This window comes from Oncorhynchus mykiss, chromosome 10 (genome assembly GCF_013265735.2).
Source record: "Oncorhynchus mykiss isolate Arlee chromosome 10, USDA_OmykA_1.1, whole genome shotgun sequence".
In the NCBI taxonomy this organism is placed as follows: domain Eukaryota; kingdom Metazoa; phylum Chordata; class Actinopteri; order Salmoniformes; family Salmonidae; genus Oncorhynchus; species Oncorhynchus mykiss.
In genome coordinates, this window is record NC_048574.1 from 42,848,921 (window position 1) to 42,958,314 (window position 109,394).

Genomic DNA, 109,394 nt, shown 5'->3' on the forward strand with positions numbered 1-109,394 from the left:
ATACACGACAGTACACGACATTCCTGGTCCCCCATGCATCTATTCATGACAGCCACCATGTCTCCTACTGTCAGTTCATCCGCTGCAGTCAGGCTCTCAAAGGCCTTCACCCACCTACATCCAGACTCTTCTGGTAGCGGCAGGGCTTCTACTAGAGTCTGCAAGTCCCTGTGAGCCCAAGGTTTGTATACTGTTTGTCCACCAGGTAGTTTTCTTAGTGGCATCATGTTAGCACCACCCTGTTTGGTCTTACTCCTGGTGTGGTGTGCGGGAGCGGACTGTTGATCCCATAGGCCTCCCTCAAGTACGCCACAGATGAATCTTTGGTCAAGCTCACACTGTGGGGGCCCAACCCGGGGTGTGTCTTCACCATCTTCATATTCCTCTGTTCCTTGGCTGTGCGTACCCAGCCTGATGAAATGTACACCTGGCCCTGATGTCGGTGTGCATTGATTCAGCGTAGTCTGTTCCTTACACCTTATTTCAATCCGTTCCATGTCTTTCAGGGTCCGTTCCAGTATTTTCACTGCTCCCTCCTCCTTTCTGAGTTTGTCTTGGAGTTCATTCCATACTCTCCTCCGCTCCTCTTCTTCCTCTTGGGTATTTGTCAGGCTTGTCTCAGTCCATCTGATTCCATTATCAGAGGATCCACTTTCACTCCTGCTGTCTATGCTCATATTTCCTCCTTCCATCTGTACTTTACTTAGTTCAGCCACTCCTCTGCTCAGCTCTCTGGCAGCTTCCACCAGAGCCTGTATTTCTTATTTTCTTCCCTCTGACGCCAGACACCATTCTTGTCCACTGCTGCCATCATCTGGTCTTTTGTGGTAGTTTACTGTGGCTGAGAGATCCAGTACAGGTGCCATTATTCGTGGACTATCATAGGGTGGTGGCGCTTTAGGGAGTTCCGGGTATAGTCTACCTCCCTGTGGTTTTGGTGGGTTTTCATCCGTGCACATTTTCTTGAGTTTTTCCAGCATAGCCAGTCCTATGCGTTCCTTCAATTTAGCCTTCTCCATTTCTTCCTTGATTTTACCCTTACTCGGCTCTCCTCCCTGTTTCCACTCGGAACAGGTTTTGTATGCTTTATGCTTCAGCGCTTCCAGCATTATACCAGGCTCCCAGTCGACTGGCTCTGCAATACTGCCCTCTTCTATCCATTTTCTGTATAATTTTTCTCCTTTCTTTCTCCAATCTTTTCCCTCTTTTCCTCCATTGGTCTCTAATGCTGATTTCAATGTTTTCAACACCTTCTCGGCCTCCTGATTAGCCATTGTCTAATGTATTTCAATTACTTGTTTTAATTTGAATACAATAGAAATGATCAGGTTCAATTGTGTGCTGCCTTAGAATGTGTCCCAATCTAGCCACTGTCTAGTAAACACTGTGCACTTCTCCTTTACCGTTTCAAAACATAACCTAGGTCTCACACCTGTTATTTACCCGAAGGTCATACAAACTTGGTATTAGTACGTCGACTTAATACCTAATGTACTACAATCATACGGTTCGACTCTCTCAAACCTTCAAACATACATCAGTTCGAATCACTCAAACCTGCAATCATACATCAGTTCGAATCACTCAAACCTGCAATCATACATCAGTTTAAATCACTCAAACCTGCAATCATACATCAGTTTAAATCACTCAAACCTGCAAACATACATCAGTTCGAATCACTCAAACCTGCAATCATACATCAGTTTAAATCACTCAAACCTGCAAACATACATCAGTTCGAATCACTCAAACCTGCAATCATACATCAGTTTAAATCACTCAAACCTGCAATCATACATCAGTTTGAATCACTCAAACCTGCAAACATACATCAGTTCGAATCACTCAAACCTGCAATCATACATCAGTTCGAATCACTCAAACCTGCAAACATACATCAGTTCGAATCACTCAAACCTGCAATCATACATCAGTTTAAATCACTCAAACCTGCAAACATACATCAGTTTGAATCACTCAAATCTGGAAACATACACGGTTGAATCACTCAAACCTGCAAACATACGTGGACATCAATGTTTTCAGTACCTTTTCTATTTCTAATAACATTTTAGTACATATGTCTGTGTATACTCGTGTAAATTAATTAAAAAAGCAAAATAAATCTACCTTATTTCTCAACACACTCAATCCTGAAATGTGGGTCCCCTAGGAATATTCAGTCCCTGACTGCAATATTAAATGTACTATCATACGCTAGGTAAATTATTCTATATGAACTGTGTCCCCGACACTTCTTTAACCCCTTAGGTCATTCACACATGGTATTAGTACCCTGACTTAATACCCAATGTACCACAGTCACTCGGCGAACTTATCTTACTTCCAATATAACCCAGGTCCCTGACCTGTATTTATCTGTTATATTGCCGTTCCCCCACACTCACACTAGTAGGTACGCCGACCCACCCACATGCAAACCAACAGGTCCCGGACCTATCTAGTACATTGCATTCGTTATCATATGGTAATTTACCCCCAATAGTCCCTGACTATTTCCATGTATTCGCATTCATAACATGTGGTCCCTGACTATCCACTCATTCAGTACTTATACTTTATAGACCCCGACTATTTTTCATATATTCACATTCGTCTCATGTAGTCCCTGACTATCCACTCATACAGTACATTTCATTTACACATTGCAAAATAGGGATGATCAATTAAAATTGCATTCACCACAGTTTTGTCTATATTGTTATAATATTTTTATACTAGGTATAGGGAATTATAATTTGGTAACTTACGTCAAACAGGCATTCTCACAAAATACATTTGGATAATGCCAATATGCAGAACTTTAGTTTTTTCACAATAGGTGTCTGCTTACCTTTTTGGTAGACCGGTCTTTTTGTGAGAGACACCGTCCAACGACAGTAACGGCCAATTGGCTGGCACGCCAATGTCCAGCGAAGTCCTTCACCAGATCACGTTCATGGTCACCAATTCTTAGGGTTGCGTCAATTCGAATCTGGTATCAAGATAAATATGACAATGAGTCACCGATTGTATGCTATGTATTTTTTATTAGCTAAGCAATAAGTGGTAAATGCAATTTTCGTATATACGGGCTCTCTGTCCCACCTCGCAGGGCAAACAGAGAACTGACTTGTTCCTGACAAAGATATTATAAATATACTCTAACAGAGGTAGTTACTGCTTCTGAGCCGGCCTGTCAGAGTAGAGACTGGACGTGGTTTAGACTCACCCAGCCTATCGTTGATTGTTGGCGCAGAGGCTGGTCCCAGCCCCCTAAGCGCTTCAGCGGTCAGTCGTTGTAGCTGTGTAGAATATACAGTTATCAGGCACCTGGCTCTTGTTATCTAACAAAAGACCGTTTGTTCTCGCAACACTACGTTCTGAATGTGACCCCCCAACTCATTGCACAGGTCCTGTCTTTATGTCATTCATGTCATTCTGTATTTTTCCATCATGAGAAAGGCCCATGGCCCTGAAACTGTTAACAATGTTTCAAGTCAGCTATGTTGCATAACACATACATACATCCACACAAGCCAACAGCAGATAATATTCAATCACATACTGTATATGGTAACGGGTTATAGTGCATAACACAGAATCCTCATAGCTGCATGGCCTTCGTCAGGGAGTAACAATGTATTTGAGAGACAACAAGTGCTCATTGTGCCAATGTATTTATGTTTTCCCCAAAAATTTGGAGACATAACATAGTTTTCATGTTGTCAACAGTCTAAGCCAGCTCCATCTGCTTTGCCCCATAGTTGAGCACGCGTTGGTTTTGTTTCTAAACAACCACCCCATCTATGGATGTATCAATAATTGTAATTACACCATTTTCATAATTGTGACCCTAAATTATTATGCTTCATACTGTAACATTGTGTGTGACTGGTTGAAACAGTAAAACATGGCACCTGGAAGTCAAATGACGAATTTATTTTAGTCAAAGAAGATGTCCTTCACAGCTCAGAACTAACGTTGATGGTATCCATTTTACAGCCACTTTTGCCAAATGTGAGCCGATAACACCTCTCCATGAATGGCTGACACACTGAACCATTGTGTCTGAATGTCACTGAGCTGTTTTATAAGGGGGCAGATCAATAAAGAATGCTACAAATACAGAGAATGGAGGAACAATTACGCTACAAGGGAAGTCATTTGCAAAGCAGATCTTCGATAATGGAAGCTTTGCCAAATTATCACAAGTACTATATAATTGTTATGTTAAAAATACATGCTTAATCATTATAATAAGCACATAATAGTAGATCTATGGAGATAGTTGTAAACCCTTGTGCACACAGAGTAGGCGTGTGTGAGCGTTGTTGAGGAGCTCTTATATGGTGCGGTGGAGATACAGAGGAAGGGGAGAGGGGAGATGCAGTTGTCATAGGGGATCTGCAGATTCTGGTCCACGTCCGTCCGGGTCTTCGGGAAGTTCTCCAGGTTGTTCCAGCGGATCATGTTACCGGTGGTGGTCACCCCACCGGTAACATGAAGGCGGTGAGGCGAACACGTTGTTGAGGCGAACGCGGATGCGCTCCTCGTGCTCAGGCCACGGCCCGATATTGAACTCCCTGATCTCTGGGACCACGTCGGTCAGGATGTAGGTGGCAGCACTGTCATATGGGTCAGACTGGTGCTGATCTGGGTTCAGGTGTCCTCGTTCATACAGGACTACGTCAAAGTAGTCGTCCAGCACTGCCTGGCTGTCCTCAAACTTCATGTGCAGGTAGGCGGTAAGGGAGGGTAGCATATTCCCATTCCCATCAACCTCTGCCAGCTGGAGAGAGCGGGGAGGAGGATCAGTGCATTGCTCACAGATTGTAGACACTACATTTACATTTTAGTCATTTAGCAAACGCTCTTCTCCAGAGCGACTTACAGGAGCAATTAGAGCTAAGTGCCTTGTTCAAGGGCACAGATAGATTTTTCACCTAGTTGGCTCATGGATTTGAATCAGCAATTTTTTGGTTACTGGCCCAACGCTCTTAACCACTGGGCTACCTTCCACCATACTACACAGTTATAAACATACACAACACTGGAATTTTGTTTATGGTATGTTGGATGAAGTATCCAATTAAATGGAACAAATGTAAGCAATGTGTCAAAATAACTATATGGATAATACTGATGAGGCTGAACCAAAGTGTCACACCCTTATCTGTTTCACCTGTCTTAGTGCTTGTCTCCACCCCCCCTCCAGGTGTGGGCTCTTGGCTGGGCTACGACAGTGTGGGAGCAACAATCCACCGTTTGTCTCAGTCTGGAGGAATTCGGGGCAGAGGTACGTAAAGTGTTAGATTCTCTGTAAGCTGCTCCAACTATGTCAGGATTCCCGTAGTTGGCGGCTGAGAATGCCTGGAACCCGGAAGCCCTGTTCGACACATTCCTTCACGGATTATTGGAGGTGATTAAAGACGAGCTGCCCCTGGACCTCGACTCCCTCATAGCCTTGACCATCCGGATCGATGGGCAGCTACTGGAACGTAGGAGGGAGAGGGAGTCTGTTCCCTGTTGCCGACGCTCATCCTCGATTTCCACCTCACCTCTGAGGAATAATGGAAATCCCCAAAGTCCACATTTCCGAGTGGATCAGATGTCACCCGAGTTCTCTCGGAAGTCACCGAGGGCTGTCAAGTCATCTCCACCGGAGCCCTTGCAACTAGGCAGGGCTAGATTGTCTCCTGCTGAGTGCTTATGCAGACTAAACACCCAGACCTGTCTGTATTGTGGAGCTATGGGACATGTCTTATCTACCTGCCCATTTAAAGCCCAGGCTTATCAAGTAGGTACGAGTACACTGGTGAGCCGTATGGGGAGTTTCCCATCTTCCATTTTTCGTACCCCAATCCATGCTATCCTGTTGTGGGGTGACCAGCCCAAATCTCTTCGGGTGTTCATTTACTCTGGGGCTGACGAGAGCTTTATGAACGCTACCCTGGTGTCGGAGCTGGGAATCCCCACTCTTCCCCTGTCTACTCCTATGGACGTCAGAGCGCTGGATGGGCGCTCTATTGGCAGAGTCACCCACACGATGTTTCCCATTAACCTGAGAGTGTCGGTTAATCACAGTGAGTCTATGCAGTTCCTGCCCATTAAATCCCCTCATGCACCCGTGGTTTTGGGATTTTCCTGGATCCAGAGGCATAATCCTCTGATCGACTGGGCTACTGGTTCTATCCTGGGTTTGAGCCCATTTTGCCATGCGCATTGCCTGGACCTCTCCGCCGTTGCCGCCGAATACCAGGACCTCCGGGAGGTTTTCAGCAAAGCCCGTGCCACCGCACTTCCTCCTCATCGGCACTATGACTGCACCATCGACCTTCTCCAAGCCACTACACCGCCTTGGGGGCGGCTTTATTACCTGTCGGGTAGGAGACCAAGGCGATGGAGAGGTATATTGAGGACTGCCTGGCTGTAGGGGGTATCCGTCCTTCTGACTCTGCCACCCGTATATCGACTGCCGGGGCCTGAATGACATCACGGTTAAAAACTGTTACCCGCTTCCAATCACTGCCTCGACTTTTGAGCCTTTCCAGGGGTGCTACCATCTTCTTCAAGTTGGACCTCCGGAAGGCCTACCATCTGGTATGGATACGGGAAGGGGACAAGTGGAAGACCGCCTTTAACACGGCTAACGGACACTATGAATACCTAGTGATGCCATTCGGACTGACCAATGCTTTTGCTGTGTTCCAGGCCCTGGTTAACAACGTTCTCCGTGACATGTTGAACCGGTTCGTGTTCATCTACTTTAATTACATTTTCGTTTTTTGCCGCTCGTTTCAAGAACATGTCCTCCATGTCAGACAAGTCCTCCAGCATCTTCTGGAGAACCAGCTGTTCGTCAAAGTGGAGAAATGCGAATTCCATCGCTCCACCATCTCCTTCCTTGGATACATCATAGCTGCAGGCAACATACAGATGGATCCTGGAAAGGTGAGAGCGGTGGTGGATTGGCCGCAACCCACACTCCTGAGAGCAGCTGCAACGCTTCCTGGGGTTCGTCCATTTCTACCGCCGGTTAATCCGGGGCTACAGAACCCTGGATCCCCCCCTTTCAGCACTCACCTCTCCCAAGGTCCCGTTTAAGTGGTCTCCAGTTGCAGACCAGGTGTTCTTGGACCTCAAGATAAATTCACTACCGCCCCTATCCTAATCCACCCGGATCCGTCCTGGCGGTTTGTGGTGGAGGTCGACGCTTCAGATGTCGAAGTGGGGTCTGTCCTGTCCTCTCCCATTGTCTCAACATCATGGAAAGGAATTATGACGTGGGTAACCATGAGCTACTTGCGGTGAATATATCATTGGAGGAGTGGAGGCACTGGTTAGAGGGGGCGGAACACCCATTCATGGTGTGAACAGATCACAAGAACCTAGAATATCTCCGCACCGCCAAGTGCCTGAACTCCAGGCAAGCTCGATGGGCCCTGCTATTCACCCATTTCAACTTCACCATATCCTACCGCCCGGGTTCCAGGAATGTGAAGCTGGACGCACTGACATGCCTCTATAGCCCCGTTGCTACACCATCGGACACCGAGACCATCCTTCCTATCTCTTGTCTCGCGGCTGCACTCATCTGGGGTATAGAGAACCAGGTCTGTGAAGCACAGCGTTCCCGGGGGGGGGGGGGGGGGGGGGGGGGGGGGGGGGTGTGCACGGCTAACTGGATGTTTGTCCTGGACTCTGCCCTTTCCCAAGTTCTGGAATGGGCTCATTCAGACCCAGGCTTTTGTACAACAACGTTTTTGGTAGCCCACTTTGGTTCCTGACGTACAGTGCCTTGCGAAAGTATTCGGCCCCTTTGAACTTTGCGACCTTTTGCCACATTTCAGGCTTCAAACATAAAGATATAAAACGTAATTTTTTTTGTGAAGAATCAACAACAAGTGGGACACAATCATGAAGTGGAACGACATTTATTGGATATTTCAAACTTTTTAACAAATCAAAAACTGAAAAATTGGGCGTGCAAAATTATTCAGCCCCCTTAAGTTAATACTTTGTAGCGCCACCTTTTGCTGCGATTACAGCTGTAAGTCGCTTGGGGTATGTCTCTATCAGTTTTGCACATCGAGAGACTGAAATTTTTTCCCATTCCTCCTTGCAAAACAGCTCAAGCTCAGTGAGGTTGGATGGAGAGCATTTGTGAACAGCAGTTTTCAGTTCTTTCCACAGATTCTCGATTGGATTCAGGTCTGGACTTTGACTTGGCCATTCTAACACCTGGATATGTTTATTTTTGAACCATTCCATTGTAGATTTTGCTTTATGTTTTGGATCATTGTCTTGTTGGAAGACAAATCTCCGTCCCAGTCTCAGGTCTTTTGCAGACTCCATCAGGTTTTCTTCCAGAATGGTCCTGTATTTGGCTCCATCCATCTTCCCATAAATTTTAACCATCTTCCCTGTCCCTGCTGAAGAAAAGCAGGCCCAAACCATGATGCTGCCACCACCATGTTTGACAGTGGGGATGGTGTGTTCAGCTGTGTTGCTTTTACGCCAAACATAACGTTTTGCATTGTTGCCAAAAAGTTCAATTTTGGTTTCATCTGACCAGAGCACCTTCTTCCACATGTTTGGTGTGTCTCCCAGGTGGCTTGTGGCAAACTGTAAACAACACTTTTCATGGATATCTTTAAGAAATGGCTTTCTTCTTGCCACTCTTCCATAAAGGCCAGATTTGTGCAATATACGACTGATTGTTGTCCTATGGACAGAGTCTCCCACCTCAGCTGTAGATCTCTGCAGTTCATCCAGAGTGATCATGGGCCTATTGGCTGCATCTCTGATCAGTCTACTCCTTGTATGAGCTGAAAGTTTAGAGGGACGGCCAGGTCTTGGTAGATTTGCAGTGGTCTGATACTCCTTCCATTTCAATATTATCGCTTGCACAGTGCTCCTTGGGATGTTTAAAGCTTGGGAAATCTTTTTGTATCCAAATCCGGCTTTAAACTTCTTCACAAAAGTATCTCGGACCTGCCTGGTGTGTTCCTTGTTCTTCATGATGCTCTCTGCGCTTTTAACGGACCTCTGAGACTATCACAGTGCAGGTGCATTTATATGGAGACTTGATTACACACAGGTGGATTGTATTTATCATCATTAGTCATTTAGGTCAACATTGGATCATTCAGAGATTCTCACTGAACTTCTGGAGAGAGTTTGCTGCACTGAAAGTAAAGGGGCTGAATAATTTTGCACGCCCAATTTTTCAGTTTTTGATTTGTTAAAAAAGTTTGAAATATCCAATAAATGTCGTTCCACTTCATGATTGTGTCCCACTTGTTGTTGATTCTTCACAAAAAAATACAGTTTTATATCTTTATGTTTGAAGCCTGAAATGTGGCAAAAGGTCGCAAAGTTCAAAGGGGCCGAATACTTTCGCATGGCACTGTATCTGTGTTCGTCGCAGCCTGCACCGTGTGTAACCAGAATAGGACTCCTCAGCAAGCTCCGGCTGACCTCCTGCAACTACTTCTTGTCCCTCAACGTCCCTGGTCATGTATATCCCTGGCCTTCATCACGGGTCTCCCCCTGTCTGATGATAACACTGTTATCCTTACCATGGTGGACTGGTTTTCCAAAGCCACCCACATTCCATTCCTCTTCCCAAGCTACCCTCAGCCAAGGAGACGGCCCAGCTCATGGTTCAGCACATCTTCCGGAACCATGGACTTCCAGTGGACATGGTCTCCGACCGGGATCCTCTGTTCTCATTCCGGTTCTGGAAGGCGTTCTGCACACTAATTGGGTCGTCGGCCAGCCTGTCCTCCGGGTCTAATGGCCAGTCGGAGCGAGCCAATCAGGACCTGGAGATGACTCTTCGCTGCCTTGTCTCTGCCAACCCCACCACCTGGTGCCAGCAACTCATGTGGGTAGAGTACGCCCGCAACACCCTCCCCTGCTCAGCCGCTGGTCACACGCCTTTTGTGTGTTCCCTGGGATATCAGCCCCCGCTCTTCCCGGAGCAAGAGGTCAGCATGCCCTCGGCCCAGATGTTCGTTCGCCGCTGTTGCATATCTGGAAGAGAGCCCGGTCGGCTCTTCTCAAGACCATCTCCTGGTATTGACTACAGATGGACTGCCACCGGACCTCGGCTCCCCGTTATCGTCTCGGGCAGAGGGTATGGCTGTCCACTTAGGACCTGCCCCTCCGGGTGGAGTCCCACAAACTTTCCCCCCGTTTCATCGGCCCTTTCCCCATCTCCAAGATTCTTAGCCCTTATGCTGTTTGTCTTCTGTTGCCCCGTACCCACTTTTCATCTGTTTAGGATTAAACCTATGTCCCACAGACCTTGTTTCCAATCTGTCTGCATCTGTGTCTTATCCTGAGTTCTGATACAAAGGGAAAGAAGCTACAGTGTTCAGGGAAGGCTTCTATCAAACATTTAACCGGTGTAACAGCTCAACTCCGGTTTCTGCAGAATAGGGACTTGAAATTACAAACATTTTCCGATAGGAAAAACATAAGGTTATAACATCACATTTGAGGAGTAGACTTACAAAAACAGCAATAAACAGTTTGACCGACCTGTGTTTCATACATCCAGGAGTAGTCCACACGCCACCCTCTGTCTTCTTGAAGGAGTAGGCTGAGTAGACAGGGATGCATTTCTGGGGGTTGTACAAGGTCACAAAGCGTGGCTTGTCGGCATAGCGCTGACAGATCTTCTTCAGTTTGTCATTAATGATTCCCCGTGGTGGGGTTCCCATATATAAGGAGTTCTTGCATCGCTCTACATGGTTGAAGTCCTCGACCACAGTGGCTTGAGGTGCACTATGGAACAGGGCGAACGCCAACACCATACAGCCTGGCGATAATTGCATGGCTCTTACCAGCATGACTGCAGGAGAGTGAAATGAAAGACAAGGTAAGGTGTGCAGTTAGAATTTAAATGCCAAAGCCCAGATATGCAAAGTGAGTAAATAATGTGATAGAGGGATCCAACCATTTTGTGTGGAGTGAATGACAAGAACACGTGTTGGCTTGTTCTCTATTATCCAATCAGCATAGTCTTATGTGAACTTATGTGAATTTACTGTAACTGGTGGGGGAATAATTGATTATAGCAATTGTACCCTAACATACAAGGACTCCATTCCACACTTTACCATCTACAGTGCCTTGCGAAAGTATTCGGCCCCCTTGAACTTTGCGACCTTTTGCCACATTTCAGGCTTCAAACATAAAGATATACAACTGTATTTTTTTGTGAAGAATCAACAACAAGTGGGACACAATCATGAAGTGGAACGACATTTATTGGATATTTCAAACTTTTTTAACAAATCAAAAACTGAAAAATTGGGCGTGCAAAATTATTCAGCCCCTTTACTTTCAGTGCAGCAAACTCTCTCCAGAAGTTCAGTGAGGATCTCTGAATGATCCAATGTTGACCTAAATGACTAATGATGATAAATACAATCCACCTGTGTGTAATCAAGTCTCCATATAAATGCACCTGCACTGTGATAGTCTCAGAGGTCCGTTAAAAGCGCAGAGAGCATCATGAAGAACAAGGAACACACCAGGCAGGTCCGAGATACTGTTGTGAAGAAGTTTAAAGCCGGATTTGGATACAAAAAGATTTCCCAAGCTTTAAACATCCCAAGGAGCACTGTGCAAGCGATAATATTGAAATGGAAGGAGTATCAGACCACTGCAAATCTACCAAGACCTGGCCGTCCCTCTAAACGTTCAGCTCATACAAGGAGAAGACTGATCAGAGATGCAGCCAAGAGGCCCATGATCACTCTGGATGAACTGCAGAGATCTACAGCTGAGGTGGGAGACTCTGTCCATAGGACAACAATCAGTCGTATATTGCACAAATCTGGCCTTTATGGAAGAGTGGCAAGAAGAAAGCCATTTCTTAAAGATATCCATAAAAAGTGTTGTTTAAAGTTTGCCACAAGACACCTGGGAGACACACCAAACATGTGGAAGAAGGTGCTCTGGTCAGATGAAACCAAAATTGAACTTTTTGGCAACAATGCAAAACGTTATGTTTGGCGTAAAAGCAACACAGCTCATCACCCTGACCACACCATCCCCACTGTCAAACATGGTGGTGGCAGCATCATGGTTTGGGCCTGCCTTTCTTCAGCAGCGACAGGGAAGATGGTTTAAAATTGATGGGAAGATGGATGGAGCCAAATACAGGACCATTCTGGAAGAAAACCTGATGGAGTCTGCAAAAGACCTGAGACTGGGACGGAGATTTGTCTTCCAACAAGACAATGATCCAAAACATAAAGCAAAATCTACAATGGAATGGTTCAAAAATAAACATATCCAGGTGTTAGAATGGCCAAGTCAAAGTCCAGACCTGAATCCAATCGAGAATCTGTGGAAAGAACTGAAAACTGCTGTTCACAAATGCTCTCCATCCAACCTCACTGAGCTCGAGCTGTTTTGCAAGGAGGAATGGGAAAACATTTCAGTCTCTCGATGTGCAAAACTGATAGAGACATGCCCCAAGCGACTTACAGCTGTAATCGCAGCAAAAGGTGGCGCTACAAAGTATTAACTTAAGGGAGCTGAATAATTTTGCACGCCAAATTTTTCTGTTTTTGATTTGTTAAAAAAGTTTGAAATATCCAATAAATGCCGTTCCACTTCATGATGGTGTCCCACTTGTTGTTGATTCTTCACAAAAAAATACAGTTTCATATCTTTACGTTTGAAGCCTGAAATGTGGCAAAAGGTCGCAAAGTTCAAAGGGGCCGAATACTTTCGCAAGGCACTGTATCTAGAAGTGGCCTGCGCACAAACCCCAAAGCAGCCAGGGACACAGTAACAAATATCAGCCTGAGAGACTATCCCATTTCTACCATTAATCTAGCAATTTAGGGGGAACTTTAGGGCGAACAGCATGAGCAGGAACTTGACCAAGCATAAATGCCATAAAGACCCTGTCATCTTGGCAGAGGAGGTAGTACACTCACTAGGGAGGCTATAGACCCCTCAAAGTTAACTCCAGTTCCACAGTGTTTTTTCATTGTGTCCTTCTAATCAGGGACTGATTTAATGGGTGCAATTAATTAACAGGTAGAACAGAAAACCAGCAGGCTCCAGACCTCGTTGGCTAAGAGTTTAATATCCCTGTTATAGGCTATAGGCCAGGGATCTCCAACCCTGTTCCTGGTGAGCTACCGTCCTATAGGTTTTCACTCCAACCCTAATCCAACACACCTGATTCTAATAATTAGCTGGTTGATAAACTGAACCAGGTTAGTTACAACTGGGGTTAAAGCGAAAACCTACAGGAAGGTAGCTCTCCAAGAACAGGGTTGGAGACCCCTGCTATAGGCTAAAGGATTACATCAAATTCTTAGGCGGTATGTCACATCTTCTGCTATTTTTGAATGCTCCCTTTCATTCAATTCCTTAAAATGTCTAATTAGAGTATGACAGGCCTTTCATTGGCTATCACCTATCATAACCCCACTTTCATGAAATGTACTGAGAGGACTCATTTTACTGAGCACCCTCTGTAGTATGGAACACTCATGTTGTCACGCCCTAACCTTAGAGAGCTTTTTATGTCTCTATTTTGGTTTGGTCAGGGTGTGATTTGGGTGGGCATTCTATGTTCATTTTTCTATGTTTTGTATTTCTTTGTTTTGGCCGGGTATGGTTCTCAATCAGCCTTTCCCACCTGTGTTTTGTGGGTAGTTATTTTCTGTTTAGTGTTTTCTGCACCTGACAGAACTGTTTGTTGTAGTTTCTCACTTTGTTATTTTGTTCTAGTGTTCAGTGTTAATAAAAATCATGAACACTTACCACGCTGCGCTTTGGTCCGATCCTTCTTCATCAGACGACCATTACACATATGCTAAGCATTCTGTCAACAAGCCTCTTTTGTCTTGTCATTTCAGTCTTTCCTGTCTTTCCTATCTCCTCCATGTACACAGAAGTGTGTCTTGACATGGTTGGCAGACTGTAAAATGTAAAAACCTGCTCTCTAATCTATCTCTGGAGAACAAATATGGCCTTCAGTGTCAGGTGAGGTTAAGTAGCAAGGCAGTGGTAATGGTAGATTAGCACAATACCACAGGCAGATAAAGCACACAGGAGATTCCATGTGGACTTTGACCAAAGACAAAGGAGAGTGAGTGATGAGTGAGTGCAATCAAGGGACATTCATCAGATAGTTACAGTGTTACCTGCAATAAGTGTGTTTTTGCTATTGAACCAAACATATTTCATATTGCAAAATAAGACTTTTCTTTATCTTACTAGTTGAAGAAAAGAGACAAAAAAGGAAATTGAGTGAAAGTCTTTATTCATCAAGAAACAAGGAGCTTGTGCACATGATTGAACGTCATTGGAGAAAGTAGGATTTTAAAAAGCTGAGGAAGCTTTACATGCGAAAACATGTGTTGGTCAGAACTGGGATCTTTAAAAAAATATATATAAATCTGCCACGTAAAACCTTACTGGTTTATATGATTAACTGGTTTATAAAGGGTTTATAAGTAGGCAAACTGTCAATTACCATTACTTGGATTGATTTAATGTATTTGTAAAATATGTTTCTTGCAGGCTACATATTCGATATATGAGGCGAGCGATCATGTAGGTTACTGTGATATATGCGTGCTGAGAGAAAATAATTGAAGAAGGATGAAGCAAACCGTAAGCATTCATGTAAGACAACACATCAGATTCACCTCCTTTTTGATTACATTATAGTTTAAGTAAATTACGCTACACATAATTGTTTGTATAGTGTCAAGTCATGTGCAGGCCATTATCAGGGGATACACAGTTATCATAGAAGATCTGAAAGGTCTTGTCCACAAAGGTGACACTCTTGAGGAAGTTCTCCAGCTGTTGAACAGACATCTCCAGCACCTCAGGCCTCTCTTTCTCATTGAGACCGTGGGCCGCGTAGGCTGGGAACTTGGTGCGCTCCTCAAAAGGCGTGTTGCGGTCGTAGTCGATGCAGCAGTAAGCTGACCACAGGTAGGTGGGAACGGCCACACGGTCAATGTTGTGGCGGCGGATCATGTTCCCTGAGGTGGTGACACCAGTGACCATGTAGGCGGTGCCGCGGCAGTAGTTGTTGAGGCGGCGGCGTATGGTGTGCTCGTGGGTCTTCCAGGGGCCGATGTTGAACTCCCGGACCTGAGGGACCACGTTGGTCAGGGTGTAAGTGGCTGCCTTGTCGTTGGGGTCAGACTGGTGCTCATCAGGGTTTAGGTGGCCACGCTCAAAGTTCACTGTGTTGGAGTAGTCTTCCAGCACCGCTTGGGCATCCTCAAAACTGCGATGGAGGTCGCCTTGAGGAAAGGGCTGCATCTCCCCAAAATCAGACACTGTGGCGAGCTGACAGAGAACAGAGGGTTAGTGCTCCTAGCAGAACTGGGTTCTTAGAGCTCCTAGCAGAACTGGGTTCTTAGAGCTCCTAGCAGAACTGGGTTCTTAGAGCTCCTAGCAGAACTGGGTTCTTAGAGCTCCTAGCATAACTGGGTTCTTAGAGCTCCTAGTAGTACTGGGTTCTTAGAGCTCCTAGTAGTACTGGGTTCTTAGAGCTCCTAGCAGAACTGGGTTCTTAGAGCTCCTAGCAGAACTGGGTTCTTAGCGCTCCTAGCAGAACTGGGTTCTTAGTGATCCTAGCAGAACTGGGTTCTTAGCGCTCCTAGCAGTTCTGGGTTCTTAGAGCTCCTAGCAGAACTGGGTTCTTAGAGCTCCTAGCAGAACTGGGTTCTTAGTGATCCTAGCAGAACTGGGTTCTTAGTGATCCTAGCAGAACTGGGTTCTTAGAGCTCCTAGCAGACCTGGGTTCTTAGTGTTCCTAGCAGAACTCGGCTAGATGAAAGCGAACATCTGTCCTTGCATACTTACTTCAAAGACCTTCGCTTGAAAAACAAGAAAAAATAGGAAATATTACGGTTTGTCCCTCTATATACGCCGTAGCAACAACATAGCCAGAACACTTCCTCAAAACAGTGTGAATAAATCTAAGATAAATCAATAAATCTGTAATTCATTTAGAAGTTTTTGCCAAGGAGTTCTTAGTTTTTTATTTTACATTAACTAAGATGTTTGGTGCAGTATTTCTCAAGTTTAAAAATATGCATTAAAACAAATCCTTTCTCGTTGAACGACAGCAAACACTTAATTGAAGAATAGGGTCCATAGTTCCCAATCCTACTAGGAGTAGTACTGTAGAGCAATTACCGATGAAGGGGCATAGACTTCAACTACCAAACTTAGACCTATCTCAAGAAAAGAATGTGTGTTCCCCAACAGCCGAAGAAAAACCTGCCGAAGACCAAAACATCACAAAATGTTGTCATGATGAGCAATCTGTTTCTACTGGGAAGCATACGGTAAACTTTATGGTACAATTTACCATATGCTTCCCAGTAGAAACAGTTTGCGCAGTAAAATTGCCGTTTTTTTTCTCATTTTTCAAGCATAGGTCTTTAGGGAGTATGCGAGCACATACGTTCACTTTGCCTAGTCGAGTTCTGTTAGAAGCAAACCGAACCCATGTATGCGGACACCTTTAGCTTTAATAAGATAACGAACAGTGGTACTAAAGGAATCTCAGTCAGTGAACCCTCATGGACTCTTTCTCCTGGACTCTTTCACAACAGTATATTGCTCACTATTCGTTATATTTGCACAGAGACCATCGACATCTTATTGTTGCCAATAACACAACAAAATGATTCATCTGTAGACACAAGCACAAGGCAATGTTGCAGAGATAATGTAAGATACTGTCAAAATACCTGTGGCTCGTACATCCAGGGCACATCAACCTTTTTGGTGCCGTCAGAGCGCTTGAACGTGTAGGCAGAATAGACGGGGATGTGATCGAAGGTGTCATACAGGGTGACAAAACGTGGCTTGCCGTTGTAGCGCTGGCAAATCTTCTTTAGTGCTTTGTTCTCAAGTCCCAGTGGTGGTGTGCCCATGTACATGAACTCGCGGCACGCAGGTGAGTAGTTCTCCTGTACCTCTGCCTCCACCATCACCAGAACTAACACCCAGGCCAACGCCTGAGCTCGCGCTATGATGCAAGAAACCATGGAGAAGAGTGCTCACGAAGTGGTGCAGTAGGAGCTGTCAGTATACTTGTCTCTGAAATTGAAAGTATCTCTATCTCTGTTCATAGGTAGACTAGGCTATGCAAATCCCCTGTAATAGTGATTATACTGTGTATGTGTGTGTGTGTGTGTGTGAGAGAGAGAAAGAGAGAGAATACAGGCTATGTGCATACTGCCCACAAAATGAGGTGGAAACTGAGATGCACTTCCTAAACTTCTGCCAAATGTATAACCATATTAGAGACACATATTTCCCTCATGTTTCACGACTCCACAAAGAATTCGAAAACAAACCCGATTTTGATAAACTCCTATATCTATTGGGTGAAATAATACAGTGTGCCATAACAGCAGCCAGATTTGTGACCTGTTGCCACAAGAAAAGGGCAACCAGTGAAGAACAAACACCGCTGTAAATACATCCCATATTTCTGATGATTTATTTTCCCTTTTGTGCTTTAACTACTTGCACATGGTTACATGTAATATAGACATAATATGACATTTGAAATGTCCATATTCCTTTGGAACCTTTGTGTGTAATATTTATTTTTTATTTCACTTTTGACTATAATTTATTTCACTTGCTCTGGCACTGTAAACATATGTTTCCCATGCCAATAAAGCCATTTGAACTGAATTGAGAGAGGCATGTTTATCCCACTCCAGCCCGAGAGGTGGCGGTAATCCACCAATAACTAGTTTGTCCATCGCGCGAATTCTTGACAAAAGAAAAAACACAGCTGTCAAATGAAGCAAAGAGTGCGGCCATTTTTCTAAAACACAAACAAGAAGAGAAAGCGAGTTGTGAAAATATTCGCAGCGAATGTTGGTCAGAGGAAAGTATAGCTAATTAATCAAACGTTCAACAAATAGTTGAAAGGAAGTAACATTAAGATATACAGATCGTTGCGAAATACACGTATATGTTAACTGGATTTAACTAGCTACATTTCAATTTCGTAAAATTTGCAGCTACCAGCTAGCTAGGTTGTAGCTGGCTAGCTGGCTACTTGGCTGGCTAGCTAGTGCGACCAGCTTTCAACGAAAGGTGAGTGTCTAATTTGGAACAATTATGTACGAAACGTGTTCTGCTGTGGAATATATTGCAATATATTGCAACTGCTTGGAATAATCTAACGTTCTCATTTTTGTTCATGCTGGATTGTGTCAAGATAGTTGACATTGTCCGCACACTGTGCAGCAATGTTAGCTAGTGAGGCATTCGTTAGCTTGTTTACTAACGTTAGCTAGGAAAAGGTACAGGCCAAAGCCGCGGGCTAAAGTTGAGATGTAGCCTGGGCGAGACGAGTGGGCGGAGTGGGAGAAGTGCTTAAAATAGGCCAATAAACGTATAAAAAGGGGTTCAAGAACCCCCACGTGCAGGAACGCCCTGACTTGCGGGCCGCAATCACGATACTCAGTGGAGTTGAGTGGTGAGACGACTACATCGACTCGGTATCAGTCCATACTTGCAAAAATGTCAATTCTACCTATGTTCGTCCTGTTTTCTTTCGGTTCTGCAATCTGTCGTTTTTGATAACTTAATTCTGTGACCTGTGTCAAATTGCACCGTGCAATGACGAGGCTGATCCTTTGGCGTTAACAATTGCCGGAGTTTGTCTAAAATGCTAATTTAAAAAAATCGAACTACAGATTGCAGCATCCGAAGAAAAAAGTTACAAAACAAATATAGGTACACATGAAAGAATGGACTTTTGTTTGTTTTTACACGTATCAACTGATAGACTTGATAGTAGTAGGAGGTAGGCTTCACTCCGCCAAAACTCATCGCCTCGCCACTCAACTCCATTGAGCATCGCGTAGTATGGGATGCGCATTTGATGTAATTTCCCTATTCAAATAATATCAGGAAATTGCTTAGTCGAAAAACACGATACAAAATTATAATCAACTCTGTTTAAACTTGTTTGCTGCATAGCAGGGGGGGATAATTTGTGGAACGTTTCAACAGGGGTCTGTTCCAAAATCTTTGTAAATAACACTGTTGCCAACAAACGCATACAAAGTTGTATAGCGGCAGAATATGATGCCAGTGGGCAATTTTGTTTAGTTTTTCACTCACCACATTTATTCCGAAAATGTCTGTCATCACTTAAGAATAAGCTACGTGGTGAGTTGATGCCTATTCGACAGATAGTTAGCTAGGTGAATTGATCATGCTACTTTGTATGCATTGTTTGTTGGCATCCTTGTTCTTTACAAAGTTTTTGGAACAGATTCCTATTGGAACGTTCACCAAATTATACCTACCCAGCAGCGGGAATTGGCAGGGACCTGCCTGTGGTGTGTGCATGGGAGAGAGGAAAAGTAGCCACTGACTCGAGCTAGTTAGACAAACTTGAAAATGTCATAGGTTGTCTATCATCCCACCTGGCAGTGCCTGTCTTTAATGTATCAAATCTATTTAATAATACTTTAAAATAGCCAGGTGTTAGCTAGTTGAGGATATTTTGCTGAACTCCCCGTCCTTATCGACAACAACTCCATTCATATTAAACACGTGTTGGTTACTGGTTGTAGCCTACTCGTTCTCATTTTAGCTGACTTAATTCCGTAATTTACATTACTTTTAACATTGATTAGTTATCTCACACTTTACATTGCTACACATGGAGCCGCTGGCTGTGGTGTCAACATCAAGCTACATGGGTGAAACCTGTGTAGGCTCTACGGTATGTCTTTTTATGGGGCGCAGGTCACAACTAACTGCGTAGTTGCTAGCCTTTATCTAAGCAAGGAGAAATGTACTGCACACTTGTGGTCACATTGTACGAACGGTCAATGAAATGTATGCGACTAAAGTGAAAACCCTTCTCAGTTATAATAATCCTCTCTACCTTTCTGCAGATTTGGTCAGTATTCTTTGGATGCTCAACACTCAATTTGCCATTTGTGAACACTGAATTGAATATCTTGTTCTCTGTCGCTCGCTCTCTGTTGTTTCCCCAGGTGTTTGGAGGAAAGGGAGGGTTAATAGACCCTGAGGAAATAATCAAGCAGTAGGACAGTGAGAAGTGGAAGGAATAATACATGCCGGTGAAGATGACACTTGCCTCTCCCTGTGCAGCCGCTGTTCTTCACAATATTGCTTCATAGTCATTATTATGATCAACTTCAATGTTGATGTAATTACTGGTGCTGTTTGTCCATGAACATTTAGTTTTCGTTTATTTTTGATAGCTGTCACGTTTGGCCGCCTCCGTCACCTCACCCAACTCCTTTCCCTGAGCCTGGCAGCTATTTGCTCAGCATATCAGATTTGTGTGGTCTGAACAATCCCACTGCACACTGAAGAACCAAGTAGCCTTTAACTCCCTCATCGAATCTGGACGAAACTGGTCCAGTCCTCTGGACAAGGTTAGAGCGCTACTCACTCTGTAAAATTGCCCAGACACATTGTGAGAACGTTGTCATTGATGTGGATGTTGGGGATGTGTGTTATTTGGGACAAATCTTTGAACTTTGTAGTACAAGATATATAGTATTTTATTACTCCTGAAGTGGACAGTTGATTGTATGATTATGATGTGGCTCAGTGTCATGATATGGTCTGACTGACACCCATATTGTGCCAACAGAAGCCTTGAGCTCCATTTGAAGAGAGGAGTATGACTGCTGAAACACTTAACTTCGGCCCAGAATGGTGACGCATCTCTTCCTTCTCTAACGTAGTCATTCTTTTTTCCTCCCTGCTTACCTTCGTAGCCCATAAATAACTCTTGTTTTTCATTGACTTGCTCTTATGTCAGTAAATTAAAGCGCATCTTCACTATTTTAGGCCCCCCCTTACTCCCTGTCTTTCACATCGCTCCTCCCCGTTACTCCCCGTCCTTCACGTGTCTCCTCCCCCGTTACTCCCCGTCCTTCACGTCTCTCCTCCCCCGTTATTCCCCGTCCTTCACGTCTCTCCTCCCCCGTTACTCCCCGTCCTTCACGTCTCTCCTCCCCCGTTATTCCCCGTCCTTCACGTCTCTCCTCCCCCGTTACTCCCCGTCCTTCACGTCTCTCCTCCCCCGTTATTCCCCGTCCTTCACGTCTCTCCTCCCCCGTTACTCCCCGTCCTTCACGTCTCTCCTCCCCTGTTACTCCCTGTCCTTCACGTCTCTCCTCCCCTGTTACTCCCCGTCCTTCACGTCTCTCCTCCCCGTTACCCCCCGTCTGTCCTCCCCGTCCCTTCGTGTCTGTCCTTCGCGTCTGTCCTCCCCCTCGCGTCTGTCCTCCCCGTCTTTCGTGTCTGTCCTCCCCGTCTGTCCTCCCCGTTACTCCCCGTCCCTTCGCGTCTGTCCTCCCCGTCCCTTCGCGTCTGTCCTCCCCGTCCCTTCGCGTCTGTCCTCCCCGTCCCTTCGCGTCTGTCCTCCCCGTCCCTTCGCGTCTGTCCTCCCCGTCCCTTCGCGTCTGTCCTCCCCGTCCCTTCGCGTCTGTCCTCCCCGTCCCTTCGCGTCTGCCCTCCCCGTCCCTTCGCGTCTGCCCTCCCCGTCCCTTCGCGTCTGCCCTCCCCGTCTTTCGGGTCTGTCCTCCCCGTTACTCCCCGTCTTTCCCGTCTGTCTTCCCTGTCTTTCACGTCTGTCCTCCCCCTTACTCCCCGTCTTTCGTGTCTGTCCTCCCCGTCTTTCGCGTCTGTCCTTCCCGTTACTCCCCGTCTTTCACTTCTCTCCTCCCTCCTTTCTTCCTCATTTACTCCTTCTCAACACCAGTGAACACACTGCATTTTTTCCTTCCACATTTTCTCCTTCCCCATTGTCTTGTTTTCAGAGTGAGTGCATGACCTGTCATCTTAAATTTTAGAATGTAAAGAAAAGAGAAATCCATTTTGTTTTCAACTTGTATATATCGAACTAAAATAATATGATGCCTCCAGTTCTCCTTGAGAACTGCCTCACTCGGGATGTTTTTGCAACTTGGACTTCTCATCCCTCCAATCATTCACTAGAACACCAGAAACATAAATTCTTGCTATGTTGCCAACAACCCGACATATCCAGATTGTACTAAAAGCTAATCCTCACCCGTGGTGTATTGTGTACTGTATTTTCATTTTGCTCCTGCTTGTTGCCCTTAGTTGTCTAGGGGAAGATAATGGGCGATGCATATCCAACCTAAACTTGAGGTGAAGATAAATAAATGGATATGCTCATACACATGGCCCAGTACTATTATGTCAGTAATAATGATTGCATTTGAAGTGTTATTGATGCATGGATTGTACTTATGGTGATTTCTTGTCCCCAGGCTCCGTGCACTATCCAGAGGGGGGAGTGTGACGTCCCCCCCTCCTTCTCCAGCCATGCCAAAGTCCAAGCTGGCTGATTATCGCTATGGCCGCGAGGAGATGCTAGCACTTTATATAAAAGATAACAAGGTGAGCTTATGTACGGTAATGTGTGATTCACTCTTTTATAATGAAGATTCCAATACAGGTGTTTATATTAAAGATTGCTGGCTGGCTATGACTAATGGACATGAAGTAGTGCTGCGACGATGCCAGTATTCTGATATTTTTTTCCATGGCAAAAAGGACAACACGAAGCAGACAACTCTTTGGTCTTTTAAAAACCTGCTCTGTGCAAAATATTGTGCTTAAACTTGGAAAATATGCCTCTGGGTGACCACGTCTGTTTCCCACAATAGGGCTGTTTTATTGAAGTTAAGTCCGCTTCGTGTTTTGTTTCCTTGCCACGATACTAACGAGTGTCACAAATCTGGTATCGTCCCAGCCCTAGTATGAAGTAAAGCAAACTGTGTTGTCAGCCCCCAGAGGACATGCAGGATAAGGAGTTTGCTGCTATCATGCAGGATGAGCCTGTGCAGCCTTTGGCCCTGGAGCCTCTAACTGAGGAGGAGCAGGTGAGACTGCAGGAGATATAGGAGCTGTTAGTGAGTCAGAGGTTCACCGCTCTGATGCACTGAAGCATTTGGCCAGGATCAGCTCTCTCAAATCTCAGCTCCTAGATGCTACTTTTACCCACAATATGCTGATCAGATCCTGCTTCACTGTAGGTTGACAAAACGTCATTCAGCGTTAACGTCATCGACCCTCCTGCCTTTTGTCCTGCAGAGAAACTTCTCCATGTCTGTGAACAGTGTGGCTGTGCTGAGGCTGATGGGAAAGGGAGGCGGGGCTGCCCCTGTAGGCGTGTCTAGGGGCCGTGGAGGATGCATCAGAGGAGGTAGAGGTCAGTCACCACCTGGAGTGATCAGGACGGTGCAACTCTACATATAGAAATGTATTCACTAACCAGCAGATCAGACCTGCTTACTTACAGCTGCACTAGGGTCGGACAGGCTTCTTGTGTAGAATTAAACACTGTCGCCGGTGCGAGATATGGCTCGGAAAACGCACCTTGATCCAGGGATGAGAAATGCATTGTACTCTGAATTGTCCCATTAACCTCTACGGGACTGGTGCCCCTAAACTGGGACGGTTGTTACTAACTTGCGCTAATGTGACTAGAATGTTGTATGCAACAGCCAACTTTCCAGGACTTAGACATTTCTTTTATGTGGGCAGAAAGCTTAAATTCTTGTTAATCCAACTGCAGTGTCCAATTAACAGTAGCTATTACAGTGAAAAAAATACTATGCTATTGTTTGAGGAGAGTGCACAACACAACTTTTATCAAGGTGACTTGTTTGACCCATTCACCTCAGAAGGTAAATTATGTACTTCAATAATCTTGCTCTGATTTGTCATCCAGAGGGTCCCGGAGATACATTTTATGATAAAATTGTATTTTATCAAACAAAACTATGTTCAAATGTAGGAACTGGGGTCTACGGTTTGACCCCGTGGCCGTCTCTGGCTCCACATCCACCCGCCCGGCCATCTAGATGTGTATAAGCTAATGATCCATCATGTATGACATTCCTGGGATTCTGTAAACTTAAATGTTTTATTACCATAGCTTTTTTGTATGTTCTCTATACTTATGTACTTGAAAATGTATCAATTGACCAAAACTCCTGGCAGACTTGGTACAAAGTATCGTGTAGTAATGTAATCTGGATCAGTCTGACACGTTGCACACACACTGCTGTCTGCATGCCAAAATCTAAATAACACCTCTTGCATTTCAATGATTAAAAAAACAAATAACGCATGTTTTTTGTTTTGTAATATATTTGACCAGATCTGTTATATTCTCCTACATTAATTTCACATTGCCACAAACTTCAGTGTTTCCTTTCAAATGGTATCAAGAAATCCAATTTTATTTGTCACATACACATGGTTAGCAGATGTTAATGCGAGTGTAGCGAAATGCTTGTGCTTCTAGTTCCGACAATGCAGTAATAACCAACGAGTAATCTAACCTAACAATTCCACAACTGCTACCTTATACACACAGGTGTAAAGGGATAAAGAATATGTACATAAAGATATATGAATGAGTGATGGTACAGAACAGCATAGGCGAGATGCTGTAGATGGTATAGAGTACAGTATATACATATGAGATGAGTAATGTAGGATATGTAAACATAAGTTGCATAGTTTGGTGGTTAGTGAAACATGTACTACATAAAGATGGCAAGATGCAGTAGATGATTCAGAGTACAGTATATACATATGAGATGAGTAATGTAGGGTCTGTAAACATATTAAGTGTCATTGTTTAAAGTGGCCAGTGATACATTTTTTACATCCATTTCCATTATTAAAGTGAGCTGGAGTTGAGTCAGTATGTTGGCAGCAGCCACTCAATGTTAGTGGTGGCTGTTTAAACAGTCTGATGGCCTTGAACATGCATGTCCTTGCTGCAGGCAGTTAGATTTGGGTATGTAATTTTAGGCAAAAATTGAAAAAAGGGGTACGTATCTCTTACACCGAGATTGAACGACTGCTTGTTTATTTGGAAAATTGCCCTTTTCGTTCTAATGCTTGGTAGCAGAAGCCACAGCAGTCATTTTGGAAAAGACAGTGTCAGCCAATCATCTCCTTTGTTGTTCAATGCGACATGGCATTCCATAATGGCTGCTGTGGCTATTGCTAACTAGCATGAGTATGAAAAGGGCAGTTTATTTAACTAGCAGTTCAATCTCAGTGTAACAGTTGGGATAATAGGCAACTTGGAGTACAGCGCATTTCTCATTCTTGGATTGAGATACGTTTTCTGCGCCATATCTCATGCCGGCTCTGCGGTTTCTTTATCTACACAGGAACCCCGTCCGACCCTAGTGGAGCTGTAAGCAAGCAGGTCAGATCTGCTGGTTATGTATTCCCCTGCTGAATGTGCCCTATAATGGATTTATGTGTTTGGGTAGGGAGAGGGAGAGGTGAAGGTGCGTTCTACCAAAGAGTTCCTGGAGGTCCTGATGAAGGAGAGGTGGGCTTCGGTCGTGGCCGGGAAATGCTCCGCAGCCAAAGCTGGGATGACCGGTAGGCTCACTGTCCATGTTGCCCTCATTGTCCTAAACTACACTGCCCTCACCCCCAGATGGTTATCATTCAATCATATTGATGGCTAATTGTGTATGTTTAGTTTTCCATATTCTACACTCAAGGTGTTAAACTATCCCGTTAACTGGTCTTTCCTTCTGTCAGAGCTGAGAGGCCAAGGTTTGAGAAGCCAATCAGGTGTGCTGAAGTAGTGCGTCCAGGGTTCGAAGAGGCGGGGCCTCCGGGCAGGAAGGACTCCTGGCGTGCTGACAGCGACAACTGGCGTACCCTCCGAGAGGAGGAGGAAGAGGCGGCAGCAGCAGCAGGAGGAGAGCAGCCAGCTTGGAGAGTTGCAGGATCCCGCCGAGATGGTACATATATATATGGTACATATTACCACTCATACACCTCTACCCAGAATGCATTTGTGCATGTTTCCCTATGTCTGATGGAGACTCCCTCAACAACACAGATGGAGGTCCTCGTTCTGCAGGCTGGCGTGATCGTGGCGGCCGGAGAAAGTTTGAGTTTGAATTCCGTGACGGCGAGGGCCCCCGCAGGGAATCCGACAGGGACGGCCTTCCTGAGTGGTGCACCGACGAGGAGGATGGAGAGATGGGAACCTTTGACTCCTCTGGGGCCTTCATGTGCATCAAGGTGCGTGTCTGTTGGCCTGCTGTCATATCTGTCTGTGTTTGTCCGTGTGTGTATTTGCATGTTATTTGTACGTCTATTCTGAGCCTCGTGCTTGTCTTAGCAGAAAGACTGTAAGGACACCATCACTGAAGAGGATCTGGAGTTTGAAGCTCTGGAGGAAGAGGAGGAGAATGATCAGGGAGGCAAGGACAACAACGCTGACAGAGGTTAGACTGGATGCTTTCCCTGGCTTTAGTATAACAATTAACAGAATATATTTTATGCATTTATAGAAGACCTATTGTCCCTCTACTCCTTTCATCTAGATGAATGTGAAGCAGCAGGTGAAGGAGAAGATAAGTACAAGACTCCTTCTCCTCCTGCCATCTCTGGCTCTCCACCCTCAGACCCTCTTCCTGCCCCCTGCGCCACACAGGCACCTATCTCCCATCCCACCAAAACAAACTATGTGCCCGCTGAAGGTAAATATTGAATTACTGATGTTGTGAAGCATCTTCACTGTGTTGTGTGTGCATCAGTTGGTATCTGCTCCAGAAGATGTTTCACCTGTATGATCAGTCGTGGCCCTATTACAGTAGTACATGTCTCATCCTCTCTACCCCTGTTCTCTCTGGTCTCATAGGCTGCCCACTTCCAGGGAGTGGTGCCCAGCTCAGCCCAGACCCCCCCTCCACCACCACTTCCAGCCTGATGCCTCCTCCCTCCGGATCTCTCCTCCCCTCAACAGGGGGAGAAGCAGAGGAGGACGAGGGCATGAAGCACCTGCAACAGGTACGAGGCGGGTTGCAGTACCCTATAAATTTGATTGGACGTTCAATACCGGATCTATTGTCAGGCGTATGATTACGCTTGTATACTGGGGGAATGTGTGTGATGTAAATGTTCATATTTATTTACTCCCTTGTAGGAGGCTGAAAAGATGGTGGCCTCACTGCAGGACACGTCCCTTGAGGAGGAGTGTTTCACTCAAGCACTACAGGAGAGCCACACAATCACCTCTCACTCTCACATACACCCAGCCCCACACTCTCACACGCACGCCGCTGGACACACACACTCGACCCATAGGGACTGTGCCCTGCCCCTCTCCCACGAGGCAGCCATGAAGTGGTTCTACAAGGATCCCCAGGGAGAGATCCAAGGTAGACACATATAAATTTTTTAGATATACAGTGGGGCAAAAAAGTATTTAGTCAGCCACCAATTGTGCAAGTTTTCCCACTTAAAAAGATGAGAGGCCTGTAATTTTCATCATAGGTACACTTCAACTATGACAGACAAAATGAGAAAAAAAAATCCAGAAAATCACATTGTAGATTTTTAATGAATTTATTTGCAAATTATGGTGGAAAATAAGTATTTGGTCAATAACAAACGTTTATATCAATACTTTGTTATATACCCTTTGTTGGCAATGAGCGGTCAAACATTTTCTGTAAGTCTTCACAAGGTTTTCACACACTGTTGCTGGTATTTTGGCCCATTCCTCCATGCAGACCTCCTCTAGAGCAGTGACGTTTTGGGGCTGTTGCTGGGCAACACGGACTTTCAACTCCCTCCAAAGATTTTCTATGGGGTTGAGATCTGGAGACTGGCTAGGCCACTCCAGGACCTTGAAATGCTTCTTACGAAGCCACTCTTTCGTTGCCCGGGTGGTATGTTTGGGATCATTGTCATGCTGAAAGACCCAGCCACGTTTCGTCTTCAATGCCCTTGCTGATGGAATGAGGTTTTCCCTCAAAATCTCACGATACATGGCCCCATTCATTCTTTCCTTTACACGGATCAGTTGTCCTGGTCCCTTTGCAGAAAAACAGCCCCAAAGCATGATGTTTCCACCCCCATGCTTCACAGTGGGTATGGTGTTTTTTGGATGCAACTCAGCATTCTTTGTCCTCCAAACACGGCTATTTTGGTTTCATCTGACCATATGACATTCTCCCAATCTTCTGGATTATCCAAATGCTCTCTATCAAACTTCAGATGGGCCTGGACATGTACTGGCTTAAGCAGGGGGACACGTCTGGCACTGCAGGATTTGAGTCCCTGGCGGCGTAATGTGTTACTAATGGTAGGCTTTGTTACTTTGGTCCCAGCTCTCTGCAGGTCATTCACTAAGTCCCCCCGTGTGGTTATGGGATTTTTGCTCACTGTTCTTGTGATCATTTTGACCCCACGGGGTGAGATCTTGCGTGGAGCCCCAAATCGAGGGAGATTATCAGTGGTTTTGTATGTCTTCCATTTCCTAATAATTGCTCCCACAGTTGATTTCTTGCAGATTCAGTCTTCCCAGCCTGGTGCAGGTCTACAATTGTGTTTCTGGTGTCCTTTGACAGCTCTTTGGTCTTGGCCGTATTGGAGTTTGGAGTGTGACTGTTTGAGGTTGTGGACAGGTGTCTTTTATACTGATAACAAGTTAAAACAGGTGCCATTAATACAGGTAATGAGTGGAGGACAGAGGAGCCTCTTGAAGAAGTTGTTACAGGTCTGTGAGAGCCAGAAATCTTGCTTGTTTGTAGGTGACCAAATACTTATTTTCCACCATAATTTGCAAATAAATTCATAAAAAATCCTACAATGTGATTTTCTGGATTTTTTTTCTAATTTTGTCTGTCATAGTTGAAGTGTACCTATGATGAAAAGGCCTCATCTTTTTAAGTGGGAGAACTTGCACAACTGGTGGCTGACTAAATACTTTTTTGCCCTACTGTATATGTGCGCGTGCACACGTTCAGTGATTTAATTTTTATTTTATTTTTTACATATCACTACTTGTTGCTTATATCTTACAGATACTTTATCACATTGTCATCTTGTTTTGTCATAACCATTCCCTTCCCTCCCCCGGTCCAGGTCCTTTCTCCACGGTGGAGATGTGTGAGTGGTTCCAGGCCGGCTACTTCACCATGACCCTGCTGGTAAAGAGGGGTTGTGATGAGGGCTTCCAACCCCTGGGTGACGTCATCAAAATGTGGGGCCGCGTGCCCTTCTCCCCCGGCCCATCCCCCCCGCCCCTCCTGGTGAGACAGCCCCCACCATCTCGGGGGTCCTCTGTGAGTCAACGAGCACATGTCTGTCTGGGTGTTTCTTGTTTCTGTTCACTGGTTGGTTGGCTAATTCAAGTACTGCAAAGGCACAGATACTTGACTGTGGTAAACTTATTTTCTGTGAGGAATTTATAGCAGGGTACCTCAGTGGCCGAGGCTAAATCTACTGAAGAGCTCTCCTGTAGCTCTAACATGTCTATCAGAGCAGATAATCAGTTGCATAGTGGTGTGCTTGGGTGTTGTCTGGAACTGTGGTACGGTCAGTATGGTAACCCTGTAGGTCATGTTATTCTCTAGGGCAATATGGACCAGGAGCTGCTTAAGAAACATTTGGAGCAGGCAGCCACTGCAGCTCTATACCAGCAACTACAGATGAGGTTCCAGCACATGAACAGGTACGCGCACGCACCCACACACACACACACACACACAATGTATGTGAGTGTACTAATGTGTGTATTTGCAGGAGTGGAGATTCTAGCATGATGCCCTTGATGAACAGGTCCATGTCAGTACCTGATAATGGGTCCATGTGGGACATGCATACCTCGGCCTCCCAGCAGTCAGGTACTAAAGAGGAACACGATGCATCTTCCCTGCTTCACATACACCTTTATATAAGCACACTTTATGCAGTCATATATATATATATATTGGAACCCACACATGATTTGCTTTTTCCCCTAGAATAAGTTTGAATTAAACTTTTTTTTGTGTTCAAGCATATTTGATTTACAAATGCACAGGACAAAAACAAAAATCGAATCTCACGTGATGATTTTGAACTTAATTAAAGTGGCCTGGGTAAAATGCTAAATTGTTATTAATTTTGTTGGAGGCAAGTGATTCTCAGCAGGTGTAGTTTATCCTACTTGTAGTAATTGGCAGGTGCCTACATGGTTAAAAAAATAGCCATTCAACCAGTTTTGAAGAGAATATTCTGCTCAATGCACTCAATATTTCATATCCCCCCCACACTGATGCACCTCAGCTATAAATATATTTATTCACACAGATGTCCTTGTACATATTGTCATTGTATGGCAGTAATGTGTTTGTGGCCCTTTCTAGGTGGTGAGGCCAACCTATGGGACTTAACCATGAGTCATTCCACTCAGGGGCCATCTCTGGAGCAGCTACAGAAGGTACCGTCTTTTCATTTTCTCTCGGTCTCCCTGTCTCTCTCGGTCTCCCTGTCTCTCTCGGTCTGACTCTCTCTTTCTCGCTCGCTCTCTCTGTGTGTGTGTTCATCTGCTGTACCGCAGCTCCAGGACCGGCGTGAGGCTGAACTCAGGGCCAAGCGAGAGGAGGAGGAGCGCAAGCGGCAGGTCGAGAAGAGGAGGCAGCAGGAGGAACAGAAGAGGCGTGATGAGGAGGAGCTGTACAGGCGTAAGCAGCAGTGTCGGCAGCAGCAGGAGCTGATCATGAAGCTGCTGCAGCAGGCCCAGCCCGGGGCACCAGGGTGTGTCTCTGGATCAGGGTGGAGCGGCTCCCAGGCCTCAGCCCTCTCCAAACAAGGCAAGAGCCTCGGCCTGCTGGAGCTGGAGACCGAAAGGCTGCTCAAACAGCAGGCCCAGCACCAGAGGGCCCAGCATCAGAGAGACAGGGTGAGGAGACGCACACAACCCCAAAACCTTTACACGGGCTGTCAAGTCTATTCCATTTCAAAGCAGGGATTAATTGACACACTAGTAGTTTCCTGAGAAGAAATGTGTAATCTGAGGATATTTATTACAATGCCCATGTGAATAAATTACATTTTATTTCCGTGTCAAATCGCCCATTGGCAAACCCATCCCTTATGGGATTAATTGACACAAACAAACGTAACAATAATTCACTGTGATCATTCAGTCATAATTCTTGTGGTGCTCTCTGCAGTGTGACCACTGACAGATGTTCCTCTGTTCTCTCTACCCCAGCATGGAGGCTTGTCGATGGGCCAGTGGGGTGAGGGGTCTGTGGGCATGTGGTCTGGTGGGGGCATGGAGCCCAAAGGCAGCTCTGGAGGGATGGGTGTCTGGGAGGAGGCTGTGAAGAACCAAAACAGCCTCCGCAATATGGGCATGAAGAACAGCCGCAGCAGCCCATCTCTCAGGTACTCCTCCCTGTGTGCGCGCTCACGCTGTGTGCATGCGTCTGTTCAAAGCCTCGCGTTAGCATTTTGTGTGCATGTAAACTATTCGAAGGCCTGCGTTTCTGTATGTGCGTAATGGTTGCTTCCGTGTCCCCCTGCAGTGAGCAGTACATGCTGAGGAAGAAGCGTACAGAGGAGGAGGACAAGCTGCTGAAACTGCTGCAGGGCATGAAGCCCCAGGATGGCTTCACCACCTGGTGTGAACAGATGCTGCACGCACTCAACACCTCCGCTAACAACTCCTCCTCCTCACTGGACGGTAACGAACGCACTCCTTTCCTACATCACTGGATCTGTCAAATGTCTTCACTGTCCTTCACACCTACACAAACATCTCCTTAGTTGCCTGACTCCAGCACTTGGCCTTTCTTTCCCCCTGGGGTTAAGTGTAAATGTCTGTTGTCGTCCTCTGAGCAGTGGCAACCATCGTGGCCTACCTGAAGGAGGTGGAGTCTCCCTACGAGGTCCATGACTTTATCCGCTCCTACCTGGGCGACACCATGGAAGCCAAAGAGTTCGCCAAGCAGTTCCTGGAGCGCCGAGCCAAACAGAAAGCCAACCACCAGAGACAACAGCAGCAACAACAGGTGTGTGTTGTATGTATTCTGAACAAAAATATAAAGTGTTGGTTTCACAAATAAACTTTGATTTGAAAGTCCAACATTGGTTCTCAAGTAACACGAGGCTGAAAAGACCTGGCATGGGCTCTCAGATCCTCAAAAAGTTCTGCAGCTGCACCATTGAGAGCATTTTGAGTGACTGCATCTGCACTTGGTATGACAACTTGGCAAGGCCCTACAGAGGGTAGGTGCTACCCAGTACATCACTGTAGCTGAGCTCCATGCCATCCAGACCCACTGGTATAGAGGTCATCATAGGCTGTTCTCTTTGCGATCGCACGACAAGCGGTAGAGATGCACCAAGTCTAGAACCAACAGAACCCTAAACAGCATCTACCCCCAAGCCATATGACTGCATTGACCCCTTTTCGAACAACCATTTTTTGACTCATCACATATACTGCTGCTACTGTTTACTATCTGTCACTTTATTCCTAGTTATACTGAACACAAATATAAACGCAACATGTAAAGTGTTGGTCCCATGTTTTATGAGATTAAATAAAAGATCCCAAAAATATTCCATATACACAATAAGCTTGTTTCTCTCAAATGTTGTGAACAAATGTTTACATCCCTGTTAGTAAGCATTTTGCCTTTGCCAAGATAATCCACCTACCTGACAGGTGTGGCATATCAAGAAGTTGATTAAACAGCATGATCAGTACACAGGTGCACCTTGTGCAGGGGACAATAGGCCACTCTAAAACGTGCAGTTTTGCGACAGATGTCTCAAGTTGAGGGAGTGTGCAATTGGCATGCTGACTGCAGGAATGTCCACCAGAGCTGTGGCCAGAGAATTTAATGTTAATTTCTCTACCATAAGCCACCTTTGGCAGTATGTCCAACTGGCCTCACAACCACAGACCATGTGTAACCATGCCAGCCCAGGACCGCCACATCTGGATTCATCACCTGCTGGATCATCTGAGACCAGCCACACAGCTGATGAAACTGTGGGTTTGTGCATGCAAAGAATTTCTGCACAAACTGTCAGAAACTATCGCAAGGAATCTCATCTGTGTGCTCGTCGTCCTCACCAGTGTCTTGACCTGACTGCAGTTCGGTGTTGCAACTGGCTTCAAAGGACAAATACTCACCTACAATGACCACTGGCGCGCTGGAGAAGTGTGTTCTTCACGGATGAATCCCGGTTTCAACTGTACCGGGCAGATGGCGTCGTGTGGGCGAGGGGTTTGCTGATGTCAACATTGTAAACGCAGTGCCCCATGGTGGGGTTATGTTATGTGCTGGCATAAGCTATGGACAACGAAAACGATTGCATTTTATAAATGGAAATTTGAATGCAGAGATACCGTGACGAGATCGATCCTGAGGCCCATTCATCCGCTGCCATCACCTCATGTTTCAGCATCACAATCCACAGCCCAATGTCGCAAAGATTTAAACACAATTCCTGGAAGCTGAAAATGTCCCAATTCTTTCATGGCCAGACTTGTCACCCGTTGAGCATGTTTGGGATGCGCTGGATCGACGTACATCGGCGTGTTCCAGTTCCTGACAATATCCAGCAACTTTGCACAGTCATTGAGGAATGGGGCAACGGTCCACAGGCCACAATCAACAGCCTGATCAACTATGCGAAGGAGATGTTGTGCTGCATGAGGCAAATGGTGGTCACACCAGACACTTTAAAAAAAAAAAAGATAGATATATCTGTTGGTCAGATGCATATGTTTATTCCCATTCATGTGAAATCCATAGATTATGGCCTAATTCATTTCAATTGACTGATTTCCTTATATGAACTGTAAATTGTTGCATTTCTATTTTGTTCTGTGGTTGTGTATGCGTAGAAGAGCTTATCAGTAACCACCATCCCTTTCCCTCACCAGCTATCAAAGGAAGTTTCAGGGCTGTCCAACTTTCCTATCCAGGTAGGCTCCGTCCAGGTAGGCTCTGTCCTCAGTTCATGACCATTTGGTCATCAACATGCATTTGTTTTCTTGATGTAATCACATCTATACTCTTCTCATGCTCTACACCACTTATTTGATTGAGCAAAACCCCTGTTATGTAGTCCATGTTCCAGGCAGCCCAGATGGGAAAGGGAGGAATGTATGACAGTCAGGCTGCAAAGATGAAGAAGAAACAGACCATGATGCTTCACTCTGACCCTAGCATCTTAGGTATTTAGACACTCGGTCAATAATAATAATAATAATAATACCCACAGTACATGTATTAAATGTCTCAGCACAGTAAAAAGTAAACTCTACATAGAGTTGAAGTATTGTGTATTTGTGTGTGTATACCAGTAACCTGGGAGAGGGTAACTTTCCAACTGAAAAGTAGTAGATTCCATATTAGTTGTGGATATAGAGATGAACTGTGGTGTTTTGTCCTGCAGGATATTCATTCCTGGGTGCTGGGGACAGGATGAACCTGGGTGAGATGGAAACAGTGGAGGATTATTGATCCACAGCATCTACCTGAATCCACCTGAGGCCTTACACCTGGATTAAAACACACACTGACACAAACACTCACCCACACAGACAATGACGAATGTGCACTGCTGAGCTACTTTGCCCCCTCATAGATGAGGACCTGGAAAAGTAGTGTTTTTTTCTCTCATCTCTGTGTGAGGGGAGGGGGGGGGGGGGGGTGCAGAGGAGTACCCTCCTGCACTTCTTACAGTTAAGCACCTTAAACTAAACTAATGCACTTTATCACAGGGTTTCAATATTTGAAATGAAGTTTTGCCAGTTTGTTTTCTTGTTTTTAGGATGCAAAATGTGCATATTGTGTCTACAATATGAATACACACATGTGGATGTGTGTGTGCAAACATACCTAAGTAAGGAACTGGAGGTTACATCTCCAATAATAATGTCGGGTGATGAGGACTTCTTTTGGAAAGTATATACTTTTTTTTTTCTTTAAGTTTTTATATAAAATGTAAAGCTATAACAAATTGCATTTTATTAAGAAAAAAACTTGAAGGTTTGCACTTAGATAAACAAAACTAGTTGTAGATAAGTATTGGAAGAAAACATTTCTTTGAATGCTGGTGGGTTTGTGTGGTAGACTTAAAGCCTGCACAATTTTTATTGCTTACAGAGATGCATAAAAAGGCCATGTTTTTACGTTGTTCCATGAATTTTTTTTACTTTGAAGAATGTATGCAATGTGTGCCCATGTCAGATGTATGAGTGATTGGTAGCCAATGAATGTGTATGTTTTGTACATGGAGTCTCTAAGCGAGAGTGGAGAGGGCTCTTTTCAACCAATCTTTCACCAGCTCCTCATCCCCTAAATGACTTCATTGAAGGTCTTTTGCTTTGGTGTCCAGTTACCCGTCTGGCCGTCTGTGTTTTGTCATTGGTGCATTGCTGCCCTCATTCTCCATGGTGAGTCACGACGGTCCATGGGCTCTGATTCGCTGATACAACTGTGAAAACAGATCTTATGATTCAAGGCAGATTTCCGAGGTGTATTTTACTGCAGTTAAGTCACTCTCTCTCGTTTAAAGAACCATACAGTTCTGTTTAATCGTTCTCTTCCTTGTGGTTATGAGAGTTGGTAAGACCAGAGAAGTCCCTTGCATTTTCCAAGGGGATCTATTGCCTTTAACGACATGTCAGTGTTGAGGTCTTGCTTTCCTGCTTCCAGGCAGTTTTGCAGACGATTGCCACTGCGTATGTTAACCCTAGTATCGATAGCTAGAGTCCTGTCTTTGTGTTGCTTTTTGAATAGAATGTCAGTTTTTAAACAAAGTGAAAGTATTTGGACTTGATATGGAGCACTTTTGAAGCTGCTACACTATTGTATTTTTATATTGTTGTTTTAGTTTTTTTTTTTTGCCTCTTATGGTAATTATTTTTACTTAAAAAAAAAAAAAAAATCTGGGTGTGGAAATGAATGTATTCCAAAAAAACTGAAATGTACAACAGTGCATTGAGATGAAGCCAGACTTTAAACAAATATTTTGGAGCTAATGAGTAGAGTTTTGCTGAAGAAGTATTAGAATCCCAGAAGATGAGCTACTGTAAATGAAACCAAGATGGACACGGCTGAACACTGCCTTCTCTTACTGCTCTCTGAGAAACACATCCTAATAAGATGAAGACATCTGTCCACCGCCATGTTGTCGTCCTCGATACAACACACACGAGGAACTAGCATGGGAAATGTAGCAGTCGTGTGTTTTTTTTTTTTTAAGAGAAATTGGTCTCCTTTTTTTTTTTATCTTTGAATGTCTGGGTTGTTACTATTCATGAATGATCTCTTGCTTTTCCTCATTGCCTAAATCTTGTGACAATTGAGTTTTTGAAGATGTGGGCAGAGGAATGATCGGTACGTCATCAGCAAACTGAAACGGTCTTCGCTTTAACCGGTCTGGATTATATTTTTAATGGAAAAAAAGCCCCCCCCCCACACACACACAAAAAAAAAATTATCAAGGGGAATGGATATTAGTTTTGGGGGGCTGTGATAATGTAATATGTGGCTATCATTAGATGCCATGGGATGGAGTGAGATGGAGAGAACCTGAGATGGGCAGAGAGGAGTCAAAAATCGGACTCCTTTCGCTCTCCTTGTACCTCCAACAGAGACTTGTTCATCAGGCCGGCCTCTTGCGTCCTTGCCCTAGCTGATTTTCCCACCCTTTTACAAAATGCTGTGCTACGTGTCTCATGGGGTTTGGCATGCTTGGACCATGTGACTGGAGGCCTCCTGATGTTAAATGGACTTCTAACGAGAATTATTGAATGTTCTAGAAAATAAACTACTAAAATGAGGAGAACATTTTTTACAATTTTTTTTAACACAGGCCTACAATTGGATCCATTGAAATCCAAAACTACTGGACAATGGACTCATTGGTACGGGTGGGGTCAGTTGTGAAGCTTGTTCATCTTGTGCTTTTGTTGGGTCTAGTTGAACATTTATCAAATCACAGAGCCGAGTGTTGGGGGATGGACAGCTTTGTTGACTGAGTATGCCCCGTCTCGTTGTATTTACTCTTTCACTGGACAGTATTCCTCAAGGATTGCCTTTCCCTGGGCATTCGCCACAAGAAAAGACAACATTGAGGACGACCTTGACACAGAAGACCAGATTCTTCAGTGTTGCAGAACGATACTGCGCTGACCACCAGAGATTCACAGAAGGCAAGTTAATGATGTGACCATCTGTTTTTAGAAAGGGGCTCACTGGGGAAAATGTATGTTCTTTGTTACAGGTGTACTTTTTGTCGACTTTCTAGGTTACGATCTACCTGAAGTCCCACGTAGGACAGGTTGCGACATGGGGGAACTACATAAATTATTTGATTTGACTAGAGATCCTATCTAATAGGTTTGCTGTACCAATTGTCGTGATAGGTATTCAGTGGAGAGTTGGGTAATTAATAGGTTCTTCAGGATATGTGTCCATTTTAATGAGTTTGGACATCTAGGTATGTCTGGACAGCCCCTCGGTTCCTCATGCTACACCCAGGGGTTCTGGGATGTAATAGTTTATGAATCTATTATGATCAGGGTTATAGTGTTTAGTCATCCTCGTCTTAATAGTGTTGTTTCTGCAGGATACCTCATGGACACCACCACCTCATTGCTCTGTCCATGTAGCAGCCTCTCTGCTGGACGACTGCGGTGTATTGGCGGCTGAGGCCTGTGTGCTCTCATACTCTGTTGGACTGGATCACAGCTGGACATGGGATGGTCTCAGAGGGGAGCAGACGGTAGAGGAGAGCCTCCCAGAAACCAGCTTTGTCCCAGTCCTGGGCTGAGTGTGAGATGGAACCCAGCTGACTAAGGTCTCAACCAGGAGTTAACACACACCTTGTGAACATGGACTCTCAATGACTGAACATATACAACTATGCTCATGGCCTGTTACATTCACACACGCGCACACACATCTGGTTGGCAAGTTTCAACTCCTGGATATAAATAGTCAACGATTAATTCCTCTTTACTCATTTTTGTTTGGTTATTTGAACCTTTATTTGGTTTTACTTGCCTTAAATGTACAGAGTTAAATTGCCCATGTGTGATGTCCCCTTCCCCACCATCCCTAAGTAATGCTTGACCTGGTGACGTGTATCCAATGATTTCTGGCGTTGGGTTGGTTTGGGACAACATTTGCCCTTGTAACAGAGCAGTAAAATTGCAGTAATGGGGATTAAAGTGAGTGCTGTAAAAATACAAATATAATGTTAAAGCTATTAGAGGAATGTCTGTCATGCAGAATTGGTTCATTCGTTTTGGGGGAAATGTTATGGGATTTGACTCGTTTGCTACTCCACCACAGCAGCATTTGAGATGGGGGGGGGGGGGGGGGGGGGGGGGGGCAGGGCAGGCATTGTGTATATAGTTTTCCTTTTGAATAGACGTGTTACAGAATAAATAAACTGTGTGGAATGCAATATGAATGTGTTGTCATAACTTCGCTATTACATATTGTTTTAAAGGGAAGACCGACTAACAGGACGTCCTTTCCCGACGATTCCACAAGTTGAATTGCCACTGTTCGTCGACGCTCAGCTGTGATCTACTGCGCACGTCCGACTTTCTTTGTGGTCGGTCTTACCTCTTACGTATTACCAAAGACCGTACAATGTGATATTACACTGCCTGCGGTTTTACATGTTGCCCACGTGGGGGCATGGTAGGTTCAGTTTAATTGTCCTATACTCTGCACTTTACTCCGCTCTCTTTTCTGCTTTTCCAATCATGAAACTACTGGAAATTAGTTGCTGAATTGTTATATTATAAATGAATAGCATCTGTTACAGAATAACGGCTGGGGGAGCTACAAGCTTGTTACTGCACATCTGGCATTTCTTAACCAACATTTGACAGGCATCTGCCACAATATTCGGGGCAAAATATGTTGGTTATAGGCTACATGCCCTTTCACTGTTCCTTGGCCACTGTCGGCATTAGACACTCTGAAGTCGACCCGTCGCTGCCATAATGGCGAAAGGATGATATACATTATGTGGGAAGTTGTTCCAATTCGTGTTATACTGATTTAGAGGGCATGTTTCATTTGGGTGGTGATAATAGTAAAGGGATCTCCCAGAGCTACACTCTGGAACACAAGTAGTATTGCATAGCATGGGCTACTGCACTCCATCCCTATACCTAGCTACTCTATCCGTGTGCAGCATAGTACGAGGTTGAGAGAGAAGGATGCAACGAACATAAAGCAGTATAGTGAACATTAGAGACCTCTCAGGGAACTGGCTTTGATCAAAACGAGTTAATCGAGGTGCAATATGTTTAATATGGCAATATTCAGTGACTGCCTGTCCTTTTTGAAGTTTGACCTAAGTTTGACTTGATCTTTTTTAATGCCAAGATTGTGCCATAATAGCGGAAAGGATAAATGACGGATAGAATGGGCATTTTTTTGTGTGCGCTAAGACGCAGAAGGCATAACAATGGAGAAAGCGGGAAAATCCTTAATGCGTTAAGCATTCAAGAGCACAGCGAATAGGCGATCAACTTGGGTCAGCGAATGTTTTCTTATACAACATTGGACTAGGCTGCATGAGTCGGACATTTGAGCAAGCAAACCAGTGCATCTGCGTGGCAAGGTAGGCAATGGCACTTTGCCAATGAAGATAAACGTCCGCTATCCAAAATTACGCTTCCAAAGTGGTAGAATGCCGTTACTCCGATATTCGCGACCTTCAACGCATTTGCATTTGTCTGGAGAGGTGACATTAGGAGAGCTGATAGATATAGGCTTTGTCATGCAATAATGTCCATAATTGCTGGACACATTTTAAACCAGAAAGCTGAATATTGCCACTAATGCACTTTAAACTCAAGAGGTTGACACATTCTCTCTAACCACATTCCAACTACTCTGAATGTTGTTGTCTGATTGATTTTTGGGACGTTTTTTCTTATGCGGTTTCCGAAGTCGCAAAATAGCTGTGCGCTTCCAGGGATTTCGTGAACTTCGTTCGCAGTCTCCAAACGATTCTTTGTCTGAATCGATTCCCCGTCACTTTTTGGGGTAAAATGGCAGGAGAGAGCCGAGGAGCAGGGATGGCTTTGGCGTTTTGGGACGGCTGTAATGGCTTGGGATTTATTTTTATCTTTCTTGTGGATCTACTGGGAATAGCTGCAGGTAACATGGAACCTATTTACTGGAATACGTTGAACAAGAGGTACGTGGTTAAACGCTGTCATATAGACTAGTTTAGATGTATTTATAAGTCGTCGTCGTCTATTCCCCCCCCCCCCCCCCCCCCCAAAAAAAAAACTGTCTGATTATGACTGACTGAATACATGTCACTCGTGTACACCGTGTCTTTACAGGCTGTCAACGCGAATAACTGTGCGTTATTTAGGTGACATTGCAGTCCGGCAGAGTGGCCTTTGGAGAAACATACTGAACGCAACAATTACAACTACCAACTCATGGGGATCATGCGCACCTTGGGGACACAGATTATTTTGTAAGCTTCGATTTCAGGTCTAATGACATGAGTTCACTCAATATCCAACTATACACTGGGCTAAGCTACTTGTTGCTGGTGGAGGTGAATAGTGGTGGTGGGGATACTGACTTCATTGGAGAGGAAGACGGGAGTCTCCTGGCACATAATTTCCAGCGAAGACGGACACGGGTTCTATTCAACAGAGATGTGTGTCCTGCAGGGCTTAATTTAGAATATATCCAATTTCAATTCTTGAATTTTAATTGAAATAGTAAACGGGATACAGAATTCAAATTTGAATAAAGGAAATATAATTTAATTCAAATGCCACTTCAAGGCCTGGTCTATACAAATATAAATATTGTACATAAAACATGCATATCAAATATTAAATGTGAATTTTCTAAGATATTATATTTCATTAATCACTTACATTTGAATTATTATATATATATATTATTTACCAGAATGTATTAGTTCAACTCTCAAGTTAACCCTGTGGCTTTCAAAAAGAAGCCAAACAAATGAAATTGTGCTGGAAATATAATGGCCTATTCTAAGCAATTAGTTAAAAGATTATATGAACATTTGTCTCCAGAGAAAAGTGATACACTACAAAAGTATGTGGACACCTCCATGTTGAACATCTCTTCCCAAAATCATGGGCATTAATATGGTGTTGCCCCCCCCCCCCCCCCCCCCCCCCCCCCCCCCCCTTGCTGCTATAACAGCCTCCACTCTTCTGGGGAGGCTTTTCACTAGATGTTGGAACATTGCTGCAGGGACTTGCTTCCATTCAGCCAAGAGCATTAGTGAGGTCCGGCACTGATGTTGGGTGATTAGGCCTGGCTCGCAGTCGGCGTTCCAATTCATCCCAAAGGTTTTTGATGGGGTTGAGGTCAGGGCTCTGTGCAGGCCAGTTAAGTTCTTCCACACCAATCTTGACAAACCATTTCTTTATGGACCTCGCTTTCTGCATGGGGGCATTGTCATGCTGAAACAGGAAAGGGCCTTCCCTAAATTGTTATCACAAAGTTGGAAGCACAGAATCGTCTAGAATGTCATTGTATGCTGTAGTATTACGATTTCCCTTCACTGCAACTAATTGGCCAAACCATGAAAAACAGCCCCAAACCATTGTTCCTCCTTCACAAAACTTTACAGTTGACACTATGCATTTGGGCAGGTAGCGTTCTCCTGGCATCCCCCAAAGCCACATATCAGACTGCCAGATGGTGAAGTGTGATTCATCACTCCAAAGAATGCGTTTCCACTGCTCCAGAGTCCAATTGCAGTGAGCTTTACACCACTCCAGCCGACTCTTGGATTTGCGCATGATGATCTTAGGCTTGTGTGTGGCTGCTCGGCCATGGAAACCCATTTCATGAAGCTTCCGACAAGTAGTTATTTTACTGACGTTGCTTCCAGAGACAGTTTGGAACTCCGTAGTGAGTGTTGCAACCGATGACAGACGACTTTTACGTGCTTCAGCAATCGTCTGTCCTGTTCTGTGAGGTTGTGTGGCCAACCACTTCACGGCTGAGCCGTTGTTGCTCCTAGATTTTTCCACTTCACAATAACAGCACTTACAGTTGACCAGGGCAGCTCTAGCAAGGCAGAAATTTGACAAACTGACTTGTTGGAAAGGTGGCATCCTATGACAGTGCCACATTGAAAGTCACTGAGCTATTCAGTAAGGACATTCCACTGCCAATGTTAGTCTATTGAGATTGCATGGCTGTGTGCTCGAATTTATACACCTGTCAGCAACGGGTGTGGCTGAAATAGCCAAATCCACTAATTTGAAGGTGTCCACATACCTTTGTATATATACTGTATATTCTTTGGTATCTGGAAGTGTGACCTGTCAGATTGAATTAAACTCATGTGCTAGTCGGAACCAGGAAACTCTGAAATTTCCGCCGTGTTTACTTGTCAAACAAGGCACATGTATTACTACAGTAAGTTGGACATTTCAGAGTTTCCTAGTTCTGACTAGCACGTGAACACTATATGACTGAGTGGAATTTATTTAAATTGTATTGAATTAAATTCTACTTCCTGTGGGATGTGGCCAATTCTAATTTCAACTCATGAGTTGAATGGGGGTCAATTCCAAGATTCTGAATTGAGCCCAACCCTGGTGTCCTGTGCCTATAGTTCCATATAGACTAGTGTAAAACTATAGTCTACCTGGCTGTAGAGAGAGCAAGCAGACCGCACTTGGGTTGTTAAGCATGGGAATGCCTGTTTATGGCAGATGCTTGTGTGAGAGAGGGGGTGGTCTTCATGCCTGATTGCACCCTCATAAAGGGTCGCGTGCGTGCCCTCCGTGATTTTGACCCTCCCCTCCCGCCTGCGTGGACTCATGCTGAGTTTGCGAATGGGGAATTATGAAAGCCAGTGAGAACTTGGCCTGGATTTGTCCAACGCTGTTCAAGCAAGCTCCTCTTTTGTCAAAGCCCAGACTCTCACCTATTGGCAAGCATGCAGTAATTGTGCATCAATTCATAAGCTAGGCCTTAATTTCTCTCTCGTGTGAAGACAGACACAGATACACAGTTGAACAATCAAAGAAGGTTTGATTAAATAGACCTACACAACTTTTGCTACCCAAATCACCTTGTAGTTGTTAGGTTACGTTTCCATAGACAGAATAGATGCATGAACAAACTGCCCAAATGTCACTCTAATTAATTAATAATGTATTCATGAGAGGGTTTTGTTTAGTGAGTTGCAATAAGGGGGTACAATTATCGAGAAGAGTCAAGATGTTGAGAGTGGCCGGTGAAAGAGATGAAGAGATGAAAAGATGCAACCACGAGATGGAGAGATGAAAAATAACCTAGAGTTGGGTCTGATGAGTCTTTTTAAGTGGGCCCGGATAGAGGGACACACTGAGTGTGAGCTCTGTGCTACTGCTGAGAATCTCTCATCCGTATGGAATCTAATGTTCCTCCGATATATGAAAAGGTCAATGGGTTTACTCATGGCCTGTTAGACAGCTCTTCCTCAGACTCCTGATGGCCAAGACGACCAACACACACAACAGACAGACAGACACAGGCAATGAATAGAGAAACATGTTCAGTACAGATATAGAAAATCACACACTCTAAACATGGATATAAGATGAGTGAGTGCAGTTAGGGAGTGCAGGGGGGCCCCCAGGTGGTGAGGGTAGGTAGCAACACATCTGCCACGCTGATCCTTAACACTGGAGTCCCTCAGGGGTGCGTGCTCAGTCCCTTCCTGTACTCCCTGTTCACCTACGACTGCATGGCCAGGCACGACTCCAACACCAAGTCTGCAGACGACACAACAGCCTGATCACCGACAACGACGAGACGGCCTATAGGGAGGAGGTCAGACACCTGGCCGGGTGGGGCCAGAATAATAACCTATCCCTGAATGTAACCAAGACTAAGGAGATGATTGTGGACTACAGGAAAAGGAGGACCGAGCACGCCCCCATTCTCATCGACGAGGCTGTAGTGGAGCAGGTTGAGAGCTTCAAGTTCCTTAGTGTCCACATGACCAACAAACTAGTATGGCCCAAACACACCAAGACAGTCGTGAAGAGGGCACGACAAAGCCTATTTCCCCTCAGGAAACTAAAAAGATTTGGTATGGGACATGAGATCCTCAAAAGGTTCTACAGCTGCAACATCGAGAGCATGGTTGCATCACTGCCTGGTCATTGCTCGGCCTCCGACCACAAGGCACTACAGAGGGTACATCACTGGGGCTAAGCTTCCTGCATTCCAGAACCTCTACACCAGGCGGTGTCAGAGGAAGGCTCTAAAAATGGTCAAAGACCCCACCCACCCCAGTTCTCTCTACTACCGCATGGCAAGCGGTACCAGAGTGCCAAGTCTAGGACAAAAAGGCTTCTCAACAGTTTTTACCCCCAAGCCATAAGACTCCTGAACAGGTGATCAAATGGCTACCCAGACTAGTAAGCATTTAACTGTAAGGTCTACCTACACCTGTAGTATTCGGAGCACGTGACAAACTTTGATTTGGATTTGACATCTGAGGCAGAGTCGTGTAAGGCGAAGTGGCTGTACATCTCTTCCCCCTTAAGTGGGCATTCAAAATGAATACTTCACAGGCTGCTCAGTATGTAATGAATCGCGTGCTAATTGGCTGAGGATAAAAAGCCTGGTTAGCTGGGCTAAGCGTTTCAGATTAAAACCTTTTGAAAGATTGGGAAAAGAAAGGAAACCGAAACAGTGTCAGGAGACTGAGGAGCGGGTAGCGTGAGTTTAAGGATGAGGTCCCTGCGTCTTCACATGTGTTCAGCCTCATTACCCCCCCCCCCCCCCCCTTACACTGCCACATACAGCCAGAGTGTTACACCCTCAGAGTTGGAGTGAGTGTGATGTCTGTGTCAGAAAGGAGTGTGTGTGTGTTTACTTGCCTGAGTGTGTTTGTGCATTTTGTTCCTAGGGGTGTGGGTATCATTGTTGTTGGGTGTGTGGGGGTGTATTCCCAGTCAGTCACTCAGCGGCTGTCTCAGTCAGAGTGTTTAGACTCGCCTTGTTTACTCATCCAGTGAGGAACAAAATCCACCCCTGTCCTCCTTTGACACCTCCTGCTCAGACAGCCGTGTGCGATGGTTGGGGGGGGGGGGGGGGGGGGGGGGTTACTATGAATGCCTAGGCGTGTCTGTGTTAAACCTGTGTATTTTCCAGTCTAAATATTTAACAGTCTAGATTGAACTGGGGAGAATAAACAGTGTCAAATGAAGAAGGGCAAAGGAAAGTGCTCTTGGACGTGTATGAATAGGCGAGCTGTCTGTATATGAGCAAGCTTGTGTGAAATGTATGCATGCTTGCAGTGAAATACTGAATGTGCGACCAAACAAAAGTTTTCCATAGACTTGTGAAGGTGACTTTGGTAACAGCACCAAATGAGCTGTACCACTTGACCTCGGATTAGGGGTGTGAAGGTAAGGGAGGGTAATCCTCCTACTCAACACACACCCAGCCGTCCCCTCTTGTGGAGTGCACCACTGTCAGTCAGGCAACAAAGCATTATGTTAGGGGGATTTTTTTTTTCTCTCGCTCACTCGCTTTCTCTGCTGGTAGCCTAGTGGTTAGAGCGTTGGGCCAGTAACCGAAGGGTCACTGGTTCGAATACCCGAGCTGGCAAGGTGGAAAATCTGTCGACGTGTCCTTGAGCAAGGCACTTAAAGGAGCAGTTCACTATTTACAGCTAGCAATCAATGGAAGTGCTGGGGGCATGTAAACAAAGCAAAATAAAAAATTCATGTCGCATGACTTCCATTGGTAGCTTATGGTTGTTGAAGTTTTGTAGAGGCTGTTTTAAGGAAAACTGAACCAGGGATTACAGTTTCTCCTGGCCCATAGACTACTTTCGTGTTGAGGAACCATCTAACATCAAGTATTTTTTTTTATCACTTACTCAGTAGCTCCATCTCTCCGTGTGCCCTCTTTTACCTGAGATTGTTACCATAATGAATAGCCACAGAGCTATCTGGAGCTGATTTATTAAATAAAACATAACCGGTGAGAATGTTACCAGTCATAAACTACTGGATGTCAGAATACAGGCTAGTGGTGGAAGCTGCATTTGCGGCATTGCTTGGGATTCTTGGCAGAAGACTAATCTGATGGAATCTCTTCAGTAATCCAATGGTTTCATCAGCTCTTGCCCAGGGATATGGGCAGGATTCAAGAGTGATGAGTAAATCAGTTAAAGGGTGCATGACATAAAGAACTTTCCTCCCTTTCACATGTTTTGTAGTAGGTGTATGGCTTAAGGCGTCAGCATGCTTCAGTTCGGCTGGCGGCTCGCCGAAGTCGGCTAGACGAACCGAACGAGTGTGCTCGCATACTCCCTTCAAAGACCTTCGCTTGAAAAGAACGAGAAAAAAAGCGCCAATAAGACTGTTTCTTCTATTGAAGATGCCGTAGGCAGTATACACTTCCTCAAAATAGCCGGAATTAATCTAATTAATCTAAGATCTAATTTTTTGGGGTTTTGCCGAGGAGCTCTTAGTCGCGCAAAAGACATTTTGGTGCAGTATTTCTGAAAGAAAAAATGTGCATCAAAACAAGTCGTCTCTTGTTGAATGACAAGACTTTTTAGAAGAATCCCTACTGTTGCCCAATCACGGACGAAGGGGCGTAGCATTTGGCTCCCGAAATTTGGCTGGTCTCGAGAAAAATCAAATCAAATAAAATTTATTTATATAGCCCTTTGTACATCAGCTGATATCTCAAAGTGCTGTACAGAAACCCAGCCTAAAACCCCAAACAGCAAGCAATGCAGGTGTAGAAGCACGGTGGCTAGGAAAAACTCCCTAGAAAGGCCAAAACATAGGAAGAAACCTAGAGAGGAACCAGGCTATGTGGGGTGGCCAGTCCTCTTCTGGCTGTGCCGGGTGGAGATTATAACAGAACATGGCCAAGATGTTCAAATGTTCATAAATGACCAGCATGGTCCAATAATAATAAGGCAGAACAGTTGAAACTGGAGCAGCAGCACGGCCAGGTGGACTGGGGACAGCAAGGAGTCATCATGTCAGGTAGTCCTGAGGCATGGTCCTAGGGTTCAGGTCCTCCGAGAGAGAGAAAGAAAGAGAGAATTAGAGAGAGCACACTTAAATTCACACAGGACACCGAATAGGACAGGAGAAGTACTCCAGATATAACAAACTGACCCCAGCCCCCCGACACAAACTACTGCAGCATAAATACTGGAGGCTGAGACAGAAGGGGTCAGGAGACACTGTGGCCCCATCCGAGGACACACCCGGACAGGGCCAAACAGGAAGGATATAAAAAAGTGACGTGCCTAAACAACTGAAACTGAAACAACTGAAAAACCCCTTACCCGAAGTCCAAAATGAACACAAATGTCGTCATAATATATGCACGGACTCTTTCGAACTGTTTCGGCTGGGAATCACGAGGACGCCTTTACGCTCCATCTATCTCTCACAGCCTCACGTCAGAATTAGACGGTCATCCATGTTTCTCAAACGTCACATTTCGAAGTGTTAAAGGTTACGTTTAGGCATTAACTCAGACAACTTCATTTTAGGCAGTAACTCAGACATCTTCATTTTAGGCAGTAACTCCGACATCTTCATTTTAGGCAGTAACTCCGACATCTTCATTTTAGGCAGTAACTCAGACAACTTCATTTTAGGCAGTAACTCAGACATCTTCATTTTAGGCAGTAACTCCGAATGCTTAAGGTACAAGGGTTAAGGTTTGGGATAATACAAAGTCATTTTTGTTTTATCTTCAAACCTTTGGAATCGAGGCAGATGCTTAAATCCATCCGCATCCCCATCCACAATGCCCTAGCAAAACCAAAACCTACTTGAAGGTAACAGCGCTCACTGTTGCCCCTAGTGGCTGGTTTCCACTTCATCTCTCTGATGTCCTCAGACATGGATGGACGTCGAAGACTGACCTGTATCACGGACCTGGGTGTTCACCCACACACTAACATTTTACCCACCCTAGTAGCTACCTGCCTGTATCATTTTCAAATTCCCTTTCACCGCCCTCCTCGTTTTTAATGTTCTGTTTCAAAGGTGCTTCCCTGGCATGCCTTCAAAGTCTTGGCAGAGCATGAGAGCATGTGGCGAATAATGGAGTAATTGCAGTCTTAAGATTGCGCTGATGAGGGCTTCACTGTGAGGCGAGGTGGTGGGGGGGTGGGGGGGGGGGGGGGGGGGGGTGGTGATGTATGTTCCCTCCAATATGAAATGGATTCTCAGAACAGTGCATCACTATAATAAAAACGCTTGCTTTTCCCTTGTTTTTGTGCTTGTTTCATCTATATCCCCTTTCAATTTTGTTTTAGCTCATTTTCCCTCCCTTCTCTCCATGTGCCTCTCTCTCTCATATCTCCTTGTTTCTCTCTATTCCTGCATCCTGTTTCTTTCTCCATCTACTCCTCTCTCTCTCTTTTGTAAAGGTTAAGTGGCGTGAATAATATTTTCTGTATGCCTTGTTTTGTGTAATTGGGCGACCATCGAATGGAGAACAGGGTCCAAGAGCCATGTCAGTAATAAGAAGGACATGTAGTTGTTTTAACAAACCAGACTAATGTTTCCCCTTCAACATTCTCCTAATTGAACCCCACTCGCTCTTTACCCCGTCTCACTTTGTTTTGCTCTCTCTCTCTCTCTCGTGCTTTGTCTCTGAAGTTGCATATTCAGTATGTCTTTCTGCTTCAAATGCACACACTTCTCTCGTATGAAACGTTTTATTCAAAAATATGACAAAGAATGGGAAACCTAGACATTCCCTGGTGTGCTAGTATACAAGGAAGACAGGAATGAAGAAGACAAAGGGAAAAGAAGGAGGGAGAGAAGGGACCAGGGAGTTGTTCTCTCTGACTGACTTTCTGCTTCACTCATCCTCCAAACAAAAGGAAGTGCTATTTTAAGTCTTCTCATCTTTAATCAGCCCTGTGATTTGGGTTTTATGAGCCTTTTCACGTGTGGTTAGAGTCCTGGGCATTTGTGTACATGTATCCCTCTCATAGCCTGATACATCCTGAGAGTCAGACAAACACGGTTCCACTCCCCGTTTCGAAAACTTGGTGACCCTTTACTGGATACCTACCGTCGTAACACAGTCACAACCATGTCATGTCAACAGCTGACATAACTGTTCATAATATCGTCATAACATAGGACATGTTATGTCAGCTGTTGTGACGTGCTAGGACCTTGTCATAAAGCGTTATGACGCTAGGTGTCAAGTGAAGTGTCACACGAAAACTTAATTCAACGCTCTGAACTACAAGACCCCACTTGTAACGAACCAACCTTAAGGGCTCCACACAGTCCGCAAACGGATCCGATGGAACTTTTTTTGCGTACCTCTCTACTTTCGTGAGGCTGAATCTTTTTTTGGAAGGCGTCGCAAACTGAGCTCCCGTTTGCGTAAACTGTGAAAACACTGGAGAGCCCTTTAGAGGGGAGTGCCTGCGTCTGAGCTCCGCTTGTGTCAAGGTTGGCCTATGTTAAGGCCAGAGTCTGATGGGGACTGAGTCATGGCGTAGGAATGTGGCTTTTTTTATCTCTTTAGTACTTAACTAATTAAATAAAGGCTCTAAACAACACTCTGAAAGGACCCACTTAGCAGTTCTGGGGTAAAGGGTCCTAGAAGGGCACGGTATCAGCAATTCACCAAACAGTGCTGTGTTATGGGACAAAATCGACATTTACACATATTTCTAGACACTGAATTACAGTGTTGTACAGTTTATTGGCATTAATGATCTATGGTATGAAACCCTGAGAGCTCTGTGTAAAATTGAGAAAGCAGCTTTGTTTTCTTCTGGCTGGCCTGTAAACAATTCAAGTCGATGGTAAAACCATGTTCCACCTCATGCCAATGAAAGCTCTGGTCTAATGAACCAGGCCATCTCCCAACGTGTTCACCCTGGGTGGGCGACTGGGCTGAGGTGGTGCTGGACTGCCCTGGTCCCTGGCTGGCTTAGTGGACTGCGGGCTCTGGTGCATCCTGGTACAGTCCTCCCCTATACAGGACCTCCAGACTGGGGCAGGGGCAGCAGCAGGGGGGATTACGGGGGAAGTTTGCCTGAAATCATCTTCAACAGAGCAGTGAGGCAGAATGGTGTGAGCAAACATGAAGCTGGAAGTGTATTCACAAGAGGTGGGGTTACAGCTAGAGCCACAGCCAGTGCAGTCAAATAGGATGAGAGGGCACATTGCAGGCAATGAAGCAAACACCCACATTCCCATAAACACTGGGCCATGAAGGCGGCCAAAGGCCATTCCAATCTGTCCACTGCAGTGATAAGGCCATGGGATTCAGCAACACACTGAACCCTGGGTAGCCTCACACAGACCACAAGTAGAGACTGTCAAGACATGATCAAAAGTCAAGTAAGCTTTGGTTTCCCTTCCTTTGACCTGTGTGTCATCTGGTATAAGTAGGTCATATTATGTATGCAATCCGGATCCATCATTTAAGGCACGGTTTTAAAACTCGACCATTGAATAATGCATCAGAATCCGTTTCATCAGCAGCTCTGACGAAAGCACTAATTTAGCATTGTTTTAAAAAGAGAAGTTGGAGAAAATGCAATATTCATGTAGTTCGCTTCAGCGTCAATGTGAGATCAGATGAAAGTTTCTCCAGATGAGAATCAATCAACTGCTTGAGCTAACTGTTCTCGATAAGGCCCACAACTATGTTAAATATGGCCATGGTCCATGCTTCATAGCTACGTCCAATCATGCTTTCTCTCTCAATACTAATATCTGTAGGACCTTCAACAGTCACCGTGATATTAGTATTAAGAGAGAAAGCACGATTGGACATAGAGTTGAAATCAGAAGTTTACATACACCTTAGCCAAAAACATTTAAACTCCGTTTTTTTTTAACAATTCCTGACATTTAATCCTAGTAAAAAGGCAGTGTCTTAGGTCAGTTAGGATCACCACTTTATTTTAAGAATGTGACATGTCAGAATAATAGTGGAGAGAATGATTTCAACTTTTTTTTATTTCATCACATTCACGGTGGGTCAGAAGTTTACATACACTCAATTAGTATTTGGTAGCATTGCCTTTCAATTGTTTAACTTGGGTCAAGTGTTTCGGGTAGACTTCCACAAGCTTCCCACAATAAGTTGGGTGAATTTTGGGCCATTCCTCCAGTTTGCAGTTGCAAACCGTAGTCTGGCTTTTTGTTATGGCTGTTTTGGAGCAGTGGCTTCTTCCTTGCTGAGCTGCCTTTCAGGTTATGTCGATATAGGACTCGTTTTACTGTGAATATAAATACTTTTGTACCTGTTTCCTCCAGCATCTTCACAAGGCCCTTTGCTGTTGTTCTGGGATTGATTTGCACTTTTCACACCAAAGTACGTTCATCTCTAGGAGACAGAACGTGTCTCCTTCCTGAGCGGTATGACGGCTGCGTGGTCCCATGGTGTTTATACTTGCGTACTATTGTTTGTACAGATGAACGTGGTACCTTCAGGGGTTTGGAAATTGCTCCCAAGGATGAACCAGACTTGTGGAGGTTTACACATTTTCTTTCTGAGGTCTTGGCTGATTGATTTTCCCATGATGTCAAGCAAACAGGCACTGAGTTTGAAGGTAGGCCTTGAAACATCCACAGGTACACTTCCAATTGACTCAAATTATGTTAATTAGCCTATCAGAAGCTTCTAAAGCCATGACATAATTTTCTGGAATTTTCCAAGCTGTTTAAAGGCACAGTCAACTTAGTGTATGTAAACCTCTGATCCACTGGAATTGTGATACAGTGAATTATAAGTGAAGTAATTGGTCTGTAAACAATTGTTGGAAAAATGACTTGTGTCATGCACAAAGTAGATGTCCTAACCGACTTGCCAAAACTATAGTTTGTTCACAAGAAATGTGTGGAGTGGTTGAAAAACGAATTTGAATGACTCCAACCTAAGTGTATGCAAACTTCCGACTTCAACTGCAGCTGTGAAGCATGGACCATAGCCATACTCAACATAGTTGTGGGCTTCATTCCCAGCATTAAACTTTGAACCCACTTGTTAGCAAGGTCAACGGCGTGTAGCCTTGAATTGCGTCAGGCCCGTAGTGTACAGGATGTGACCTCAGGCTACGGGTTATGACAGCAGAGTAATCACTGATGTCACATACGCACTTGACTGGCAACTTGAATATAGCCGAGTATGATGGGGATGTTGAGTCATGGGAGGATGGACAGAAATGGTACACTTAGAAATGTCCCAATAAGGAGACTTAAATAGCACACATATGCTCTGTATCAAAGCATTACTATATGCCTAAACAGAGCACATGTGGCTCTGCAGAAGTGAAAAGGTACCCCGTGACAGACATGATTTGATTACTCAACTCGGAGTCATAGAGAGGAGACCGCTTACACACCTGGCTCAAAGGCCTGCACAGTAATTCTCTACTTACATTGCTAACTGTGTGTGTAGAATAACGAGTGTACGAGAGCATATATGCGATGCGTGCGCTGAGCAGAAGGTGCACGATGTGTCCGGACAAATGAAAAGGTCACTGTCTCTCACTATCTGTTCTATCTGTGCAGATCACTGTGAACCTCAAGCCTCTCTAAATGTGGTCATAGCAGGAACAGGACCTCGTTGTAATAGAGCCCAGGTTAAAGCCACTACATGGTACATACTGCATCATTCGTACTGTAGCCTATGTCACAGCAGAAACCTCAAGGGGAAAGTAACAGCCAATGATTTATTATCATGCTCTGTCAAACGCCCCAAAACCTTGTTTCCCTCTCTTCCAAAACACCTTGATCTGAGAGAAGGAAGGAGAGGGATGAAGGAGCCTGGAGCTCCCTGGTTGATTTGTCTGCTTGTCCCTCCCTGTGTTGAAATGTCACCAGGCTCTCAGGGCAGTAAGCGCTTAATGGAGAGCCAGGGAGCTGATGCTCTCTGTACCTTCATCTGCTCAAGGGTTATTCTAAGCAGAGCTATGGTCATCTGGTGGTGTAATCTACTCTCTGTTACGTTGAGCTTGTGACTGGAGGTCTGTGAGAGACTCAAGGTGGGGAGTTTAGCATGGTTGCACCGTGAAATGACAGCGAAATCACACGGAATTAAATGTGTCCTCAGACTGTTAACTGCTGTTGGATTTAGCAAGAATCATGGGAGGTTCACATTGGAATGCCAGACGACAAAAACCACTGCGAAATCCCACAATTCTAAGAAGTTGTATTAAAAGCGGAAACCATGGCAGCATAATTTACTCTAGGATTATTAGGGAGGGACCATTTGTGGATTAGAGTAACAATTAGAGAGCTTAGTTGTCAATGATTATTATTTTAAAAATTACATTTTACTCCAGCTTGCTGGCTAACATTGTGAAAGCATGCAGAATATCACAGACAGAGGACTCATCCAAGCCTTTAGCCTCCATTCCCTCACTGAAGCTGCTCGGTACTGCAGTGTTCACTGTTTGACTATGGTCAGTGGCAAATTGCAGTCCTGTCGAAAGTCTTGGTAGTGTTAATGACAGGGTAATGTGTGTTGTGCCTGAGATCGGCCACGCAACACAGTCACACACACGGCACTCCCTCTCTCTCCGTCTCTCTGAAGGAGCCCGCTGTTTTCTCTTCCTCTTTGCCTGCATGACAATGTGTCTGCATGTGTTTCCTCATCCTGTGTGTTATCTCCACCAGCGTCTTATCTCTCCCTATCCCCACTGGAGCTGACAGGACCATGACCCAGAAAACCCTTTCAGATTTCAGCCTCCGATACACTCTCTCTGTCTCTCTGTCCCTGTTTCTCTCTTCATTAGTTGAGTTCGCCCTTTTCTTTTTAAGGGTGGCAAGTAGCCTAGCGTTTAGAGCACTGGGCCAGTAACAGAAAGGTCACTGGTTTGAATGTCCAAGGTGAAAAATATGTAGTTCAAACATCAGCTAACCTTAGAACCACAGCTAACAATCACTAGAAACATCAGCTAACCTTAGACACCACAACTAACAGTCACTAGAAACATCAGCTAACTTTAGACACCACAGCTAACAGTCACTAGAAACATCAGCTAACCTTAGACACCACAACTAACAGTCACTAGAAACATCAGCTAACCTTAGACACTACAGCTAACAGTCACTAGAAACATCAGCTAACCTTAGACACCACAGCTAACAGTCACTAGAAACATCAGCTAACCTTAGACACCACAGCTAACAGTCACTAGAAACATCAGCTAACCACAGCTAACAATCAATGGAAGTGATGGGGGCATGTACATTCAGAAGAAAATCAAAATCTGTTCAAATCAATGTAGTTTGATGTTACTTAAAGGTGATTTGGCAATAGGAAATAAAAACTTCCATCGGTTATTAGCTTATTTTGGCTAAAGTTAGCTGAAGTTTGTGGAGGATGTTTAAAATAAACTGAACCAGGGATTGCTGTTCCTCCTGGTCCATAGCCTACTTTCAGGGGGAGGAACCATCTAACATCAAGTTGTAAAATAGCAAACTACTCTATTTAACCCTAGTATGCTCCAGGGGGCCTACTACTATGACTGACCCTGTAAAACAACACATTTCACTGCACCTATCATGCTACTATGGCTGACCGTGTAAAACAACACATTTCACTGCACCTATCATGCTACTATGGCTGACCGTGTAAAACAACACATTTCACTGCACCTATCATGCTACTATGGCTGACCGTGTAAAACAACACATTTCACTGCACCTATCATGCTACTATGGCTGACCGTGTAAAACAACACATTTCACTGCACCTATCATGCTACTATGGCAACACATTTCACTGCACCTATCATACTATTATGGCTGACCTTATAAAAACAACACATTTCACTGCACCTATCATACTATTATGGCTGACCTTATAAAAACAACACATTTCACTGCACCTATCAAGTGTATGTGACAATACAACTCTATCTCTCCTCTTGTTTTGTCCTTTCAACCACTTTCTCATCTCATTTATTAAATGAAACATAACCAGTGAGAATGTTACTAGTCATGAGCTACTGGTTACCAGAATACAGGCTAGTGGTTGATTGGGATTCTTGGCAGAAGACTAATCTGATGCTCTCGCTCTCTCTCGCTCTCTCTCTCTCTCTCTCTCTCTCTCTCCTCTCCTCTCCTCTCCTCTCCTCTCCTCTCCTCTCCTCTCCTCTCTCTCTCTCCTTTCTCTCTCTCCTTTCTCTCTCTCTCTCCTTTCTCTCTCTCCCCTCTCTCTCTCTCTCTCTCTCTCTCTCTCTCTCTCCTCTCCTCTCCTCTCCTCTCCTCTCCTCTCCTCTCCTCTCTCTCTCCTTTCTCTCTCTCTCCTCTCTCTCTCTCCTTTCTCTCTCTCCTTTCTCTCTCTCTCTCCTTTCTCTCTCTCCCCTCTCTCTCTCTCTCTCTCTCTCTCTCTCTCTCTCTCTCTCTCTCTCTCTCTCTCTCTCTCTCACACACACACACACACCCCAACACACATTCATCCACATAAGAAAAAACACATACCACTCCCACAGCCATGCATGTACCCGCACACCCAGTGCTCCCACAGGCACTCGTCTGTGCCTCCAAACTGTGCCATGAATAGATGAGAGGCCTCCTCTCCAAACACAAGCTGTCAGACACAGAGATGGGTAAATATCACACTGTCAATCATTTGTTGCCATGGATACCATTCTCACCTCTCTCTGTCTCCCTCTGTAGGTTCCAGGATGACAGGGGGTATGTGTTGTACCCCCAGATAGGGGATCGTTTGGACCTGATCTGCCCAGCCTCCAACCCCCCAGGCCCCCGCTCCCCCAGTGAGTATGAGTACTACAAGCTGTACCTGGTGTCCATGCGCGAGCAGGCCGACCGCTGTGAGGTGATGGGCGCGCCCAACCTGCTGCTCACCTGTGACAAGCCCAACAGTGACATGCGCTTCACCATCAAGTTCCAGGAGTTCTCCCCCAACCTGTGGGGACACGAGTTCAAGACCCTGACGGACTACTACATAATAGGTGAGGGGACCTGTGTGCGTGCGTGTGTGTAAGAGAGAGAGAGAGAGAGAGAGAGAGAGAGAGAGATATGTGAGGGGGGGAAAGGGAAACATTTTAGAAATGTGTGGTATGCAATATGGAAACACTATCTTTCCAGTTTGTGATGCATTTTTGTGTCTCCATGAGAAAGTATTTCCATATGTCTCTCACAATGATTGACACAGATAGAGCAGTGTTGAGCAGTGCCACTGTACCTCTGTTTTCTAGCCTCTCTCCTAGCTCTGTAGTAGACAGTGTGTGTTTGTGTATGAGAGGCCTGGGGCTCAGCAGTGTGTGTACTCCCCTGCATGACAGGAGCAGATCAGCAGACTGAGCTCTACATGCTCTGATCCAGCCATGACAGTCAGACTGAGCTCTACATGCTCTGATCCAGCCATGACAGTCAGACTGAGCTCTATATGCTCTGATCCAGCCATGACAGTCAGACTGAGCTCTATATGCTCTGATCCAGCCATGACAGTCAGACTGAGCTCTACATGCTCTGATCCAGCCATGACAGTCAGACTGAGTGCCACTCATCACACTCACTCCCCACACTGAGGAGATATGGAAAGGAATGATGACACACTCTTGTATTGTAAATCCTAACAAGAGTACTTGGAAAATATGTCTCACCTCACTGCATATAGACAATATATATTTTTTCAATTAAGTTTTTAAATGGTTGTTAAATGTTTGTGTTTTTTGATGAGAGCATTCTGGCTTTGTTTTTACATCTGTGTGTGCGGGGGGGGAGGGGGAGGGGGGGGGGGGGGGGGGGGGGGGGTACTATAACCATGGGGAAATCACAGCTAGTTAACCTATATTGATTGGCATTTGTTAATTTTTCCAATATGGCAGTAATGAGTTGGAGTACTGAGAGACAAAGAAAGCTGGGTGAGGAGAGGGAGTTCTTTCACCGGCCTGCTGTTTTACATATTTGCATCAACATGTTGATGTCGTTTGAGCACTGGTGTTTAATTGGCAGTAATGCATGGTGGAGAGCTCGAGGCACAGTGGGCAATGGGGGAATTGACTGGGTCTCCAGCCCACAGCTCAGTCAAGCAGCCAGACATAGGCCACCAATGCCCACACCAAACCAGCCTAGCCAGCCAACATGGACTATACAAAAAAACAAGTTGTTTCAACTTATTATTATTAAGTAACTGGTTCCACAGCCTTTTGTTTTCCGTTTACTAAACTTTTCGTTCCAAGTGTAACCCGAACAAAAAATGTTGGCCAAAACTTAGCTCCAACTTGAGAAAACCTAGTCAATTTAAAATGGTGTGTTTTCTCAACTCTAAATTATAATTTGGGGAATCTTAACTAAAGAAAGCTGGTTACACACACAAACAGTGCTTTTAACTTACATGATTACATTGTGCATGTTAATTTATACAGTAGTTATTACTCAACATGTCCTCACCTGGGATTTGAACTCACTACCTCTTGGTTCATGGCATTCCGATCTTCCTGCTACTCCACCATGTCGGTGCCAATTATCAGATAATCTGACTGTTCTCTCATCATTGATTTGATTGACTTATTTCAGCAATTTGAGGTTCTTCTGTATAGTTGTCTAATAATGTTAGTGGGGAATATTATTCTGCTTTAATGTTACTCCTAAATCACTATGATTAATACAATTTGTTTTTCTTGATTGTACTTTTAACAAGAGTTGAGATTTACTTTGAAGTGCAAAGTGTAGCAACACAGGTGAAATCGGTCATTGACCTGGACATGGTGGTGTAGCAGGAAGCTCAGCATGCTGTGAACCAAGAGGTTGAGTGTTCAAATCCCAGGTGGGGACATGGTGAATATAATTTTTTACAGTGTGGAATTTAGGGCCAAAGCTGCAGGTGTGTGTGGGTATGGTGACTTTTCTCACTTCTGGGTTTTAACTGGTGTGTGTAGGTACAGTTGTGTGTCTATCTTTGTGAAGCATTGTGCTCACAAGTTATTTTCATTAGATGTAGTCAGACAAGTGGATGCAGGTATGTTGTAAGAATATTAGATTGCATAGAGGTGTTTTACTGTCCGAGCATTTAGTGAGCGTTCTCCTGCTCTGTTGTCTTCGCGTACGGCTGTTATAGGAGCTCCGTCGACTAGGTTTGATCACTCAGCAGTCATACGGCTCCCGTGGGAGCACTTCAGCCACAGCCATCCCAAAAAACAACATGAGAGAGGCAGTCAAACAATGCTGCACCATGATCACATCAAGCCAAACGCTCACTCTAAATGACTTGCCTCACAGTGGAGGGCGTCTGTCTGTGTGTGGCATTTTATCAAGCTGATGCTCCAAGTGTGACTGTCTGTGCTTGTGTGCATGCCTGTACATGCCTCCATGGGTGGGTGTGTTTTGACTGACTGCCTGACACACACTGGGTACGAGTGTGTTGGCTGCTGGCAGGTTGGCCATTGACAGTGTGTTTTATGGTGTCATAATGCATCAGTGTGTGCTGTGTAGAGAGGTTAATAATTGAGGAGCTAGTTGGATTATTTATCAGTGTTAAGCTGAAATAGCGAAAAGGAGCAGACCGTTTGCTCGCTCTGTGTGTGTCTCCGCATACGTGTATGCCTGCATGTAAAATATATATACAGTGGGGCAAAAAAGTATTTAGTCAGCCACCAATTGTGCAAGTTCTCCCACTTAAAAAGATGAGAGAGGCCTGTAATTTTCATGATAGGTACACTTAAACTATGACAGACAAAATGAGAAAAAAAATCAATTTCCTTTACACGGATCAGCCGTCCTGGTCCTTTTGCAGAAAAACAGCCCCAAAGCATGATGTTTCCACCCCCATGCTTCACAGTAGGTATGGTGTTCTTTGGATGGAACTCAGCATTCTTTGTCCTCCAAACACGACGAGTTGAGTTTTTACCAAAAAGTTATATTTTGGTTTCATCTGACCATATGACATTCTCCCAATCTTCTTCTGGATCATCCAAATGCTCTCTAGCAAACTTTAGATGGGCCTGGACATGTACTGGCTTAAGCAGGGGGACACGTCTGGCACTGCAGGATTTGAGTCCCTGGCGGCGTAGTGTGTTACTGATGGTAGGCTTTGTTACTTTGGTCCCAGCTCTCTGCAGGTCATTCACTAGGTCCCCCCGTGTGGTTCTGGGATTTTTGCTCACCGCTCTTGTGATCATTTTGACCCCACGGGGTGAGATCTTGCGTGGAGCCCCAGATCGAGGGAGATTATCAGTGGTCTTGTATGTCTTCCATTTCCTAATAATTGCTCCTACAGTTGATTTCTTCAAACCAAGCTGCTTACCTATTGCAGATTCAGTCTTCCCAGCCTGGTGCAGGTCTACAATTTTGTTTCTGGTGTCCTTAGTGGAGTTTGGAGTGTGACTGTTTGAGGTTGTGGTCTTTTATACTGATAACAAGTTCAAACAGGTGCCATTAATACAGGTAACGAGTGGAGGACAGAGGAGCCTCTTAAAGAAGAAGTTACAGGTCTGTGAGAGCCAGAAATCTTGCATGTTTGTAGGTGACCAAATACTTATTTTCCACCATAATTTGCAAATAAAATCATTAAAAATCCTACAATGTGATTTTCAGGATCTTTTTTCTAATTTTGTCTGTCATCGTTGAAGTGTACCTATCATGAAAATTACAGGCCTCTCTCATCTTTTTAAGTGGGAGAACTTGCACAATTGGTGGCTGACTAAATACTTTTTTGCCCCACTGTATATAAATATATACATATATATGTGAGAGGAGTGAAGAGACTGTGAGAGGAGAGAAGAGACTGTGAGAGAACATGGAACACTCGCTAGTAACAGTCCAGTGACTGTTCCGTGTGTGATCCTGTGTGTGTGTAAGAGAGGGGCTGTGTGATGACTGTGAATAACACAAAGTGACACGTCGCTTCCCCGATCTAGGTCAACAATCAGAACCGTACCACGCTGTAGTTGTGAGTGTTTGTGTGTAGAGAGAGAGTGCAACAGAAATGAGAGATGGCCTTTGTATCTGCTTGTTCATGCTTGTCTATTCAAGCATCCATCTCTGTTTTTCTGCATGTGCTTTACTTAACATCATGTGTGTGTGTTTTCTTCGCTGATGAATGTCATTCCGTACAATTCTCCCCAAAAATCGGATTGAAAAGGTTTAACACAGTGATTCAATAACCTTCTGGTTGTGCCAGCAACTCACATTAACACAGACGTTCACACACTTTTTAAACACGGCGGCAGGAAATCTGCAGGGACTCTCTCTCTGTCACACACACACACACACACACACACACACACACACACACACACACACACACACACACACAGACATTGTTTTTACAGACATTCGTGTGAGCAGAGAGAGAGATTACAGTGGTCAGGGGATTGGGGGAATTCACTCCACCAGCTGTTCACTAGGGACAAGGACAGACAGACAGACAGACAGACAGACAGACAGAGACAGGCAGACGATACCAGGGTAATATAGAGTTGATCTCTGTAACTGCGGCATTAACTATAACATGGTGGAGCTCATGCTTGAACAGGCAGTTGTAGATCTGCGTAACACACACACACACACATTCTGCTACCACCCCTAAGGCTATGGGATTTGCTGTCATGCCAGAGGCTTAATTCTCGGTATGGTGTACAGTCCCCCAGGCAAGTCTTTAATAGACGTAGAAAAGGCCAAATAATCTGCCTGTGTGGAGCGTGAGGGTGATGATGTAATGGCTCCAGGAAGAGGATCTCTTCACCATCCTTAATCTGACTGTGCCTCTTCTCTTCAGGTACTAGAGACAGACTGAGACCTCTCAGGTGCCAGTCAGTCCACCTCGTGTGCCTCTGAGGCCTGACAGAGAGAGAGGTACTTAGTTTACATGGTCTGTGAGCAAGCACGTGTTATAACATGCCTACAACCAGGAAATACCATTTAAACATTAGCGTGTCTGGGGGAAAAACATTTCTTTTTTTTATTACTTAGATGTTGACCTTGATACTCATATCTGACATGAGGAACATATGGAAGATATAGAACAGATGTGTTTTTCTACACACGCTGTAGATGTATATCTATTCCTTTCTTTTCTCCCATCGGTCCTGCTACCCTCCTCCAACCAGTGACATACTTTTAATGTATGCCATTAAGAAACTAATTAGGATAATGAACAGAGAGAGGGGGGAGGCCCGTCTCCTTTTCCCAGGCTCTAACGTAACAGACTGTATCCTCTCGCCACACACACACACACACACACACGCGCGCACACATAGCCACACACACACATAGCTAACACGTGTAATGCCGCTACCACACGCACACACGCACACACACACACACACACACACACACACACACACACACACATAGCTAGCACATGGGCCTAGCATTGGCATAAGTAACACAGCTAACGTGACTACACTGAGACAGTCGGCGGAGACGCCGATTTAAAAAGAGATTTGATCCCATCTCTATCCCTCTCTCCCCCTCTCTCACCCTCTCTCCCCCTCTATCCCTCTCTCACTTTCTCTCTTTCTCTGCTCCTCTACCCCCTTGGCTGTGATCTGACTCAGTTGTCAGACTGGGTTAGTTCGGCTGGATGGCTCTCTATAATGTCTCTTTTTATTGTGTATTTGTTCTCCTCTTTGTGAGGTTGCAGTGTGGGGGCGGGCAGGCTTTTTTGATTGTACTCGAGGGGAAAGAGCCTTAAATGATATAGCGCAATCTCAGATCTCCAATCCCCTTTACATGTTCAACATTTCACCCTGCTCCTCTGTCAATAATACAACTCTGCCGGGCGGGAACAACGATTCGCCTCACATAATGAACAAACATGATTAACATCACCATATACTCAGTTGGATGAAACATGAATGAAAAGGACATGAGAGTGTCGGCATTGGAGAAGGTCTTTGTGTACTGTGCGTAGGTGGCTATGATTATGTTTTGTTTTTGTCTTGCAGGTTTTGGAGGGTGTGTGTATGTGTGTGACAGTTGGGCAGTATGGGCCTGTCCGAGGGATCCAGGCAGAGCATAATCAGCCATTACACAGCTGATGGAGCACCGCTGTTTTCTCTTCCTCTTTGCCTGTCTGACAATGTGTCTGCATGTGTTTCCTCATCCTGTGTGTTATCTCCACCAGCGTCTTATCTCTCCCTATCCCCACTGGAGCTGACAGGACCATGACCCAGAAAACCCTTTCAGATTTCAGCCTCCGATAGAGCCTCTACGTCTCCTCATCTCTGTCTCTCTCTCTAACTCTCTCTCGCTCAATCTCTCTCTCCACATTCCCTGTTTCTTAATTTAGTCTTCCCTTCCCTTCTCTCTCTCCCTCCCACTCCCCCTGTTTGTGCTCTCAGCCTCTCTCCCTTCCTCCCTCCTTCTCTTCTTCCATCTCCCCTGCTCTCTTTCACCTCTGTCTTATTTCTGCCATCGATTCACCTTTTCCAACCCTTCCTCCCTGCCCTATTTTGGTCCGTCTTTCTTTTACGCTATTGGAAATCAGCTCGCTGTGTTTTGGGCTTCAGCGTCATGCCCTATAACTACAGAACTAGCCAATGTGGAGAGAGACATTGCTCTGCAATGTAATGATGTACATGATGTACCTGAGGTACAATGCTGATGAGGGAGAGGTTTCTGTGATGAAGATGTAGACGGAGACACAGATGGCCTGCAGAGACAGAAAGCGTTGATAGCCAGAGCGGAACAGCGAAAGAGAGAAGACAAGGAAGGACAGGTGATGCTGAGTCACAGGTGTGAATCTGTCTATTTAACTAAGGTGAACCCTGACCCTAAATCTGAGTACCTGCTTCAACTGCCAAGCCTTCTATTGCCTAATAACCACAGTTAGTATTCAGTGAACGGCCTCATCCAATCAAAGAGAGGTGAAGCGTCATCTGTTTCAATTTGTGTCCAATCAGGCGGTGTCCTCAGTGACTCCACGAATTACAGATTAGTGCACTGAGGCAGGGCTACTGCTATTTGGCTCCGGAGACACTGCTGCCCACACAGATTGGGGAAAATTGTTTCGGCCCAAGTTACAACTCACAAAAAAAAAACACAAATTCAATTTGAAAGAGGGTGTGTTAGCCTATAAACCAATTATTTGAAGCGTGCATGGACAGAGATGTAAGGGAGAATAGAGAGGGAAGAATCTGAGTGTTTAAAGCGGCAATCAGCAGTTCAAACGATAAGAGTGTTCTCTGCCCCTGTTTTGGTAAAAAGCTGAGCGATGGGACTGGAGAAATGTAACCACTCTTAAAATCATAGACAGAGCTATGGATGCAAGGACTGACCATCAATAATATCATTTTTTTTAAATTAACCATGTTTTGAGGCTTTATAGTGTTTTACATTTACTTTGTTTACAAACATTTGGTTCTGATGGCATGGTTGAACTAAGCTCATGAGGCATTTAGAAGTTATATTCTTCAAGAATCAATGAGTACATTTCAGTCATAAGTAAAAAAAATATATATTAAAAAAAATGGATGTAGCAAATGCAGAAGGGCCCTTTATCAATACAAGGAACCCTATTCAATCAACCCCAGTCACCAGATTCCTAAGATAAGTATATTTGTGCCTTGTTGGAAGCAGGTTTAAATCAATAGGCAGGGGAATTTCTTGCAGTACACATGGTTTGGGTGAGTGCATGTGAATGTAAACGTGCGCTCATGCAGCACAATACAAAAACGTGTTTTAGACCATACAGTGGGGCAAAAAAGTATTTAGTCAGCCACCAATTGTGCAAGTTCTCCCACTTAAAAATATGAGAGAGGCCTGTAATTTTCATCATAGGTACACTATACAGTGCCTTGCGAAAGTATTCGGCCCCCTTGAACTTTGCGACCTTTTGCCACATTTCAGGCTTCAAACATAAAGATATAAAACTGTATTTTTTTGTGAAGAATCAACAACAAGTGGGACACAATCATGAAGTGGAACGACATTTATTGGATATTTCAAACTTTTTAAACAAATCAAAAACTGAAAAATTGGGCATTCAAAATTATTCAGCCCCTTTACTTTCAGTGCAGCAAACTCTCTCCAGAAGTTCAGTGAGGATCTCTGAATGATCCAATGTTGACCTAAATGACTAATGATGATAAATACAATCCACCTGTGTGTAATCAAGTATCCATATAAATGCACCTGCACTGTGATAGTCTCAGAGGTCCGTTAAAAGCGCAGAGAGCATCATGAAGAACAAGGAACACACCAGGCAGGTCCGAGATACTGTTGTGAAGAAGTTTAAAGCCGGATTTGGATACAAAAAGATTTCCCAAGCTTTAAACATCCCAAGGAGCACTGTGCAAGCGATAATATTGAAATTGAAGGAGTATCAGACCACTGCAAATCTACCAAGACCTGGCCGTCCCTCTAAACTTTCAGCTCATACAAGGAGAAGACTGATCAGAGATGCAGCCAAGAGGCCCATGGTCACTCTGGATGAACTGCAGAGATCTACAGCTGAGGTGGGAGACTCTGTCCATAGGACAACAATCAGTCGTATATTGCACAAATCTGGCCTTTATGGAAGAGTGGCAAGAAGAAAGCCATTTCTTAAAGATATCCATAAAAAGTGTCGTTTAAAGTTTGCCACAAGCCACCTGGGAGACACACCAAACATGTGGAAGAAGGTGCTCTGGTCAGATGAAACCAAAATTGAACTTTTTGGCAACAATGCAAAACGTTATGTTTGGCGTAAAAGCAACACAGCTTATCACCCTGAACACACCATCCCCACTGTCAAACATGGTGGTGGCAGCTTCATGGTTTGGGCCTGCTTTTCTTCAGCAGGGACAGGGAAGATGGTTAAAATTGATGGGAAGATGGATGGAGCTAAATACAGGACCATTCTGGAAGAAAACCTGATGGAGTCTGCAAAAGACCTGAGACTGGGACGGAGATTTGTCTTCCAACAAGACAATGATCCAAAACATAAAGCAAAATCTACAATGGAATGGTTCAAAAATAAACATATCCAGGTGTTAGAATGGCCAAGTCAAAGTCCAGACCTGAATCCAATCGAGAATCTGTGGAAAGAACTGAAAACTGCTGTTCACAAATGCTCTCCATCCAACCTCACTGAGCTCGAGCTGTTTTGCAAGGAGGAATGGGAAAAAATGTCAGTCTCTCGATGTGCAAAACTGATAGAGACATACCCCAAGCGACTTACAGCTGTAATCGCAGCAAAAGGTGGCGCTACAAAGTATTAACTTAAGGGGGCTGAATAATTTTGCACGCCCAATTTTTCAGTTTTTGATTTGTTAAAAAAGTTTGAAATATCCAATAAATGTCGTTCCACTTCATGATTGTGTCCCACTTGTTGTTGATTCTTCACAAAAAAATACAGTTTTATATCTTTATGTTTGAAGCCTGAAATGTGGCAAAAGGTCGCAAAGTTCAAGGGGGCCGAATACTTTCGCAAGGCACTGTAACTATGACAGACAAAATGAGGGAAAAAAATCCAGAAAATTACATTGTTGGATTTTTCATGAATTTATTTGCAAATTATGGTGGAAAATAAGTATTTGGTCAATAACAAAAGTTTATCTCAATACTTTGTCATTGCCAACAAAGGGTATATAACAGAGGTCAAATGTTTTCTGTAAGTCTTCACAAGGTTTTCACACACTGTTGCTGGTATTTTGGCCCATTCCTCCAAGCAGATCTCCTCTAGAGCAGTGATGTTTTGGGGCTGTTGCTGGGCAACCCGGACTTTCAACTCCCTCCAAAGATTTTCTATGGGGTTAAGATCTGGAGACTGGCTAGGCCACTCCAGGACCTTGAAATGCTTCTTACGAAGCCACTCCTTCGTTGCTCGGGCGGTGTGTTTGGGATCATTGTCATGCTGAAAGACCCAGCCACGTTTCATCTTCAATGCCCTTGCTGATGGAAGTAGGTTTTCACTCAAAATCTCACGATACATGGCCCCATTCATTCTTTCCTTTACACGGATCAGTCGTCCTGGTCCCTTTGCAGAAAAACAGCCCCAAAGCATGATGGTTCCACCCCCTTGCTTCACCGTAGGTATGGTGTTCTTTGGATGCAACTCAGCATTCTTTGTCCTCCAAACACGACGAGTTGAGTTTTTTACCAAAAAGTTATATTTTGGTTTCATCTGACCATATGACACTCTCCCAATCTTCTTCTGGATCATCCAAATGCTCTCTAGCAAACTTCAGACGGGCCTGGACATTAACTGGCTTAAGCAGGGGGACACGTCTGGCACTGCAGGATTTGAGTCCCTGGCGGCGTAGTGTGTTACTGATGGTAGGCTTTGTTACTTTGGTCCCAGCTCTCTGCAGGTCATTCACTAGATCCCCCCGTGTGGTTCTGGGATTTTTGCTCACCGTTCTTGTGATCATTTTGACCCCACGGTGTGGGATCTTGCGTGGAGCCCCAGATCGAGGGAGATTATCAGTGGTCTTGTATGTCTTCCATTTCCTAATAATTGCTCCCACAGTTGATTTCTTCAAACCAAGCTGCTTACCTATTGCAGATTCTCTCTTCCCAGCCTGGTGCAGGTCTACAATTTTGTTTCTGGTGTCCTTTGACAGCTCTTTGGTCTTGGCCATAGTGGAGTTTGGAGTGTGACTGTTTGAGGTTGTGGACAGGTGTCTTTTATACTGATAACAAGTTCAAACAGGTGCCATTAATACAGGTAACGAGTGGAGGACATAGGAGCCTAACAGAAGTAACAGAAGAAGTTACAGGTCTGTGAGAGCCAGAAATCTTGCTTGTTTGTAGATGACCAAATACTTATTTTCCACCATAATTTGCAAATAAAATCATTAAAAATCCTACAATGTAATTTTATGGATTTTTTTTCTCATTTTGTCTGTCATAGTTGAAGTGTACCTATGATGAACATGACAGGCCTCTCTCATCTTTTTAAGTGGGAGAACTTGCACAATTGGTGGCTGACTAAATAATTTTTTGCCCCACTGTATATCTGTTTACTATGTTAAGATGGAATAGGAGCCAATGTCTTGCACACAGTAAAAAGTATGTTACGATCAATACATCATTGCAAATGGTTTATTGTCAATCCTAAATTCATACATTTTAGCATCCTTCCACCTACTGTAACAGCCAGCCATGTGTAAAGCTTAATCTCTGTGAGCTGAGCAGAGTTTGTTTTAATGGATGTTAAAGCCTGCCACTTTTTATGTGCCCCGCAGCCACAACATAACCTTATCTGAGTCAGACATCAGAGTCCAACCCCACTATATCAACCAGGGATAGAGCAGCACTGCACTGCACTGTACTGCATGCAGCTTGGCTGAGTCATGTTTAGAACATAGCCTACACACAGACCACACCTCATTTAGAACACCAGATAACAGGCTTGTTAACAATGGGCTGATATTAGGCTACTGTACTTTACAACATACAGATTGCAGTCTAGATTTCCAACCATGTCTAGCCAAACCTATCCACTTCCCTGTAAGGGAACGTTGACTGCACGTTGACTGCTATGGCATTACGTTGGCTGCACGTTGACTGCTATGGTGCTACATTGACTGCACGTTGACTGCTATGGTGCTACATTGACTGCACGTTGACTGCTATGGCGTTACGTTGACTGCACGTTGACTGCCATGGCGTTAGTTGACTGCACGTTGACTGTTATGGAGGTACATTGACTGCACGTTGACTGCTATGGTGCTACATTGACTGCACGTTGACTGCTATGGTGCTACATTGACTGCACGTTGACTGCTATGGCGCTACATTGACTGCACGTTGACTGCTATGGCGTTGTGTTGACTGCACATTGCCTGCTATGTCATTACGTTGACTGCACTTTGACTGTTATGGCATTATGTTGACTGCACGTTGACTGCTATGTCACTACGTTGACTGCACGTTGACTGCTATGGCTTTATGTTGACTGCACGTTGACTGCTATGTCATTACGTTGACTGCACGTTGACTGCTATGGCGGTACATTGAACACACGTTGACTGCTATGTTATTACTTTAACTGCACGTTGACTGCTATGGCGTTATGTTGAATGCACGTTGACTGCTATGGCGGTACATTGAATGCACGTTGACTGCTATGTCATTACGTTGACTGCACGTTGACTGCTATGGCGTTACTTTGAATGCACGTTGACTGCTATGGCGTTACATTGAATGCACATTGACTGTTATGTCATTACGTTGACTGCACGTTGACTACTATGGCGTTACTTTGAATGCACGTTGACTGCTATGGCGTTACATTGAATGCACGTTGACTGCTATGGCGTTACATTGAATGCACATTGACTGTTATGTCATTACGTTGACTGCACGCTGACTGCTATGGCGTTACTTTGAATGCACGTTGACTGCTATGGCGTTACATTGAATGCACGTTGACTGCTATGGCGTTATGTTGAATGCACGTTGACTGCTATGGCGTTACATTGAATGCACGTTGACTGCTATGTCATTACGTTGACTGCACGCTGACTGCTATGTCATTACGTTGACTGCACGCTGACTGCTATGGCGTTACATTGACTGCATGTTGCAAGGCGCATGCCGGCAAAAAAATGCAGCAGGATATTTGAGTTCAGTGACCTCCCGTAAGACAGTGTCCCTGTTTTAACACCCTGGTGGACAGAGTGGGCGAGAGAGAGACTGCCTGCCCTGTTTACCAACTTGGCCCTAATGTAGCTTCCCAATGTGTCTGTATGTGCTGCTACTGCTGATGGAGACTGGCCAATTGGGCAGAGTGACAGCTGACGTGGGCACAACTAAAGCCTGAATCTGCTGAACTGAATTAAACTGATGTTTTCAGATTCAGAGTGTGTAATAAGAATGTCCATAGGGGGAGCATCAGGTAAGGTAAGTGTACTGCCCGCGTCTGAGTGATTGAAGCGGGGAGAACAGGTCGTGGCTTGGGTGGCTGGGGTCCCTGATGATCTACTTGGCCTTCCTGCGACACCTGGTGTAGGGCACTATGGTATTGAAGGCCGAGCTGTAGTCAATGAACAGCATCCTCACATATGCATTCCTTTCGTCCAGGTGGGTTGTTGTGTGGGGAAAAGGGTTTATGCAAGGCACAGAGATTTCTTTAATTTCACATGGGATGGGTTAAACGGGTCACGATTTAGCCCGGTTAAAGGCGGGGTAAACCCATCTTGTGGAGTTACACTCCTTGGTCAACACAGGTCAATCCCTTAGCTGCTCTCTCACTTAGAAGAGAGGGGGAGGTTTGGCAAGGGGAGGAGGGGGGGTGGGGTTGGGCTAAGTAGGTTACTCGCTGGGTCAATTTAGGATATGCCAGAGGAGAAAATACCCCCCCCCCCCTCCTCCTGTCGCTTGTCTGTGTATAAATCCTCCTCTGTTACAGAGTGGGTGTGTTTGTGTGTTAATGGGTCAGTCTTGTTTTACTTTCCCTTTTGTCTTGTGTTGGGGGTTTTTCCGAGCAACTTCCGCCTGTTTCTGTCCGTGGCTGTACATCACGCCCTCTCTCTCTCTTTCTCTCCTTCACCACAGATCATCATCTCCATTACGAGCTCCTCTTTTTCTCCTTTGCTCTTTTTCTCTGCTCTTCTTCTATGTCTCGCCCCAAACTTGGTCATCATCTCCATTACTCACTCCTCCTTGGTCATCATCTCCATTACTCACTCCTCCTTGGTCATCATCTCCATTACTCACTCCTCCTTTGTCATCATCTCCATTACTCACTCCTCCTTGGTCATCATCTCCATTACTCACTCCTCCTTGGTCATCATCTCCATTACTCACTCCTCCTTGGTCATCATCTCCATTACTCACTCCTCCTTGGTCATCATCTCCATTACTCACTCCTCCTTGGTCATCATCTCCATTACTCACTCCTCCTTGGTCATCATCTCCATTACTCACTCCTCCTTGGTCATCATCTCCATTACTCACTCCTCCTTGGTCATCATCTCTATTACTCACTCCTCCTTTGTCATCATCTCCATTACTCACTCCTCCTTGGTCATCATCTCCATTACGCACTCCTCCTTGGTCATCATCTCCATTACTCACTCCTCCTTGGTCATCATCTCCATTACTCCTCCTTGGTCATCATCTCCATTACTCACTCCTCCTTGGTCATCATCTCTATTACTCACTCCTCCTTGGTCATCATCTCCATTACTCACTCCTCCTTGGTCATCATCTCTATTACTCACTCCTCCTTGGTCATCATCTCTATTACTCACTCCTCCTTGGTCATCATCTCCATTACTCACTCCTCCTTGGTCATCATCTCCATTACTCACTCCTCCTTGGTCATCATCTCTATTACTCACTCCTCCTTGGTCATCATCTCCATTACTCACTCCTCCTTGGTCATCATCTCCATTACTCACTCCTCCTTGGTCATCATCTCCATTACTCACTCCTCCTTGGTCATCATCTCCGTTACTCACTCCTCCTTGGTCATCATCTCCGTTACTCACTCCTCCTTGGTCATCATCTCCGTTACTCACTCCTCCTTGCGTCTCTCTTCTTTCTGCTTCTCATTTAATTAACCTAACATACTTTCTGTTCTCTATCATTCCATTATTTATTGCTCTTCTGTTCTATCACTCTTTCATTTATGGTTTTTACACCTAATTGGAAGAAAAGGAGGGAGGGAGACATCTTTCCTTACATCTATACTTTACCTACTGTTGTATTTTAAAGCCTCACGCGGTAAATAGGAGGTAGAGGCTGTAGGAGGGTGTCATGTGGTGTGATTATGGCTGATGAGGGTTTAAATGGCCACTGGTCTTGGTTTGGATTAATATGACTGGGTTTGGGTTTAAAAGGTCAGGGGATGTGGCTGGGTTGTGGTGGTCAGTGTGTCTGGGGTGTTGTGTGCGTGATATGGCTGTGGCTTCGGGTTTATAGTGTGTCTAATAGAACATGGCTGTGTCTTTGTGTTCACAGTGTGTCTGATAGAACATGGCTGTGTCTTTGGGTTCACAGTGTGTCTGATAGAACATGGCTGTGGCTTTGGTTTCACAGTGTGTCTGATAGAACATGGCTGTGGCTTTGGGTTCACAGTGTGTCTGATAGAACATGGCTGTGGCTTTGGGTTCACAGTGTGTCTGATAGAACATGGCTGTGTCTTTGGGTTCACAGTGTGTCTGATAGAACATGGCTGTGTCTTTGGGTTCACAGTGTGTCTGATAGAACATGGCTGTGTCTTTGGGTTTAATGTGTCTCATAGAACATGGCTTCTGGCTTCCTGCTTAGACCTTGTCCCCCTGACCAGAAGGCCCAGCTGTGCCATGGTTTTGTGTGTGTGTGTGTGTGTGTGTGTGTGTGTGTGTGTGTGTGTGTGTCTGTGTGTGTGTGTGTGAGCTTGCCTGATGTTACGTGTTGAAGTGTGTCACGTTACAGAGTGTGTAAGTGTGGTTTCAGAATATATGTATGAATGTATGTATTACCATGTGTGAAAAAAAGATGGGAATAATTTGAGGGCTTTTGACTCCATGTAGTTTGCTGCTGAGGTAATCCAACCTGACAATATTTGCTTCAACTGCATAGTTTGACATGTGTGTGGGATAGTGTTAGGTATCTCTCTAACAGTAGTCTTCCACTCCTCCTCTTCCTCTCTTAGCTACCTCTGATGGGACGAGGCAGGGGCTGGACAGCACGAGAGGAGGAGTGTGTGTGACACGAGGGATGAAGGTGATTCTCAAAGTGGGACAGAGTGAGTATCTTCACCATCCTTACTGTTAAATATATATATTCTCTTTGATTTGCTGTAATTAGTCTTTCAATAGTAATCATCCTCGTATAAATTCATCTGCATGGGGTCTGGCATATTCTTGTACAGATTTTGTAACAATATTCATGAAACTGTGCTATGTAATGTTGTTCACAACCCTAAAGAAACTGTGGGATTTCCCATAGATGCATATGGCCTCCCACCCAAACCCAAACCAGACTCAAACCGCTTCCACCCCAAAGGTACAGTACTCTCCTCACTGGTTTAATGATACAGTATCTACAGTATTAGTCATTGATCCTAACCCCTCTTCCCTAACAGGGAACGGTACCACGCCCAAGGCTGGTGGAGAGGGCGGGGGGAACAACCCTTTACCTTCCTCTAACGTGGCGGTGATCACTGGAGCGGCAGGGGGCGGAGCCTTCCTCCTCATCGTGACGTCTGTCGTCTGTGTGGTGTGTTACCGCTGGCGACAGAACAAGCACTCTGAGACCCATCACCCCACCCTGACCCTGACCACCCTAACCCCCAAGAGGGGCAGCAACAACGGGGCCGGCTCCTCCGCCGGAGGAAACAACGGCTCGGAGCCCAGTGACATCATCATCCCGCTGCGGACTTCAGACCAGGCTTACTGCCCGCACTACGAGAAGGTGAGCGGGGACTACGGTCACCCCGTCTACATCGTCCAGGAGATGCCCCCCCAGAGCCCAGCCAACATCTACTACAAAGTATGAGGGAGACATCTAGACGGCCCAGCTGGCATAGACGCAGTATCCACAAATAGACTGCTGTTTTCAACGTAGAAATCCAACTGTCCCTCTAGCTCCCTCCACACCCTTATCCTCCCACCTCCCTCTCTATGACTGACTGTCGGGATGGCTACCCTCACCCTCCTGCCCTATGGACTGTACTGTACAGTGGCCTGCCACTGTGGATGGATGGGGGGGGGGGGGGTGTATTGGTGGGGGTAGGACCTCTTCCCTGCTTTGAACCCTGTGATTGGGTCCATGAGGCCTGGGCATGAGGGCCATTAAACTGGTGGACTCACAGTGGCAGCGGCTCAGTGTCGCCTCTCACTCAAAGTGAGAGCTGACACTAGATATGAAATGTCAAAACTTTTCAAATGGTTAGTCTGTGTGTGTGTGTATATTTGCGTGAGTGAACGTGTTTTTGTGTGCGTGCGCACGTACGCACAAGCAGTACGTCTGCTCGTGTGTGGTGCGTGATAACTTTTGTTTTCGGGGTATGTCAGTCTTAAAACCAAAACCACACAAGCAAATATCAAAGCAAGATTTCTACCCACGGTCATCCTTTACAGATGACATAATATAATGATTTCCTAACTCGTTTGTAGATATTTCAGTTCAGATTTCTGTTAGGCACTGTTTTCTTGTCAGTGTTGTATGTTCTCTGTTTTGGAGTCTAGATGAGATCTAGGTACTGGTATTTAGGATTGTGTTTTGTGTTCGTCTTCGAAATGAAGGATCTACTCTTCCTTTATCCCATCCTCTCACTCACTCTACAATGCCTTAGCATTGAAATAGTTCACTTTTCTGTATATAAAGTTTCACAGAGGAAGGAGGAGAACAGCACAAAGAGGTGTACTCAAGAAGAGGAAGAGTATTGGCAACGTGTTTGAACAGACGAACCCACAAACACTGTGATTCTCCCATACTGTACACACAGCTACACACACACACATCCACACACAGCTACAGAAACCTTTTAACCCCACTGTGTTGTTTATGTTGCTCCTCTGTGACTGGTGAAAGTGTCTTTTTTCGAGACAAATGATCTGTTTGGTTTTGTGGCAGCTGCAGTCTCTTTTCATTCCCCACAATGCATTGGTAGCTGATGACCAACGGTTGGCTGGCTGAGGAGAGGAATGCAGCAAGTAAAGAAAGTGAAAAGGTCAGAGGTCATCGTTGAAATGCCACAGACGACAGTCAACATATATAGCACCATGGTGGAGTCCATGCCAATGTGACTTAGAACATCCTTTGTCTACGGGACCGTTTCAACACAATGTGCTATGGAGGAAATGTCTTACACGCTGGCTTTACAAACTCAGTCCTCGAGTCTCAGGACCACATCTCATACACAGAAATAGATGTATTGTTTGATGTTTTCATACAAACTAATGGATTCCTATTGCCGTTTTTATGTAGTGTGATGACTTCTAGGATGTTGAGGTCTGTAGTCAGAGTGTTGGAGGAAGTGACGGAGTGATCGGAAACATCACAGATCAGTCCAGCTCCGGCTGGGTCTGACACCTCTCTGGGACATTTCATCACTCTGGGTCTGACACCTGTCTGGGTCTGACACCTGTCTGGGTCTGACACCTGTCTGGGTCTGACACCTCTCTGGGACATTTCATCACTCTGGGACATTCTGGACCTCATACTTACATCACAACTCTTCGACAACATTGGACTCTGATTGGACAACAAAGCAACAGCACACTACCTGAGACATGGCGGCAGACGCCTCTGATAAGAAAGTGATTTTCTGGGTGCTAGAATAAACATGTCCTGTCCTTGTGTACCCTTCAAGACATTCTGCTTTTAGTTCTCTACCAGGGACCAGCTGGACTTAAGGCCAGTGTAATTCTGTGTCCCATTCTACCGAATTCTGTGTACCATTTGCCATAGTGTTTCATTTGTCTTTCTCAACTACTATTTTCCACTCAGTCATTTTGTGCCAATAACCTCATCCAGAGGAGGGGGCCCTGCTTTTCAGAACTGAGGAGAGATGGATCAGGTGTTGGTGAGACAAGGGATGAGACAATGGTTTGATGTGGTAGGCAGATGGATAAGGAGACCTTTTTGAGATCGATGAGACTGAATGTTGAGACTTTGCAGGACACTATAAGATGGTTTATGTTGCCTCCCCAGGGTCTCTGCTCTCCTGTCCCTTCCCAATCATCTCTTTCCAGACGTACATTCCAGTTTTTTTTTTTGGGGGGGGGGGGGGGGGGGGAATTACATAAAAACCTAAGTATGTTATAAAATCATTGCGTCTCAAGTGTGTTTCTTTGAGTGTTCATGTTGACACAGGTGTGTTCTTCTGAGGCTCCTGTTCCCTCCTCTCACACTGCATCTGTTTCAGAATAACACGCGCACACAGTTCTAACCGCTTGTTTGATCCGCAGTCTCATTTGGTTGGTTGCTGCTAGGCAATACGGGAATTTGAATTGTCCAATGCCTTATTTTTCCCTTACCCTTTGTGTACGTGTATGCATCCTTCTCTTCGTCTCTCCTTGTACCCACATGAAAAAAATAACATGGTCTAAAAACTGTATTACTCTCTTTAACGTACTATGGGATTCACTGTAGTATTACTCTCTTTAACGTACTATGGTATTCACTGTAGTATTACTATATTTACGTACTATGGGATTCACTGTAGTATTACTCTCTTTAACGTACTATGGTATTCACTGTAGTATTACTATATTTACGTACTATGGTATTCACTGTAGTATTACTATATTTACGTACTATGGTATTCACTGTAGTATTACTATATTTACGTACTATGGTATTCACTGTAGTATTACTCTCTTTAACGTACTATGGTATTCACTGTAGTATTACTCTCTTTAACGTACTATGGTATTCACTGTAGTATTACTATATTTACGTACTATGGTATTCACTGTAGTATTACTACATTTACGTACTATGGTATTCACTGTAGTATTACTATATTTACGTACTATGGTATTCACTGTAGTATTACTATATTTACGTACTATGGTATTCACTGTAGTATTACTATATTTACGTACTATGGGATTCACTGTAGTATTACTCTCTTTAACGTACTATGGTATTCACTGTAGTATTACTATATTTACGTACTATGGTATTCACTGTAGTATTACTATATTTACGTACTATGGTATTCACTGTAGTATTACTATATTTACGTACTATGGGATTCACTGTAGTATTACTATATTTACGTACTATGGGATTCACTGTAGTATTACTCTCTTTAACGTACTATGGTATTCACTGTAGTATTACTATATTTACCTACTATGGTATTCACTGTAGTATTACTACATTTACGTACTATGGTATTCACTGTAGTATTACTACATTTACGTACTATGGAATTGACTGTAGTGTTTTTGCGGACACGACTAGTGTTTTTGCGGACTTCACGGTAGTATTCACTATAGTATTTTGTGGACATGACTAGTATACTGTAGTATTTTTGCAGACATGACTGTAAAAACACCTGCCGGATAGGGTTAGCTAAAATGGCACCACCAGACAACGCCAGTTACTGTTCAGTGAGGGGAACACCTCAACCAGAACATATGACAGGTTCGTGACAGGCCACCCATTGAGTTGGGTGAGTTTTGAAAAATGCAACGGACCAGACAACACCCGAGCCAAAATATAGCATTTCTATCACAATAGTAACAAACGTTAGAAAAGGTTCTAGGCCCATTGAAGGGAAATAGTACAGAGGCAAATACAAAGAACATGCAATGTTTATTCAAGCCTAGAAGATTAGGTTTGCTTATTTGACAGATAAATAACACACATGAGAGTACACCAAAATAACTTAAATTGTTACTTTCACTAGATAGCTTTCTGAAATACAGTGTTTTCGCAGAGATTCAGCTGACCATGTTCACAAAATGACAAGCAATACTGTACTATTGATGGGAGGAAATAACAGTAACCTCTGCATTTACGTAAATAGATATTTTAGAAATACAAATGACTTTACCTAAAGTGCCCTTATTGCAGGGTGATACCAATAAAGTGCCTGGACCTCGAACCAGCAAAGCCTCTCCAAACAAACTGAAACCCAAAGGACATTATTGCAGTGGCGAACATCTTGAACATTTTTACACATGAATAATCTCACTGATAGTCAAACTCAACGCATACCATTCAGAACAAAATCGACCACACCCCCAAAACATTTCTTCAAGTCAGTCTGGTCACAAAATGGTTGCTCACAGAATTAAAAAAAATACTCATGCGCGCACAGACACACACACACACCACACAACCAAGGATTGCTTTTATACATTTCCTGCATGTCCTCCCTTGCCCAGGGAAACACTGACCAAAACGTTGGTTCCTAGACTAGATTTAGATTATTATTATACATTATCATCTACTGTGGGACTCCAGTTAAAGAGCAGGTGGAGGTAGAGATGATTATTATACATTATCATCTACTGTGGGACTCCAGTTAAAGAGCAGGTGGAGGTAGAGATGATTATTATACATTATCATCTACTGTGGGACTCCAGTTAAAGATCAGGTGGAGGTAGAGATGCAGTTCAGTTTAAGAGTTTATAGATTCAGGACATGGAGAGGATTCAGTGCCTTAATAAGAAAGTATTCCTACCCCTTGACCTATTCCATGTTTTGTTGTGTTACAGCCTGAATTCAAAATGGATTAAATAGATTTTAAATAGCCTTGCTGAAGCACCCCCAGATCATCACCGATCCTCCACCAAATGTCACAGTGGTTGTGAGACCTGGAGAGGCCTACAAGCCACAGTGTCTCGCACCTACTGTGAAATTTGGTGGAGGATCTGTGATGACACCCCCCACGGTGCTTCAGCGAGGCTGGAATCAGGCAGATTTGTCTTTGTGAAGGACGCATGAATCAAGCCACGTACAAGGTTGTCCTGGAAGAAAACTTGCTTCCTTCTGTTCTGACAATGTTCCCAAACTCTGAGGATAGTTTTTTCCAGCAGGACAATGCTCCATGCCACACAGCCAGGTCAATCAAGGTGTGGATGGAGGACCACCAGATCAAGACTGTCATGGCCAGACCAATCTCCAGACCTGAACCCCATTGAAAACCTCTGGAATGTGATCAAGAGGAAGATTGATGGTCACAAGCCATCAAACAAAGCCGAGCTGCTTGAATTTTTGCTCAGGAGTGACATAAAGTCCCCCAACATCAATGTGAAAGACTGGTGGAGAGCATGCCAAGACGCATGAAAGCTGTGATTGAAAATCAGGGTTATTCCACCAAATATTGATTTCTAAACTCTTCCTAAGTTAAAACATTAGTATTGTGTTGTTTAAAAATGAATATGTACAGTGGGGAGAACAAGTATTTGATACACAGCCGATTTTGCAGGTTTCCCTACTTACAAAGCATGTAGAGGTCTGTAATTCCAGAAAATCCCATTGTATGATTTTAAAGCAATTCATTTGCATTTTATTGCATGACATATTACTCCAGTGCTAGCCTCCCTACACTGGCTACCTGTTAAGGCAAGGGCTGATTTCAAGGTTTTACTGCTAACCTACAAAGCATTACATGGGCTTGCTCCTACCTATCTCTCTGATTTGGTCCTGCAGTACATACCTACACGTACGCTACGGTCACAAGATGCAGGCCTCCTAATTGTCCCTAGAATTTCTAAGCAAACAGCTGGAGGCAGGGTTTTCTCCTATAGAGCTCCATTTTTATGGAATGGTCTGTCTACCCATGTGAGAGACGCAGACTCTCGCAGTCTCAACTTTTAAGTCTTTACAGGAGACTCATCTCTTCAGTGGGTCAAATGATTGAGTGTAGTCTGGCCCAGGAGTTTGAAGGTGAACGGAAAGGCTCTGGAGCAACGAACCGCCCTTGCTGTCTCTGCCTGGCCGGTTCCCCTCTTTCCACTGGGATTCTCTGCCTCTAACCCTATTACAGGTGCTGAGTCACTGGCTTACTGGTGCTCTTTCATGCCGTCCCTAGGAGGGATGCGTCACTTGAGTGGGTTGAGTCACTGATGTGATCTTCCTGTCTGGGTTGGCGCCCCCCCCCCCTTGGGTTGTGCCGTGGCGGAGATCTTTGTGGGCTATACTCGGCCTTGTCTTAGGATGGTAAGTTGGTGGTTGATGATATCCCTCTAGTGGTGTGGGGGCTGTGCTTTGGCAAAGTGGATGGGGTTATATCCTTCCTGTTTGGCCCTGTCCGGGGATATCATCGGTTGGGGCCACAGTGTCTCCTGACCACTCCTGCCTCAGCTTCCAGTATTTATGCTGCAGTAGTTTATGTGTCGGGGGGCTAGGGTCAGTTTGTTATATCTGGAGTACTTCTCCTGTCTTATCCGGTGTCCTGTGTGAATTTAAGTATGCTCTCTCTAATTCTCTCTTTCTCTCTTTCTTTCTTTCTCTCGGAGGACCTGAGCCCTAGGACCATGCCTCAGGACTACCTGGCATGATGACTCCTTGCTGTCCCCAGTCCACCTGGCCGTGCTGCTGCTCCAGTTTCAACTGTTCTGCCTGCGGCTATGGAATCCTGACCTGTTCACCGGATGTGCTACCTGTCCCAGACCTGCTGTTTTCAAATCTCTAGAGACAGCAGGAGTGGTAGAGATACTCTTAATGATCAGCTTTGAAAAGCCAACTGACATTTACTCCTGAGGTGCTGACTTGTTGCACCCTCCACAACTACTGTAATTATTATTATTTGACCATGCTGGTCATTTATGAACATTTGAACATCTTGGCCATGTTCTGTTATAATCTCCAACCGACACAGCCAGAAGAGGACTGGCCACCCCTCATAGCCTGGTTCCTCTCTAGGTTTCTTCCTAGGTTTTGGCCATTCTATGGAGTTTTTCCCACCCACTGTGCTTCTACACCTGCATTGCTTGCTGTTTGGGGTTTTAGGCTGGGTTTCTGTTCAGCAGTTTGAGATATCAGCAGATGTACGAAGGGCTATATAAACAAATTTGATTTGATTTTGAACTATTAAAGACTACCAGAACCAACTGGAACCAACTGGATTCTCCAATTACAATGAAGACAAAATACAAACCCTCCAACCCAAAAAAGGCCTATGGGGTTGATGGTATCCTAAATTAAATTATAAAATATACAGACCACAAATTCCAATTGGTTATACTTAAACTCTTTAACATCATCCTCAGCTCTGGCATATTCCCCAATATTTGTAACCAAGGACTGATCACCCCAATCCAGAAAATTGGAGACAAATTTGACCCAATAACTACTGTGGGATATGCGTCAACAGTAACCTTGGGAAACCCCTCTGCATTATCATTAACAGCAGACTTGTACATTTCCTCAATGAAAACAATGTACTGAGCAAATGTCAAATTTGCTTTTTACCAAATTTCCGTGTGACAGATCACATATTCACCCCGCACACCCTGATTGACAAACAAAGTAAAGTATTCTCATGCTTTGTTGATTTTTGAAAAAGCGTTCGACTCAATTTGGCACGAGGGCCTTCTATACAAATCGATGGAAAGTGGTGTTGGGTGGGTGGGGGGGACACATACAACATGATAAAATCCATGAAACAACAAGTGTGTGGTTAAAATTGGCAAAAAACACACATTTCTTTCCACAGGGCCGTGGGGTGAGACAGGGATGCAGCTTAAGCCCCACACTCTTCAACATTGATATCAACGAATTGGCGAGGGCACTAGAACAGTCTGCAGCACCCGGCCCCACTCTACTTTATTCTGAAGTCAAATGTCAACTGTTTGCTGATGATCAGGTGCTTCTGTCCCCAACCAATGAGGGCCTACAGCAGCACCTAGATCTTCTGCATATATTCTGTCAGACCTGGGCCCTGACAGTAAATCTCAGTAAGACAAAAATCATGGTGTCCTAAAAAAGGTCCAGTTCCCAGGACCACGAATACAAATTCCGTGCGGTAGCAGAGAAAACAGTCTATGACTGATGCTGAGCAGTTACCATACCAGGCAGTGATGCAACCGGTCAGGATGCTCTCGATGGTGCAGCTGTATAACTTTTTGCGGATCTGGGGATCCGTGCCAAATCTTTTTAGTCTCCTGAGGGGGAAAAGGTTATGTCGTGCTTCATGATTGTCTTGGTGTGTTTGGACCATGATAGTTTATTGGTGATGTGGACACTAAAGAACTTGAAACTCTCAACCCGCTCCACTACAGCCCCTTTGATGTTAATGGGGGCCTGTTCGGCCTGCCTTTTCCTGTAGTCCACGAACAGCTCCTTTGTCTTGATCACATTGAGGGAGAGGTTGTTGTCCTTGCACCACACTGCCAGTTCTCTGACCTCCTCCCTATAGGCTGTCTCTTCTTTGTCGGTGATCAGGCCTGCCACTGGGTGTAACAGTATACCTTCTGCCCCTCTCCTCGCCCCAACCTGGGCTCGAACCAGGGACCATCTGCACACATCAACAGTCACCCTCGAAGCATCGTTACCCATCGCTCCACAAGTGCCGCGCTCCTTGCAGAGCAAGGGGAACCACTACTTCACGGTCTCAAAGCGAGTGACGTCACCGATTGAAACGCTATTAGCATGCACCACCGCTAACTAGCTAGCCATTTCACATCGGTTACATGAGCGCTATCACACAGTTATCCAGAACAGATGGTGCTCTCGTGCATGATTCAGTGTTGCTTGCCTCGTCTGGTAGGCTCGTGTCACTGGGCAGCTCGTGTCTGGGTTTCCCTTTGTAGACCGTAATAGTTTCAAGCCCTGCCACATACATGGAGTGTCAGAGCCGGTGTAGTAGGATTCAACCATAATCCTGTATTGACTCTTTGCTTGTTTGATGGTTTGTCTGAGGGCATAGCAGGATTTCTTATAAGCATCCGGATTAGTGTCCCGCTCCTTGAAAGCGGCAGCTCTAGTATTTATCTCGTTGCGGATGTTGCCTGTAATCCATGGCTTCTAGTTGGGATATGTACGTACGGTCACTGTGGGGACGACGTCATCGATTAACTTATTGATGAAGCCAATGACTGAGGTGGTGTACTCCTCAATGCCTCAATCCCCACTCGGGGACTCACGAGAGGAAAGTTACTATAGATATTGCAGGAGTTTCCCCTTGAAATCATACATGTCCATGGTAAGGACAATTTGGTTGCTGATTGTCTTACGAGGGTGGGCAGTCAATTCGTTTTTTTGCATTTAGCAAGTTGTTGCCGTTGCTCAATTTGTTTTTTGACTGCATGTTTTGCCATGTTGGAGATTAGTATTGTTTTGGTTGCGCTAGTTCCAGGAGGATGAGAGTTTTAGAAAAATACATTATTTTACCCGTTTCTCAAAACTGAGTTTTAGGTAACTATAAAAATTCAAAAGGCTCTCGCAAATCTGAGCTATCTTTTATGCAGGTGCATCGTCAGAGCTGATGAAGGCATTGAGGCCAATACGTAATTCTTATTAAAGAGCAGTTATACTATCAAGAAGAGTGTGCTGGTCTCTTCTTTTATTCTCATTTTAGGCAACTATATATTTTTTTTCAAGTAAAGTGCGTTTTGTCTTATATTTAATTGTTGACAGCCATTGGAGAACACAATGCCTTTAAGTTGGTTATGTTGTGCAATGGAAGTTGTTTTCTGTTGGTGGTGATCAAAAAATATAGGATATATTTGTTGTCTTAGGGGGAAGGTGTTACATGTTTTCGTTTTTCCATTTATGTTTTGAGGTTGGACTTTAGCATGTATGGCTCGTCAGCCCGGAGGACCCACCGATTGGTGTCACCTCGTTGGTCAGTATGCGTTACACATGTGCTGGTTGCCATCTCGTTAGTGTGATGGTGTTTCACCTGTGCTGGCCCAGGTGCTATTTAAGAGTGACTGGCCCTGTGCTCCAGTTGTCTTTAGAGATGTGGAGGGTTAATACCTTTAGTTGGTGAGGCTTAACTTAATTTCAAGACAAACAAGCCTTTAGCTTTTCTTCCCTGTTTTTGTTTTGCTCCACCTTTTTCCATTTGGTTTGGTGTGTGTTTTTCATTTTTTTGCTTCGTTTTGGGCAAATTTATTGGGTGCTCATGGTGGATATCTTTTTGGTTCCAGTTTTGGTTGCTAGTCAACTTTCAGTTAACACCCACATGAGTCTTTTAGAACCCCTCCTAAAACCACACCTGTTTAGTGTTGGTTGCCAGTGGCTCTTTGTTGCTCTGTTTAAGCAACATTTTTGGTTTTCTTGCTGGGAAATGTAACAAACCTGCCAAGAATGCCCTCCCCCGCATCCACATTGAATTTTGTGTTGAGATTGAAAACCAACTGGCAGTTCCTTTTGACTTCACCAGTATGAATCATCAATCAGACAACCAATACATACCCAGATAGTGGCTTGCTCTACTCAGTCATCAATATGCTAGGTATTTGAAATGAGCCTCTGTGATGTCTGAGTTGAGCAAGCCACTATCTTGGTACGTATTATTGGTTTCTGGTAATGCATGAAAGGAACTGCCAGTTGGCCATTAGTCTTTGTACAGAATTCCATGCTTAGTGACATAGATACGTGGGAGGGCACTTGCGGCAGTTGTGCCCTCTATTTAACTCTATGGAAATGTTTTTAGATGGACAGGTTTGAAGGTGTCTCCTTTCAATCCGGGTCTTCAAACCGACAGAGCTGAGGAGTTGTGCACGTCAAACACACAGCATGCGTCCTTAATGAGTACAAGTCTTATCTTATAAAAGATGAGTACTCCCAAACCATTGTTTTCTATAGTTGATATCAGCTGCTAATAGCTGTGACATGCTAATGTCTAAACATTTTGAGTGTATTGCACTGTTCTCTTCGGTGCTTGTACTGTAAATGGGCACATGTTAGTTGCACTTGTGCATTGCCTTTGTTACGCTAAGTAGGCCTGCTGTATGGCTATGCTTGCTACTTTTGTTAAGATGGCAGGCAATCACTATATAGCAGTGGATAAATTGGCGTACTATAGCAAGGTGCAGGCAGCACCTTTCTGGCCATTCATTGTTAACTGCTGTTTATGCCTAAGTTTAACCAGTAATATGCTTATTGAAAATCTGTTGACGTAGATATTTTGCCATAACAGCCGCTGTATTATGCATGTCACTTATTGTTTGCACCTCTCTACTTTTAGACAAACCATACAAAGCCAATGAAGTCTCAATTCAAGATGAGTTGTGTCTGTCAATCCCTGCCATGTACCTTCTCCATTACCTGACTCTTAAACTGAACTGCATCTCTGCCTGCTCTTTAGCTGGGGTCCTACAGTAGGTGGACATCACTTAAACTTCAAACAGTTAGACTCTTGTAACTGAAGAAAATTGACAGGCTACGAACTCAAGTTTTGGTTGGTGTTTCCCTGGGCATGGGGGGACATGCAGGAAATTTACAAAGGTCCTGCGTGTGAATAGGTTGTATGGCATCCTTGCTTTTGGTTTATTTCTGTGTGTAACCATTTTGACTGCTTTGAAGAAATGTTTGGAGTGTGGTCGATTGCTCTGAATGTGTTGCGTTTAGCCATCCGTTTATTAATGTGATACTATTCAAGATGTTCTTCATGTAAAGCCACTGCATTGTCCTTTTGTTTGAGGAGGCTTTGCTGGTTTGATATCCAGGCATTTTTTTGGCATCACCCTCCAAAAGGAAAGTACATTGTGTTTCTAAAATAACCAATGTATTCAAATGGGTGACTGTCTTTACTACCATCAGAAGTACAGTATTTGTTTTGGTCATCTTGAGAACTTCAGCTGAATCCATGAAACATTGTATTTCGGAAAGCTGTCTCGTGGATGCAACAGATTGAAGTCATTTTGGTATACTCTTAATGTGGGCTGATCTGTCAAACAAGCTAATCGAAAGTTTAAACGTTGCGTGTTCATCTGTCTCTGTACTGTTTCCTGTTAATGGTCCTCGAACCTGTGTAACATTTAGATATTACAATTGTAAAGTTATTTCGGCAGGGTAGCCTAGTGGTTAGAGCGTTGGACTAGTAACCGGAAGGTTGCAAGTTCAAACCCCCGAGCTGACAAGGTACAAATCTGTCGTTCTGCCCCTGAACAGGCAGTTAACCCACTGTTCCTAGGCCGTCATTGAAATTAAGAATTTGTTCTTAACTGACTTGCCTAGTTAAATAAAGGTAAAATAAAAAAGAATGGTTAAGGTGTTGACTGTTTGTTGATTAGAGTCAACTGTTCTGAGCGCCGCAAAGTTTATTTGAAACGTGCGCAGAATACAGGTGTAGACCTTACAGTGAAATGCCTACTGGCTCTAACCAACAGTGCAATTTTTAAGTAAAAAAAAAGGTATTAGGTGAACAATTAGCATAGAAATAACAACCGTAAAAAAAGACAGTGACGAATAACAGCGAGCCTATATACAAGCACCAGTTAGTGAGGCTGATTGAGATGGTATGTAGGTATGGCTAAAGTGACTGCATATATGCTAAACAGAGTGTCGCGTAAAAGAGGGGGTGGCAGGAAACAATGCAGATTGTGCGGGGGCACCGGTTAGTTGAGGTAGTATGTACTTGAATGTCTAGTTTAAAGTGACTGCATATGATAAACAGAGAAGCAGCAGCGTGAAAGGTGGGGTTGGGGGGCCACTTGATTACCTGTTCAGGAGTCTTATGGCTTGGGGGTAAAAACTGTTGAGAAGCCTTTTGGTCCTAGACTTGGCACTCCGGTACAGCTTGCAATGTGGTAGTGGAGAGAACAGTCTATGGCTGGGTTCGTTTACTATATTTATGGCCTTCCTCTGACACGGCCTGGTGTAGAGGTCCTGGATGACAGGTAGTTTAGCCCCAGTGATGTACTTGGCCATACGCACTACCCTCTAGTGGCTTGTGGTCAGAGGCCGAGCAGTTGACGTACCAGGCAATGATGCAACCAGTCAGGATGCTCTCGATGTTGAAGCTGTAGAACCTTTTGAGGATCTGAGGACCAATACCAAATCTTTTTAGTTTCCTGAGGGGGAATAGGCTTCTTCGTGCCCTCTTCACGACTGTCTTGGTGTATTTGGACCATTCTAGTTTGTTGGTGATGTTGACACTAAGGAACTTGAAGCTCTCAACCTGCTCCACTACAGCCTATCGGTGAGAATGGGGGCGTGCTCAGTCCTTTTCCTGTAGTCCACAATCATCTCCTTAGTCTTGGTTACGTTGAGGAATAGGTTGTTATTCTGCACCACCCGGCCAGGTCTCTGACCTCCCTATAGGCTGTCTTGTCGGTGATCAGGCCTACCACTGTTGTCATCTGCAAACTTAATGATGGTGTTGGAGTCGTGCCTGAGCTTTGAGGGTACTATGGTGTTGAACGATGAACTGTAGTCAATGAATAGCATTCTCACGTAGGTGTTCTTATTGTCCAGGTGGGAAAGGGCAGTGTGGAGTGCAATAGAGATTGCATCATCTGTGGATCTGTTTGGGTGGTATGCAAATTGGAATGGGTCTAGGGTATCTGGCATAATGGTGTTGATGTGAGCTATGACCAGCCTTTCAAAGCACTTCATGGCTATGGACGTGAGTGCTACGGGTCTGTAGTCATTTAGGCAGGTTATCTTAGTGTTCTTGGGCACAGGGACTATGGTGGTCTGCTTGAAACATGTTGGTATTACAGACTCAATCAATACGTGATTTAGCTCATCTGTTAGGCTCGTGTCACTGGGTAGCTCGCGGCTGTGCTTCCCTTTGTAGTATGTAACAGTTTGCAAGCCCTGCCACATAAGACGAGCATCGGAGCCGGTGTAGTACGATTCAATCTTAGCCCTGTATTGACGCTTTGCCTGTTTGATGGTTCGTCGGAGGACATAGCAGGATTTCTTAAAAGCGGCAGCTCTACCCTTAAGCTCAGTGCGCATGTTGCCTGTAATCCATGGCTTCTGGTTGGGGTATGTATGTACGGTCACTGTGGGGACAACGTCCTCGATGTACTTATTGATAAAGCCAGTGACTGATGTCATCGGAAGAATCCCGGAACATGTTCCAGTCTGTGATAGCAAAACAGTCCTGTAGTTTAGCATCTGCTTCATCTGACCACTTTTTTAGTCACTCACTGGTGCTTCCAGCTTTAATTTTTGCTTGTAAGCAGGAATCAGGAGGATAGAATTGTGGTCAGATTTACCAAATAGTGGGCGAGGGAGAGTTTTGTACACTTCTCTGTGTGTGGTGTACAGGTGATCTAGAATTTATTTCCCTCTGGTTGCACATTCAACATGTTGATAGAAATGAGGTAGAACTGATTTGTTTCCATGCATTAAAGTCTCCGGCCACTAGGAGCGCCGCCTCTGGGTGAGCGGTTTCCTGTTTGCTTATTTCCTTATACAGCTGACTGAGTCCGGTCTTAGTGCCAGCATCCGCCTGTGGTGGTAAATAAACAGCCACCAAATGTACTAGATGAAAACTCTCTTGGCAAATAGTGTGGTCTGCAGTTTATCATTAGACACTCTTCTTCAGGCGATCAAAACGTAGAGACTTCCTTACATTTCGTGCACCAGCTGTTGATTACAAATATGCACAGACCTCCCCCTCGTCTTTGCAGCGTTTATCCCGCAACCTGAATATCCATGTCATCATTCAGCCACGATTCCATGAAACATAAGCTGTTACAGTTTTTGATGTCCAGTTGGTAGGATATTCGTGATCGTACCTCGTCTAATTTATTGTCCAGTGATTGCACGTTGGCGAGTAATATTGACAGTAATGGCAGCTTTCCTACTCGCCTTCTGCAGATCCTTACGAGGCACCCCGCTCTGTGTCCTCTGTACCGGCGTCTCTTCCTCTTGCCAATAACTGGGATGTTGGCCTTGTCGGGTGTTCGGAGAATGTCCTGTGCGTCCTGCTTGTTGAAGAAAAAATATTTGTCTAATCCGAGGTGAGTGATCGCTGTCCTGATATCCAGAAGCTCTTTTTTGCCATTTCTGCCACCGTATCTTATATACAAAATAAGTTACAAATAACGTGAAAAAAAACAAAATGGCCCAATTGGTTGGGTGCCCTTAAAACTGCTGCCATTGTGAACCTGTGTCTTATGTTCTGGTTGAGGTGTTCCCCTCATTCAACAGTAACTGGCATAGTCTGGTAGTTGTGCCATTCTTATCTAACCTAGTCAGCAGGTGTTACTAGTCATGTCTTAAACGTTATAGTAAATACTGCAGTATACTAGTCATTAACAAAGCACTATTGATCACTATAGTATGGTCATGTCTGCAGAATGACCGTATACTAGTCATGCATGCAAAAACGCAGTGAATATTTGAGTATTTAGACATATTATTTTTAATGTGGGTTAGCTGTAAATGTAACACGTTTGAATTTGGACAGGAACGGAAATGCATTTAACACTATTTGTTGACACATTTCTAAAGGCTTGTATCCACACTTGCGGTTGCATTGTTTTTATATTGTCAAAATCAATCAAGGGCTACTACCTTGGAGAGTGTATTATTCTACAGAATGGAGGGGAACCTCAGAGGAAATCCCTGGCATGAGGACCCCCAAGTTCAAATCAAAATGACAAAGCTGGCAGCAAATCAAGTGAGCATGTTGATGGGTAACAGCCAGTGCTAACCAAAACTAGGATGTCCTGAAACAATGTAGCTGCACCACTCCCGAGTGGCACAACGGTCTAAGGCACTGCATCTCAGTGCTAGAGGTGTCACTACAGACCCTGGTTCGATTCCAGGCTGTATCACAACCGGCCGTGATTGGGAGTCCCGTAGGGCGGTGCACAATTGGCAATGGGTAGGCAGTCATTGTAAATAAGAGTTTGTTCTTAACTGACTTGCCTAGTTATATCAAATAAATCAAACTCCCAGTCCCTGCTGTCTGTCTTCCACAAGCAGCAGCACAGGGGCTTTGCGGATGGGCATCTGGCAGAATTAACCAGAGAACATAGCATCTCAACAACAGCACACCAGTCTGAGACATAACTCCTAACACTGAACATGTCATGCATCTTCAGTCAAGAAGCTGCTGATAAGAACAGATGTTTGTTTACTCAGCAGGAGTTAATTATTCTATTTTGGTTCTCATTAGATTTGGTTCTCTTATCACAGAGAACGTTTTCAAGTATGTAGAGAAAGTAAGATTGATGCAGCCACGTCATTGTTATCTCTGTTACAATGTGAGAAGGAGAGCTGGTCTAAACTGCCAGGCTCTAATGACCAGCTAATGACATGACCATGTGGAGGAGTTTGTCTGGCTGGCATAGATAGTGGCTGTGGGGGAGGTGGTTTCAGTATGCTGAGGTGGGAGGAGGGGCACGGTTAGTACCGGTGCCAGACACAGGATAGGTCAGTGAGGTTTAGCAGACACGGGATAGGTCAGTGAGGTTTAGCAGACACAGGATAGGTCAGTGAGGTTTAGGACGGACGGAAATACCGAAGGGAATTGTCGAGGTAATTACACAGATTTAGGCTGGTTGACCATATCCTCCATCTGCTGCTCTGCCTGGGTAGTCCACTGACACACATTACATACACTCCTGCTCAGAGGACAATATGAGAGGCTACACACGGATATAAAACAATGCATGTAGCTGTTGGCGGATGATACCTGCATGTCAACCCTGTATGTACAAGTATAGAACACATGGTGATTAGATACTTGGTGAAGGGCCCTGGTCTTCAGCTTGTTTGGGGAATTGCATGCATTGGTAGTGGGACTCGGGACCCGTTGACGTGTATGGAAGCAGTGGGGGTCATGCCCTGATGGAGGAAGCCACCTACGTTAAATTGGTGCCGTGACCTGTATTACTAAAGGTTGCCGTGGATTGGTCGAGTGAATGTCAGAGGTCAGTGTCGTATGCAAAACACTGACAGGCGGTAGGTTCCACAGCAACCCACATATGCACCCCCCCTTTCTTTCTATCCACAGACACACAGTCAAAGGACGGTCAGTGCATTACTGACTCACACAAACAGAAGGAGAATGATAGAAGGAGATTTGTGATCTTGTCGAGGTTATTCCTACTCTGGTTTCTAGGTCAACATGCCCCCAGAGACACATAGGTCACACACAGATCAACAGCCCCCCTAAGAGACATGACACACAGACGTGCGTGCGCACACACTCACGTGTTCGCTTAATTAAACACACACATTGAGATTAACATCCTCTATGACAGACGGGGTCTTTCATTTAGGCCACGAGTCAAACTCATTCCACGGAGCGAAGTGTCTGGGGGTTTACGCTCCTCCCTTGTACTTGATTGATTAATTAGGGTCACTAATTAGCAAGGAACTCCCCTCACCTGGTTGTCTAGGGCTTAATTGACAGACACTAGGGCCTCCGTGGAATGAGTTTGACACCCCTGGTTTAGGCCCACAATCAGTAACAGCTTGGATTCATGATATCAAAGAAGAACAATAATGGAATGTTCTAAATTAAATACCATAATAGTCTAGTCTCATCCTCTTTTAAATACCACATGAGTTCTATGATTCAATATAATATATCTAACCCCTTGTGTGATCAGTATTATCTAAACCAACTCAGTTCAACCAGATTACACTTTCATAGGCAAAACTTTTTATAAACATATCATGTAGCATAGCCTTGTAATTAACTCACCATCTCTTTTCGCTCTCTCTCCCTCCATAACTCTCTCCCTCTCCATCCTTCAAGACAAAAGGCCAATGTTTTGCGATATGAATAGACTTCCAATCCCATCCGCCCTGTTTAGATAGCCGTGGCCTTAGACCCTGTCGTTGGAATGGGTGTGTGTGAGGGAGGATGGAGACAGATGGGGGAGAGTGGGGGGGCGGGTTGTTTTTTCTCCACACAGCAAAACCTGTCAACTGAAGAGCAAAAACACAGTGGAATCTGACCAAAGGGGCACTGAGCTGTATCAAGTGTGTGTGTGTTTCTGTGTGTGTACCACATGGTGAATGTAAATAGAATGCTGTGACCAGTGACAAGCTATGTTGTGGGGCCCCAGACCTCTCTCCGCTCCCGGCCCCTCTGGTACCCTCTGTTCAACCCCAGCACCCCTCCTATGGACCATGGTGGCAATGCACCAGATCCCAGAGAATATGTTGGTAATGACTGCATTATTACATTGATGAAGAGCAGTGTGTCTCACACAGCTAAAAAGTAATGTCACCCTGACAGAGCTGTGTGTAAACCAGGACTGCAGGATATGAACACCCCCCACCCCACACACACACACACACACCCATACAGGTCGGTGGTGTCCCGTCTGTATGTCTGTCTCTGATGTGCCCCTTTGGCATGTCTGTCCCTGGTGTGTCTGTTTGGCCCACTCTATGCCAAGCACATCCAGCCTCCAATCAAATCTGCTCTCAAAGGTCAGCAGCTCCCCACAGCACAGACACACAGAGCCTCACAACGCCTGGCCCAATACTCGACAGGTTCTCTCATATCAGCCTGGATGTCTCACTCCATCTCACTCCTCCCTATCCCTCCCTTTCTCTCTTTCGCTCTTCCTCTCTCCTGTCTGCACAGCCTTCTCTCTCTCTCTCTCTCTCTCTCTCTCTCCTCCAGCCTAAGAGGTAATAAGTAAATGAGACAATCTCTGCTCATCTATTTACTCTGCTTTTAATACAACTGATTTATTAAGGCTGACCTGTGATCTCATTAGCCCTCATCTGCTCTGTCTCTGCTGTGTGAGCCGCAGCTTCAGACTGAGCAGCAATTACACTCATCAGATTGACACGTGTTCCTCCTTTCCTCTAATCTCTTCAAAGTTGTATGTCATGTATTTTCAATTTGCACAGATTTTTTTCCCCCAAACACATGCTCAAGCTGTGCGTGAATATTTGTGTGTGTGTGTGTGTGCGTGCGCATGTAAGTGTTTTCGCATATGTGTGTGATTGGCTCTGAGTGTCTGGCTGTGTGTTGATGTGTCACTTTCAATGACAGAGCCCTGTCTCTCTGTGCATCTTTCTCTGAGTCACTGGTTCTATTAAAAGATGTCTGTTCTTTCCTCCCTATACAGATCTCAGTATGTGTTTTCTTTGTGGGAAAATATGTATACAAATGACATATCTGTCCGTGTAGTTATGCATCTGTTTCACATTTGTTTTGCCTGCCTCTGTACCACAACAGTGGTTTGGGATTGTGTCTGCGCTTCTTGTGCGTGCGTGCTTGTGTGTTTGTGTGTGTGTGCGTAAATGTGTGTGTGTGACAGAAATGGTTTGGGAGTTTGTCCTACATTCTGTCCTAACCCAGTTCAGTCAGCTGGAATGTGGTGCTCACTCTCTCCCCACGGCACATCAGCAGAATTTGCCAAATTTACGCAACTGAGCTCAACGCACCACTAAACTGTGTCAACTGAAGGGCGGCCATCCCTCCATATTTGCACTCGTACTCAGGGCAGCCACCCAGAGCCTGCGTTAATGCGCCTGAGTCTGTTTGTGTGTGCCTCTGAGTGCCTTCGAGTGGGTATGTGTGAGCATGCATGTGACTACTGTGTGTTGTGTTTAGGGAGTGGATTTGTGCGTCTGTGACCGTGTGTGTGCATTTGGTGTGTGTGTGTGTGCATGAGTGTGGTTTTGTTGTGATGGCCCTTCTTTGCAGTTCTTTACATCCCCCTGCTGTCTGTTCTTGGTACTGCTACTGTCACTTGTTGCCCTACAAAAGCCCACGCAATGTAACCCTGGATTCACACAACTATTGCCATATAAGATGATACTTGTCTAAATCATTGACAGACAATTGTGTGTACGAGCATCCAGCTTTACTCAGAGCTTTAAACATAGGCTTCTTCTGGCATAAGTCACGAAAACAGAGAGAGATGGGCAGGCACAGTGAGGGAGGTAAGTAGAGAATGACGGACATAGCACAGGAGGTTAGTGGCACCTACATCTGGGAGGAAGGGCTTGTGGTAATGGCTAGAGCGGAATAGGTGGAATGGTATCAAACACAAACACCTGGTTTCCATGGGTTTGCTGCCATTCCATTCGCTCCGTTCCAGCCATTACTGTGAGCCGTCCTCCCCTCAGCAGCCCCATGTGAGACAGAGAGAGAGACAGACGGAGAAAGCAACGGCGAGATTTATAGCGCGCAGCCACCTGGATTCTATGACGACTGGTCACCTCACCCGGCAACGGTATAGACAAAAGCGCTGTAACCATGGCAACCAGCCGTGTCTGTCAAATCAAATCAAATTTGATTTGTCACATGCACCGAGTACAACGGGTGTCAACTTAACCAAGAAATGCTTGCTTACGGCCCTTTCCAATGATGCAGAGTTAAACGTGTAATAAAATGAAAAATAGAGCAACAAGAGGATTAAAATACACGTGAATGGAGCTACACACAAGCATTTTGATCAAATCAAATCAAATGTATTTATATAGCCCTTCGTACATCAGCTGATATCTCAAAGTGCTGTACAGAAACCCAGCCTAAAAACCCAAACAGCAAGCAATGCAGGTGTAGAAGCACGTGATAACATCTGCTAAACATGTGTATGTGACCCATAACATTTTATTGGATTTGATATACAGGGAGTACCAGTACCAGATCAATGTGGAGGGGTCTGAGGTATTTAAGGTAGGTATGTACAGTCATAGCCAAAAGTTTTGAGAATGTCACAAATATGAATTTCAGTGTCTTTAGATATTTTTGTCAGATTTGACTATGGAATTCTGAAGTGTAATTACAAGCATTTCATAAGTGTCAAAGGCTTTTATTGACAGTTACATCTAGTTGATGCAAAGAGTCAATATTTGCAGTGTTGACCCTTCTTTTTCAAGACCTCTGCAATCTGCCCTGGCATGCTGTCAATTAACTTCTGGGCCACATCTTGACTGATGGCAGCCAATTCTTGCATAATCAAACCTTGGAGTTTGTCAGAATTTGTGGGCTTTTGTTTGCCTCTTGAGGATTGACCACAAGTTCCCAATGGGATTAAGGTCTGGGGAGTTTCCTGGCCATGGACCCAAAATATTGATGTTTTGTTCCCCACTTAGTTATCAGTTTTGCCTTATGGCAGGGTGCTCCATCATGCTGAAAAAGGCATTGTTCATCACCAAACTGTTCCTGGATGGTTGGGAGAAGTTGCTCTTGGAGGATGTAATGGTACCATTCTTTATTCATGGCTGTGTTCTTAGGCAAATTGTGAGTGATCCCACTCCCTTGGCTGAGAAGCAACCCCACACATGAATGGTCTCAGGATGCTTTACTGTTGGCATGACACAGGACTGATGGTAGTGTTCACCTTCTCCAGACAAGGTTTTTTCCGGATGCCCCAAACAATCAGAAATGGGATTCATCAGAGAAAATGACTTTACCCCAGTCCTCAGCAGTCCATTCCCTGTACCTTTTGCAGAATATCAGTCTGTCCCTGATGTTTTTCCTGGAGAGAAGTGGCTTCTTTGCTGCCCTTCTTGACACCAGGCCATCCTCCAAAAGTCTTCGCCTCACTGTGCGTGCAGATGCGCTCACACCTGCCTGCTGCCATTCCTGAGCAAACTCTGTACTGGTGGTGCCCCGATCCCGCAGCTGAATCAACTTTAGGAGACAGTCCTGGCGCTTGCTGGACTTTCTTGGGCGCCCTGAAGCCTTCTTCACAACAATTGAACCGCTCTCCTTGAGTTTTTGATGATCCGATAAATAGTTGATTTAGGTGCAATCTTACTGGCAACAATATATGTTAAGCCCTTTTTGATGATGATGATGATGACGGCACGTGTTTCCTTGCAGGTAACCATGGTTGACAGAGGAAGAACAATGATTCCAAGCACCACCCTCCTTTTGAAGCTTCCAGTCTGTTATTCAAACTCAATCAGCATGACAGAGTGATCTCCAGCCCTGTCCTAGTCAGCATTCACACTTGTGTTAACAAGAGAATCACTGACATGATGTCAGCTTGTCCTTTTGTGGCAGGGCAGAAATGCACTGGAAATGTTTTTTGGGGATTCAGTTCATTTGCATGGCAAAGAGGAACTTTGCAATTAATTGCAATTCATCTGATCACTCTTCATAACATTCTGGAGTATATGCAAATTGCCACCATACAAACTGAGGCAGCAGACTTTGTGAAAATTAATATTTGTGTCATTCTCAAACTTTTTGGCCACGACTGTACATAAAATCAAGGTAAAGTGACTAGGCATCAGGATAGATAATAATAAGAATAAAATAAGGAACAGATTAGCAGCAGCGTATGATGAGTGTAAAAGTGTGTGTGTATGTGTGTGTTGGTGTTGTGTCAGTATGCATGTGTGTGTGTATGTGTTGTCGGTATGCTTGTGTGCGTATGTAGTGTATGTGAATGTGTGAGAGTGTCAATGCAGTGTGAGTGTTTATATAGTGTGTATACACTGAGTGTATAAAACATTAAGAACACATTTGTAATATTGAGTTGCCCTCAGAACAACCTCAGTTCGTTGGGGGATGGCCTCTACAAGGTGTTGAAAGTGTTCCACATGAATACTGGCTCATGTTGACTTCAATGCTTCCAAAAGTTGTGTCAAGTTGTCTGCATGTTCTTTGGGTGGTTCTTGATACATGGGAAACTGTTCAGCGTGAAAAACCCAGCAGCGTTGCAGTTCTTGACACACTCAAACCGGTGCGCCTGGCACCTACTACCATACTCCGTTCAAAGGCGGTTAAATATTTCAATATTGTCTTGCCCATTCACCCTCTGAATGCCACACATATACAATCCATGTCTCAATTGTCTCAAGGCTTAACAACTATTCTTTAACCCGTCTCCTCCCCTTCATCTACACTGATTGAAGTGCATTTAACAAGTCACATCAACAAGGGATCATAGCTTTCACCTGTATTCAACTGGTCAGTCTATATCATGTCAAGAGCAAGTGTTCTTAATGTTTTGTACACTCTGTGTATATAGTCTTGTTAGTGTGCATAGGGTCAGTGCAGATAGTCCAGGTAAACATGAATGAACTATTTAGCAGTCTCTTGGTTATTTAGCAGTCTTATGGCTTGGGGGTAGAAGATGTCTCTGAGCCTTTTGATCCAAGAGTCGATGCTCCGGTACCGTTTGTTGGACGGTAGCAGAGTGAACAGTCTATGGGTTGGGTGGCTGGAGTGTTTGGCAATTCACCACCTGATATAGAGGTCCTGGATGGCAAGGAGCTCGGCCCCAGTGATGTACTGGGCTGTCTGCACCACTATCTACATTGCTTTGTGGTTGAAGGTGGTGCTTGCTATATCAAGCGGTGATGCAGCCGGTCAAGATGCTCTCGATGGTGGAGCTGTAGTCTATGAACAGCATTCTCACATAGTTATTTCCCCTCTTGTCCAGGTGGGAGAGGGCAGTGTGAAGTGCAATTGAGATTGCGCCACCTGTGGATCTGTTGGGGCGGTATGCAACTTGGAGTGGGTCCAAGGTGTCTGGGATGATGGTGTTGATGTGAGCCATGACCAGCCTTTCAAACATTCATTCAAAGCACAATTATGGGGTATTGTGATGTCATTATGGGGTATTGTGATGTCATTATGTGGTATTATGTGTAGATTGATGAGGGGAAAAAAACGACTCAATCAATTTTAGAATAAGGCTGTAACGTAACAAAATGTGGATGAAGTCAAGGGGTCTGAATGCTTTCCAAATGCACAGTATGTATATGGGTAAAGTGATTAGGCATCAGGATATATGATGAACAGAGTAGCAGCAGTGTATATTAGTGTATACATGTATATGAGGATTGTATGTGAGTGTGTGTTTAGAGTCAGTATGAATATGTATGTGTGTTATGTGATTGTAAGCAAATGAAGTGTGTGAGTGTGTGTTGGAGTGTCAGTGCGAGTGAGGATGTAGAGTCCTGTCAGTGTGCATAGGGTCAGTGCAAAAGTAAAAGAGTCAATGCAGATAGTCCATGTAGCCATTTTGTTAGCTATTTAGCAGTCTTATGGCTTGGGACTTTATCTGCCTTTCAATTACTCAAGGGTTTTTAAATGTACGTTTGGTGAGATAAACCATCAACATGAATATATGCACAGGATAGGATAGTGACCATGGGGATGATTGGCATGAAGTCCAACCATGGGTATGATTGGCATGAAGTCCGTTGACCTCCAAAGCAGCCCAAGGCAGAGAGACAGGAACAGACACACGTTGAGTTCTGCCCTGTGTCTTAATGTCTGAATGTGTTTTTGTATATAATAGTACATGCATCTGTCTATTTGCCTGTCTTGGTAGATCTGTCTGTTCCTGTGTCTGTCTGTCTTTATCTGTTTCTCTGTCCGTCTCCCTCAGCCCCTTGGAACAACCGTATTCCCACTGCTCTGCTCAACCTGCTTTGCTTAACCCTACAATCATGTTCTGTACATATTGATCATTCATGGTCTCTAAATCATTGTACCTACTTCCATGGAATGTTGGTGCCTTGGCCTTACAGTATAATGTACCACACCCCCAGAGGATTTAGCACAGTGGCTGCTGGTCAGGGGAAGCAGTGAGAAAACGGTGACCTAAAATGCTTCAATACGTTTCTACTACAGCCAGAGTTGTTTCGCCGTTACACAGATAGTTAAACAAGTCAGGAAAGAGAAACAAAGAGAGAGAGACAATATTGGAAAAGAAAGAAATGACATTTTCTCTCTGCTTCACTTCTTTGCTCTCCTTATCTCACACTAGAGTATTTACCGTTGGGCAGAGAAAATGCCTCAGATGTCTCACAGTGCTGAGTGAGAGAGCAGGAATGAACTTAAAGCAGAGACGGATAAAAAAAAGAGAGAATACATTGCTTGAAGTGAAAGTGTTCATTTCTTTGCAGTGCTTCTCCACACAACAATAGACAGGTGAGAGAAGGAGGAGAGAGCAAGCGAGGGAGGTGGATGGCAATACTTGTCCTCTAGTTCTACTGGTGGTGACAGACGCATTACACAGTGCCTGATGCCAACTCAATAACCCAGTAACACACACACACACACATAAATACACACACCTATGTATGCACATTCGCTTGCAGCCGGACATGCGCCCACCTGCCCACACACACATTTTAAATACTTTATTTGAATCCACGAATCACATGACATCATAAATTATTCAAATTTTTTAAAGGTTTAAAGGACTTTCCCCTCCACACAGCTAGGCTGCCCATCACGGCTGAAACAGAGCAGTACCTTGTCATCCACACAGCTATGCAGCCCATAATTTCTGAAACAGAGCAGTACCCCCTCCTCCACACAGCTAGGCTGCCCATAACGGCTGAAACAGAGCATACCTTCTCCTCCACACAGCTAGGCTGCCCATAACGGCTGAAACAGAGCAGTACCTTCTCCTCCACACAGCTAGGCTGCCCATAACGGCTGAAACAGAGCAGTACCTTCTCTTCCACACAGCTAGGCTGCCCATAACAGTTGAAACAGAGCAGTACCTAGACACTTGTTTTGCTCTTCTCTTAGACAGGCCTGCAATCTGAATGTTTATGTAAGTCTATGTACGTGGCAGAGACGGCCAAATATCAACGCCCCCAACCTGCATCTGTATTTCAGGCTGTCCAAGTGTGATATGAGGGGCTGCTACTTAAGGAGCTTGTCAGATAAGGCTGCTCCATGTAACAATGGAATGAGCAGCCCACCTCCAGTACCAGCCCCTCCCTCTGGTCTCACACAACAACAATATCTGTCTTATTCAGCAGACAAGAAAACACATGATCATCAACATCAAACCGGGCTCCTCTGACAACAGAATGTTTATGTATGTGTGCTGTTGGTGAGACCACCTGTCCACCACACACACACACACACACACACACACACACACACACACACACACACACACACAGAGTCGCCATCATTGCCATGCCCTCGGTCTGCTTGTCCAGTGAGTAACAGTGGAGTCTCTTCAGAGGAGGAAGAGGTGAATTTTTCAGGAAAAAAATGTAATAGAAAAACATTTAAAAAGTTATCATTTTTATATGAAACTATACTAAATATATTCACGTCACCAAGTTATAGATGAAAATACACTGATGGTCAACAGCACTCTCTGGTGTAGCACCATGGGACAGCTAGTTTCCATCCTCCTCTGGATACATTAACTTCAATACAAACCTAAGAGGCTCATGGTTCTCACCCCCTTCCATAGGCTTACACAGTAATTATGACAACTTCCGGAGGACGTCCCCCAACCTATCAGAGCTCTTGCAGCATGAACTGACATGTTGTCCACCCAATCAAAGGATCAGATAATTAATCTAGTACTGAAAGCATAAGCTTCAGCTAGCTAGCACTGCAGTGCGTACAATGTGGTGAGTAGTTGACTCAAAGAGAGAGAAAGACAATAGTGAACAGTTTTGAACAAATTAATTTCTTAAAAAATGGAGGAGAGAGAGGTTAAGTTGTATTTTCTTTCACTTTCAGTACTTAGCTAGCGAATGCAGCTAGCTAGTTTAGCCTACACAGCCTACTCAAACACCTGGCTCAAACAGAGAGGGATGCTATGTTAGCTAGCTGGCCATAGCTATTCAACACTGGAACTCTTCTGAGTCAAGGTAAGCTTTTGGATTAATTAAGCAGCGGTCTAAGGCGCTGCATCCATCGCAGCCCTTGAGGCATCACTACAGACCCGGGTTTGATCCCAGGCTTTGTCACAACCGGTCGTGACCGGGTAGGGCCGTGCACAATTGGCCAAGCGTCATCTGGGTTAGGGGAGGGTTTGACTGAGGGGGCTTTACTTGGCTCATCGAGCTCTAGAGACTCATTGTGGCGTGTTGGGGCCTGCGGTGTTTCTGGCTGGCTTCCAGGTTAAGCGGGGCGGGTGTAAAGAAGCGCGGTTTGGCGGGTCAGGCTCCCTCCTCTTTATCATAGAGGCACTCACATCCACTACACTACATACTGAGAGAAATACATACTGAACACATACTGTATGTAAACATACTTACTCATACCGTGTAATCATCTTTCTCACTCTCCTTCTCGCTCTGTCACACAGTCAGTTAATTCAATAGCAACTATATTCTTGGCATCAACAAAGCAGCGTTCACCTGCTCAGTGCTCCATAATGGATGTAGCTTTATGTAAAGCCTCGTAAACAACTAACACAGACAGACAGAAGGAGATTCACATGCAAATCAGAGTGCACATCCTACAACCATGCCCACAGTTCATTTGGCATCATTACGGAGGGCCTGCGGCCATATTGTTCTGGAGGAAGAGTTGGTTGTCTGATGTATTTCAAAGGCTCTGTTTGTGTTTAGAGGGGATGGGTGGAGGCTGTGGGTGAGCAGCAGTAGGCTGTTTTATGTGGGGGGTTAAAAGACAGAGGAAGAGGGGCATGGAGAACGACTAGAGCTTTTAGAAAGTCAGTGATTATTAATATCTCTTCTGGTATCTCGCTTCACTGAGAACACATTTGTAGAGACATGCTCCTCCACATAATACAGCATTTGTGTTTATGGAATTACATTGCTGTGAAGCCCATTAGTGGAACCAGCATGCACACTAAAACTATGTGTGTGCGCGTGTGTGTGTGCGTGCATGCGCACATTATTGGGTGGTATAACATGACGGATTCGTAGGGTGATCAGTAGAACGAGTGTGACCAACGGTATGAGTGGATGGGGTCTGACGATCATACTGGCAAAGGAAGTAGAAGAAGGCACCAGACCCAACCAGACGTCACAATGCCCGCCCCCGGTTTATTACAACCAATTATAGATTCCTCTGCTACATGAAGAGCTCTGATTTAGCCTCTGGATTAATCTGACCAATTGGAGGTCGGCCCCCGGTACTAATGGGGCCAATTAAAACACCCCCTGCTTTATGGTGGCTAATCAGCCTGTTAGGAGTATTCGGGGGATTTTCTTTCAACCATTTACAGATTCCTACAGAAAGGTCAACTTTACTTGTCAAATGTAGTGTGTTAGTGCTTGAAAGCCTCCCACAACACTAAAGGCCATGCCTTGTTAAATATCAATATGCAACTAACAGTCAGGAATTGGTGCTGCTCTACAATCCTGCAAAGGGTAATGGTGATGATCATGAAAAGCAGAGGAAGGAATGTTAGAAACAACATTAAGGTGCAATAATATTCACCAGGCTCTATTTTAGCTAAAGCAAAGTGACAGCTGAGAATGTCAGATTTGTGCTGTGTGCTGCATGTGCTGGAGTGGTTGTGCTGGAGTGGATGTGCTGGAGTGGATGTGATGTGCTTGAGTGGATGTGCTTGAGTGGATGTGCTAGAGTGGATGTGCTAGAGTGGATGTGCTAAAGTGGATGTGCTGGAGTGGATGTGCTGGAGTGGATGTGCTGGATTGGATGTACTGGAGTGGATGTTCTGGATGTGCTGAGTCAATCCCCGCAGACACAGATCTGGTCTGGCTGACTGGATCCATTACATCAAACATGACTGTGAATGCTGAGGCCAAATGTGTTTACTGGGAAGTCAGGAGTTTGGTCCGAGTGACTCGAAGGAGAAGAAAACATTGTTGATATTGCAGCTCATCACTAAGAGAATGTTACAGTGTTGTTTCAGGATGTTTGTTCCATGTGAGGAGTGCGTGTGTGTGTGTGCACCTAACCTGACATCGGTATGTGTAACACGAGGACAGGCTTTTCCTCTCCAACCTCCAGTTCAGGTATGCATAATTCATTAGAAGTAGCCTGTGATTTCCAAGGTGTCACATGAGTATGAATTATGGATTATTAGCAGAAGTAGATTAAAATAACACAATAGACACGGAACAAATGTTCCAGGCTGGTCTTGAATATCTAAGCAAACACGCATATCACCTCGCTTAGATATTACCTCCAGTACCATATGAGCTCAGATGCCTATTTGCTTTTTATAGTATTAAAATCATTATCCCCTTCCCTCTCTGTGTCTCTGTGTATCTGTCTTTCCCATTGACTCTCTTCCCAGTGTGCATGAATCATTTAGACAGGCCAGTCACTCTGTCATTTGGATAAAAAATAAGACGTGTCCCTAGGCATGACATTTAAAAAAATATATATATGTTTTAGTCTTTTTCATCGGATGCTTCAAAAACACACACGCACACGCACACACACACAAACTGTCTCACTCTCACGCACACACAATCTCTCTCATGTGAAACCACTAACACACACACACACACACACACACACACAGGCCATGAGGCGCACATCGTAGGGTTCATGGCTGCAAGAGGATATTGTAGTATTATGTTTGTTCGGAGTGCCAGGGGTATAGAGCCAGAGAAGTATAAAGCTATGAGAGACAGAAGGTTACACGTGAGATGATGCGTGATGCACGGGGAAGGAGGCGCATGGTGGCTGAGTGTTTGTATGTGTGTTTCCTGTTCAAGGAGTGATGATATCAGGTTGTAGGGTTCCCTGTCTCTCCTGCCAGCCTCTGAATTAATCATCACCCGGCCCAGCCTAACCCTCTCTCTCTCTCTCTCTCTCACACACACACACGTTTAGGGATGAATCACAGCTGAGTAGAGGGATATGGGACCTGAGTGAGTGCAGCTCTGATGTTGGGTCTGGTCCCATGCTAAGAGAGGGAATGTTTAAGCATGCAGGTCCACACAGGGGTCCACTGGGTCCGAGGCTCTATGTGTGTCTGCTGTGGTCCTAGCAGCTCCCCCTTCCTCACCCCTCCTCAGCCCTCCTCACCCCATCTCTCCGTCACCTCAGGATAGAGCTGCAGGGATGAAACGCAGCCGAAGCGTTTGAAAAAAGGGATTTTGAAATACAAAGGTCTCGGCAGACGTGTTTGAAAAATGTAGTTTGAAATGGAAAATGGAAAGAGGGATGTGGTGGATGAGAAGGATGGGTAATTCCTGCTCACAGACACAGAGTATCCTGGTCTTCCACAAGGGACTCCTATAAGCCCTGGACAATCAATCATTTAGATATTTATCAACTGCTAAACCAGATCTGATGGTTTGTTTGAAAGCAGGAAGGGGCTCTGTGAATCTCAATCAGCCACAATGGTCATCAAAGAACCACCATAAAGAGAGTTAGATATGAGTTCAACAGTCCTATAGCAGACTGTGTTTCTGCTGCAGGACAGAGCAGCCTTGATGAAATCCCACAGAAGGAACAGTGAGTACCTCTCTGATGGGTGCCGCCTCAAGGTTTCTGTTGTTCGGAAATATCCTCAGCCTCAAGAGATTTCCTTTGCTTTACCTCCTGAACCATGAAACAGTTCCCTTTAGCCTGGGGAAGGGTTGCACTGCGAAAAAGCAACAGGTGTGACAGGTATCAGATTGGTACATTAGGCTGATATTAGATATTCAGACTGCAGTGGAGGCTGCTGAGGGGAGGACGGGTCAAAAAATATTTGCTGAAACGAGCGAATGGATTGACATGAAACACTTGGAAACCATGTGTTTGATACACTATACAGGTAAAGAGAAAAGTATGTGGACACCCCTTCAAATTGGTGGACTCGGCTCTTTCAGCCACACCCGTTGCTAACAGGTGTATAAAAAGCAAGCACACCGCCATGCAATCTCCATAGACAAACATTGGCAATAGAATGGCTTCACTTGTCACGCGGAATGACGCTGTGGAGGCGAGGCAGGTACGGGGAGTAAAACATTTCATTATAACGGACAGAGACTAGACAGGAACAGCGTCAGAAACCAATTTAAAAGACAAAAACAATACTATGCAGCAGTGGGGAACAGAGCAGGGAACTGACAAATATAGGGGAGGAAATATCAAGTGATAAGTGAGTCCAGGTGAGTCCAGTAACGCTGAAGCGATTGACGAGGGAGGGCAGGTGTGAGTGATGATTGGCAGGAGCGTGTGATGCAGGGTAATCTGGCGCCCTCAAGCGCCAGGGGAAGGGTGGAGCGGGAGCAGATGTGACATTACCGAAGAGCTCAGTGACTTTCAACGTGGCACAGTCACAGTCAGTCTGTCAAGTTTCGTCCCTGCTAGAGCTGCCCCGGTCAACTGTAAGGTATGTTATTGTAAAGTGGAAACGTCTAGGAGCAACAACAGCTCAGCTGCAAAGTGTTAGGCCACACAAGCTCAGAGAACAGGATCACCGAGTGCTGTAGTGCTGAAAAATGGTTTGTCCTCAGTTGCAACACTCACTACCGAGTTCCAAACTGCCTTTGGAAGCAACGTCAGCACAATAACTGTTTGACAAGAGCTTTATGAAATGGGTTTCCATAGCCGAGCAGCCGCTTATGCCGCCATTGGACTCTGGAGCACCGGAAAAACGCGTTCTCTGGAGTGATGAATCACGCTTCACCATCTGGTAGTCCGATGTATAAGTCTGGGTTTGGCGGATGCTAGAAGAACGCTACCTGCCCCAATACATAGTGCCAACTGTAAAGTTTTGTGGAGCTATTTTTCATGGTTCGGGCTAGCTCCCTTAGTTCCAGTGAAGGGAAATCTTAATGCTACAGCATACAATAACATTCTTGACGATTCTGTGCTTTCAAATTTGTGGCAACAGTTTGAGGGAATACCCTTTCCTGTTTCAGCATGACATTACATAGCCCATTTAAATCTCACCCAATGTCTTCAGTCTTTCTACTGAGGGTGATCAGGCCTCACCAGGAAGTCAGAACAGAGGTCATAGGTCAGTCAGCCCTATTAAGTGTTTTCTTTCCCTGTTCTTCCGAAACCATTTAAAACATTTTTATCATTCTGCTTATCCACATTAGTGCCATGGTTACAGGAAGAGCCTTATAACACTTTAAAGGTCATTATAACTATAATGAGCTACTGTCCTGTTACACTGGAAATCTCTGAGGGGAGCAGGTTCATACTGCTTCTTGTTTACTTTCATTTGTAATACTTACTCAGAGTATCCCTAATATGGCCTGTAGTCAGGTTACGCTCCATTTGTTTTATACATCATACACAAAAGGGAGAGGGGTTTGTGGGTAAGCAGAGAGCTTTTTGTCCCATTTTTCTTTGTGGATTTGGAATGTAACTTCAAAATGAGTTTATGTGAGTTCATACAAAGCCCAAATGAAACCAAAAAAGCATTTATAACTGTTTGGATCAGCATCAGAAACACACTCACCACTTCCCCTCTAGAGATGTCCGCATATTACATAAACACTAATGGGCTGGGGTCACAAGGTCAAGTATTGACCATATTTCAGAGGTGGTCGCCTGCACTATCCGTCTGCTACACTGACCCACTTCGACCCTCTCCTCTCCTCTTCTCTACTCTCCCCTAATTTTCTCTCTTCTCCCATCCCCATCCCCCTCCTCCTCTCCTCTCCTCTCTTCTCCTTCTCTAGATTAGGAGTCTGTCAGAGGAAGTCTCTAAACCTTGGCTGTGTGAGCTTCATTCCATCTGATGAAGAAGGAGGTGCAGTATGCAGGTCAGTAAAAGGTCACACAGTGTGGCAGAACACGAGTTAAGAGACATCTGTTGTGATTCCTGAGTCCAATGACTCTCAGACTGCACCTCCTCTCTGTCTCTAAGCCTCTTCAGACACCTCAGCCTCTTCAGGTTTTCTCATTTTAATTTCTCCCCAATTAAAAAACTTCAGCTTGTTTTTCCGTAATTAGAAAGTTGAGCACCATCTTCTCTCTGGCTATCCAATTACCCCAGCCAAGCCAGCATAAGCCACTTGCACTGGTTACGAGAAATCATCTTCCTAAGGCTGTCTGCTGATTAGTTTACTCTTAAACTGATAAACAGCTGTTTCCATAACCACACCTCAAAGGCTAAGGACTTAAAGACACAATAGTTATGGTATCGTATTGCTGTGTTACCGTATATAGGCTGACATGGCTCAAAACATGAATATCTAACACGATATCCATCATTGCGTAACACATCAAAACACAAGAACTACCTATTGTTCACCTAATACCTTTTTTGCACTGTTGGTTAGAGCCTGTAAGTAAGCATTTCACTGTAAGGTCTACACCTGTTGTATTCGGCGCACGTGACAAATAAACTTTGATTTGATTTGAACTAATCACTAGAACTAGATCCATCGGATCACGTTGTCAGTATTTTTCAGGCCACTGATCCCCATGTTTTTCTTGAAGAGAGATTTCCACAGTGCATCATAGTGACTGGCTTACTCTCCCCTCTACAGACACACAGGAAAATGTATAAAGTGGAATTGATTTTGTGTGATTGCTGGGGACCCCCACAACAGCTACACTCCTAAGACCACTCTCACCGTGTCAACATGAACAACTCCAGAGAAATACAATACATGCCTGCAGACCCTTACACAGGCATGGTCTACTACCCAGTGCACCAACTACCAACCCTCCTTCTACACACAAAGACACCGCTCACATGATCCTGTTCTATGCGTGTAAAACAAGGGTTAGTAGGCGGTCAGGTGGGGGGAATATTGTGGAGGGGGATGGCCAGGTTGATTACAGAAGCATAGTATTCCTAGAGTGAGGCTGTGACGCTTCCACAAGTGTGAGATGTTAGGCACATACATATATATGTCTGGTGTAAAGTTAAAAACTTGGCACGGTTAAACTTTTATGTGTCTTTTCATTTCCATGCTGTTATATTATGTATCGGTGTTATTTGCACTGGCAAATAAATCGAAGATGTCCGCCATTGCTATTTTGGTGGCTCAACCCTTTAAGAGTGCATGTCCCTTTAAGAAAGGAAGCGTTCTGGGAAAAAATGGTGGTGTATACCTGGCTAAGGTTTTATTGCTGTTCAAAAGCCTTTTGCAGCCTAGAACAAACCGTTAAATGAATATACCTTGCAAATGTGTATTATTTCTCACCCAACAAAGGAATATTATTTTTGTTGGTTTTAAAGGATTCCATGAACATTGACCCATTCTGAGGAAATCTCTACAAGGTCGGATTTCCACTTTCTTCTATAGTCCGGTGAGATTTATCCTGTGAATGTATTTTTTCACACTCATTATTGGATATATATATATATATTGGATACATATATTTGTGCATTTTTTGCTTTGGGATTGACTTTTTTAAAATTGGACATTGTGACTTTTGCGTTCGGATTCTTTGTCAACTTTATTTTGGAACTATTTGAAAGACAGATTTTTATTTTTTATTTAAATCTAATTGGTAACTATGGGTTTCTTCTGCTCACTTGATATAATGTTGTCTGCCTTGAACTTTAATATTGCAACTTAGTTTGAGATCCAAGCTGATTGTTACAAGACCTACATACCCAGTGTTAAAGAGTGTACCAAGTTCATATACACCTAACTAACAGAGAGAATGTCTGAGAGAACCATTAGAGCCAGAGAGAGAGGAGTAGAGGAAGAATGCAGGTCAAATGAGTTTTAACCCTTTAACTGTCTCTTAAAAACAGTGTAGAACAATTATTTCACCTTAAATTCCTAGTTCTAACAACTCAAATAAGAACTCCCAATCGCATTTACAAATGCATGTTTATTTAGGAAATTACAGAGCTCTATCAGGCGGTTGAGTTGTCAAAAGAGGGTCATACCAGCAATGCCATATTAGAATGGCTATTTGCATAGCATTTTTACTAATCTCAAGAATATTACATAAATTACTTTAAATCCGCTTGAATGGCTTTTATAGGGAGGTTAGCATTGTTAAATGAGGACAGATGTCAAATTTAACCAAATGATTGTAACTTTGTGTCCAAATAATATTCAGATGCATTGAAAATAATGCATTTTCAGTTGGTCTATAGTGCAATGTCACCAACAATGTTTTTCTTACATTTCAAATGTCCGCCATATTTCCCACATGTTCAGACTACCTTTTAAGATAATATATGACAAAGTGCAATTTTTTTATTACTATTAAGGGCATTCTTTTATAGTCAGAATATGAATTAATTGGCCCTATGGGGCATGAAATGTGGTTTAAGAAATGTGTTGCATAATTGTGTGTTGTCAACAATTCAATCAAATGTTTCACCAAAATAAATACGATTTTATATATATATACACACACATCATTCTTTTTACTGACATCAACCACCTGGTTGAGCATATTTCATTTTTTAAATTCTAGATTTTTTGCCTTTTTACATTTTGAACATTGTATTTACATATTTCTACTCTTCAAGGTTTTCTACTGACAGGAATGGTGCAATTTTCACTCTTCACCAACTGAATTCCTGCCTTTTATCCCTTCTCTTTGGTGGCTGATTTTGACCTACAGCCCTCTGAACGGGCAAAGTTAGTGCCACAACACTGCAGCAAACCAAAAGGATAAGCATTATGTAAATGAGTGTAGTTTAATGTGAAGATTTTTTTTTTCATATCCTCTTTTAAATCCACTGTCAATTGAGAAAACAGTAAGAGTTCAACTGTCATAGCCATTAAGTCTCTTCTCTGAGAAGTGTACTGCAGAAACTTAATAAGCAGATCTGTCACTTGATCCTAATCAGAGCATCAGCAGTGACTTAAAGGCTTTTTTGATGTGCTCGGAGAGTCAAACAGACATTGAGCCCTAAGTTGTACAGGATGTAATTATGCATTTGGAAAGTATTCAGACCCCTTCGATATTTCCACATTTTGTTTCGTTACAGCCTTATTCTAAAAGGGTTTACATAGTTTTTCCCGCTCATCACTCTACACACATTACCCCATAATGACAAAGCAAAAACAGGTTTTTAGAAATTGAAGGTAATAATATAAAAATGAATAACACATATCACATTTACATAACTATTCAGGCCCTTTGCTCAGTACTTTGTTGAAGCACCTTTGGCAGCGTTTACAGCCTTGAGTATTCTTGTGTATGACGCTACGAGGTTGGTACACCTGTATTTGGGGAGTTTCTCCCATTCTCCCGTCTCTCCAGAAATGTTCAATCCGGTTCAAGTCCAGGCTCTGGCTGGGCCACTGAAGGACATTCAGATACTTGTCCCGAAGCCACTCCTGCGTTTTCTCAGCTGTATGCTTAGAGTCGTTGTCCTGTTGGAAGGTGAACCTTCGCCCCAGTCTGATGAGGTCCTGAGCGCTCTGGAGCAGGTTTTCATCAAGGATCTCTCTGTACTTTACTCTGTTAATCTTTCCCTCGATTCAGACTAGTCTCCCAGTTCCTGCCGCTGAAAGAAATCCCCACAGCATGATGCTTCCACCACTATACTTCACTGTAGGGATGGTATTGGCCAGTTGATGAGCAGAGCCTGGTTTCTTCGAGACGTGACACTTGGCATTCAGGCCAAAGATTTCAATCTTGGCTTCATCAGAGAGTCTTGATCTGAGAGTCCTTTAAGTGCCTTTTGGCAAACTCCATGCAGGCTGTCATGTGCCTTTTACTGAGGAGTGGCTTCTGTCTGGCCACTCTTCCATAAAGGCCTGAGTGCTGCAGAGATGGTAAGAGTGACCATCTTGGTCACCTCCCTGACCAAAGCCCTTCTCCCCTGATTGCTCAGTTTGGCCAGGACGCCAGCTCTAGGAAGAGCCTAGGTGGCTCTAAACATCTACCGTTTAAGAATGAACAAGGCCACTATGTTCTTGGGGACATTAATTTGTTGATACCTTTTCCTCGACACAATCCTGTCTCTGAGCTCTACGGACAATTCCTTCAATCTCATGGCTTGATTTTTGCTCTGACATGCACTGTCAACTGTGGGACCAGATATAGACAGGTGTGTGCCTTTCCAAATCATGTCCAATCAATTGAATTTACCACAGGTGGACTCCAATCAAGTTGTAGAAACATCTGAAGGATGATCAATGGAAACAGGATGCACATGAGCTCAATTTCGAGACTCTTAGCAAGGGGTCTGAATACTTATGTAAATAAGGTATCTGTTTTATAAATTTGCAAACATTGTCAAAAACCTGTTTTTGCTTTGCGGTTAATAAAAAAAAAATATATGTATACAGTTGAAGTCGGAAGTTAACATACACTTAGGTTGGAATCATTAAAACTAATTTTTCAACCACTCCACAAATTTCGTGTTAACAAACTATAGTTTTGGCAAGTCAGTTAGGACATCTACTTCGTGCATGACACAAGTCATTTTTCCAACTATTGTTTACAGACAGATTATTTCACTTATAATTCACTGTATCACAATTCCAGGGGGTCAGAAGTTTACATACACTAAGTTGACTGTGACTTTAAACAGCTTGGAAAATTCCAGAAAATGGTGTCATGGCGTTAGAATATTCTGAGATGCTAATTGACATCATTTGAGTCAATTGGAGGTGTACCTGTGGATGTATTTCAAGGCCTACCTTCAAACTCAGTGCCTCTTTGCTTGACATCATGGCAAAATCAAAATAAATCAGCTAAGACTTCAGAAAAACAATTGTAGACTGGTCTAGTCTG

At 44.5% G+C, this 109,394-nt stretch overlaps 2 protein-coding genes, 1 long non-coding RNA gene and 2 pseudogenes across 5 annotated transcripts; 3 read left to right on the forward strand and 2 right to left on the reverse strand.

Moving 5' to 3' along the window:
- Positions 1–4,477: 4,477 nt before the first annotated feature.
- LOC110533115 lies at positions 4,478–10,850 on the reverse strand (annotated as a pseudogene).
- A 3,444-nt stretch (positions 10,851–14,294) lies between these two features.
- Positions 14,295–17,195, reverse strand: LOC110533116 (endonuclease domain-containing 1 protein-like). Its single transcript, XM_036934574.1, has 2 exons — positions 16,773–17,195; positions 14,295–15,357 (listed from the first exon to the last, which is right to left on the reverse strand). The coding sequence occupies exons 1-2, from the start codon at positions 17,070–17,072 to the stop codon at positions 14,761–14,763; spliced, it is 897 nt and encodes a 298-aa protein (XP_036790469.1). The 5' UTR covers positions 17,073–17,195; the 3' UTR covers positions 14,295–14,760.
- A 652-nt stretch (positions 17,196–17,847) lies between these two features.
- On the forward strand, positions 17,848–36,730 carry LOC110533937 (annotated as a pseudogene). The gene is made up of 23 exons (XR_005053666.1): positions 17,848–18,141; positions 20,064–20,471; positions 20,693–20,757; positions 22,344–22,473; positions 22,863–22,958; positions 23,170–23,281; positions 25,377–25,491; positions 25,657–25,862; positions 25,964–26,148; positions 26,249–26,354; positions 26,421–26,609; positions 26,771–26,919; positions 27,056–27,290; positions 29,002–29,168; positions 29,493–29,762; positions 30,267–30,340; positions 30,461–30,802; positions 31,118–31,293; positions 31,434–31,591; positions 31,750–31,919; positions 33,809–33,865; positions 33,994–34,102; positions 34,324–36,730. The product of XR_005053666.1 is annotated as a GRB10-interacting GYF protein 1-like (transcript).
- Positions 36,731–38,894: 2,164 nt separating this feature from the next.
- Positions 38,895–74,555, forward strand: LOC110533939 (ephrin-B3). 2 transcript variants are annotated; one of them, XM_036990360.1, is made up of 5 exons: positions 38,895–39,525; positions 55,586–55,881; positions 71,445–71,537; positions 71,741–71,797; positions 71,877–74,555. In XM_036990360.1, the coding sequence occupies exons 1-5, from the start codon at positions 39,479–39,481 to the stop codon at positions 72,287–72,289; spliced, it is 906 nt and encodes a 301-aa protein (XP_036846255.1). In that variant the 5' UTR covers positions 38,895–39,478; the 3' UTR covers positions 72,290–74,555. The 2 variants fall into 2 exon arrangements, with proteins under 2 accessions (XP_036846255.1, XP_021474202.2); XM_021618527.2 differs by having other exon boundaries at positions 38,898–40,107.
- Positions 74,556–102,717: 28,162 nt separating this feature from the next.
- Positions 102,718–107,303, forward strand: LOC118966779. The gene is made up of 3 exons (XR_005053667.1): positions 102,718–103,101; positions 104,405–104,488; positions 105,218–107,303. It is a non-coding gene; the product is annotated as an uncharacterized LOC118966779 (long non-coding RNA).
- The last annotated feature ends 2,091 nt before the right edge of the window (positions 107,304–109,394 follow it).

Bases quoted from the DNA above. Each gene is read 5' to 3' on its own strand.
- LOC110533116 (XM_036934574.1), bottom strand. From the start codon at position 17,072: ATGGTTTCTTGCATCATAGCGCGAGCTCAGGCGTTGGCCTGGGTGTTA. The intron at 15,358-16,772 runs GTATTTTGACAG...GTTCTCTGTCAG, and splicing joins CCTGGATGTACGAGCCACAG to CTCGCCACAGTGTCTGATTT.
- LOC110533939 (XM_021618527.2), top strand. From the start codon at position 39,959: ATGGCAGGAGAGAGCCGAGGAGCAGGGATGGCTTTGGCGTTTTGGGAC. The intron at 40,108-55,585 runs GTACGTGGTTAA...CTCCCTCTGTAG, and splicing joins TGGAATACGTTGAACAAGAG to GTTCCAGGATGACAGGGGGT. The intron at 71,798-71,876 runs GTACAGTACTCT...CTTCCCTAACAG, and splicing joins AAACCGCTTCCACCCCAAAG to GGAACGGTACCACGCCCAAG.